The sequence below is a fragment of the Leucopleurus acutus genome (genome assembly GCF_964270905.1).
Source record: "Leucopleurus acutus genome assembly, chromosome: 12".
Classification (NCBI taxonomy): Eukaryota; Metazoa; Chordata; class Mammalia; order Artiodactyla; family Delphinidae; genus Leucopleurus; species Leucopleurus acutus.
In genome coordinates, this window is record NC_139154.1 from 27,614,716 (window position 1) to 27,758,894 (window position 144,179).

At 43.6% G+C, this 144,179-nt stretch overlaps 3 protein-coding genes across 5 annotated transcripts; 1 reads left to right on the forward strand and 2 right to left on the reverse strand.

Annotated features, from left to right (window-relative positions):
- Window positions 1–18,703: 18,703 nt before the first annotated feature.
- On the reverse strand, window positions 18,704–64,760 carry SH3YL1 (SH3 and SYLF domain containing 1). Its single transcript, XM_082851481.1, has 10 exons — window positions 64,704–64,760; window positions 49,224–49,334; window positions 46,157–46,270; window positions 43,381–43,445; window positions 37,768–37,880; window positions 36,544–36,672; window positions 34,370–34,538; window positions 33,674–33,752; window positions 24,832–24,888; window positions 18,704–19,705 (listed from the first exon to the last, which is right to left on the reverse strand). Coding segments are annotated over exons 1-10 (1,029 nt in total). The 5' UTR covers window positions 64,705–64,760; the 3' UTR covers window positions 18,704–19,514.
- Window positions 64,761–65,534: 774 nt separating this feature from the next.
- On the forward strand, window positions 65,535–79,947 carry ACP1 (acid phosphatase 1). Of its 3 annotated transcripts, none has more exons than XM_082851249.1 (6): window positions 65,535–65,606; window positions 69,905–69,978; window positions 70,066–70,179; window positions 76,646–76,707; window positions 78,667–78,772; window positions 78,931–79,947. In XM_082851249.1, exons 1-6 carry the CDS (start codon window positions 65,564–65,566, stop codon window positions 79,006–79,008), a joined length of 477 nt encoding a protein of 158 aa, XP_082707375.1. In that variant the 5' UTR covers window positions 65,535–65,563; the 3' UTR covers window positions 79,009–79,947. The 3 variants fall into 3 exon arrangements, with proteins under 3 accessions (XP_082707375.1, XP_082707376.1, XP_082707377.1); XM_082851250.1 differs by lacking the exon at window positions 70,066–70,179 and adding an exon at window positions 70,227–70,340; XM_082851251.1 differs by lacking the exons at window positions 78,667–78,772; window positions 78,931–79,947 and having other exon boundaries at window positions 70,066–70,340; window positions 76,646–76,708.
- Window positions 79,948–84,543: 4,596 nt separating this feature from the next.
- ALKAL2 (ALK and LTK ligand 2) lies at window positions 84,544–89,136 on the reverse strand (the record flags this gene model as incomplete). Its single annotated transcript, XM_082851370.1, has 4 exons — window positions 88,863–89,136; window positions 87,468–87,521; window positions 87,303–87,383; window positions 84,544–84,608 (listed from the first exon to the last, which is right to left on the reverse strand). Exons 1-4 carry the CDS (start codon window positions 89,119–89,121, stop codon window positions 84,544–84,546), a joined length of 459 nt encoding a protein of 152 aa, XP_082707496.1. The 5' UTR covers window positions 89,122–89,136.
- Window positions 89,137–144,179: the final 55,043 nt, after the last annotated feature.

Genomic DNA, 144,179 nt, shown 5'->3' on the forward strand with positions numbered 1-144,179 from the left:
ACTCCAGTGGGAAACATTGCTTGGGTGAGAAAGGAAACCCTTGACAAAATAGGTCTTTAGCGTCCTGGGTAACACCCAGAATAGGGTTCCAATGCGGCTTCGGCATCACAATGCCTCCTGGATCCTCATACAATTAAGCCAGAGATTCTCAACCGGGGGTGTTCAGGCCCCTGCCCCCCCAACATGCGCCAATGTCTGAAGACATGTCACAACTGGGGGGAACAGGGTGATACTAGGCGCATATGGTACACAGAATGTACATCACAAAGATTACTCAGTTCCAAATGTCAGTAGTGCTGAGGTGGAGAAGCACTCAACTAAATGAAATCTCAAAAGGACACACGTTTCCTTCTTCAATACTTGTATTAACCCTAATATCAGATGACAGATTCTAGGCGCGTGTATCACTTAAGGGAAAAAGTCACCACGTTTCTTTATTAACTTAAGGTAATTGTGTGATTTAACAGCATGTACGCTTCAGCAGCAGCAACAGCAACAAAACAAATCATCTTGTTAGAAAATGGGCAAAGGACTTGAACAGACATTTCTCCCGGGAAGACACACAAATGATAAACAAACACAGGAAAAGGCTCTCAGCATCACTAATCATTACAGAAATGCAAATCGAAACCGCAGTGAAGTACCACCTCATACCCACCAAGGATGGTTACAATCAAAAGAATGGACAGGGCTTCCCTGGTGGCGCAGCAGTTAAGAGTCCGCCTGCCGATGCAGGGAACACGGGTTCGTGCCCCGGTCTGGGAAGATCCCGCATGCCGCGGAGCGGCTGGGCCCGTGAGCTTCGGGGGAGGTAAAGAAGGAGAGGGTTATTTTAGAATTTTTTTAACCTCCCAATTTTACATTGCCTTGGCCGCACTATGGCCTATGTAGACATTTTTCCATAACCAATAACTCACCATAAGCCTGAGGAGAAGGTTGATTTAAAAAAACCACCAATCCTTAAAATGTCTTTTTTTTTTAACTAGCTCACAACCTGTATCTGATAGAGAGCAAACTAAATAGAAGTTAATTCTGAACCGAGACAGGCCCTGGGCCCACAGGAGGGGCAGCAGACAGGGAAGATCGGGGCCCACAGGACAGACTCTCACTGGTTCCAAAGACCAGAATCAGGCCAAGCAGGCGTCACCAGCCGGTGACAGCGGGAGCACCCCTCCTGAGGGACCAGGACCTGGCACGTCCACGGTGGCCTCACCAGGACCCGTCTACAGACACAGATACATGCACGCCTGTGTGACTATCCCCATCCAGCCTCTGGCTTCACGACATGCACCTGTGGTGAACCAGGGCGGGTGTGGGTGGAGCTTCAAAGATCATCTCATGCAGAAACAAGACTGTAAAAAATGAACAAACTCAGAATCCTTTTTCTTTCACTGACATTCTCCCTACCCTAACAAGTCATTTGCTAGCATTTTCCGACACACTTTTCCAATTCTTGTTCATAGGTATAATCATGTTTACCTCACTTTAATCATTGCTTAGAAAAACAATTCTGGTATGGTATTGATTTCACCTTTATTATATTGTGCGTATTATGTGTTGCTCCATGTCAGGGTGTCTCCTCTCCACGCATCCTTCCCTCTTCCTGACTCTCTTGGGGAAAATACACACACAGTTTGTCTTCAGTACCAGAGCGAGGCCTGGCATCTCTCCTCTCAAAGGGTGTCCTCCCACCCCTTTTTTGTCTTTTCTCACTGTCTGCTCTTAAACTGGCCTCTAAGCCCCTTCTAAGAAGGAGCTGGTCCCTGAAGGGGAATCTTGCAAATTATACATAACCAAAGAATCAGCGCCGAATTGAACAAGTCAGGTGACAACTCTGAAAGTAAACCACGCCAGCACCTTGTGTCCGTTGTCTGGGACATCCGGGCAGGTGGGCGTCCTTCCCTGGGGTTGCCCTGCGTGTTTGTCTGACCTGCCCTTCGGCCCGGAGCCGTGGCCGCCACTCTGGGTCTGCCCCACAGAGCCCAGGGTGACCCCAGGCCTGGAGATGGGCCCCTTTAGCCTCAGACCACGCTTCTCAGTCAGCCCTGCGGGCCACCCAGAAACGACGTCGAGTCCCCACAGTGGCTACTTTATGCTTTTTCTTTTCTCCTGAACCTCCCGCGTCTCATGTAGAGACTGAGCTACGTGAGATCAGAGATGGGAAAGCCCTGCTCTTCTGAGCCCAAGCCTACCAGCCCGACGATTTCTGAGCACAGTGTGCCTTTCACCCTGAGACAGTAACTGGACGAGTCTGAACATATCAAAGGCCACCTTCTCGAAGCCCCGCCTTCAGGTGTCCTCTCCAGGCCCTGCAGGCACCACTGCTGTCCACGTGCTCCACTTCTGCACTTTTCTCCGCCACCTTCACGGCGGATCCTTCACCTGCCTCCCTGCCAGGCCTCCCTCCGCGCAGTTCCCCTCAACCTGCCCTCGCCCCACTCCAGGGGGCTCAGGCTTGTACCCGCCCCTGGGAGGACTGTGGTCTAGACTGTCACTGACTTCCACACCAACCCCCAGGGGCTCTCCTCTGTCTCCACCTCACGTGTCATCCCAGTAGCTCTGGTCCTCCTGACCAGTGCCTCTCATTTTAACTATTTTTTTCTCGTTTTTTTTTTAATTTAGTTATTTATTTATTATTTATTTTTGGCTGCGTTGGGTCTTCGTTGCTGTACGCGGGCTTTCTCTAGTTGCGGCAAGCAGGGGCTACTCTTCCTTGTGGTGCGTGGGCTTCTCATGGCGGTGGCTTCTCTTGTTGCGGAGCACAGGCTCTAGGCACGTGGGCTTCAGTAGTTGTGACTCATGGGCTCTAGAGCGCAGGCTCAGTAGTTGTGGCACACAGGCTCAGTAGTTGTGGCACACGGGCTTAGCCTCTCCGTGACATGTGGGATCTTCCCAGACTAGGGCTCGAACCCGTGTCCCCTGCATTGGCAGGCGGATTCTTAACCACTGCACCACCAGGGAAGCCCTCTCTTGGTTTTTATTTCATTAAAGCTTCTTGCTTTTCCCAACTTTGCTGGCTACCCATAGCCCCAGTCTTTCTGCTCTGCCCCTCACGGAGCTCTCCCAGGACCCGGTCTCCCTCCTCCTCTTTTGTATTCTTCTTTAGGTAAATGCATGTTCCAAAGGTAGATGTTAGCGTTCTTTGGGCTTTAGGTCTGCAGACACAGGTCTCACTTAAGAGCACCCCCTTGGATGTCTAAGAGGCACACGAGAATTCACATAGCCAAAGGAGAGCTGCAAGTCCCCCATCGAGCAAATGGACCCCCTTCTTCCCTTGCTCTCACCTTCAACGTCCAAGCCATTTGGAAGCTAGGGTTCCACAATAATTCCTCTGTAGCCCCTTTTTGGCCACCACTCCCTGACATTGGAGCACATCTGATTGTCACTCTTCTACCAAAATATCTTGTAAAGGCCTGAAATTTTGGATCTTGGCCTATGTGGCCCTAAAACCCAGGCCATCCTTAAAGCCCTTTGTCCCAAAGAGGATGTGTATTTGCCCTATCTAGTCCTGGCCTTTACGTTTTAGAATTAGGGTTTGGGGGTCACAGAGGCACGTGGACTGAAACCCCAAACTGAAGCGTTGTGCTCAGGAAGACTCTGGAGTGACTTTTTTCTCTTTTATCCTGTTTTCCCTCCACCAGGATTCAAAAAGAGAGCTAAGTATTTCTCCCAGGTTGATTTGCTTTTCAAGCACTCTAGTTGTCCCCTTTCAGAGGACCTGAATTTACAGAGGCCATTTCCACTTCCTGCCACGTGGGCCCTGTGAAATCCCACACTTCCGGCCACCAAGAATTAGCATTGCCCTGAGCCAGTCAAGACGTGCCTGTTCTTGCAGATTAGACTCCAAGGCTTGCTTTATTTGTCTATGTCCTCAGCTGTAAGTTTTCAAACGACTCATTTGTTTTTGTTTTTCCTGGCTCCCTGGTCCATAGGTCGCCACATCACAGACAGTGAGCCCTCTTTGCTATTGTTCGTTGTGGTGAAGAACTTAGTGTAATTCTCAACCAGTGCGGTGTCAGATCAAACAAACCTCGAGGAGGGGACTTTACGACAACGGAGGGGAGGTTCTGACCGTGAGGTCTTCGAGCATCTCCAGCCTGGGCAGACGAGTCTTGGTCTTTCTGGGGAGGAGTGAACGAGGATGAGAAGACGGGTGTGGGCAAGCCTGACCGCAGGAGGTCAGAGGTCAGCTGTTCCGCAGAGAGGCAGTGGGAGGGGGCATTCCTCATCTTAATGCTCAAGGGAGGGTCCAAGTTCAGGGGCCACGGGGAGGAGAGGATCTTAGCCAAAGTTCGGTTAACAAGCCGACAGGTGTGTTTCCTGCAGCAGTGGCGACAAAGCAGTTCAGCTAATCGTTTATGGGACAAAGAACGGGAACATGGACAAGTGGCCTTGTCGCTGGTGAACAAGGGGGTCTCATCTCAGGTGTGGGGAAGGTGTTCTTTGCAGTCGGACCTTTCTCAGAACACAAAGTGGGGGTGCCCAACGTTTGCTCTTTGCCAGGAGCCCACGGCTGGGCAAAATGCAGCATCGTCAGTAGCTAGAAATAATTTTTGTCCAGGATGGATTTCATTCTCTATCCAGTGTTCAATCTTGTATGGAGTTCCCTATGCTACAGTGTTGCTCAATTCTTACCTCAGGTCCCTTATTACCAATCACAGCAGTATTTAGCTCACAATACTGAGAACTTCTTCCTGGGAGAAGAATTAAACTGAAAATAGAACTTCCATTCCCCAGAATGTGGGAGCCTTAGTGAAATCATTGTAACTGCCGGGGAAACGGAAACATAAGGACTTTAATCACCTTGTTTCTAGAATTACGTGGTTTGTGCCTGCATGCATACAGTATGAACTCAACCTTTCTCAACTAAATATTTTATAGCATTTTTAAAGTCCTATATTTAAGAAACCCTTCAAATATTGTTGAGAGTTAAAAACCTGGACCAAGTGGACCCAACTTAACTGCTGCAGCCACCCCAGGGCAGACCTGGGCAGTGGGCGGCAGGGAGGCCCAGGCAAGGGCTACGCCTCCGTTGTCACCCAGACGGGGGGCAGGGTTACAGTTGCTACATATTCACAGTTACTCCTATTCCATAAGAGACAATTTACTTCTAGTGACTTAAACAGGAAACGTACTCTCTAGGTATGTGTACTGATGCGGATGGCTGCCCAGGTAACTTTCAGAACCTAAGTGACACAGTAACCCATCCACATTGCAATGCACCTACCTGGCTTCTACAGGGTTGACCGTGTAACCTCATGGGAAGTCCTCTCCTCAGGACTGACACTGTAATTATAATCTCTGTGGAGGTGCTAAGAGAGAAATTCCAGCTTGTCTGGCAAAGGTACACCAGAACAAAAAAAAGCAAGCTAATATCCTGGTTACGTTTATTTTTACCCTTTGGAAAAAAAGTAATTTCTACTTGAAATCTTTTTTAGCTGTTATTAAGAAAATAAAACATGATATAAAATGTTAGACAAAGAAAAATTTTACTGCACGACCTCAGCACCCTGACACACAGCCTGTGTTCACCTGTATTTTCCCTTCCAACCTCCAAACATGTATACATTTCACTTCGTCATAACGCATGTAAAATTGTGTATCCTAATTTTCTCTGAACAATATATTGTAAGCACTTTTCTGAGTTGTTATTTAGTTGTCATAATCATAATTGTAACGGCTGCACCATATTTCAGAGTTTCTCAACACTAATAAATATAATGTTCATATGGCTGTAAATAAAATAATATTGAACCACGATGGGCCTTTAAAACTTAAATGTGATTACCTGCACGGCCAAAAATAGCTGGCTTTTCCCTGGGCTGCATGTACTTTGAAACTCGTGAAATATTTAAAAATAAAATTAATTTATCTCATTTCTTGCATCCTTGGTTCCAGTCTCCATGGTGTGGGTCATCTTGCTGGGATGAGTATATTACAGCACAGACATTAAGCAGCCCTCCCTGTCATTCTCTTTTCTCCAGCTGTGTTGTCTGCATTCCCACAGTTTAAAGTTTATTTTAAACTTTATCCTTTCCCACGTTCTTTGTTTCTTTTAGATAGTGTGCATGTAATTATAAAAATAAATTCAGATCAAGGGTGCCTTTTGGAGAGATGGGTGCATCTCAAAACAACCAACGTCTGTAAAAGGAGGTATTCCTCCTCTGTTTTGTGCCTGTTGTGTGGGAATAAAGCAATGTGACCATTTTAGAATAATTAGCGGGATAAAAATCCAAAACACTGACTAAAAGTTAGCCTTGCTAGTCTGTTGATCATTTTTGAGTTCCTCAAACTTACACCCGTATGTATTTATGTCTTTTTCTGCCTTAATTTTGTTTTCGACTGCTTTGCAAGAGTGCAAGAATGCAAGCTACAGACTTACTTCAGTTGGGTTGGGCCTTTGCTGACCTGACATGTGCTCGGTGATAGACCTGAGGAGAGGCGATAAGCGAGACACAGACTGCGCATCGGAGCTCGCAGACAGGAAAAGGACTGTTATCCGGCAGGCTTGTGTTTTGGCTGTGGGAAACGCCTGGCTTCAAGGTGTCTGGGGCAGGAAGGAGGGGATCTGAGAAGGCTTCATGCAACCTGGATGACTTTCAGCTTTATTTCATAGTGTGGCATCAGAAAGAGTTGTTTGACCAAACACTGCTTCTAATGCATCCTTGTGCTATTTTTCGAGACCCTGACGAGTGACAAGAGAGCTAGAACCTCCTATTTTGCACAGTACAGTAATAATTCTCACACCACTACGGAAGCACGGGGATATTAGTCTTTTTTATTCTCTGCCTTGAATGGTGTCTGGCACACAGTATTCAATAAACACATGTTGATTGAACGTATAGATGGTCGAATAGGCATTTCACGTAATAGACTAGTACAGATTTCATTAGAAAGTGCTCTTGTTATATATGTAGGTACAAATTTAACATGGGAACTGCAAGGCTTACCCAGCTTCCATTTATTAACCAGCAGTTACTGCAGGTCTGTTAGTAGGCTAAGCTCCGAGGGCGCAGCTACAAAGCCCCATCCTATCAGGGACATACGGAGATGGAAACAGGCATAGAGAATACAGTGTGCATTAGAGGTAGGTTCAGTCCTCAATAAACATGCTCAGAAACTACAGGTAGAACCAGAAGGTATCCACAAGATCCTTGGGTGCAGTGATTCCTGAATTAACAGCCTGTGTGATGCTCAAGGACCTCCCACTTTCACGTTCCTTGAAGATCATGTCTACTGATGATCGGGCCAGAAAGTGGCAAGAGCTAAATAAAGCTACGGATGGTTGACATCTGAGCCTCCAGATGGGTTTATGCATCTTGATCAACGGTGAGTGCCAGTTCAATTTGCAAACTTTATGTGATAATAGTAATAATAACTTCAGTAATGCTTACTGAGCATTTCCTAAATGCCCAGCACTCAATGAAATCACTTAAATGCATTACTTTATTTCATACCATTTTTACAGATGGGAAGCCTGAGGTTCAAAGATGGAAAGTCCTCTACCTAAATCATAGAGCTTGTAGGCAGTCGAGTCCAGGTCTGGTATTTACCACTGTGCTCAGCAGTCTGATTCTAGCATATCACACTGACTTAAAATTTATGTGACTCTATATAAATTACTTCAGACTCAGGACCCAGACAGGATGTGGTAGAAAGACCCGTACCTGCAGATGGTTGAGAGCCGTTGGTGAGACAGCTGGTTTCCCCACAGTCTCAGGGCTGACTGGAGCCTCCATGTGGGCTTGGAACCAGCACAGCCACCAATCTTGGAGCTCTGGGTCCGCCACTTACTAGCGGTGTGATGTTGGGCAGGACACCAAGTTTCTTCACCGCTAATATTTGCACAATGGTACTGTCTTCCTTCAGCTGTGAGGATTAAATGAGAGAATGGTCTGGAAAGTACCTGGTAAACCATGAGGACTGAAATACACATGTAATATTTTTGTTTGACTTAAGTGAAAGTGTGGACAATTCGACATGCTAAAGAAAAAAACATTGCTCACCTCTGTGAATATAAAATACTTACATGAGATTTGAAAATTTTGTCTTATTGTTTTTAACTAAATTCTTTAATCAGTCTTTTCTTCGTATGACACACGTCCTATGGATTTACACTGTAACCAGTAAGGATTTGGGGGTATTTGACGGAGGGATCAGTCTATCAGATACTCAACTGGCCCCACAGAGTTTATCTGAACGTGAACCTTAACCATACGTGAAAACCAGATGACGTCTGGAAACTAGTGGCAGAACAAGCTGGTCAAGGAGCAGTGTGTTCACAGCACGGCTTTGTCCAGACTGAGAAAGGAAAGAGAAATCACTCAGGACTGATTTCTTTTTGTTTCTAACGAATGTCAAAGTCTGGGAAGCTTTCCCAGAAATCTCACTTCCTACATGAGCACAGCAGCCCTAGGACCACCAGGTGACCTGCTAAGCTAAGCGAGAAGGACCCCTTGCTTCAGGCAAAGTCTCCTTCCTTGGTTTCCACTTTCCATCCTTTGCTTATGTAGTCCCACAAGAGCTGTGTCTGAAGACAGACAGCACTGTTTGCTCTGCTATGATAATAAAAACACGGTTATGAAATAATGTAAACGTGCATATAAAAACATACAGAAAAGCCAAATACAATAGCAGCCCAGCCAAGCACAGCAATTTAGCCCTAACCCTTAGGAATGTCAAGTAGAGAGACTCGGGCCTTAAAGGCATAATCAAGCAATGCTTAAAAACGTGCAAAACGTTTAAAAACTCCTCATGCACAAAAGTCAATTGCAATTTTTTAATTTTAACATAATTTTAGACTTACAGAAAATTTGCAAAAATACTGCACAGATTTTCCGCATACATTTCACCCATCTCCTTCTGATGTTAATATCTTATCAGTTATCAAAACGATTAACTGCAGACTTCATTTGGATTTCCTGTTTTTCCATCGATGCCCCTTGTTGTTGCAGGAGTCTGTCTCGTGCTCTCGTTCAGCATCTATTTCTCAGTCTCCCCATCTTTCACACTGAGAAAGTGCTTCTGGGGGGTATGCTCAGGTACTTCGCAGACTGCTTCTCAGTGCTATTATTGATGGTGTTCGCCCTGGCCACTTGGCTGCAGTACTATCTACTGGGCTTCTCCCTTGTAAGGTTACTGTTTATCCCTTTTCATCAAAGATCTCGGGGAGACACTTTGAAGATATGTGCGAATCCCTTGCCCCTAAGTTTGCATCCATGAGTGGATCTGGCCTGCAAGAATGATTACTGTAGTGTTCTAACGGCGATTTTATATTTTCTTGATTCTTTTCACATTATTGATTAGAATCTTCCCTGAGGAAGAGCTGCCCTTCTTCCCCATTTACTTACTTATTCAATTATTTATATCAGTATCGACTCTGGGTGTTTGTCTTCTGGGTTATAATAGATAGTTTTCATTACTTTTTTCTCAGGTTATTCAAGCTCAGGTCACTGGGAGCTCTCCCCAGTGCATGCCTGGCCCTCCCCAGGTCCACAGACCCTTTCTGAGCACTTCCTTACTTTCTGGTCCCACAGATTTCCCAGGCTCATCTTGTATTTTCCCTGCCCCCAACCCAGGAATCAGCCAATTCTTCTATTGATATTTAGATGGTATTTTAATGGTATTTCAAAGCCAGGATCTGGGGGGGGGGGGTGCTGGAGGAGCTCATGACAACCGGGTTGCCATGGCCCCTGGGCTCTCTCAGGGGACAGAGCTGGAAATGCATGGTGTGGACATTCTGTGTGCATTTATCTGCACACATATTAAAGACCATGAGCTCGTGGGGCTGCCTCTGATTCTAATGCCAAACCAAGGGCTCATTCACGCCTTATTCCCTGCTGTACTTGTAACTTCTTTTCCTGAGGATGCGGAACAGGGCTTTCCTGTTTGTTCAATCCTAGCGCTCACAAAGTTATGATTGCTACCCCACACTACTGAACACATTTACTAACTACAGTGTAGGACTAGTGCATAATTTTAAGTTTGTTTTTTTCAGTCAAAATCCTGTTAAAGTTAGGTTAGCACTTTTCCTTCCTTCCCCTTCTAGTGACTCACCTGCAACACAGTTCGTTTCATTCTGTGGTTTTTACTCTCATTTTATGTCACTTTCATGTTCTTTGATGCAGTTTAAAATGATGCTATATTTACATGGTGATCTCCAAAGACTGCTGTTAAATTTGCTGGAAACTGCTCCCTGGAGGTGAATGTCAACATGATGGGATCTTAGATGTTCATCTGTGTTCTTGTACATAGAGAGGCATTTCCAAAAATACTATAACAGAGATTGGATTCCAGACAAGCACAAAACCTGTCCAACTCCAGGTGATTCCAAGTCAGACATGCCCATCTTCTCCTAGTTGCCCCCAGAAACGCCCGACGCTCCCACATGCTTTTACCTGTGTGGTTTACTTCGTCAGCATCCATTCTGACGTTAGTCACTTAATCACACTCTCGCATTCCGAAGGACACTGCAGGATCAAACCAGGGAGAGAGTGTCAGGCTGGCCCACTTTTCTCAGGTCCCAAGAGGAGAAAAACATATTTTGAGAAGACAGATTTCCTTCCTTTCCTTTGCCTAAGATAGATATTGGGTTGGCCAAAAGGTTCATTTGGGTTTTTCAGTAACATTTTGGCCAACCCAATATCTTGCTGAAGATAGACTGTGAATTAAGAGTATGGACATTCTTGAATTGCCATGTTCGCTTTTTAAAACTATTCCTTTGCCACCTTTATCTATTCAACTGGGGTAATGGGCTGTGGGGAGGGGAAGAAGATGCTGACTCTTGTGTTTATTGTAGTTGGATTATATTAGATTTGTCCTTTTACTCTAGTTTGTAGACACATTTATATACTGAACTGTCATTTTACATATTTGTAATCCCTGCCAAATTTGCTTAATCTACGAATGTGATAACCAAGACCTTTATAGTGAAATCCAACACTCTAATGAAAACTTTGAGTAGAAATAGGGTCAGGAAGGGCAATTATTATTCCAATTTTCCATAACATTAACATTAGTCTGTAGTATTGCATTTCTCAGATTGTGTTTATTTTTTTATTTATTTATTTTTTTCGGTACGTGGGCCTCTCACTGCTGTGGCCTCTCCTGTTACGGAGCACAGGCTCACGGACGCGCAGGCTCAGCGACCATGGCTCACGAGCCCAGCCGCTCCGCGGCACGTGGGATCTTCCCGGACCGGGGCGCGAACCCGGGTCCCCTGCATCGGCAGGCGGACTCTCAACCACTGCACCACCAGGGAAGCCCAGATTGTGTTTATTTTATGTCCCCCCCCCCCAATTTAACTTAAGTGAAATTAAATCAATAATGTGTTTCATTGACTGTACATTGCATTGTTTGTTTTGTAGACTGGAGATCAAACATGGAAACTGACTTTCACAGTGATCTATGTCGTTCACTTTTACAAGTTCTCTCTAAACAATTCTACTGCAGTAACAGCATCTTTCTCGTGAAATTCTAGGTTTAAGAGGAAGCAGATATTTGCCACATTTCTTAAAAGCAGGTGCCTGTATCTCCTAAGGTGCTGTTCCTCAAACATCAGTCACTTAGATATAATTTCACAACTTTATTTACCACATCAGAAAACCATCTTCCCTGTTACTGGACACTTTTCAAAAGGAAATCTTGTATTGGCATCTTAAATGGAAAATTGGTATCATTTGACATAAATAAAAACAGGAAATATTTATATGTAAGCCTGAGTTCATAAAAAAGATCACTTTTTATAAATAAAAATAATTAAACATACTTAACATAGCTATTGGGTTTTACAAAATGAAAACTTAGATATTTCCCAAGTGAGAAAAAATGATTTATGAAGAGTTAGTAACAAACATATTTTGAGTAGATGTCATTTACTCTAAGATAAAGGTAAGTTTTTATTTAAGAAAATCAATGCTTTATTTAAGAAAATAAACGTTAAACCATTCTCCAAATACCAACTCATGTGTTGGAAAAATCACAATTATTTTACCACTACTTCTCATTAATTTCTCATTAGTTTACAACGAAAATTAAGAAAGTAACTATTTTTAAAAAATACTTTTGTTTCCAAAGGACTTCTAGAGCAATGGAGTGTTCTTTTGCTGTGTTAAACTATTTCATAATGTCTTGAAAGACAGCATACAAGGTCTATTTTTTTACTTACTACTGCCACCTGGCTTGAGAAAATATTCGTGGAGCTCAAATTTGAAATGTTTTATATGACTTTCTTTAAAATTGAGATTGCAGTATCCTGCTCTTACCGTAACTGACAATTTTTAACCGTCACGTTAAATCTTCAGCATAACTCACATTTGACCCATTAATGAGTGAAAAGCTCCCCAGAAGCAAAGAAGAACCGCCCAGGCTTTTAGCCTTGAGAGTCCTCCCCGCCCTGCAGCTGGAATCAGCCCAGGGTGGAGAACAGGAGGGGGAGGGGCGCCTTCCAACAGAGCCAGGTGCGAGGCTGTTTGTGCGGAAGCCTCATTCCTTTGGGGGCTCACCCAGCAGATGGCAGGAGGAAACTACAGGAATGAGCCCCGTGGAGGACCTGGGCTTAGCAGAATTTTGTTTTGAGGAGGTATTGTGAATACCAAGCCTAGAGGAAACATCCCCGTCTGCGTCTAAGGAGCTGGCCCCATCACCAGTATACATACGGCAACACATTCTGGGGCAGAAGATAATTGTTTCTTCCCTTTTTTGTTTGTTTGTTTGTTTGCGGTACGCGGGCCTCTCACTGTTGTGGCCTCTCCCGTTGCGGAGCACAGGCTCCGGACGCGCAGGCTCAGCGGCCATAGCTCACGGGCCCAGCCGCTCCGCGGCACGTGGGATCCTCCCGGACCGGGGCACGAACCCGTGTCCCCTGCATCGGCAGGCGGACTCTCAACCACTGCGCCACCAGGGAAGCCCTGTTTCTTCCCTTTTTGATATAGCTTATCTAAACTGCGAGTACAAGCGATTACTTGAAAAAGCTGGTTAAGCCAGTGTGTCAGTTAGACATTCTTCTGGTTGCAAAGAAGTGCTAATATTTATTGAGCTTTTCACGTGTTGGGTACTGTTCTGAGTGCTTCATGTGACCGTCAGTGATAAGGCAACCAAGGCACAGAAAGATTAAATAAGTTGTCTGAGGTCCCAGTCATGGAGGCTGGATCCAGAGCCTGCAGTCTTAACTGCTGGGCTCGCTCTCCTGTTACAGAAGGATCTCATCCAGGACAGATTTTTTGCCAGTATCACTAGGGGAACATGGGCTCTGCCCGCTAGATGAGCCCCATCTTCACGGGATGACCGAAATCACCACTGTGTTTGCGGGTGCATTTCCCCCAGCGCCCCAAAGTAGTCATCAATTAGCTCCTAGATGAGTTCAGCGGGAACTCTCAGTTGAACATTCTTCGAATACGTGTGAAATTAAAAAATAGACATTCGTGACCTTTTGCATGTTCCCTATGCTGTGGGAAACAGCATCTTAAAGTGTTCCAAACGTTTTCCCTACCTCGGATCCGACTTATACTTGGCATAGAACTCGAGTGTTGGCCCTCGGGGGTAGTGTGTGTGGAGGAGGCCCCGCCCCCGGGAGGAAGAAGCTGGTGCTTCCAACCCTGCCCTGCTGCTGCTCTCCTTGGAGGTTTCCAGAGTTTTCACATCCATTAGCTCATTTAATCCTCCCAAAAACTTGTTACGTGGCTATGATAAAAATTTACCAAGACTCAGAAATTCTATTATTGATCCAATTTCACATGGAATTGAACATTCTTTCAAAATCCATGCTTTTGTTCATGCGGCCTTCAGGAGCTCTTGCCTATGAGAAAGAAAAAAGGGTACGTCTTCTCCCAGAATATCCTCAGCCTGTAGCTTCTAATTTTCTTGAAAGGTTTAAATTACATGCTATAATTATAGTGATGTTTGAATCTTGAAAACAAGGGCTAATACTGTCATATAAAAATAGAAATTATATTTTCCTCAGCTGTTACACTTTACTTATGAGTGGATTAAGTTATAAGATCAAATGGATTGATTTCATGTTATTTTTAAATTAAGACTTTACTTTTTGAGCAGGTTTTGGGTTTACAGAAGAAAAGGAGCCCCTAGTATGGAGAATTCCCAAGTCCCTGTCACCTCCACCCCCAGTTTTCCTTGTTTTTAACATCTTGCATTAATGTGGTACATTTGTTACAATTTCGTTTTATTTTAATGAATGGGCTGGATTTTCTTTGTAGTTCTGTAAAATTTATTTTAATTTTTAAGCCACGAAATAAATTGTTATATCCATAGTAGAAGGCATTGCTCTGTTCATTTTTATCATTACTTTCAGGGCAAATCTGATTGCAGGGGAGGTTCTAGAATGATGGATTACTTTTGTTAAAGAACTACCTTCTGTTGGTAAGTGCGAGGCTTTTCATTATGCAACATAAGGATCACTTACTCAATTTTCAATTTAGCTAAAAAAAAAAATCTGTACATGACTTTTGCATGGAAAACAGGGTGCACCATAACACAGGTGTTCTGTGAAAACGGCCAGTACTCTCCCGGGAAGGATGAGCTAATACTGAACACGTATGAGGTGCCGAGTGCAGGCCTCTGCTCATGCAGGCCTCCTTGGAGCCCTGCCAAGCCAGTGTCTTCAGGAGTGAATTTCTAAGCTGTTAGAGCAGGTAACTGGCTGAGCACGATGTCTGCCCACAAAACCATGCCAAGCACTGAGGGATCTGACCAAGGCCGATCTTTACATTTCAAGCTTTTGGGAAGAGGGACCATCTCATAAATTCTCTGTGACAGTCAGATTTAAAATGCGCCCCATTCTGAGGCAGGGAGATCTGCCTTTCGGTGTCCAGCACTCTGGGCTCAGCCGTCCTAACTGTCCGACAGCGGGCTGTGCTGTCGACGTTTTCCTGCCTGCTGTCTCTCTCTGGTCTGACTGAGTTGGCTACTCTGTCACATGTGTTTTCAGGAAACCCCGTGGCCTCATTTTACCTTTCCTAGAAGCAGTAAGGTAAAGCCACATTGGGACACATCTTCACAAAGAAGAGGCCTGGTGATGTTGGAAACATTTGGGGGGGTAGTTGTTAAAATTTACTACTGTCTTTTGTAAATGCAGCCCTGACAGCACAGGATGTTGAGTCTCAAAGCCCAGGCCACTCAATGTGACCATAAATTAACGAGGTACTTAAATAGGCAGGAAAATGCGAATACTGAAATTGAAGAGAGAGTGTACAGAAAATACTCTAGATGACAAAAGACAAAACTCAAAAGGTGTTTAGGCCTCTAGCTTTTTTTTTTTTAAGTATTTTTAATTCTAATTGAACCTCTTGATAAAATTTCCAAATTGTAGGTAATATTGAAGAAATGCTCATGAACATCTTGGGTGAGAAAAGAAATTTTTCTTTTTTACAAAAGCTGACTACTAGTGAAGTCTTAAGTGTAAAACAAATATGATATATGAATAATGGTTGGAGGATTTTGTTTGATTTCATTAAATATAGACTGTTTCTGTAGACTCAGAAGAGTGTATTTTAAGTTCCAGTTCTTTTTAACAGTCTGTGACCCTTTGCAAACGGTTTAATTTTCTTGAGTCTTCTCTTTGTTTCCCTAATTGAGAAAGGGAAATTCATTCAGTAACAGAGCATTTTGCTGGGCACTGAAAATACAAAGTTGAATAAGACTTGGTCTTCTCCTCAAGGACCTTTGGTGAAACGGGAGGCATGTAAACAAATGAGATGATGAGATATTTAAAGTAGGCAGATGCGAAGCTAAGATACCCACCAAAACGACGAAGTGCCGAGATGTAACCTTAACAGGAAATATGCGAATATCACGTGAGAGCTTTAAAACACTCCTAAAACAGCATTAGACTTGGACAAACAGAAAGACAGCCATTATCCTCGCTTTGGACAAGTGAACATCATAAGGATGACAATTTTCCTTACGTTATATATATATATATATATATATATATATATATATATATATAATATAATTTAACACAGTCCCACTGAAAAAATAGTAAGTCTTTTTTCTGGAGATGGTTAAGTTGATTCTTAAGTTCACACATGAAAATAAACAAAAAGAACAGCCAGGGAAACCTGCAAAAAAAAAAAAAAAGTGAGAAGAATTGCTTAACTTGCTACATTTAAAAAATATCATAAAGTCTTGTAATCCGATCAGTGTGGAAAAATGAGCAGACAAGTCTTTCCTGTATTTTCAAATTTTTCAACTCACTATGCTTTAGACCTACCTTCAGCTTAATGATTCTCTTTTTGCTATGTCTAAATTACTGTTAAATCCACGTATTGTGTTTTTGATTTATTCTATTTTTCAACTCCAATTTTTTTTCATTTCTCTCCTGTAGTGTCAATTTTCTGCTGAAATTCTCCACCCTTTTAATTCCTTGAATGTATACATCATAATTTATGATAATCCCATTGCAAATGAGTGCATTCACTGTATAATTTTTATAAGTTTAAAGGTTTAAATTTTGTAAGCTTGCAAGTATGCAAGACAATACCACATAGCGCTTAGGGACACATACATATGTAATAAAAGTGTAAAGAAATATATGGAATTAATAAACAGCTAATTCAGGATGATGATTACCTTTGAGTCAGAAAGGGAGGGAGATTGGGAAGAGTGTTTTATTTCTTGCTGGGTGATGATAATGCAGTCTTCATTTCTTTTTCCATGTCTTATGAATTACGTTATAAAAAAGTCAACACATGTTTGTATAAAATGTAAGTCTATAAGAACACAAAGCAGGATAAAAATCTGGAGCATAAGGATCGTTTGGCTGCTGTGTGGAAGCAAGGAATCAAAACTGGAAGCCATGACAATAGTCTAGGGTTAGAGTTAAATTCAGAACACTCTACTGTTGTAATCGTGGTGGTGGTTAAATCACTTATAAATCTAGCGTGAAGGTTAAATAACAAAGCATTAAAATAACTATAATTACAAGAACTTGTTGATGTACACACAGGTAAAAGAGATAAATTGTAACATTAAAAACATAAAATGGAGGGGGGGAGAGTAAAAATGCAGAGCTTTAATATGTGTGCTAAGTTGTTATCAACCTAAAACAGACTGTTATAAATATAAGATGTTTTATGTAATCCCTCATGGTAACCACAAAGCAAAAATCTACAGTAGATACACAAAAGATGAAGAGAAAGGAATCTAAGCAGACCACTACAGAAAAGTATCAAATCACAAAGAATGAGTGCAAGAGGGGAATATAGGAACAAAGGAAGCACAAAACCACTAGAAAACAATGAACAAAGTGGCAATAGTAAGTCCATACCTACCAATTATTACTTTAAGTGTAAATAGACTAAATTCTCTAATCAAAAGACATAGACTGGCTGAATGGATTAAAAAGAAAAGACTCAACTATATGCTGCCTACAAGAGACTCACTTCAGCTTTAAGGACACATGCAGACTGAAAGTGAAGGGATGGAAAAAGATATTCCACATAAATGGAAACCAAAAGAAAGCAGAGGTAGCTATACTTATATCAGAAAAAATAGACTTTAAGCCAAATACTGTCATAAGAACAAAGAATGTCATTATTTAGATAAAGTGGTCAATTCAACAAGAGGCAATGACATTTGTAATTATTTATGTGCCCAACATAGGAGCACCTAAATATATAAAGCAAGTATTAATAGACCTAAAAGCAGAAATAGACAGCAATACAATAATAGTGGGGTACTTTGATACCCCACTTTCACCAATAGATAGATCATCCAGACAGAAAATCAATAAAGAAACATTGTCTTTAAATAACATGTTAGACCAATAGCAGAAGAATACACATTCTTCTCAAGTGCACATGGAACATTCTCCAGGATAGAGCCTATGTTAGGTGCAAAACAGGTCTTTATAAATTTAATGTTGAAATCACATCAAGCATCTTTTCTGACCACAGTGATATGAAACTAGAAATCTACTATAAGAAGAAAACTGGAAAATTCACAAATATGTGGATACTAAACAACATGCTCATATATGGCCAGCCCACAGATAACATCATACTCAACGGTGAAAATGTGAAAAATTTCCCTCCAAGATCAGGATGTCCACTGTCACCACTTCTATTCAGCATAGTACTGGAAGCCCTAGCCAGAGCAATTAGGCAAGAAAAATAAATGAAAAGCATACAAATTGGAAAGGAAGAAGTAAGGTTATCTCTGTTTGCAGATGGCATGTAATTACATGTAGAAAACCCTAAGTGTCCATCAACGGATGAATGGACAAAGAAAATGTGGCGTATATAAATAAAAGCAGAAAATCCTGGAATTTGCGACAATATGGATGGAACTTGAGGGTATTATGCTAAGTGAAATAAGTCAGTCAGAGAAAGACAAATACTGTACGATCTCATATGGGAAGCTAAAAAAGCCAGACTCCTAGAAACAGAGAGTTGATTGGTGGTTACCAGGGGTCAGGAGGTGGGGGAAATTAAGAGATGTTGGTCAAAAAATACAAACTTCCAGTTTCTAAGACGAATATGTTCTGGGGATCTAGTGTACAGCACGGTGACTATGGTTGATGATATTGCATCGTACAACTGAAATTTGCTTAGAGAGTAGAACTTAAGTGTTCTCACACCCACAAAAAAGTAAATATGTGAGATGATGGATGTGTTAATTAAATAAGTGGGGATCCTTTCGCAATGCATTTCAAAGCATCATGTTGTACCCTTTAAATATTGTACAACTTTATTTATCAATTATATATTAATAAAGCTGAAAAAAAGAGGTCAGTAGCATAGTCATGGAGGTGGGTTTTAACATCCAGACCAACCACAGACCTCTGGTTACTTTACAAAAAGAAAATAAGAAAAACAAAATCAAGACATTAACTTCACATTTTAAAAACATTTATTTAGGGACAATGGAACCATATCAACATAACTTTATTCTACTGCTACCAATGAACAAGCGTAACCTCATAAAGAAGGAAAGTTAACAGATGTCATCTTTTTTTAATGCATAGGGGTTGAATTTCTTTGTCATAGCGTGTTTCTTACATATAATTTTTGAAGGTATAGAGATAATTTTTAAGGATTAATATTCTAGTTAATACCTACAACTCTAAGTATTACTTAATACACTATTTAAGCTGATTTATTCTTTTCTAGTCACTTTGCAAATATATAAATTGGTATTCATGCCCCTAGCCTTAAGATTCTCCAGATAAAATAGTCATCATATACCTAGCCAAATCAGATGTTTAGTGATGTTTGAAAATGAACACAAAAGAAATGTGACCATATAAATTAGAGGATATTAAACTATTAAATAGTATATGTGATAAAAATCAGTGGAAAGTAGTTAAAGCTATGTAACTATATATATATATCTATATCTACATATATAAACAAAATCTTTTACATACTGGATAAAAGTTTACAGAATAAACAGAAGTGTTTTAAAACTTATACTAAACATTGTTTAGCTGAATAGTAAATCCTGCCAGTGTAGTAATAATTTTTTTGTAATTCTCAAAGAAGAAAATAATATAAACTTTAATTCATGGTAACATAGTTGGCTGGAAAAATGCCAGTTTGACCTCGAAGGTTTCCTTCCCACCAATCAAAATGTGAATCTGTTTTTGATATAACTGTGATTCTGTCTCCAGCTTGAAAATTCAAATCTCCTGGCTGTTGTCCTTCAAAAGAATATAGTGCTGTCACTTCAAGAGGTTGGTTCAAATTGCCTAAAACAAGAAAAAAGCATTTATTCACATTTTTATGAGAAAAACTGGAAGTATGTGTAGGTAAGATACAAATTAACAACTCAGGGCTTGGTATTCTGATGTCGGAGGCCAGCAGAACTCACAGCACATGGTCTGTGTGATTTTCATCACTTTATTAAACTTACGCTTTTCTTCTTTGTAAAGAGTAAATATTTGGTAATAACATTTCCTAAATCCACACAAGTCAAACTGCATACTGCTATGTACTTAAATATGTGTTTGGCAAATATTTGTGGTTATAATTGTTTAAATTTTGACTAAACTATAAGATAACATTATTGTTTTTCCAATTTTAATAGAATAGTCATGGTAGCTTCAATGAATTATAGCTATTAGATAAAAGATGATATTTATGCACTTGATTGTATCATAAAAGATTCAATTTAAAAACCATGCTCTGTGGTCATTGATAATGAGGATTCCAGCTTGGATGCATTTGCTGATTCATCAGTAGACACTTCTTTTCCCCAGGCTTTTACGGCTATTTTCATTTCTGTACTTGAGCCTTTCTCTCAAAAGAGAGAGGAAATTCAAATTAGCACATCAAGAAGCATGTCTACGTATATTTAACCGAACTTCAACCCATATTGGGAAAAAAATACCTTGAGAATTGAGTGGGTAACATGAGTAAAAGACATTAAATATTACAAACTGTAGAGCATCATAATAAATATAAAGAAACAGATACTTTCTGGGTACTCAGCTACATGGAATTTGGCATTTCCATGTTTCGTATAATTTTGTGCAATTAGATGCTTGTTAAATGCATCTCAGTACAGTTGTACTGAAAATATAAATAACCAAATTCTAACTCCAGTTACTTATTTGAGCCTATAATACTATAATAAGAAAAAATAAAGTGACCTTGGACTATTAGTAAGAAATGAAAATAGTCAACACTCTAGTTAAACTACATTTACTGAAGCACTGAATGTGTATCTCACACAAGATGGGGCCAGAGTTCTTTCAATAAAGCATGTACCATGTAGTTGAGTTCTCCTAAAGAAATAACTTTAATAATAACTAATATAATTATATTAGCGGTATTACTGGTACAGTTTTTTTCTATAAAATAGAAAAGTTCTGTATATTTTTATATTTTATACTGTATTTACTTTTAACCTGTTAATTTTAAGAAATAAGATTAAAAGTGTGTCATTAAAAGAATAAAATTTTGATATAGTCTGGATAAAATCAAAACCAGTTAAATGACTACTAACATGTATGAATGAACAGTCATTACTATGTACTTTGGAAAGTAGCTATAATACTACATTGAGATGGGACGTGCAGAAATGCCATGCCTCACTGTGATTAGATCAGAAGAATGTAAGTTAATGTTAAAGAAAAAAATCATTCTGAACACTATTTTCCTATATCAATAATTACATTTATGACCTCCACATATAAAGCTCAATCTCAATTAACTGAACTTAATTAATGAAAACCCTTGAGTAACTCTTCCTCCCCCCTTGTCTCCCAGACATTTCAGATAATAGAAAGAAGCACGTAAAGAGAGTGCTTGTGAATATCAGGGAATGTTCTGGAAGCCACAGCCATCTTAGCTGCCATACATGTACACATTTGTAGCACTGATTACAAAATCAGAGATGCATAGGAATGGTGATCAACATGATAACAGGTGTCATTCAGTGTGGCTATGATAAGAGCAGCTCCTGTAGCCCGAGCCGGGCACTGGGATGAGCACCCTCGTCCCGCACGTCCTAGGAGGCAGCTCCCGCATCGCCACTTCACAGAATATGAACCTGAGACTTGCAGATGTGAAGTGATTTGCCCAAGATCTGAATCTCGGAAGTCTGTCTCCAGGCAATCTTAATCACTACTGAGATTATACCCCAGGTCCTCAGCAACCATGAGTCTTAAATTGCATTCAACAGACTGAACTTAGGTTCATCAGTGCATTTTACTTTTGTTAGGCAGACTTTCAAGGAGAACTAGTATATTTTCCTGCATCACTGAGTTATCCAGACTGTACAAATAATGAGAACATCCGATGCTGAGGACCCCTAGTAATCACTGATAACTGAATTTGTTTTTAGCAGTTTTTTTTTTTTGTTGTTGTTGTTGTTGTTTTTTTTTTGCGGTACGTGGGCCTCTCACTGTTGTGGAGCACAGGCTCTGGACGTGCAGGCTCAGCGGCCATGGCTCACGGGCCCAGCCGCTCCGCAGCATGTGGGATCTTCCCGGACCGGGGCACGAAACCATGTCCCCTGCATCAGCAGGCGGACTCTCAACCACTGCGCCACCAGGGAAGCCCTGTTTTTAGCAGTTTTAGAAATATATTTTATGATGAATAAGTTAGAGGAAGAAAGATATTATGACCTAAAGAAAAGACAGAGGGGATCACAGACTTGGTTCAATCCCTGCCCCCCGACCAGGGGTTGCCATTGCCTCTGAATTGCGGTTTCCAAATAAGATAATGGGAAAGATGGGTATAAGGGCAAAGCAGATGGCTCTGAGTTGCAGCAGAGGCGGTGCTGCTGGGTTTGAGGAGGCCAACAGTCAACGTTCCTCTTCCCACCTGAGTTTCGAACAGAGGTGAGGCAGAGAGGGAGGTGTCGTGGCTGGTAGAGCTAGTGAAGAGTGTGGCTAAGACAGGCAGACAGAGGGGTGCCAGATTCCTCAGCCAACTCACCAGTCAGGCAAATCCCTCTACCTCCTGGCAGGAGTGTAGAAGAGTCGGGAGTTGAGGGGTCGTTGGCAAAGTTCATTCACATGAAAACGAAGGAGGGAGCCCGGGCCGAGTAAGGGCAGGTGCTCCCAGGAGGGACCAGTTCACAGGCCAGCGCCATGCCCTGCTGCTAGCTTGTTCTTCAATAAGCTCAAAATGACTTAAAGTTCCTCTTTACTGTAAATATTTGTGATAATTTCCATAAGGAGAAGTTTAATGCCCACAAAATACTTCACTAGGAAAGGTGAGCCAAGGAGATATGTTCTTCCAGGAAGGGAGACCACCCTGGAAAGCATGGACGCAAAGCCCACTGGGTCACTACAGCAGCCAGCGTTCACAGACGCCTTCCTTCTGAGCAGTATATGCCTTCAAGTTTTATATTCCTGCACTCAAAAGAATCTGGAGGATCTCTGAAGCAATTGACCATTTTCAGCAAAATATTCAAGTTTAATTCAAATAGAGGTTATTTTTCTCTCCCAAATCAGGGCTGCGCTTGACAGGAACCAGATCACAGTCAGCTTTGGCGACTGGCAGCTGCTCTGAGGCTCATAATTAGCACGTCTGCGTCCGCGGGCCGCTGCTGCTTTACTTGGCAGCGGAGCCTGCGCGACGCAACCCACATGCGGCCAACACATCTGGCCCAAGACATGACTCAGAAGAGTCTCAGCCTTTGGAAGTTCCCCTTCAAGAAGCAACCAGAAATAAGGGAACACAGCGATGTTTTGCTTCACATTTACTGCAGTGATGAGCCGGGTGGCTGACCTGATCCTAGCGCCATGTCCCTCCAGGCTACGTGTGGCGTCTATAACTTTGGTGACCATGTCCTCTGTAGGAGTGTAAGGGTCAATGGCGAGTGAGCCGGATGACGCTACCAGGCGAGGCCACCAGACCAGCGGTTCTCAAAAGGCAAAGTCTGGGCCTTTTATGGTTGTCACACCCCCTGGGGAGGGGGCATCGAGTGGGCTTAGTGCATGGGTACTGCTGAAATCCGCACAGCACAGGACAGCCCCACAAGAGAGAGCCGCCCACTGTGCCCAAAGTGTCCCTGACAGTCGTGGGGTGGATGAGAAGAGGATGATGGAGGCTGACCGAGGAGGTACAGACCTTCAGTTACAAAACACCCCAGTAAACAGGGCTGTGGACGCTCAAGGCTTGTTTCACCGAGAGGCCAGATGACAAGGTGGTTTGGAGCTTCCAAAGGGTGCAAAGCAAAAGTACGTACAATCTGGAGAATTATCGTTATGCCCGTGCAAAATTGCAGCTCGTCTGTGGGCATGGGACAGGCTGTGGGGAGCCAGATGTCCCGCTCAAATGGGTTTTCAGCTCGAGCCTGAGGACTGTGGGTTGTGACTTTTCCCTGCAAGGCTGATAGACCAGGTGTAAGGAAGTCCTTGGTAAGAATCTAACCGTTTCACACGGTAACGTAAAGTAAGATTTAGTTTTTAAATAGACTTTAAATCTTTCCTTACATTTTCTTCTTCAAAACTCTTATATTTTGAGAAAGAACTAAACTAAATATTTATATTAACTTATTACGTACTGTTTATACCACTTAACTCGTCCTACCCTCAAATATAAAAGCAAAACCCAACCACCCACCCAACCATGGGAAGTAACCTTGTGTTTGGATCACACAGCCAGTGAATGAGAGTATTGGCTGTAAGTCGGCGCCTCTGTCTCCAGAGCCCAGTTAGGGTTTTGTTTCTTCTTATTAGACATTTTCCCTTATTGCTTTTTAAGAGATATTTCTAATATTTATTAGGCATCTATACTACAGGTACAGACTTCAGAGAAATCTGAGAAAAGGAACCCTACTTCCCAGAGTCACTTTGCCAAGGCCTTCTTGGGGGTGATCCACATTGGGGGGCGGGGGTGGACCACAGCCTCGGCTCAATTGTAGCTAATGTCCCTTATCCCTCAGGTCCCGATGGGCCCCCTTCACCAAGCAAGTCCAGCCTGTCTGTTGACCTTATCAAGTGTAATCATTCTAACTGTGTAGAGCATGTTTGTTTTCGTTTTTTTTCGGTACCCGGGCCTCTCACTGCTGTGGCCTCTCCCGTTGCGGAGCACAGGCTCCGGACGCGCAGGCTCAGCGGCCATGGCTCACGGGCCCAGCCGCTCCGCAGCATGTGGGACCTTCCCGGACCGGGGCACGAACCCGTGTCCCCTGCATCGGCAGGCGGACTCTCAACCACTGCGCCACCAGGGAAGCCCCAGAGCATGTTTTAAATGAAGTGCTTCTCAAGATAACGTGGATATCCCATAAATCGAAGAAGCGGCGCTAAACAACTTCCCAGATATTTTCACAAGCTGCCAGATTATAATCACAAACTAGGAAGTTCGTGATTATAAGATGGTTGTGAATCATTTGTAAAACAGAGATATTTTCATTTACCAACTCTCTCCCGGTGGCTGGAAAGTTCAGGATAGAGATTATATTCATTTCTGTTACCTGAAAAAAAGTAAATAGATAAATAAAAGAGGGGGAACATTTAGAAAACTTATTAGTATATAAAATACCCAAGAATGTCAAAGCTTGTTCTCGTTAAGCAAATATTTTAAATCACTCTGATAGAAATATCATTATTTTATCATCTTTAAATCAAGAGGAGTACCTGAATATTCCTCAGGTATTCCTATTTTCTACCTGAAAATAGACCAAACGTAAGGCAGATGGTAAATGTCTGATAGCCGTATGACCAGACGCACATAAACTACAACTCATGGCCTTGCAATTACACATTCATGAAAAATACAGACACCTCTTTTTCCAGAAAATACCTGAATGAGCAAAGTTTGTAATCCCCAAGCCAGTGATTTCCAGACATTCTTGCTTGCTTCACATCTAAAGTAATTTTTAAACAGCAAGTATTCACTTGTATGTTTTTAAATTGATACCTAAAATTGTTAACTGTAAGCTTAAGGGTATACTTTTTAGCATATTTCAATATCAATTACTTAAACATTCATATCACTCCCTTTGTGGATAAAAGGATCTAAATATGATAGTGATCTGAACCTATCAGCATTCATTAAAGAAAATCAACAAGATGTTTTTCATTTTTAACCTTCAAATCATATTTTCATTTAATTTGTCCCAAAGATTTTCTAGCAATGTATTAATATTGTACTTTATGTAAGTGTCTACAACACAAATTTGTACATAAATTTACTTTTAAAATTGTATTTTATGTAACACGATCATCTATTAAATAATTTCTTATAGATTGAGTTATCATAATCATTATTAGCACACATTGATCAAAACTTTAAATATAGTATGAATTTGTTAATTTACTAAACAGGAAAGTAAAAGGTTATTTGAAATGCATCTCAATAAGTGGACAAGACTTTTAAAAATTAGTTCATATACACAGGATGAGTATTATTTCTGGAATGACATAGTTTCAACATAAAATTGTATTTCAGTGTTCTTTTTTAAAGATATAGGTGTTAGGCGCTAAGGAAGCTGGTTGTTATAAAAACTAGAGAGGGCAAGAAAGAGATATTTTATAGGAATGTAACAGAATTTTTTTATGTCCCTTCTAAGATAGAGGTAAAAAAAAAAAACTGCATAGTTATCTATCATCAAAACAATAGCAATAATAAAAGATTACTTATGAAATAATAAACTATTACTATTACAATTTTTTATTTTGGTGATAAGTAGCTATGTGATTTTTAAAATAATTAATATATAATGATAATATTAATTACTATTCTTATTATAAATTCAGATAACAGTGCCATTAGGTCTCTCTTCAGCTTTGTTGAAAGCAAAAAAAAAAATGTAAATCACCTAATCTACAAAGTATTTACTGCTCATCAGACTTAACTAACTATACCAACATTAACATCCATATTTCACACTGGATCATTGTTCTTTCATTTTGGGGACAATGTACTGTAGTATGATTAAGATGGTTTGGGGTTTGCTTTTCTTATTCAAGTGTGAAAAAAGAGTACTGTGAAAGGATAGAAGAGAGAGAGGGTAGCCTGAACATCATGTTCTCACTTGGACTGGCTTTAAGAAAGAACACGTGTGGAAACTGGTCATCTGTAAACTGTATCTCTTAAATTACCTATGCCCAGGTGCCCTTTCGCAGTCTCTGTGTTCCCCCTAAGGACAGAGGTACACCACTTTGAAGGCCAGTGGCCTCAGAAGTTTATGAACAGAAAAATATAGAAATAAGCATTGGCAAGGTGGGGAAGAGGGTACAAATACCAGAGAATCTATTTTTAACAACTGACTATAAACAAGAGATTTGGGGTTGGTGATCATATATAAGACAAAATATATGCAAATTAAGACTTTCTCAACTATTAAAATAAGCACTCTGAAATATAAATGGGAAAGTACATTCCATTCAACACAGCAAACCAAAATCACAAAGTATTTAGGAATAAATTTAACAAGAAAGGCACAGAAACTATGAAATCTTAGGAAAGACATAAAATAATATCTCAACAAATGGAAAGCATAAAATAGGAAGATTATCATAAAAATGCCAAGTTATTAGCTTATATATGTAATGTCATTGTAATTAATATAAAAAATCACAGAATTCATGTAAGTACATAATATTACTTCAACTAGAATTGCATATTGGGGGTCGAGGGGAGTATTGGTAAAATGATCTTAAAGTATATGAAGAGTTAAGTATCCACTAACTGCAAGAAGAAAACACTGCAAGAAAATTTAGGATACCATGAATGCAGTCTTGTATAGGAGGGAAGTCCTTAACCCTGACTAAAAAATACAAACCTATGAAAATAGGTGACAGATATATTTTTACATAAAAATTAAAACTTTCATATAGTAAAATACATGAGAAATAAGATCAACAGACAAATGATACATGTAGAAAAATAAACTGTCACCCAAATGACAAAGCCCTTAATATACAAAGCACTCCTACAGGCTGAAAATGCAACAAATATTCCAATAGCAAAAAATTAACCAATGAAATAAAGAGACTTTTCAGACAAGATTAAATTCCAAACACCAGCAATAGTATGAAAAAATATTTAAATCACTAATAGGGACAAAAACTATCCAATTAACAAGGAGATATAACCAACCCTCAGACTCGTAAACACTTCAAGACACTCCAACATTAACAGTGATGAGGAATGAATATGGTGAGGAATGTTACGGTGGGGCGTGTACCTAGCAGGGAGTGTAGGTATATGATGGGGGTGCACATGGTGGGGAGTGCCTATGGTGGGGAATGGCTAATGAGACTCTGCAGTAGTAAAAACTTTTAAAAAGCAATCTACTAAATCTGTTAAAAATTTAAAAATATATCCTTTGACCTGTCATGTCCGTTCCTGGTATTTATCTTTTAAAAAGTGCCAATGTTGTAGACAACTTAACTTTAAAAGATATTAATTGTGGCATTGCTCAGCACGGGAAAAAAACTGAAAGTTAATATCTATCAGTAAGAGAGTGGCTGAATAAAATATGTACATCTACACGATGGAATGTTAAATAGCCTTTAAAAAGAATTAATTAGAGTTGTATCAGTTGATTCAGGGATTTCCATGAGGTGTTGTTGAGCAAAAGGAACAAATAACCCACAAACAAACAAGCTAGAGTAAAGCATAAATAATAAGACAGCATTTTTGTGAGACAACAGCAAAATATTCTGCCTATGCGTATCTACGTGTTTGCACACGTGCCCACGTGTAGGAATATAGAAACATGGAGAAAAATATCACTCCCGTTGTTCACATGGGTGTGCTGGGATGAGTATGGAAGAGGGTGCCGTGCAAGTTAAGACCGAGGAGAAACGGGAAAAAGGGAATGAGTCCTAAAAGAAAAAGAAAAAAAACGCTTTCAACAACCATATTTATGAACCACGTATGTACTTATATAAAATTATATATGTGAGGATATATAAAAAATTAAGATTTCATTTTTTAATAAAGAACTTAAGAATAGGTCAGGTTTAAAATAAAAGGTTGAAAATAGATACCAGTTTAAAATTTTCCTCTTATTGAATAAAAAATGGGTGTTTGCAACTGGGGATGATACGCTGCATGAGAAAAAGTGATGAGCATGTGAAAAAAACAGGAATCGAGCAACAAATAATGCAGCTAAAAAGTCAAGGAAGAAGGAGAGTATTCACAAGGACATATGGTGAATAGAGCTGAGTTTGCAGAAACGTGCACAGGCAAGAAGGTGAGCTGGCAAGGACACTGAAAAATAGGTAGAGCAGCCCCTGCTGACACAGATCGACAGATCAGAAGACACGAGATCACTGTGGGAGACAGACAAGCCAAGGCTGGCTGGAGTAGGGGATCCAGTGACCAAAGATGATGGTGAGATTTTAAAGTACATGCTCAGGAAGAATATGCATGAGAAACAAATCTTCCAAGATTTTTGCATTGTCAGGTGAGAGGAGCTTCTCGAGATAAGGTAAGCAGCTTTTTAAGCTACACTGACAAGGAATTGATATTGAGGACGAACAGGATTTTTATGTCAGCATGATACAGATACCTATTCTCTCAGCAAGGAAATTTTAGAAACACTATGTATTTTAAAGTATACACATGGGTCAAATTTTAGGTAATCACTCAGATCTAAAACATCAATAAAAATAGATTCAACGCTCTCACATCTTGCTACTGAAAATAGGAGTGTAAACAAATGAATCACCACAACATGAATGAAAAATAGACTATCCCGTTTGATAGAAGAAGGCAGCATCCCAGCAGAACGGGACACAGAGTAAGTTGCTAGGGCGGGGGCGGGGGTGGGTCATACAGAAGAACAGGTCTGTTCCTGAGGATCTTCCTGGAAGGGGTGAATTTAAGCTAAAGGCACAGCCAGGAATCAATATAAGGGCTATGAGTCATGTTTCACGCCCAATTCTCAACTGTACTTCCTTCCAGCATGAAAACTGGGCAAATGGATACAGAGCACGGAGGGGGAGGGGCAGAACGGGCTCCGTGCCCTCGGCAGCACTTTGACACTTCCAGTCCCCTCCTCCCAGAACTTATCATACGCTGTTGACCCTTGAATAACATGGGTTTGGACTGTGTGGGTCCTCTTATACATGGTTTTTTTCCGATAAATACATTGGAAAATTTGTCTGAGATATGCCACAATTTGAAAAAACTCACAGATGAAATGCACAACCTAGAAATATCAAAAGAATTAAGAAAAAGTTAGGTGTGTCATGAATGCATGGAATTTATGTAGATACTAGTCTATTTTATCATTTGCTATGATAAAATATACCCAAATCTTTTACTAAAAGTTAAAATTATCAAAACTTATGGACACACACACTTATAGACCATACATGGCACTATTTGCAGTGGAGAGAAATGTGAACAAATGTAAGGCTGCAGTATTAAATCATAAGTGCATAAATGAACATACTTATGTGCATACATAAATGTACATACTGCACTACGGTAATAGTGCACCACCTCCTGTTGCTATAGCGCTACGGTGAGCTGAGTGTTGCAAGTAATCATCTCCACATGAGGAGCAATCTCTCCAGTAAACCGTGTATCACTGTAATAAGTTCTCTTTCATGGTTCTGGTGTATTTTCCATTGTATTTAGTATGATACCGTAAACCTTGAATAACACCATGGGACCCATACAAAGTGCCACTAGTGGTCCTGGAAGTGCTTCCAAGAAGCAGAGAAAAGTCATTACAAGCAAAAGTTGAACTGCTTGATGTATACTGTAAATCGAGGTCTGCAGCTGCAGCTCCCCACTATTCCAACATAAATAAATTCAGTGTAAGAACCGCTGTAAAAAATGAAAAGGAGGGACTTCCCTGGCGGTCCAGTGGTTAAGACTTCACCTTCCAATGCAGGGGTTGCGGGTTGGATCCCTGGTTGGGGAGCTAAGATCCCACATGCCTCGTGGCCAAAAAACCAAAACATAAAGCAGAAACAATATTGTAACAAATTCAATAAAGACTTTAAAAATGGTCCACATCAAAAAACAATTTTTTTTAAAGAAAAGGAAATTCATGAAGCTGCGGCTGCAGCTACACCGACAGGCACAGAAACCTTTTGCGTCTTTGGTGAAGTATCTTTTCATCTTGTATTAAAAATGCAGTTTTTATGTGGTGCAGGATTGCTATCGACTCTAATATGATTTGAGAACAAGCAAAGTCATTATATGAGAGCTTAAAGCGAAAAGAAGGTGAAGGACCTAAAGCTGGAGAATCAAATACCAGCAAAGGCTGGCGCGACAATTTTAGTAAATTACCTGCTTAAATACTGTCAAGATAACAGGAGAAGCACCTTCTGCTGACCAAGAGGCAGCAGACAAGTTCCCAGATGCCATTAAGAAAATCATTGAGGAGATAGGATATCTGCCTGAACAGGTTTTTAATGCAGATGAAACGACCCTATTCTGGGAAAGAAAAATGCAACCAAGGACATTTATTAGGAAGGAAGAAAAGCGAGCATCAGGATTTAAGGCAGGAAGGGATAGACCAACTCTGCTCCTTTGTGCACAGGCAGTGGAGTTTATGATCAGGACTGCCCTCATCTACAGAACTGCCAAACCCCAAACCTGGAAGGGAAAAGATAAACGTAAGCTGCCCATCTTTTGGTTGTACAGAAAGAAGGCCTGGATCGTGAGAATCCTTTTGCTGGATTGGTCCCTGAAATCAGGAAGTGCCTTGCCAGTAAGGGACTGCCTTTTAAATTCTTTTGATATTGGACAATGCCCCTGGCCCCCCAGAGCCCCGTGAGTTCAACTCCATGAGTAGACCACCAAGTTGTGTGCTTGGCCTCAAACACAACGTCTGTATTTCCAGCCTCTAGATCAGGGGATCATCAAGACCTTTAAAGGCTCTCATCACACGTGGTACTCTACAGAAAGAACTGTTGATGCTATGGAAGAAAACGCCTATAGAGAGAACATTATGAAAGTCTGGAAGGATTACGCCACTGAAGATGCTATTGCTTATAGGAAAAGTCATGAAAGCCATCAAGCCTGAAACAATAAACTTCTGCTGGAGAAAACTGTTCCAGATGTCGTGCATGACTTCAGAGGATTTACAACAGAGCCAATCAAGGAAATCATGAAATAGATCGTAGATATGGCCAAGGAGATGGGGGCGGAGGGTTGCTGTGAAGGGTTTCAAGATACGGATCTTGGAGAATTTCAAAAGCTAATAGACGCCACACTGGAGGAATTAACAAAAGATGACTAGATGGAGATGAGAGCTTCTGAACCAGTGCCAGACGATGAGGAAGAAGACATAGCAGTGCCAGAAACAAACTGACATCAGACAATCCGGAAGAGGGTTCTGATTATTCAAGACTGCTTTTAACTTGTAGGATATGGACACTGAAAGCAAAGCAAACAGTGGAAGGAGGACTGGAATCCTATAGACCCACTTTTAGAGAAATTAAAAAGCACCACAGTCAGAAATTACGATGTATTTCCATGGAGTTACACTGAGTGTGCCTGCCTCCCCTGCTTCCCCCTCCCAGCCCCTCCCCCACCTCTGCCACCCCTGAGACGAGCCCTCCCCCACTCCAGCCTGCTCAACAGGTGCAGGAGGAGGATGAAGACCTTTATGAGGATCCACCTCCACTTAATGAACAGTAAATAACCAGCATGCTGTTCGGTTAATAAACTTTTCTGTGGTGTACGTGTGAATGTCCGCATGTGAAAATCTAATAATTGTATGGGACGTCTTTGTGTTATCACCACCATCGCCTAAGTGTTCATCGTGTGGAACATCCTGGGCAAGACTTGTATAGAAGTGGATAGCCTATTCTCACATAGGCATAAGGTGAGTCATATTTAATACAAAATTGAAAATGTGTTAGTTTTCTTACTGTTTTATAACTTGGCTTTCAAAGAATTACATTGCTGTACCGTATGCCCCTCTCTCTCTCTCTCATAATTGGAGAAACTATCAGTCTTCATCGCATGTAAGTGGTTTTTAAAAAATGTAACAATGTTTCTAATACTGTATTATCAGTATGGCTGTAATACTGTGTGCTATCCAAATTTCATAACTTCTCACTCATTAGCGTACAGGCTAGGCTACCGTGAAGCAGTCATATTGCTGCTTCTTTTTCATCAATGCATGAATCATTATACCTGTAAATATGAATTTCTTTTTCTATTATCTTTTCACTTTTTATGTCTAGTGTTAGTAATACATATAACATTTACAGTTTTTTGTATCATATGAGACAATATTGATGTACGTACTGACAGACAATTCATCCTGTAAACAGACAATGTAAACTTATGGTATAAATAAATACAGTAAAGTACAATCAATGTATTTTCTTTTCCTTATGATTTTCTTAATAATATTTTTTCTAGCTTACTTTATATAAGAATATAGTATGTAACACATATAACATACAAAATACGTGTTAATCAACTGTTCATGGTACCAGTAAGGCTTCCAGTCAGCAATGGGCTATTTGGGGAAGTCAAAAGTTATATATGGACTTTTGACTGCATGAGGGGTTGGTGTCCCTAACCTCTGCGTTATTCAAGGGTCAAGTGTACTTCCTTCCAGTAACGGCAGTTACTTTTCCACCTGTGATATCTCTGCTCCTAGAAGGAAAGTTCTTTAAAGGCAAGAGGTAAGTTAGATTCATCACTGTGCTCTCAAAAGCCACAGTCCAAAGCCACTTGCAGAACAGTTAATTATTACATGAAACATTGCCTACTTTAATATATTGCTATTTACTGGTAATCTCTATACATGAAAAGCAGAATTCCAAGAGTGACTGTCATAAAAATGAGTGATGGAAAGAGGTGTAAAGGCCAAAAGCCTGGTGCTTTACGAATTTATCCTATTTTAAAACCACCTTATGAAACCCTGAGCTCCCAAGAATGTATGGTCAAATTAATATTCAGAAATATAAATCTATGTGTATATGAGAAAAATAGGCTTATTTTATTTCCATTTCAAATTAGCAGGATAATAGTCTTTGGAAGAAATGACAAAAAAAGAAAAACTTTAAAGATAAATCACTTTGTGAATTGGAAAAAGCATTTTCTGAATGAGAATAGACATTTTCACAAATTACAGGAATGAGAATTTGCCTTGTGTGTTTAGAAGAGACCGAGCATTTGTTTTTCTCTCTTTAATACTCATTAGTTCTTCTATTTGACACTAAAGTAATGACTTTAGATCTATCATTAAATGTAGCCTGATTTCTTAATAATATTTCACGATTACTTAATTATAAATGTATTTGAATTGCAACACAAATATTTACTTTGAGAGCCAGAATTGAGCTGTGCTTGTGCAGACGATTGCCGTGGTCTTGACAATGGTTTTGAAGGTAATTCTTTAGCCTGAGAGGAAAGACAACGACAAAAAATGCATGTGATTTTAAAACTCTGTTTTTACTTAGGAGCATATAAGGCTCCCCCCCCCCCCCACAGTGGGTGTACACAGCAAACGTTATCCTATGCACTCATTAACAGAGCACACGTACTACTCTGGGCCACATCTGGTTGAACTGGACAACACGCGGGTGACGGCTGGGGGCGCGCTTCTATAACCGGAAGCTTCCCTCATCCTGGCACCTTTGACACCGCGCAGGTGGAGCAGAGCGATGCGCTGACCCGGAAAGGGCCACGCGGCTCCGAAAGGTGCGGAACTGGATGAACGAGGCGCACAAAACCCTCTGCACGTGAAGGCCCCTGGCTAGCGGCAGTTATTAGTATTATCAATTAATATTATAAAGTTCTATCCTTGCAGAAATGCAATCATGGAGAACCATGTTTCTTCCTGAAATTTGTATAGATGACTGTCAAGGTTTTATGACATTTTCACAAGAACTTTATGTTAATGAAATTAAAAGGGAAGTGTAGTAGGTTATTAGAAGCCTGATATCAAGGATAGAATGTTCTATATAAAGAAATTTTCTGTGGCTACTAAGAAAAATATAAAAACCAAGCATGATTACAGAAGCCTTCTTCCTCTCCCGTGCTGCTTTTCTTGCATTGATTCGTTGTCCTTCATTTTCATACTTTTCAGTAAAAGAATCAAGAATTTCATAAAGATCTTCTGCTTCAGCAGGCCGTGGTATATCTCCAAATAAAATGTCATAAGCTCGAATGTCTTGACAATAAAATCTAATAAGAAATATATTAAGAACATTTCTTTTGCAGACATAGATCTTTTCTAGAGTTAAATGTAGGACACACAACTGTGTATGTGTGTGTGATTTACTCACATATAGCACTTCATAGATACGACTTTTCAAACACTAACTACAAGCCATAACCCATGTCGAAGCCTCTAAATTCACCTCTCCAAGCTCACCTCTAGAGGCGATCACCATAAATGGTCTGATATTTATATCCTTTTCCCAATAATATAAAAGCACATCATATATACATACAAACATATATAGAATATTTATATACAAATGCATATAATAAACATATATTTATATAAACACTAATACACATATAATTACAATCACATACCTATACATCTTTATAGGTTTTTAATTTTTAAGTTTCTTATAAAAATGGTGCTAACATATAGTTTCCTTAAAATGTTTATTTGTATCAAAATTATGTAAGGATTTGCCTTGCATGTTTAGAAGCCCTGCAACTGATTAAGAAGTATATTTGTTTTAGTTTATCCAGGATTTAGGTGAACTTTAGTTGGAAAATCTTCCAAAGGCCTAGAATCACAAATTTCTAAAAGCATTCTTAACTTAAATTTCTCAAATTAATAAAACCAGAAGTAAAAACATTTCTCTTGACTTTACAAGATGGAGAAATTTAAGAATCCCCCCATTCCTCCTATTTTCTGGTTGTTGGAGTCTGCACTGAACGTTTCTGCATGTGCTGTGGGATTCTGGGTAAACGGGCACCGCAGACTTGGTACTCAACTTCTCTCAAGTCTGCTGTAAGCGGCAGACGTGTGTCCGCCACCAGCTGAGGCAGCCCTGTCAGGGTCACTATTAGTGGGATTCCTGCCAGGTTCTAGAATCAGTCCTCTCAGTCTTAGCTTTTTATCTTTTTCTGGGCAATTAGACATACTTTTGTGGAAATACAGAAGAGCAGTTTTGGGAAAAATTAGCCAGATGCCAGTTTAAAGTGGAAGTTCCTCGTCGCCTGTTAGGGTACTTCCAAATCTTGCATTTTTTAAATCAAAATTGGTCTCAATCTTATGGAAGAAAGACAAAGGCTGAGCCTAACAATAGGAAACCTCTCATGGGGAACGCTGCACTTTGATGTTATGGAGATGGCTGCTTGCCTTCAGCCTCATGAGTCACCCTCTGCCAGCTTCACACTCTTCTTCTGCAGCTTCCTCGCCTCTCTCAGCCTGAACAGAATTAAAAAGAATTAGGGCGTTGCTCTGGATGAGGCTTTGGCTGAAGGCAGTGTTGTGGCTGGTTTGGTCTTCAATCCAAACCACTAAAACTTTCTCCGGAGCAGTAATAAGGCTGTTTCGCCTTCTCATCATCTGTGTGTTCACTGGAGGAGCACTTGTGATTTCCTTCAAGAACTTTTCCTTTGCACTCACAGCTCGGCTAACTGTTTGGCACGAGAGACCTAGCTTCCGGCCCATCCTGGCTTTGACGTGGCTTTCTCACTAAGCTTGGTCATTTCTGGCTCTTGATTTAAAGTAAGAGACGTGCAACTCTTCTTTTCACTTGAACACCTGGAGGTCTTTGTAGGGTTATTAATTTCAATATTGTCGTGTCTAAGGGAATAGGGAGGCCTGAGGAGAGGGACAGAAACGTGGGGGCAGGGGGTGGTGGTGAGTGGAAACAGCCAGTCTGAGGAGCCATCAGAATACACACACGTTTACTGAGTAGGTTCTCCATCCTATAGGGGTGTGGTTCCTGGTGCCCCAAACAATAACCATAGTAACACCAAAGGTCATTGATCACAGATCACCATAGCCAATGTAGTAATAATGAAAAAGTCTGAAATATTGCAGGAATTACCGAAACGTGATGCAGAGACACAAAGTGAGCAAATGCTGTTGGAAAAATGGTGCCAACAGACTTGCCTGTGCAAAGGTTCTCTGTACACTCTTAACGACAGGAGTCTACGAAGTATTACTTTCTCATCGCACGCTCTTCAAATCAATTAAAGTGATTTGCCTTGCACTTACTTTCGGTTAGTTTCTTTCCTCTCAATCAAACAGCTACCTTCTAAAGACATGCCAGCGAAGAGGCCTCTTGACTTGCAGTAAGTAAAGACAGCCGCGGAGCTTCTTAGGGAGACATCTCCTTCTAAATTCCTGCAAAACAGAAGGCTTTGCATCACAGAACTGTGAGCATGTTCACTTGAAGATGTCTGATTGGCACGGCGCTTCTAACCCAAAAGAAGGATCCTGCTCTGCACTTACTTCAATCATTTTTTTTGCGGGGGGGAAGAAATATTGTTTATTGAATATTTAATGAGGTCACGTCCATAGGGCTTTCTCTTTTTGTAAATTTTGTTTTATTTATTTATTTTTTATACAGCAGGTTCCTATTAGTCACCTATTTTATACATATTAGTATATATATGTCAATCCCAATCTCCCAGTTCATCACACCACCAACCCCATCCCCAACTTCAATCATTTTACATATTTTACTTCCTGCTGGCCTAAGCTAGGTGTGTTCAAAGGGGTCTAGAGGACGGACAGTTCATGGCAAGTACACAGCAGGTCAGATGGTTGTAGCACAGTGTGATGCACGTGGAGAACACACGTACAGCTGATACTTTCCCATATTGTCTTCCTTCCCTAAAACAGGGAAACACACCTCAAGAGTAAAAGACTGTGGTTCTTTTTACAGTGAGTATTTTCATGGAACTTAGAAACATTTTTAAATGATTTTACTGAGTAGCTTCTATAAACAGTCTGGGTTTAAAATATTTAATTGCTCAATTAACTCAAGAATAGTTATTGATTAATAGAGAAGGAAAATACACTTTAAGTATTGTAAACATCACTCAAGTAAAACACTTCCATTTCAATTTTTCATAATTTAGTTTGAAAAAAACACCTTTTTTTCCCTGATCAATGCCGTCCTTTCTCAGTTAATTAAAATTGACTCGACCTGGCTCCTTCAAAGCTTGAAGGTGAATTTTATGTTGATTCCGGTAGATACAACAGCCTGCAGTTCTGAAATATTTATTTCTTTTTGTGTGTTTTAGTTGCAGATTTTCGCATTTTCTCACAGTGGCTGCGCTTTGTATATTTATTTGTAAGCAGCCTCAAACCCTCTGGGGCACGTGTAAATCATAAATTTCTGTCATTTTAATTCGTTTCTCTTAATGAAAAACGATGTAGTTTTAAAGCCTTTACTATCCAAGAGCTGTTCAAATGGGATTTCAGCGTACTCACCTTCCCAAAGGCCCAACTGCCACAGTCAAATTCCCTCCAAGTGTTAGGTTACCACCTTTTGCAAAAGCTTCTACTGCTCTGTCATAATTCAAAATTATTACCAAATCCGATACCTGAAATGTAGACAGCCATTTATTTTAAAAATAATGTCTAAATATCATTTAAAATATATGTTTACTAAAACTCAAGATACGATATGTAATGTAGCAAGAATTTCAATGTAGCCAAAGAAAGTATGAAAGCAGAGCCGTGCTGTATTTTCAGCTGTGGATGTGGGCCGCTAACCTCCCGCCGGTAATCAGAGCGCAGGCCTCTGGGCACTCTCTGTGCATCGAGCACGTGGTGTGAGGTCTCCAGGCATCGACTTCTTCTCAGCAGCCTCGCGGGTTAGTGAGGCTGAGTGACGTGTCCTAGTGACACGTGAACAGGTCACACATAGGTTGGAAGGTCCGGGTCCCGAGTCTGGTCCCCACCGGCGCCCCTGCAGGGCCACGCGACCCCCAAGCAGAAGCCGCCCCAAAGCGCAGGACACCAGGAGGAAGATTAGTTAACCAGTAGTTATGCCTATTACCATGGTTAATCCTCCAAGTAAAAGCAAAGCTGGAGCGAGTCTCCACGCTCTGGGCGGGTCGCTGTGGACAGGGCGTGTTCTTCAGACTCGCCTCCTCTGGGGCAGGACCCCCGGTGAGGCCGCGCAGGGTGCCCAGGCCACGGCCCCGCATCCCACGACCGCAGAGAGGCGCCGGCTGGGGAGGCCAGACTTTCAACCCAGCTCCTCTTCGCAGCACCTGGCCATCTGCGGCATCTTGGCTCCATTTGGCCTTTTCATGGTTAAAGTCCACGGCAGGACCCGCCCCCTGAACCACGTGGAGTCAAGCACGTGTGTCAAGTGCCGGAGAACTGAAGGCCTGAGGGCCTGGCGCTGGGAATCTGGGCTCAAAATGGAAACCATTTGGGTGTTAATTCCACTTCTGCCCCTGGCATATTGTGTGACCTTGGGCAAATGATTGAGTGGCTCAAAGCCCCAATCTCCTCTGTAAAATGGGTATAATAGTAACCAGATTTCTAAGTATATATAATCGTATAGATATATGTATATACATGTATATACGCATATACACAAATCTAGGGTTGTTTGAAAGATGAGTTGAAATCATTTGTAAACCCTGGCATCACATCTCAATAAAATATGCAAAGGCCAAGCAGATTAATGTTTAAAAGATGACTTCATTTATATCGTTCTTTAAATTTTTCAAATCTTTGTTTTCATCTGACAGAAGAATCTGATTATTACCAAATGTGATTGCACTCGGAAGGGCCTAGTGGAATTCCTGATACAGTTTAATATGAATCCCTTCATGAAAAATTACACTCAAGTTCCGTAGGACAGACCAAATATGCCAGCTAATTGATGCATGCAAAACATATCACTGTGACTCATGTCAACTGTTAATTCCATTTTATACATGGACAGTTTCTGATGATCATTATGTTGAATGATACAGAATTATTTAGCGTTTCTCATGCAAAGTTAAGCAATTTTGCCACTGATTACATAACCAAATCTTATGTACTTTTTAAGATAACACATATGAAATTACTTTGCGTAATGCTTGGAGTATACACACTCAGTGTAAGTCTCCAGCCGCGACCCTGTGGATACTCTAGTTGTTATGTCTCCTTCTACTTGGTACGTCTTAGGATAGTTAAGTAAGGCACAACTCTATGAGTCAATAAAGAAAATAAATTAATCCTTTAATTTTATGTCTAGTCTCAATTCAGTTCTCCTGAAATAAGAGTAAGATAATCCTGTGTTCTTTGGTGACGTGACTAATTAGAGAACCAGGTCCAAAGCACCACAGTTTGAAGAGCGGCGGTACTGACTACGGCTCTTGATTTATTTCCACAGCTTAGAATAAAAAGCAAAACAGATTTCCTGAAAGAAAACCAGAGCAACGGAGCAAAAAACAGTTAAGACAGACGTTTAAGAATTTGATAAAAGCTTCTTAATAAGTTCGCATTAAGATACAGTTAACTGTAAATAAAATGCGAGTTTTACAATTAAACTCAATTCTTTAAAAAGAATTAAAAAAAATACAAGTATCATGCAGGAAAAGCTGGGGGAGAAATGTTCTCAGGAACCAGAGGGCTTCTCGTCCCCTGACACCCTGTCCCCAACATGGCACTATCCCATCTCCCTCTCAAGTGTTTACCCACCTTGAACCCAAGCCACCGAGTCCCTGATGCTGTCATCCTGTAACGAAGAGATAGCTTTCAAGCCCCAAATCCAGACAACCTGGCGAGAAAGTCCAGGGCTCCCTCCTGTGGTTCTAGTGAGACCCGTCCCCAGCCCCACCCCTAGCCTCCATAGAAGGGTCTTCTTTCCCATCTCTCAAGCCATTCTGCTCGGGAGTCTGTCTCACTCCCCAGAAAGCCTCATCATGTGGGCAGTAAGCTTTCAGACTCAGTACGTGGCATCATCAGCCTCAACGTTCGACCCAAATTTGAGGGGTTCCCATCCCCTTCCACTCCTCACACCAACAGATCCCCCCCTTGCACAGCAATCTTAGGGGACTTCGAAACTGAACTCTGATCTCCAAGAGTAGTTTCTCAACTTAAGCCTAGATGCCTTCCTCATCATTAAAGGAAAAGGGTTCATCCAAATTCTCCTGGAAAAAGCGGAGTCATTCTTCTCACATTACAACCTTGGGTGAAAGCGAGGTTGATCTGATTTGATGGCCCAGTGTGGATTCTGGCTTTTGGTAAACAACGAACAGTTGGATAATCCAAGGTATCAGGGTTTTCAGACCTTTGGGCTCTGCTATAATTGTCCTGGAAAGAAAATTTAATGGTGTTTAAACCAAGTCTTAGCATTATCTTTCCTTACTCCACTGACTTTTAAATCTTTCATTTGTTGTTGTTGTGTTTGGTGGGTATGTGTGAGTTATACAACCTTGGGAATTCTCAGCAGCTCTCATGAGTGGACCAGTGCCATAATCTATATTTAACTAATGCCCAAGCTCCTGAAGGCCAACAGATTCTGTACACGTCCCTAACTTCACACACCTTCAGAACCGTTCCTGGTCTAGATTCCAAAGTGGAGCTAGAACTAGACTTCCTGATAGTCAAGTACGCATTCCACGTGTAATGAAGGGGTCGCCACCTGGGGGAGGCAGCAGGGGGGCGGAAGCTCGCAGGGGGTCCTGGGCCCAGGAGAGGGGTCTGGTCCCACCATGGGGGGCGCTGCAGTCCCCTCCAGCCCTGCCACCACACACCACACCCACGTGCTGCCAGGTGGCGAGAGCAGCTGACCCCAAACGCCAGCCCCCTTGCCTCTGTCGTAAGACCTGCCTTCTCCTCCTGTCATCAGACCAGGGAGAGTTTACCTGGAACCACGGCCTTGCTTGGACCCTTCCCCTTCTCTGTCCTGCTTCCCTTAGCCCCTTATAGTTTCCCCCCCACCCAGAACATTTGCTCAGTAAGTCACGTGCACCACGAGCCCTGTCTCAGGCTCTGGCTCCAGTGAAACCAATTAGAGACAACCACACACCACCTCTGCAAGATGCTCAGCATCTCTGTGCGTTGAAAATAATCACATGCGCCCCGCCTACCTCATCCGTGCCCTGAAATCCACGGCGTGTTACATGGGTGGGAGTTACGGTTAGAGCCAGCTGGGGCACTAGAAGTGAGGAGACTCACCCAAGCACCCACGGAAGCCAGAGGCCTCCCTCTGAATGGCCGGCCTGTCATTCTCCGGCTGGAGGAGTCACATAACTCAGTTATCTACACAATGACGGCAGCGACAGCCACTCAGCATGGCTACGGTATGGAAATGATTCTATGAGAGTACATGTGAGAGTTTTATGAGAATGTTAGCCATTATTGCTAATTATTCCATTCCAAAACAGAAGGGCAGATAATTAAGTTATTCGACAAACATTTAATAGTTTGAACCGATGATGCCAATGCTTTAAAGAAACATTTATTTTGGGTGTCTACTTGTGCTTGACACTTGGCCAGTCTGAGGGCACAGGTATGAAGGACTCACAACCTAGGTAAGGGCCAGGCAAGAAAACCTCCAGACTGGCGCATGCGCCGAGCACCCCAGCCCACTAGGAGCAAAGCGTCTGGCGGAAGAAGAACGCCAGAGAGGGGCTCGGGCAGCCGGGGGGCTGCAGACTCGAGGCATGGGTCCCGCTGCCTGAGGTGGCCACGGGCCTGCTGCACGTCGTTGGAACTGGAGCTGGGGCGACAAGCGCATCCGGACGCAGGAGCTCCGCGGGCGCATGGCCGCCGACCCCCAAGCTCCCTCGCTCATCCCGCGTCAGAGCTGCACCCCGAAGGTAACTGCTTGTTTCTGGCCAGGTCTGAGATGCTTCCTGGGGAACCAGCACGGCCTCCCGTTAGCACTGAAAAGTGACCGACAGCTCTAACCTTACGGCTACGCTCAGGGAGGCAAAGCCAGGTCCTATTGAAGAGGCACAAACTCCTAGGACAGTCTTCTAATCTCTACTTGAAGAGGATATTTTTAAAAGTTAATACTTATCTTCCATGTACAGTATTTAAATGGAATTCCAGAGTTAATTTCTACTCAGCCATGAGGGTAAGTGGCATTCAAAGTTTCCACAAACGGCAAATATAAGCAAATGCTCTTTGAGATGGAGCCCCAAAGCCTGGGGTCAGCGGGCAGTGATGAGGGACACCTGGGTACAGCACCAGGACGTGTGAGCAGGGGTGCACAACAGATGCTGAAAATACGCTTTCCACACGAGTGCGATGTTTCTGAAGGCCATAATTTGGTTGAATATACAACCAAAAGGCAGTCATGTTAGCAAAACTAAAACATGTTCCTCTTTTTATATCACAAATCTATGCAGCAGCAAGTAAAGGTCAAATAAAAATGAAAATCAGTAGTGGAAACACTTCCTCCTAATGAGGCCAAGGGCATTTAAAACTATGGCAACAGAGCAAATTCATGAAAGGGTAGTTCGGGAAGAAACTGACTGAAATTTCAGAAGAAAATGATTTGGGAATATTAGGAGATTTGATTTACCAAATCACTTAGCAATAAAGCAGCGGACGAAAGATTGATATCATGTAGATGCTCCCTGTGGGAGAGACCTCTGTAAGCAAGTGTGTGCTGGTATAATTTCTAGTCCATTTGATAGAAACCATAGTCATTAGCAGCAAAGTTGTAAAATGAAACAATACAAAGTCAACCTTTACTTAAAAAATTGGAAGTAGTTTGAACATTAGGGATACCAAACTGGATTTTGCCACAAATGTTGATACATGGCATTGAGCTGTTTGCACCCATGACTCTGCAATCAGAAGCCATAAACTGCCAGTTGTAGTTTTCAGGTCTGAGAACACGTGTTCTGCAGATGTGCTAACGATGGGAACAGATGAGATGGTAAATGAAAGAAACTCTACTCTCAATGAAGGCGAAGGAGAAAAATGATAAACATTACACAGCTTCAGGTAGAGTCAAGAAAATAAAAGGGAACGATTTCCATAGGTGGTTAAACGAGAACAGCAGGAGATCCCTCGACTTTCCCGTAGCAGTTGCCTTTAGAGAATAGGGCAGTCGTGTGTACACACGTCACCACTCACCTCTATTCCTAGTTCAAATCCTCCACCAAGCCCAGCTATCCCGATGGCCGAAGGTGCAGACCATTCTAATAAAAACAAACAAACATTACTCTAATATTAAAACTCCTTGGCACATAAATATGGGGAGGAAAAATGCTAAAATATGAATTAATAGTGTTTCTTCTTAAAGTAATGAGATTTTGGCATTTTTGCCTATGTTTTTAAATGTTCTTTAATAAATATATATAATTTTTTTTTTTTTTTGCGGTACGCGTACCTCTCACTGCTGTGGCCTCTCCCGTTGCGGAGCACAGGCTCCGGACGCGCAGACTCAGCGGCCATGGCTCACGGGCCCAGCGCTCCGCGGCACGTGGGATCCTACCGGACCGGGGCACGAACCCGCGTCCCCTGCGTCGGCAGGCGGACTCCCAGCCGCTGCGCCACCAGGGAAGCCCATAATTTTTTAAGTTAAAAAGGTTTGAAAGGTGTTAGTTATTCATTGTGAGCCTCCTAGACTCACAAGTCTATGTTTTCTAATCTCCCCTACAAACATGCATAATACCAAACTATTGAATTCTCACCAGTTAAACACACATAGCATTTGATCATTTCAACCGTCAGTATTCCTAATGTTTTACAAAATAATTGAGCGGGAATTCCAGTCTTTTGTTAGCATTTTATCATAGATATAAGAGAGCAAATGGATTCAAAAGAGCTTATTATAATCGCTTCTAAGGGTAACATAATACTAAACCGTTTCTATTGTAAATCCTGGAGGGCAAAAACTGTTTTGACACCCTTTGTGCCTAGTAGAAGCACAAGAAATAGGTTATAAATTCAAGATTATTAAAATTCTAACAAGATACACATCCTTACATTTGGAAACTAGTACAATAATTCCATTTGCCATGATATGGTACATTTCAGGATTATCGTGTGCCTAGCTTTCCTGATCTAGACACAATTGTGCTAAACAAGTCTAGAAAAAATAATTGGGGGGTGGGTGGATAGTCTAGATGAAGTACTTTCTGAAAATGCCCAGCGGCTACCTAAGCCTAATTTTTCTTGCTACCATGTATTCTAGATGACAGGCTAGTGCTTGAATATACCCAGAACTAATCTATCTGGGCTTAGAGGGGTTTTGATTACAGAAATTAGTGTCTCATAATCTCAAAGTTATTTTCCACTTCCTATGTTAGAGACTGTCCCTGTTTAAAAACTGCCCACCTGGGCTTCCCTGGTGGTGCAGTGGTTGGGAGTCTGCCTGCTAATGCAGGGGACACGGGTTCAAGCCCTGGTCTGGGAGGATCCCATATGCCGCAGAGCAACTAGTCCCATGAGCCACAACTACTGAGCCTGCGCGTCTGGAGCCTGTGCTCCGCAACAAGAGAGGCCGCGACAGTGAGAGGCCCGCGCACTGCGATGAAGAGTGGCCGCCGCTTGCCACAACTAGAGAAAGCCCTCGCACAGAAACGAAGACCCAACACAGCAAAAATAAATTAATTAATAAACTACCCCTAACATCTTAAAAAAAAAAACTATTAAAAGTGATTAATTTCTAAAAGAAAAACAAACTGCCCACCTGGCCAGCGTCTCGGGATTTGCTGTGCCCCACTGGGCACATATTATATTACCCTCTGAAGAGTGACCAGCAGCTACTTAGGAAGATGGGAGACAGAAACTTAGGTATCTAAGTAGGAAGGTCCACCTGAGGTTCTGATAGGAGCCCCAGGTGTCGACAGCTCCTCCCCCTTTTCTGACAATCACCGGTCCATGACCATTCGGACCTGCAGGGCTGGGGGCTCCTTGCAGATGCAGAGCCCATCTCACCTGGGGGCTCCTTGCAGATGCAGAGCCCATCTCACGGTGGACTCCATTTGAATGTGCCTACTCATCTGGTTGTACTGCTGGGAATCTGCCCACGAAAATTTGCATAATGCTTCTTTTCTTGAGAAGAAGAGAATGTTGTCACTTTTTGTTTCGTAGCCAAGCCCAGAGCTATGAAATCTGAACCACCTCAGGGGCAAACTCTCATTTGCTGTAGGGACGCCTCACAGGGGACAACAAATCCTGCTGACTCAAGTTCCGGGGCTGTGCGCCCCCCAAATGCCGGATGTATCTCCTGTCAGTGGATGGCCCATGTTCTCCCTCAAAATAAAATTAAATTATCTACACTAAAAAGAGCTATTAACAGAAAAATGTGTTCAAGTATATAACTGAAGAGCAAATGTTAAATTCATATAAAAGCCTTTTAGTTGGTTATGACACACCCACACACATTTTAAATATTATATATGTTGGTTCTTGGGATTCAAGCAAACATATTTTGATGTCATGTCTGAAAAATCAAGTATTAGATTTCGCCCCAGAAAGTAAAACCAAATTATACTGATCTTGATATGATTCTGCCCTGGGGATAGTCTTTAAAATGTTTCAGCTTTTAAGATCCCACACAGGAACAATGGGGGAGAAAAGCTTCCATAAAACAAAAGAAAGCAACTGTAAGGTGAAGCTGAGGAATAGGAATGCGTATTTAACAACAGAAATACAGTGTCAATGTTTAGTATATGCTCCATGGGAGGCCAACAAAGTGTGTAAAGACGGGGGCCCCATCTTCTGATATCCTGAGTCTCACGGGTCGGTTGACCACAGAGAAAACGGAGGGAGCGGCCCAAGGAAGGTAGTCCAGGCGGCACCGGAAAACCTGTCTCTCCCTACAAAACCTGTTTATAGTGGAAACAGAACAAAAAAGGGACAAGGATTCTTTGCCCCTCCCAGTGAAGGGAGGCTAGCTTACTTCCATCTGGAAGGCGTGCCAGCACGATCCCACTGCCACCTCTCGCTGTGACCAGAAACCCAGCTTTTATCGCAGACAGGACCACCAGGCCCTTGGCTTTGGCAATGACGTGTGCTGCAAAAGATGAAGACAGGTGAGCGCCCGGCAGGTGACAGCTCAGCAGGCCTGTGCACGCAGGTTTGCTTCCCAGGGACCAGGACCTCCCTATAGCCTCAGCGGCACAGGGAACTGCGAGGAAACCGCCCCAGGACAGAGAAGCCTGAAGCCTTCTGTGGCCCTAACCCGACAGGGCAGGCGCTCAGAATCCTGCAATGGACACAAGAAATGAGACACTGGGATGAGACTGTACTGATATCTAGTAGCAGGACAAATAATTTGGAGATTTCAATTAATTTACAACATTATTTATAATTTTAAAAGTTACAAAAGTATTTTCAAAGAAATTAAGACCTACATAGTGTTAAGGAGAAACTTCAAAAGTGACTGACATGCAGTGTGCAGCAGGACGTTTGAACTTAGAGCCACATTGTTGAGTTCAGCTTCTATTAATATGAAAATCTGGATTCAAAACCAGGAAAATTAAATGATTTTGCCACTTTAAAACGTTTTTTGACTTTATAAAGTGATCTGATCAGTATTCGAATAACACATAACTACCAGTGCACTGAAAATATAATTCAATTTACAAAATATTGGTTTATCCACATTTCAGGGAAGTTTGTTACACAAAAGGAAGGTTATTAACATAGGTACCCACTAAACACAGTGCCTTACTAGTCTGTGGATCTATTTACACAATAGTACATCTTTCAAATAACAAAGGAAGCCTAAACATTGGAAATTATTCTTGGATCCCAATGTTACTTTTAAGGTAGTTTAATTTACCATCATTTTAGTCAAATATTCTGTCAAGGAAGTCAAACCAGACAGTGTACTCAAATACACAAAAAAGGCTTTGTAGGTGTCCCTAGGAAACACTAAATTTCTAATACACTTATGCACACCATTTCAAAATTTAAATTAATAACAGACTCTCAGAGACGGTTCAACCAAGAGCACGAGGAGGGTAACACACAGACCATTCCTGGAGCTCTTAGTACTTGAACAAGGTTTAGAAGTAAGGCTCTCTTTTCTCGGACGGTCATCACCTAAGTGTGCCTTAGCTCGTGTTCTAAAGGGTGTGACACACGGTACTGATGCTGACAGCTTCATTATACATCAGGTAGGTTTGTTTATACAACACATGTTGGCAGAATAGCCTCACACGCCATTCTCAGTGCTGTTACAGTGAGTAGTGCCTCTCTTCAGAAACATTAGGTATAACAGAAGTATATTTTTAAAATGAACATAGTTCAAATGTCAGGTGTGTTTTTATATCTTATCCACCCTGATTCAGGGACATTAAAATACCAATAATCCCTAAATAATTGTCCAATTAGCTCTTCATTTGCAATGTAGATGCACTGATTGCAGATTTACTCTCTAAATTGAGTTTCACTTACGTCTCAGAGCTCCTCACACCAGATGACTGTGAACTCACAGCCTAAGAAAGTCTAAAGGTCTGGGCATTTTGTTTTCAAATATTTTTTAGATTTTATCTCCTATCACGTAATACACCTCCCTAGCTTTAATGTACGCGTAATGGGCCCTCCCTACTCATCCCAAGGAGAGACGAGGCTTGGTCATCTGGCAGCTGCGGCCTCCCTGGCTTCCATCAGACACACAGCCCGCACCCCTGCGGGACTTCACTCTTATTCAGGCTGCTGTGTAAACGGGTTTTCATTTTCTGAGCTACACCCAGTGAAAGGGAGTCGGGTGGCCTTTGACTGGAAGCAGAATAAAGGCAAGGCAGAATTTTGCTGGACAAAATCCATGAGAAATAATCCATACCCCCAAGTTTTTATGGTAGGAAATACAGCTTATCTGTAACTTGGGCTAGCCTGACATGTATGTAGATGCTGCTGTATATTGAGAAACGTCTTCTGTCTCCTGCTTCAGAATACAGCTACAGAAAATTGAGTTTTTCTGGTTGAATTTTCTTCAAGTGTTACACAGTGCTTCTCTAGCTTGTACGTGCATGTGACTCTCCGGAGATCTTGTGAAAAATGCAGATTCTGACTCATCAGGCTGAAGTGGAGCCTGAGGCCCTGCGTTTCTAACAAGCTCCCAGGTGATGCCCAGATGTGGCCACCTGCCTTCAAGGAGCAAGGCTCTATGAAGCGCTGTTTTCTTAAGATGGGAGGAGTGGCTGGGCCAAAATAACAACACTTCATATTATTACCATAACAACAACAAATTAGAAATTTTTACAACCCTTAAAGGTCTGTTAAATAACTTCAGAAAATCTGGCTTAAGAAATTAAACTGGTTTCTCTAATGCAGGATGAGTTATTCACTAAGAGGGAGATCAGCCTGCAGCTGCCTGAGCTAGTCTGCATGTGAGTGTCTGCATCAGACAGGTATTCTCTGAAACACCTTTAGAAATAACTGGTACTAGTAATGAACAGACAGTGGTTCCCAAAGGCTGGCCTCTGGACCAGGTCTTGTGTGGTCAGCCTGACTACAGGAGAATCACATTAGAGACGTGATAAAATCTGCACTCCTGGCCACGCTGCTCCCAGGGTCTGAATCAGCAGGTCGGGGGGGAGTTTAGGAACTGCACTTTAATGACCCAGGGAATACAGATGTGTAGCTGTGCTGGGAATCATTGATTAGTCTTCTTAAACCACTATAAAGTATAACTATCTTACCTAGAAAGGAAAAACACAAAATTAAAATTTATTTATGAGATTAGCCGGTGAGTTTGCAAGATGAGTTTGCCAAAGTCCTCAGAAACTGAGGATAAGGACCTGTAAGTTTGGGGAACGTGCAGTGGAAACGGACACAGGGTACTTAGGGCCATGGGCCCTGCAGAGCGGAGGAGGAGAGGGGGCTGCCCAGGACACCAGCCGGGACGACGGGCCCAGAGGAGAAAGGTGGTCTGAGGACCTGTGTGAGTCAAGGGTTGCAAAGGTAATTTAAGAAACAGAGCAGATGTAGAAGTGTAAGTATGTATTTCATTTACCTACCAGGAATGATCTTATCAGGTCCACTTCCGGAAGTTATTTCTGTGAATTCTCTTAGAATTTTAGCAGCCTTCTTCGCTTCAGATTTCAAATTGGAAGGTATAGGGTTATTCACTGAAAGATTAAAAAAATGATTTTAATGAAGAGATCTACTAAATAGAAGTTAGAAATTTGTTGTAATTTCATTTTTTCATACACAATTAAGCATTATCAAATTGTATCCTACCAGACAAAGGAAATAAATTGAAAATCCTTATTTATTGATCATTTCATCTTTATTTTCCTACTAAATTAAATTCACTAAGATTGGGAAACCCTAAACTCTCAAAATCTCAGAAATTATAAAATCATGGAATTCTAAAGGATCTTAAAATCTGGTCCAGTCTCCCAATTATGTATCTTTTCCCTGTAATTCTTAACTCAGCACAATATTAACAAAAAATATTAAAATGTTAAGAATGAACAAAAGATGTATTTTACTACCGTCTATAACAGATAATACAAAATTTAATATATTTGACTATTTTGTTGAAAATGTTTGACCTGTCTGCACAGATTTTCCATATTAGTAAAATTCTAGTAGACTCAGGAATTGAGTGATTACTTCAATTAATGAACATTTGCATTTGTATAGCATTCTATGTTTTCAGCATTGGTTGGGTATTCATAAACTCAGAGGAAGGTTTATTCATCCTAGCGATGCTCACATAATCTTTCCATTCCTTTATCACAGGACAAGGAACCAGAAGAGTCAAAGAAATCAAGAGGCTTCAATATAAATCCTGCTGTTCTGACCATCAGATGAATTTTTCATTTCAAAGATTGTGAAATTTCCATTGGTTGTTTTTCATTCTTTCCATTTCTATCCTCATTGTGTTTTTGTTGTTCTTTCAATCCTTGAGCATATTTTAAAAAGTGTTTTTATATCCTTGTCTGATGATTGCATCATCTCTGCCCTTTCTGGGTCTGTTTTTTGACTGACTTTTCTCCTAGTTATGGGTTATGTTTTACTGTTTCTGCCCATTGCTAGTGAAATTTGGTGGTTGCTAGAACTATGAACACCGCCATGTTGAGGATCTAGATCTTGTTGTCTTATTTAAACAGTGTTGCTGCGTTTGTGCTGGCGCCAGGAAGTCACTTGCAGATCAGCTCAGCCTTTCCAAGGCTTGCTTTTATGTTTCGCTTGGAGTGTGTAGTCTTCGGTGCCAGGCCTGCAGTTACCAGTGACTCTGGGCTGTCTCCTGAACGTCCTCGGATGTGACACACTCTCTCCACTCGGCTGGTTGGAACTACTGCTCCCAACGCTGCATAAGCTCTGAGGACTGTTTGCCTCACAGCTTCCTGAGAGTCGTTCTTTGCCCTGCCCTGAAAGTGTCCCCTTCACACAATGCTTCCTATGCAGCCAAGGACTGCAGATTTCTGGAGCTCTTTCCATCTCTGATTCACTCTCCTCTGGGAATCTGCTCTGTCAACTCCAGTTGCTCAGCCTCTCCAAACTCAATTTGTCTCTCCCATTCAGAAAGAACCCACGCCACGGTGGGCTTCCCTCCCTGTGCTGCAGCTTGGAAAGTGGTCCAGGCAGAAAAACGGGCAATTGTGGACTTCACCTCAATTTCCCCTCTCCTCTGGGATCCTAGACCCGCTCGCCTGTCGTCCAACATGAAAACAGATGCTCCATATGTTTTCCCCAGTTTCTGGTTGTTTACGGCAAGTGGCAATTCCAGTATCAGTTTCTTTGTCATGAAGCTCTCAGTGTACTTTTGTTTTTTATGATGAGTAATATTGAATATCTTTCCATTTCTGTCAAATCTTTTTTTTTTATTTCTTGTCCATTTATAGAGGGTATTTCTCTGTTCCTTATTGATTTGTATATTAAGGGAATTAACCTTTTTTTGTAGAATACGAGTTACAAACATTGATTTCCTCTTTGCCATTTGTCTTTTCAATTTTCTTATGATGGCTTTTCTACTTTTTAAACAATGAAATCAAATTCATATTCTCTTTTAAGTCTAACAAGTGTCTAACTACTAAACAAAGCAGTTCCCAAATTCATGTGGAAAAATAAGCAAGAAAAGCTGGAAGAAAATGTGAGAAAGAAGAAGAATGAGGGGTAAGCTCCAGTTTAACATATTACGAAGCCTCAATAATTTACCTCTTAGTGATGTGGACTCAGACAGAAAAATCAATTTGACAAATAGAAAATTCAGGGCTTCCCTGGTGGCACTGTGGTTAAGAATCCACCTGCCAATGCAGGAGACACAGGTTCGAGCCCTGGTCTGGGAAGATCCCACATGCTGCGGAGCAACTAAGCCCGTGCACCATAACTACTGAGCCTGCGCTCTAGAGCCTGCAAGCCACAACTACTGAGCCCGCGTGCCACAACTACTGAAGCCCACGCACCTAGAGCCCGTGCTCCCAACGAGAAGCCACCACAATGAGAAGCCTGTGCACCGCAACGAAGAGTAGCCCTGACTCGCCGCAACTAGAGAGAGTCTGTGCGCAGCAACGAAGACCCAACACAGCCAAAAAAAATTAAAAAATAAGTAAAATAAAATAAATTTATATATATATATAAATCCATTAAAAGAATTCAGAAATTGGCCCAAATATATAAATTAATTTAATATATGATAAATATTGCACCTGAAATCATTGTGGAAAAGCTGTTGTACACAATAAATAGTGGTCCTTTGGGGGAAAAAAGTCATCCACAGTTTCACATTACATAACAATAAACTCCAAATGCATTGATGAATTAAAATACCAAAAGTCAGGGCTTCCCTGGTGGTACAGTGGTTGAGAGTCCCCCTGCCGATGCAGGGGACACGGGTTCGTGCCCCGGTCCGGGAAGATCCCACAATGCCGTGGAGCGGCTGGGCCCGTGAGCCACGGCCGCTGGGCCTGCGCTTCCGGAGCCTGTGCTCGGTCCGCAATGGGAGAGGCCACAACAGTGAGAGGCCCGCACACCGCAAAAAAAGAAAAAAAAAAAAAAAACAACCAAAAGTCAAACCATAAATTATGGGAGAATTACTTTTCAAATTCATAGTGCAAAAGGCCCAACTATGAGGAAAATTGTTTTTTTCTTTTTTTGGCCGTACCACGTGGCATGTCGGATCCTAGTTCCCCGACCAGGGATTGAACCCATGCCCCCAGAACTGGAAGCATGGAGTCTTAACCACTGGATCGCCAGGGAAGTCCCTGAAAATTTTTCTATATTTTTTAAACCACCAGAAATTATGGCATAAGTGCATTGTAAAAATAAAGGAAAAATATAGATACACAAATATTGAAGAAAAAAGGCATCCCTACTACTAATACTCACCAATACTACTGTCTGCATTTTAGTGTGTGCTTCAGTTGGTTCCTATTGCTAAACAAGGAGATTATTTCCATTTTTAGTTTTTAGTGATACCACTGTTCGATGGTAATTATCTTGAGAGAATCTTAGGAGTTGGAATTAATGACTGAAAAAAATCAAAAATGTCTAGCTCTTTATTCCATTATCAAATCACCTTCTAAAATTACTATCCAACCTTAGAACCACTGGGTATTACCATAAAAAGTTCGTACTGTTACTGGGGAAGCTGGTCGAGGCAAAGTGTGCACATCAGAAAGGATGACAAATTTTTATTGTTTGTTTACATTTTGTTTTGCATATTTTCTGTTCATGTTCTTTGCTTATTTTTCTGGTACCATACTCCTTTTGTCTATAATTTTAATCATGTCACAAGTTTGTATCTCAGCTTCTTGTTTTCATACTTTTATGTATAGTTTTTCAGTATTTGTTTTTATTTATATGGCAATATCTCTCTGAGCTTTCTACCATTATCATCTTTCTATTATTGTGACTAAAGGCCTTTAAAAAAATTATACAAGTATTATTCTAAATTTTCTTCCTCCAGAGCTTTTATTTTACATTAAATATTTGACCCTCCTCAAACTTGCATTGGTATAGGATATGAAGTGAGAACCTAATATTTTAAAATTATACAACACAATTTATTGAATGATCCACAGCACTTAATTAAAAATGCTACCTTCATGACAAAAGCAAGAAAGGAATATTCATATATATATATATATATATATATACATATATATATATATACTCATATATTTAAAAATATATGAGAGAGATGACATGGTAGATTAATAAATTATTCTGGGACTTTAGGTCATTCAAAGGAAAACAAAATAAAATTAGATTACAATATCACATCATACACACACACAAAAATTCAATGTAATTGAACGCCTAAATATTAAAAGCAAAACTTAGTACTTTTAGAATAAAAAGAATAGGGAATATCTTTATGATTCGAGGATGGAGGAATGCTACAAACAAGGCACAACAATAACGGGAAACTACAGATACATTCAACTACATTAAAGTTTAAAAAGTTGTATCAACATACGTTTAAAAAATAAAAATATAAGCCACAGATTGGAAGATATTTGTCATAAACATAAGTGACAGAGATTTAGAATCCAGAATATATAAAGATCTTTTATTTTTTAATATAGAAATTTTAAATTTATTTACATTTATTATGATTGATATGATTTATGGTTAATTGATTTATTATAATTACAAATCAATTTGAATTTTTCAATTTGTATTTCTATCATATCTTTAGTATCTTCTACTTTTTCGTTTGTTATTTAAAATTTAGGATTCTTCAAGTTGAATTCTTAAATCCTTCTTTAGTTCTGGACATTTTGCTTCTTCCATTTCTGTTTTTTTTTTTTTTAATTTTTATTGGAGTATAGTTGATTTACAATGTTGTGTTAGTTTTCAGTGTACAGCAAAGTGAATCAGTTATACATATACATATATCTACTCTTTTTTAGAGTCTTTTCCCATATAGGCCATTACAGGGTATCGAGTAGAGTTCCCTGTACTATACAGTAGGTGCTTATTAGTTATCTGTCTTATATATAGTAGTGTGTATATGTCAATCCCAATCTCCCAGTTTATCCCTCCCCCCCAACCCCTGGTAACCATAAGTGTGTTTTCTACATCTGTAACTTTTTCTGTTTTGTAGATAAGTTCATTTGTGCGCTTTTCTTAGATTCCACATATAAGTGATATCATATGTTTGTCTTTCTTTGTCTGACTCACTTCACTCAGTATGACAGTCTCTAAGTCCATCCATGTTGCTGCAAATGGCATGATTTCATTCTTTTTTTATGGCTGAGTAATATTCCATTGTATATATGTACCACACCCAGAATATATACAGATCTTTTAATATCAATAAAAATATGAAATCACTATAGAAAATGGGGCAAAGTGTTCAATTAGTTAATCCACAGAAGAGGAAACCTCCATGGCCAATAAATATATGAAAAGTGGATCAAACTCCCTAGAAGCCAGGGACATGCAAAGCTAGACCATAATGCATTACCGTGTCTTGTCCTTTAGGTTGACGGAAATTATAAAAGCCTGCCAATGAGCATGTGTAGGTTGTGCAGGGGCACATAGGGAAGCCTCTGTCCCATTGGTGGGGACGTGAGTAAGTGCAGCTGCTGTGGGAGCTGTTCTGAGGACAGCTGGAGATGACCCACCAATTCTACTCCTGGACGTGCTCAGAGGCACTGGCTGCCCGGCTGAATGGTGGCCCCCAAATTCACGTCTACCTGGACCCTGTGAAAGGGACCTTATTTGGAAACAGGGTCTTTGCAGACGTAATTAAGTTAATCATTCTTGACTACCCAAGTGGCCCCTAAGTCCTTAAGGAGACAGAAGGGGGAAGATGCAGAGAGGAGGGGAAGGCAACGTGGCCACAGAGGCAGAGGCTGGACCATGCGGCCACAAGCCCAGAAGCACTGGGGCCCCAGGAGTTGGAGGAGAGAAGGCAGGACTCTTGGAGGGGTGCGTCCCTCCAAGCACGGCCCGGCTGACACCCCACGGGCAGCCTCTACGCGGGAGAGGGCGTGTCTGTTGTAAGCCGACCAGTCTGTGGTAACTTGTTGCGGCAGCCCAGCCACCGAGGCAGGGCTTTTAACAGCACAAAGAAATAAATACATTCAAACAGGAGACAAACGTCCCTCAAGAGGAGGACGGATATATCTAGTTTGGTGTAGTATTAAAATTGTAATCTATACAGAACTTCAGATAAACTAGATCTACTGTATCAACATGGCAAAATGTGAGTAACATTGACAGCAAAAACAAGTTGCATAAAGATATATAGGGTGTCACACATTTATGTAAACATTTACATAAATGTTATACAAATATTTATATATAAAGATAAAGTAAAATGATACTTGATTTGGGGGTGGGGTGGCCCTGGGGAAGGCTTATATAGGAAGCTTACTGGAAACTTGTACATTTTCCCTTAGGCTCTGCATAGTAAGTCATGGATGTAAAAATCATTATTCTCAATAGTCCTTTGTATGTCTGAAATATTACAGAACAAAGACTGCTCAGCATAAATTGAATCCTGTACTATTAAATATTTAATATATTAGTGGAAACGTATGACTCCAGCTGTAAAAAAATATGTATATTATGAATAATTACTCCATAAGTTGTCTTTTGTTTAAAATCTGACCTCTCACAGCCAACATGTCTTGCATGAAGAGGTGTAGAAAAGTGAAAAATGTACCCTTATGTTTTACACAAACAAGAGAGCACACACAGCCTCCCCTCCCTCATGCATGTGCGAGCGTGTGCACGACACACACACACACACACACATAATTCAAAGGACAGGGATTTGGTGAGTGGCTATACACTAAATATTCAGTTGTTATTATATGCATTTGTATACCATTGACAATTCTGAAATTTGCATTTTTAGGAACTAACATAAAGTTGCTCTTCATCTTCTCGATCATGTATTTGTTTAAAATCACACTGTCCCATTTTGACGATGGTACTGAGATACTGAAAAGCTGCTACTGTTGGTCCTCTACTTTCACTTGCGATGGTGAATATGAAACACAAAGATGAACACAGAAAAATTCTCAGAAGCACATAATCTTTAAATAGGGAAGGAATCTTAAAACATCCATTTAAAATTATGTCAATTTACTAATGGTCTTTAAACTTTTCCTATTATCAATGCTTTGGTTATAGTCTGGATTTAGAAGGTCTTAGAAAAACTACAACGTAGAAAAATTCCAAGTGAACATATTTATGTAGATACTTCGGCCTTTAAAGTACATTTTATGGAAGTGGCTGTTAGTCATGACTTGACTAATGTCAGTAGCAAGCTAATGACATACAGTTGGTTTTGGTATTCCACAGTGATCAAGAAAAAGTGTGCACGGTAGGGGGCATTTCCAAGTTTCCGATATGGTATTGACACAATTGACGGCTTCCGAAAACCACAACCGGTGTGAACAGCCTCGATGGGAGCCCGCCTCTCCTCCTCTGGATCACTACAAAGGAGGTACCGAGCTGGCGATCAGCAAGGCAACCCGAGTGCGACTAGAAAACCGACTAACGGGCACTGTCCATTTGTAACGCATGTGCTTTGATACCTGGCATAGGACTAGATGAGGCCTTTGTTTTCTTAATTTCTGTTGGGATCTAAGATGATGTAACCTTACTCTTTATGGAATGAACAAGTAGCATGCAGGGGGTCTCCTGTGTTAGCTAGTTTCCCACACACTCGTGTGCTTCCCGCGTCAGCACAGCGCTGGTCCCGGGACCTGCCGCCAAGAGACAGTAATGGATGTCGCTTCTACGCCCAAATAGTGGGAAGGAGCGTTTTCTGCACCCTCCCTTCCTATCACTGGCTGCCTGAAGGGGTCTCCAGGGTACAGCCATAGTGGGAGGGATGGAGAACCCTGGATCAGAACACGGGGGAAGCTGCCCACCACAACTCTTCTTGTGCTAAGAAATCGAGATTTGGGGGCTTGTTGCTGCAGCTGACATAACCCTACTTATTATGCTTAAAAATTATTTCTCATCCCTCCATGGTATTCGCTGCAGAAGAAAGATGGAGAAGTATCTGTAATTTTTATTTTCTAACTTAGGACTAGACTTGTTTTATATACCTTCTAATCACTTAATTAGTTTGGGGAGGTAGATAACTGGGTAAAAACACATAAAATATAACATACCATATGTTAATATCTTTCTCTTTGATTACATAGCATTCCCAATAGACTACTTGCAGGTCCTTCTAAAAGAGCAAAGCAGTAGTTTTGCCTTTTTATTAAATGTTAAAATGGATAAAAAGATAGATCTTTGCTGTACCAAGTGCTCCTATTAGCACGTGCCTGAAAACTTGATGTTATAGGCCCCTTCCTGCACCTTCTTCATTGCGCCCGAGGCATGCCTCTGGCCGGAATAGGTGTAGCAGGCAGAGTCCAACGGCAGGTGGGACGCACACTGCGGGTCAAAGAGGGGATGTTCGCTGTGGGAGTTATTCACTCTGTGTGGCGCCCTCGGCTGAGGGCCAGTCCTCGGGTCGGGGGCAAAGGTGAGGAGATGCAGCCCTCCTTGGAGAAGCTGTCGCTCGGCCCGAGGACGGCGGACAGCTGCGCGCCACCAGGCTGGGCTCCCTCTGGGGGCGGCAGGGGCAGGAGTCCTCAGAGCAGTGGGGCCTCTGGTTTCTGAGTGCGGGGGGCTGTGGAGAGGACTCCGAGAGGGCTTTCCCGGGCCTCTGGCCAAACGGGCTCGCCAGATGGCTTCTCACTGCTCCCAGAGGGAACTCGGCATCAGCCCCTTACAGGAGCCCCACAGCCCCGCCCAGAGCACGTACGGAAGGGGCGTCGGGAGCTCAGAGGCCCCGAGGACTCGGGCACACCCAGACACGCACTGTTCTCCCATGGGAACGGCTGGTTGAAAAAAATGAATCAAAAGAAGAATATTTTATGTGAGAACACACTTTCAAAGATGAAACAGGTAAAATCCCATTCTAGATCAGCACTGATAGCCGAACATTTATGATCTGTCGTGACGAGGGGCGCTAAACAGTGAACTCAAGGCGAAAACGTTCTCCCATAAAGAGAATCCCATTCTACCCACCAGAAGATTTGGATTACAAAAAACGTTCTCAATTATTATTATAATTCAGTTTTTATCAGTAACAATTTGTGGAAGATTGTTTTCTCTCTTGTTGCGTGTCAATACATAGCCTCAGTTTTCCTCTTGGCCCCCAAAGCCTGATACACGGGCTGCCTGGCCCTAGAGGAAAAAAAAGCCAACCTCTGACCTCTTAAAATTCCACTCATTCTTCCAAATCAACCTTAAACACCGCTTCTACTTGAAACCATGAGTACGTAAATCTTAGACCAGACCTGAGATTTGGCAAGATCCCCCCCACCCCCCGGGCCATCCCTTCCTGGGGCAGCTGAGCAGAGCTTCACCACCTGCGCTGCACAAAACAACAGATGACCCAAGGAGCAAGGAAGACACCGGCCCCATGTCTTGTGGGAGAGGCCCCAGAGGACCCAGCAGTGCCAAGATTGCTAACACTGCCTTCGTCTGTCTTGCCAACTGCAAATTGTCACTTGCCACCTGACTTTACAAAGATTAGGTCACTGCAGTCGCTGACCTTTAACACACCCTGAAAGGAGCTCAGGGCGGAGCTCAGGAATGAGGCCCTCTGTGCTCTGGAAAGAACTGGCAGAACAGGCCTTCAGATACTTAGATCTTGTCAGGAGAAGATTTTAAGAGCACAGTTTCTTACATTTTCTCCTATCTAGAAAAGCACTAAAATCACTGATAGGGACATCTGCTGTGACCGGCAGCGAACGTCTGCCAAAATGTGTGCTTGACTACATGTACCCCTTCACCGAAATCACGAGTACACTGGCCTCCCCACCCCGTCTCTTCAGAGCAGTTCCTCAGCTATCTGAGAGGCTGTCTCCCAGGCTACATTCCTCATTTGCCCCAAATAAAACTTAACTCACAACTCTCACATTGTGCATTTATTTCCCGTCGACAGCCTCCAAGAGGGAGCGAAGCATTGGAGGCCAGCCCTTTCAGGGTCCTCTCAGCTTCCCCAAGTCTCCACCTTTCCTATTCACACTCACACCTCAGGTCCTGTGACTTTAAGCACCATTTATATCTGATAATTCTCCAAGCCTGATCTATTCTTTAACCTTTCCCTAAATGCCAGACTCACCCTATCAATTACTGATTGGACCTTGAAATCAAGTATCCAAGTAAGCATCTCAAATTAATCACTAGACTTTAGACTTAACAGTGATGCCCTAACCTCCTCTCCAGCCTGCTCCCCAAGTTTCCTCTCCAGGTAGGCTTCATCCATCAGGGAGCTCACACTCAAAACCTGAGCCAACTGTAACTTCCATATCGCTCTCATTCCCAGTGCCAATCCACCAGCACACCCTACTGGAGCACAGACCTTCAACACGCTCAGAACCTGGTTACATCTCACCCGCTCCCCTGCCACCAGTCTGGCCCAAGGAATATCTGCTCTTGTGGGGGCTGTTCAGCAGCCTCCTCTGTGGTTTCTCTGTTTCCAGTCTTGAACACCTATGGTCATTTCTCCAAAGAAATGCTCTAAGTAATAGCTCATTGATAACACGCCTCAAAGTTTTTCCACCATATTTAGTCTACACCATGGCTTTTATCTACCCTGTCTATCTGTCTATCTGATCTGATCGTTCTAACCTAATCTCCCTCTCTAGAATGTAAGTGCTATAAGGTTAAGCACGTTGACTATTTTATTAACTGTAATATCTCCAACACATACCATGATAACATATAGTAAGTGCCCAATAAATATTTGTTAAATGAATGAAGCATTTGTTGCTTTTAGGAATTAAAGATCAAAACCGTGTGAGGACTAGGAAAGGCTCATTTACATAGAAAACCCAGTGGGTTTAGAAGAACGTGTGCTGAGTAAGCGCAAAGGTTCCCTGACTCTCAGACTCTGTAGCAGTTCCTAGATCTTGAGAGAGAGGAGGGTGAGAGGGAAGCGTGGTACAAGTAGATGGCATAGTACCTTAAAATAGTCCTTTCTAGGCTGTCACAGGAAAGGTAGGACAAAACCAAAGCAAACCAAACCCCAAACTAAGGAGGCCTGAGTGTCAGGAGACCAACAAGCACGCCGGTCTAAAGAGCCTCAAGCAGCCCCCCTGCCAAGCGGCGCCCACCCCACGGAGACCCCTGCAGCCCACAGGGCATGGGAGAGCCAGCTCTCCGCTTGCGGGAACTCCTGCTGTCCCATCAGAGCTGGGGTGCCAGGACCCCTGCAGCCCACAGGGCATGGGAGAGCCAGCTCTCCGCTTGCGGGAACTCCTGCTGTCCCATCAGAGCTGGGGTGCCAGGACCCCTGCAGCCCACAGGGCATGGGAGAGCCAGCTCTCCGCTTGCGGGAACTCCTGCTGTCCCATCAGAGCTGGGGTGCCAGGACCCTGGCAGTGCAGCAGGGGCAGCTTCAGAACTAATGATAACTGAAGACCCAGAAGCAAATCTGAGTGGGCAGAGGCGGCACACACCTGACGCTTCTTCTCAACACCCACTCTGAGACGTGACTGAAAACGAGGACTCGATAGAATGTTTACACTTCCGGCACTCGAGCTTGTGATTTGAGACTCTTACCCACACAGCTGTCCACCACTCAGCTGCAATCCTTACAGTCAGAAGCAGTGCCTTTTACAAAGCTTTGTGCCCCTGTAGAGCCCTCTTCATATATCCAGGTGCTCAGTACATCGCACTGACTTGAATTAATAAACTTCAGTGGAAATTGGTTCCTTTTCCTACTGAGCATCTATGCCTCTGGTTTTTGGAACCAGCACAGTGTGTCTGTTTCCACGGATGCCACACCTGAAGGGGACCCATTTACAGAATTAGACCAAGTGTCCTCCTTGTGCTACGGCAGAGCTTTGTAACCAAGGCTGATCCACGTCAGCATCTGATCAAGGGCTTGTGTGGGAGCTGCCAGAACTGCCTCTTTCACAGGCACTTCTGCTTGGACTTGCTGCAAGGTTTTGTCACCACTGGGGAGAGCCTGAGAGCAAAGCCATGCAGAGGAGCGCTTGACTAGAGTTGGAGAGAGGACCTGGGCTCTGCCGGCACTGCTTGAGCCCAGGGCTGGGCCACAGCTGGTGCCACAACCAGCTCTGGACTCTTCAGTCACGTGGACCAGTGAAATCCTTTCCTGCTAAAGCCAATTTGGATCAGATATTCTGGCACGTGCAACTAAAGCTCAGTAAATGATACATAAACCTTACCCCCAAAAGACTTTCTACTTTGAACTCCATCAACCAGGCAGAATTAAACCAGTTAAATAAGCAAATTCCACAGCTGAGAGTTGCTATTGCAAACATCCTGTGTAGGGAAGGTCAGAGCCTCTTTTATAAACATGGGAAGGAAAGCTACTGGACTGGGGAATTCACACGCAGCCCGGGATGCCTGCAGACCACAAAGCTCAATCCCTAAGCCTGAGTGCTAGACACAGCCCTGCGTCACTGCGAGCTGGGTGTCACATGGTCACGGTGAGGACACCTTCACGTTCAGCTGAATTCCAGAAGAACCTGGCTAATTTGTTTGACTAGTACAGATCCTATTACATTTCTAATATGAGCATACTGCCAGGTCATAGTTGTATAATGGTGAATTTTTCCGTCAGAGCCAACAAGTAATAACAACGATTTCGAGACAAGCCTCAAATCCTGTCCTCAGCATCAAATCATGGCTCATCCACTTTTCCTCTGCTGTACCATTCGGCAGAGGGGCACGGTCTGTTCAGAATGTTGATATCATTATAGTGCTGAAGTTGTGAAGACAAGGTCATTATTAAGTCATGGTTTGCATCTCAACATGCATAAAATTCTTAAGTCTCTTGAATTCCAAGGCAAAGCAAATCATCTATAAATATTTGAGTTTCTTCCTAAGAGAAGGATGGATGCCAAACCTCAAGCCAAGAAAACAGATGTAAAGTTTTCTTTAAAAAGTAACTGAAATATTTGAAAATTTCCATACTAAGACTTTTTTTTTTTAATTAAGAGGATTTTTTTTTAATACTGAGGAGAAAATTTTTACTTTGGAAACCTCAAAAGCTTGAAATGAGCTTAAGATGTAGAAATAATTCCCATATTGGTCATGGGGCAGTAAACTCAGGGCTGGGGTGACTGGGGGCCACAGTGACATTAGAACACTATTTGGAGTAAGCTGCCACCCGGGGTGGTAAACCTGGCTAGTCTCCGGCCTAGCCCTGCAGTCTAGAACGGAAGCAGGGAGAGGAAAGGCCCCCTCCCAACACCTCATCGTTTTCAGACTTCAAGCGCTTCCCAAACTTTCCCTCTGGTCAACAAGCATCTAATATATTATTTTCCTTAATGGAGTCTCAATTATGAGAGGGCTACCTATAGGAAATTTTTTATTAATTTTTATCTTGGCTATAAACCTTAGCTAAAATAAAAGAAACTTTATATATCTATGTAATCTTTTGAAAGCCGTTGAAATATTGAGTTTAGCTTTATTAGGACGTTATCATCTCGGACACTACCACCTGGTAACTATGGCCATTGTTTCTTTTTTTTTTAACATCTTTATTGGAGTATAATTGCTTTATAATGGTGTGTTAGTTTCTGCTGTATAACAAAGTGAATCAGCTATACATATAGATACATCCCCATATCCCCTCCCTCTGTCTCCCTCCCATCCTCCCTATCCCACCCCTTTAGGTGGACACCACTGTTTCTTAAACTAATTCTTATCTCTCTGTGGCCTGGGTTTAACTGCTTCCTTTGTCTTAAGGAGACAAAGTCTGTCAGTTCTAGAAATCAAAACTGGTCTCTCTGGTCAGGTCATTAACCTTCTAATCCAAACTTCAAACTAAACTAATGATTTGAGCCCCAAACATTACCGTGGCCTGTGCCTCTTTTATTGTTCCCCTGACCACAGGATTCAGACAGGGGACAGAGACTATGGAGTGACAAGAACCATGACTTCCAGCATAAGGAGCCCCTCGACTTATACCATGTTACCTTTTCTCAAACTGAAGAGTGATCCTGGCTCAGAGAAGGACTACACAGGCCACATTAACCTGGTCAGTGACTGTGAAAAATGGACTCCTCCCAAAGAAAAGAAAAATTCCGTGTGTTTAGGTCTCAAACTGCACAGGATGATGTCTTATCGTGACACACTTGCACATAAGGCAACTTGTAGAAAGACGTCTGTGACCACCGGTCACTCAGCGTCACGGCAGCAACATCCCCTTAGCTTGTCAGCGTTCTCTTTCCAAACACCAAATCTTTCTTTCTAAACAGTGAGAAAGCCCCTGAGAACATTTCCTAAATGGAATAAAAGCATCAAATCACTCTTGATAAACACAGATTTCTTTTAAATATTTTTTTAATCTTACAAAAGATGAGGGATAGTATTAACTCATTTTAAAGAAACTCTGTTTAAATAGAATATTTGTAAACCAGATAAATTCTCCTTAGTTTATGCATGATAAACAGGATGGAAGTAACAACTGATTTTAACCTCCAGCTGGTCACTGCGCAGGTATGCCAATAGCAGGCCACACAAAGAACTAAACAGCACCATGGAGACTTGTCATTTCTCTGAGGTGCGTGTGTGCAGAGTTTCTGACTAACCCATTATTAATTCAGGCATCTCCCACACCTCAATAAAATCTCTCATGAGGACAAAAATGCAGGACACGCATGTTCTGTATACAAAAGAAAACCTGAAACCTCCTCCCCTTTGGTAGAACATTCTGGGGCCATCAGATTCCTACTCTCTGTGGGCAGGGTTCCCCTGTCTGTGTCATTCTCTCCAACTCAGCCTCAGCAGCAGCAGTGGTGACACAGAACTATTTGTTGAGATGAAGCGAAAATAACACATTTCCAGCTAGCAGGGTAAATCTCATTATCTTATGGTCATCTACCTGTTCAGAGCAGTTTCCTATTTCATTACACAAGGAAAAACCACCACAGTAAAGGAAAGAGATCCAAGGTCCAGCGCTCACAGCACCAGGGAGGCGGCCACTCTGCCCCAAGAGGTTCCCCGGAACTGTGGCTGATCACAGGCAGGGCCAGGTGAGGTGTGGAGGGCCCGGCACTTACACCTGGGGAGCCCGGAAACAATGGCAGCTTTCTGCCTCCGGCTGCGCGAGCCAGGCCCAGGCTGAACCCAAACCGTCCAACAAAGGTCCAGAGTGTCCCCCACTAAAACAGACGGGAGCGAAAAAAGATAGTGCCTAATACTTGGCTTTTCAAATATTAGATATTTACAAATGAAGTGAATGACAATCGCTAAAATTAAAAACGAGAAGAGCCATTCTGTGAACTGAATCAACTGGGGCCAAACCTGAATCACAACCGCATTTGTGGAGAGTCCAGGGAGCTGGTTCCTCTTAACTTTTAACAGTTGTGGGATAACTGAGTGTTACTAGATGCGCAACAGCAAAAAAATCCCAAAGACATCGTTTCTACATCTTTCACCAAAGATTTACACTCCTCAGCAAAACTTTTGTATAGCGCAAGGGGTGGTCCCGATTCCAGGTGAGGTTCAGCGGCGTCACCGACACCCGTACTCACTTGCGACCCCGAGCCTGGTCCGTTCCGGCGCCCCTGGAGCTGCTGACACCTACCCAGGAAGAGGAGAGGCCCTCCCCGCTCGGCTCCGCCTCCCAGGGCAGGGACCGGTCTAGCGAGGTGCACACCTGAGACAGGTGAGGGAGCAGGTAAACACCCGCTTTTCCGGGGCAAAGCACCTACTTTACACATATTCGCAGGATAAAAACTGCAGCTAAGGGAGGTGTGCGCTCGCCCTCACCGGTCCCAGGGCGGCTGCTGAAGCAGCCCAGCTTCGACAACTGGGCAGCCCAGCGGCCGTCCCGCCGCAGAACGGACCTTGCGCAGCGGTTCCGACCCGGGCACTGGGGGCGGGGGTCTCGGGGTACCGGGAGGTGCCCTTGCGGACCCCGCCCAGCCCCTGATCGCGGGCCTCACCTTCGGCCGCGCGGCCCAGGTGACGGGCGCTCACCTGAATCCCAGGACTGACTCCCTACTCTCCGAGGACACTCGGGGACCCATCAGGCCCCGTCTCTCTGGCTTCAGTCTGTGGCCCCCAAAACCCCGGGACTCGGGGCTACGCCCTCTCCTGCCCTCGGGTGGTCACTCAGCAGAGGCGCGTGACGCCAGCTCTCCCCCATTGGGCCCCTCCCCTTCCAGGTGGCTCTTGGTCCCGCCCCATCCCTCCCCTCCCCGCGCCCCTGCCCCCGCCCTCGGGGTGGCTCTCGGCGCCGCCTCCCGCGGGAGGCTCTGGGGCCAGACTGCGCAAGCGCGAGACTGCACTCTCGCTCCGGGTGGGGCCGGGGCAGGACTACGCGGGCGCGCATGCGCCGCGCCAGAAACGTGCCTACGTGATTAGTGGGCGCCTCTCTGAGCGCGGGAAGATGGCCGAGCAGGCGACCAAGTCAGTGCTGTTCGTGTGTCTGGGTGAGACAGCGCTGATCTAGCCCCACTTTGACTTTCCTGGAGGGCTGGGAAGGGCTTCGTGCGCTCTGGGCTGCGCCGCTGGACCGCGCCGCTGGACCAGGAACGGTGATGCGGAGGAGGCCGGAGAGGGGAGACCCGAGGGTGGCATGGGTCGGCGCCGTTGCCTGGGCAGCTCTGCAGGCGGGGTGTCCTTGACGTGCCCGGTTCTCTCTCCAAGCGGGGTCTCCTGTTCAGTCCTGTCTCCGAGTCGGATCCCCTGTCACCTGCCGAAGCCCTCTATGCAAGCCTGGACCTCTAGCTTCTGTACAGTCCTTTCTCCAAGCCCGGTTCCCGTCTCACCTGCAGCACCTGTACTCCAAGCCAGGGTTCCTGGCATTGCACTTGCCTAGAATCCCTTTTTCCCCTTCATCAGACAGACTCGAGGCCACTGGGCTGATCTGTCCTTTAAGGGCTTCCTGATGCGCCGAAACCCATGACAACACTTGTTTGCTGGCATGTTGCCTCGGCCCATGCTCACAAATGGATCTGACCTAAAGGCAGGGGAAGGGCAAAGGTTTAGGATTTCTTGGTTGTAAAAGCCAAACCAGGGAGATCTGATTCCCTAGGTCGCTATGTAACAGCCCCATGTGCCAATATTCCTCTACATGAAAATGAAGGTATTTTATTTTTAATTCTTCAGGTAACTTCCAGCTCAGAATTATTTTCATTTTTAGGACTTCAACGGTGAGCCTCCCTTACTTAAAATAGAGCTCCCTTTCCCTTTAGCTTTCAGGACTTTTCCTTTGATAGGGCACCTCAGTGCTTCCACCCCATCGCCTTAATTCCGCAGAGAGGACGGCCTATATGGTCAATAGTCCAGTGACTTAAAACCTTCTGATGAGTCTGCATTTCCTGCATTTCCTTCCACTCCTCTTTAGGTGCACCCTTAAAGAAGGCCACAGAAGTGTGCTCAGCGTTTCCCACTTTACCCCGTTTACCGTTTCCTACCCACACACCCTGGGGACTCCCTGTTCCCCAGGACTTCAGATGCTCAGTGTGCCTTCCGTTGTGTGCTTCTTTCTGGGAACCCATTTTGCATTTTGCCTGGAAAGCCTTTCTAAAAGGTCAGACCCAAGTATTCCCTTCTTTACTTTTTCCAGATCGTCTAGGTAGAGGTAGTTGTTCCCATGACCCTTTATAGACACCTTTCCTCACACAGATTTTATTATAATTAACTTGATAGCCTCCTGAGATTATAGCTAGATTTAGCCCTCTTGAAGGCAATAACTGTGGCTTATTTTTCTTTGTATTTCCAGCTTTAGGACAAAATATGATGCATACTAGGTATTTGCAGAATTGAATTTCTATGAGGGGAAAAGTAAAAGGCCTCCTTGTTTCACTTTGACAGTAGGCATCATTTGAGTTTTAAGCTCTCCACTGAAGGCTGACTGATAGCTTCAACACAGTTTTTTAAAGGGCAGTTCAGCTCAGGTTGGGCATCTAATAGGATTCCATTGCCTTGTTTATTTCACTTAGTATTGTTGATTAGGCTGACATAATGCACTATGGTGGCTCTTAATGGGAGATGTCTGCTTGTAAGTATTTATCTTCAGTACTTTTTTTTTTTTTAAAGCAACTGCCACGGGACCAGGCACTGTTCTGAGTGCTAGGGATGTAGTGGTGAGGGAAACAGACAAAAATCCCTGCACCTCTAGAGCTCACATTCCGTCATCAACAATCAAGGATTTGGTTAGGACAGTAAGGCAGGAAAGGGGGAGAGAAGGAGAGTGCAACTGTAAGTAGGCTGTTCAGGGGAGGGCTTACCGAGAAGGTGACATTTGAGCAAAGACTTGACGGAGGTGAGGAAGCAAGTGTAGGGTATTTTGGAAAAGCACTCTGGACCCAGAGGAAGGCAGGTGAAAGATTTTGAAGTGAGGGTGCTGGCCATGTTCAAGAAATGGCTGGGAAGCTGAAGTTCTGGGCCTGGTGACCTAGTACCTTCTCAGTCAGACATTCCTCTGTACCTGAGGACTCAGAACTAATGTGGCTGTTTTCTCAGTTCCCAGTGGATACATAAGCAGTACTGTTCTTGGTGCATAGGGGAGAAGTTACTTCCTGACATACAGTGAGTGTTCTGGGGCAGGAGTCTGCAAACTCTTTACGTAAAGAGCCAGAGAACAAATATTTTGTGCTCTGTAGGCCATACCAAAGGTGTAGTGCAAAAGCAGCCCTAGCCAGTACATAAATGATTATGCTGGGCTGTAATTGTGTATGGACACTGGGATTTGAATTCTATGGAATATTCTCAAGATATTCTGAGTATTTTTCAACTGTTTAAAAATGTAAAAAAATTATTTTTAGCTTTGAGAACTATATACAAAGCTGGTGGGTCCTGAGCCCTAGTTTTCAGACCCACATTTAGGTTCTGCGGTGGACAGATCTGGTGAGGCCGTGTGAGGACTTGGGCTCACTGAGCGAGTTAAGCCATTGGAGGGTTTTGAGCAGAGGTGGGAATTTTAAAAAGAAGCCTTCAGCTGTTGTGTTGAGACTGGACTGAGAAGGGGTGAGGGCCACAGGAGGGAGACCCACAATTCAGAGAGAGTTTTGTGTGTTGAACCAGAGCTTTGCCGGTGGAGGGGGTGAGACATGGAGTTCTGGGGTATTTGAGGTTGCTGTTTGCCATTTCACTTGGTAGCCTGTATGCAGGACAGTAACAACAGTACATTTCTGAAACATAAAAGTTTTATTCCTTCAAAGCGTTTATTTGGACCTGTTTCAGACTGAAGTGCAGGGAAGTGTCAGATGTATACCATTGGTAAGGGTAATACCAGAAAAGAACGGAACTCCTTATTTTGGCAAGATTATTAAGTGTTTAATGTTTTAAAGGTCTAAAGAATGTGTGCTGTTAATTGTGTCCCAGCCAGCACACTGGGAGATGAGAGCATAGTGGTGTCAGGTTACCTTTTTCCTACAATTAACCAGTATTTAAATACTCTTCATCCTTTAAAGACCAGCCCTAATTGTTCTTTTTTTCTCATAAGAAACTTTCTTATTCTTTATGCTTTCAGAATCTTTTCCTGTGCTCCTGTAGTATATTGCTTGTCTATCAGCATTTGTTTTCTTGTTTTTATTATAGCTAATTCCGTATCTCCCATAAATACATTGCTTAGCACCTGGTAGAAATATTTTGAGGGAAGATTTTCTGTCTTTTATCTTTCTTCCCCTGTGTAGTAAGGAATTTGACCCCATTTAACGAGAGGTCTTGCCTCTGTCCTGGCTGCTGGGAGGTAACCTTCAAACCCCTTGGAATTCCCTTGGAGTGATAGGAGTGTTTTGTGATTCAGGGATGACCCTACACAGCTTATGCTGAGGAGGTAACTCGGGTGGAGGCTGCGAGCCACACGTGGCAGGGGAAGGGGCTGGACATTGAGTTCAACCACAGGGCAGTAATTCAATCAGTTGGGCTTATTTATGAAACCCCAATAAATCCTTGGCACTGGAGCTCTGGGAGGCGTCCTGGATTGGCAGTACTCTGAGTACTGTCACACATGGGTGACGGGAATGTGACACGTCCCCAAGGACCAGAAAGTTTCCGATTTGGAACTTTCCAGAATCTTTGCTGTGCTCTCTGACTTTGGCTGGTTCTGCTTTGTATCTTTTTGTGATAATAAAACTATAATCATAAGTATAGCATTTTCCTGAATTCTGCAGTCCTTCTGGAGAAATATTGAACCTGTAAGGTTCAGCTGGTTTGAAGTGAGGGTGGCTCTGGGGATCTGTGAACTTGCAGTTGCTGTAAGTTCTGGGCAGACTGGACAGCCTGGAGGACCATCCCTACCCCAGCTGGCTGACTTTTGGGTCCACAGCACTCAAGCAAGGGCTCCCTCCTCACAGGTCCTGCGGTAGAAGTCTGTGTGGAACTACTCTTAGGCCTAAATACATTTGCTTGTATATTTTATGAAACAATAGTCATCTTTATTATGTGCAGTATACTTGAAAATGCATTTTTTAAACTCTATTCTGTTGTATTTCATTTTAAAATAGGCTGGTTGCGACCCACTTCGTTGATTTCACGACTCGCTTCTGGGTCAGTGGTAGCAAACCTGAAAAACGATGATTTTGATCATGACTGTTCTGATTTCGGATGTCTTTGTCATTTGTACTTTGAGTACTTGGACAGTTGGTGTGAAATCATTGAGCAGGGTTGGGTCAGCTGTTCCCCCAGTTTCTGCCACGTGCTGGCAGGACGGTCACCTCAGAGAAGAGTACCTTGCTTCCCTCACATCACATGCTCACTCTGCCCCCTCCTTTTTTTTAAGGTAACATCTGTCGATCACCCATCGCAGAAGCAGTTTTCAGGAAACTTGTAACTGATCAAAACATTTCAGATACTGTAAGTACTGTTCACAACCTTAAAGAGGACAACCTGAATGGCTTTGGGGCAGAAAATTGTGAAAAAAATTCTTTTTTTCTCCTGCAGTGGAGGATAGACAGTGCAGCAACGTCCACGTATGAACTAGGAAACCCTCCTGATTATCGAGGGCAGGCTTGCATGAAGAAGCATGGTGTCCCCATGAGTCACGTTGCCCGGCAGGTACCGTACTTGACCTTGAAGGTGCACTTGTGTGTTTTGTGTTGCAGTGGGTCATTGACAGTGGCGCTGTTTCTGACTGGAACGTGGGCCGGTCGCCAGATCCGAGAGCTGTGAGCTGCCTGAGAAATCATGGCATTAACACAGTCCATAAAGCAAGACAGGTAGAAGAGACCTCGTTTAATTTCTAATATGTTGATCCCGTAACCTGAGCGGTTGTGAGAGGCTTAGCCAGACTTATGTATAATGAGTGCGTTTATTTGAGTCTCTTTATTTAGGGTCGGCCTAACCAGCCACAATACACCCATTCTGGTTCCACAGTTCTGAAAGGTTTGCATGGTCTTGGAATTGACTTGTTAAAATGCATGGTCGAGAGAGCCCTGGCTAAGAGCTGGCAGACCTGAGCTGGCATCACCTTTTTTTCTGTGCATGAGGTCTTTAAACATTTAAGCCCCGGTGACTTAGTCTGCTTCCATTACTAGGTTGTTGCTAGAATAAATTTCGGTTGTAAGTACAGAAACATATTGCCAGCTGTGGAGTGCCTTAGAAGTACCAGGTAGCGCTGATATTATTATGGACGCATAGCCTGCACACCAGCAGTAGTACCTCTGGGTTTTGGTTCTGGAATGTGGCCCAGCAGAACGTCCTGCGAGGAGGTTGGTGTGCCTTATCAGCTCTGCAGGGTGGAAGCCACCAGCTGCATGTGCTCTTGCACTTTTGAGATATGGCCAGTGTAATGGAGGCTGCATTTTAAATTGTAACTCATTTAAATAGCCACTTGGTCTGGTGGGCACGTTATTGGGCTACAGGGTTCTAGACTCCCGTGGAACCCCGGAAGGGGGGTTCTGAGGTTTTCATGGCAGCATTCGTGGTGAGACGTTGGGGTCCGTAGGCGGCCCGTCCAGTCCCTCCCAGTCTAGGAGCTGCTGTGGGTGCTCGTGCCGGCACCTTCTGTAACCACGGGGACCAGCTGCTACAGAAACACGCTTCGTTTCTGACTAGCGTGTTGTTCTAAATCCAAATCAATTGGATTTTTTAAAAACCTCGCTAAAATCTGCTAACTTCCTTTTGTATCCATCTTGACAAAATGTAGGCTCTGTAGACCAAGAAGGGTCATGGCTTAGTGTCACATGAGCTTTTGAGGCCTTCAAAGTGAGAAGCCAAATATTGTGAAAATCAGTTGTCAACTATACTGCATGTTTGTAAGTGTGGATGGCAGCGTGAGAGCTATAGTATTAGTGCTCGGATCAGAACTTTTTGTAAGACTGGATAAAGATTCCTTAGTCGTTGTTATACTAAATTTTGTCTCTATTTAAAACTTTGCAGATTGCTTTGCCATATAACATCGTATTTTAAATTTTGGTCGTTCTCAAATTTTATCAATTACGGAAAGGAGTGGTTGGTAAACACATTTTGCAGGTCAGGAAACAGTTCTGGAGAGAAAATAAATGACTTATTGAAGGTTATGCAGCTGCAAGTGGTAGAACTTGGATTTAATTACAGGTTTATTTGTTGAGGTGTGAGCCAGAAAATTCACAAAACAAAATGACTATAGAAACACTTTGAATACGTTAATAATGCCTCAGAAATTAGTAATGCACACATTATTTTTGACTTAGATAACTGAGATCTGTGAACTAGTTTCTGGCTACATCAGTTGACTCTGCATGTTAACAATTTACTATTTAAATTAACTATTTTAAGGACCCTTTCTTAAGTGGAATTTTCATTGGAGATTAAACATTTTTTATATCATTTGTCCATTCTAGTCTCTTCAGGGTTGTACATACCTTGCCAGTTTCTATTTTGTTTTTTAAATAATGTAGATTTATTTTGAGTAGACCTTCAGAATTATGAGCAATCATACTTCCATGTTTTCTGCTTTTAAGATCAGATTATTTTTCATACACTAAGTTTATGATAAAAGTGGGTACAAATGAAATATTTTAAATACACATGCCTTAAAAAAACAAAGCTAGAAAGTCACTGCTTATGAAATTATTACCAGTTTTAGAAGTAGTACTTCCACATGACCTATTTTTTCTTTCTCTTGTTGCTTTTAAGAAAATTTTCTCAGCAATGATTTTTTTAAAAATGTGCAAGTCCTAGTAGGATATGTCAGTATCACGTCAGATCTTTGTTATTTTTTAGCATTTTCTAATGTTTACAGATTTCCTCTTTAGTGAGTATCACAATTTGTATGAGAACTATTCTAATATTTCGATTAAACCTGGGTTTTATAGACAGAATACATTCAGGGTACTTTTTTCTTTTTAGCGCATGTAATCATTTCTCTGGAGTATGTGAACTCTCACATCCGGTTAGTTCTGTGGGGATGTTTACTTTATCATACATTCTTTCCCTTTCCAGTAAACTTTATGTGACATATGCACAGATGTCAGGGTGCTCAGTGCATCTTATGGCACGACCAGCTCTACTCCCTCTACTCCAGAGGTCACCACTCAAAATGCCGCTACCTTTTCCGCTTTATGGCAGTGGAATCCTATAGCGTGTATACTTCTGTCAGCTTTTCCTTTGTGAGATTCTCCGTATTGTTGCTCATAGCAAAGCTTAGTCATCCTCATTTGTGGACTCAGTATCATTTTACAGTTAGGCTACAGTTTATTATCAGTTCCACTCTTGATGAACACTCGGTTGTTTCTAGTTTGGGGCTGAGTCCACTGAATATTTTTGTATGTGTGCAGTTCTGTTGGGTGGATACACACCTGGCATCACACGCTGTGTCAGGGTCGACCAGCCTCATAGAACAAGTTGGCTAATGTTTCTTTTCTCTTCGGTTAAAAAACTTTTGTCAAACAATGATGGTATTTCTACCTTAACTGTTTGGAAGGATTCATCTAATCCATTGGCCTTTGGTTGCTTCCTGCAGTTGCTGTCGTTTTCTTCTGCTGTCTTTAGCTTTTCTTTGGTGTGTAGTTACCAGCAGTTTTATGTGGTCAGATTCACTTCCTGAATTTGTGTCTTGGTGGTTTTCATCAGTGCTGGGAGATTCTGGGCTGTTATCTTTGCCTACTTTTCTTCCCCTCATTCTTCTGAGATTCAGCCTACATGTATTTTGAACATAAATTTCTTGTGCTTTTTCTACTTTCTTCATCCTTTTTTTCACTCTGTTTTTCAGTCTGAGATTTTCCTCCTCACCTGTTTTGTGATGTACAAATCTTTCTGTTTTCAGACAGTCCATAAGCCTCTATTTATTGAATATTTGGTGTCTGTTACTTTATTTAATTCTTTAAGTTTATTTCTTATTTAGTTTATTATTTAGTTTATTATTATTATTATCTTATTTAGTTATTAAGTTTATTTCTTATTTAATTCTTTAAGTTTAATTCTTTAAGTTTTATTTGGTCTTTTAAAGTGACTCCAGCTCTCTGGTGAAATTCTGCATCTTGCCCTATATTTTCGTGAACAACTCCGATCACAGTTATTTTACACAAAGCCTGGTACCTGGGTCATCTGTGAGTCTGCTTTCTTTCTTTTCCTCTTTGTTGTGTTGCTCGGCATGCTTGCTAGTTTGGATTAAATGCGGAGCATGATGTATAGACAATGTAGAAGCTTTGGGTGAAGGACCTTCGCCCCCAGGTGGCTCCGCTTTGGTGGGGCAGGGATTGGTTTGGAGCTGACTGGTTTCTGGGCCTGCCTCGCGGGGCTCGGGCTGTGCTGGACGGGCCCCTCTCCGGTGAACTTCCAGGAGCCCCCCTGCAGGGGAGGCGTTCAGCACACAGGGCTGTTCCTGTTTAGCAGCTTCTGAAGTAGTTCTTCCCTCCCCACTGAGTCTGCTGCGTGCGGCCTTCCACTTGTTCTCTTGGCTTCTTCCTCTGAATAGTTTAGGAACTTGGCAGATGCTCTGAGGAGAAGACGTGTGGTGTCTGCTTCACCTCCGGCATCTCCATCCGGTGAGGTTGCCCACTGGCCCTTTGGTGCTCCTGCCTTCCATCAGCGGCCTTCTGCCCAGGCTTCTCGTGACCTGGGAGGCCGGGTGGTTTGACCCACACGATGCTGAGCACCCCTTGCATCCCCCATCGTGACAATCACGATGTCCTCAGACGTTGCTAACAGCCCCTCCTGTGAGAGTCTAAAGCACAGTCCCCAGAGTGGGTTCCAGGGACCCCTAGGCCCGTGAGGTCAAAATGTGTGAGTCAGGGATCCATTCAAAGGCTCAGACTAACCATAACCAGTGAGCTTGGACAGAGTAGGAAAAGTTTGCTCGTATGTTTTCATGTTCTGCATTGCAAATAACCTGTAAGAAACCACTGCTAATGAGCTTTGGTGTTGCATCAGAGAATATCCACAGTTATACAATGGCTGTTAAAATACTGCTTTTAAGCTACGCACTTGTGTGAGGCTGGTTTTGCATATTTCAGCAGATCAAATGCAGAAGCACAGAGGAGAACCGTCTGCCTTGAGTAAGCAGACATTAAAGAGATTTGCAAAAATGTAAAACAGTGCCACTCTCCTCCCTAAGTTTCAGTGTGGAAAATAGAGCTGTTTTTCATTTATAAAAATGTTATAATAACAGGTAATGAATTTTTATTATTTTTAAGTGAATAATAAGTGTTATAAAAATTTCACTTTTAATAGCTTTGGTGAATATTGGTACAATAGCTAAAACCCTAAGTAACAAGTTGTTTAGATGGAAGGCCTAAATAATTTTAAGAGTTAAAAATTTCTGCATCCAGGAAGTTTGAGATCTCTCTTCCGAGCTCTAGCCAGGGCCCAGGATCAGCAAGTCCTCTTGAGGGCGGGGGCAAGACGCCAGCTGCCCTTTGTGGCCGGTCAGCCCTCGCAGGTAGCCAGGCTTATCTGTAGCAGCAGAGGGCCCGCCAATTTGCATACCTGGTCCTGTGCACGCAGTTGGGATTTTGGCCTTTCTGAGCCTGGCTGTCATGGGAGCACGTTAATGATTGTGCAGAAGTGTTTAGTTTTGATGGGCGTTTTCTACTTTTTTTCTGGCAATAGGGTTGTTTTGCCACAAGCTATTTCATTTATAGCTGCAAGCGGAAATCCTTTACCATGCATTCTTTATAAGATGTTAATTATAGCCGTTCCTCTTCCACAGTCATTTTAACATCTAAACATCATGTAGCTACATGTAGCTGTCCGTTACTAAGTCTCTCTTAGGATCTGCAATTGCAGTCATTCCAAAAGTAAAAACAATGTTTAATATTTAATCTCAGGACATTTCTCAGACAACTAATTTGGGGAAATAACTTGTAATATTTGTTCTAATAGATTTTAAAATAAGCTAGTACCTTGGGAATGTTAGCAAAATTTGGTCCCAGTACTTTATTAATGTGCTACACTAAAAATTAATGCAAGTGCATACTAAGAGCCAAAATTTATTATTTTTAACAGAATAGTGAGTATATTTATGGTTCTTCTGCAGCACTGATTATAGTAGAGTGTCACTACTCTGTTTAACCAGGTATTCAAAATCTTTGTAGTTTCATTGTGCCACTATATTTTAGAGGATTTTTTTAGTGATGAAGATGAGTATTGAAAGCATTCTTAGAAATTATTTCCATCCTTGATTACGGCATGTTTCCCTTCCTTCCTTCCCACCTGCCTACCATTTTTTTAATTGAAGTATAGTTAATTTACAATGCTGTGTTAGTTTCAGGTGTACAGCAGAGTGATTCAGTTATATATATATATATATATTCTTTTTCCGATTCTTTTCCCTTATAGGTTATTAAGATTGAATATAGTTGTTCCTTTCTTATTCTGTTATTACTTATACTAATAAAAATCATAAGAGAGTTTTTGTTTATATTTTAGTGAGCTCATGTTTATGAATCATGTCAGAAAACAGTGCACAGTTCGGGTGAGAATTAGTAACAGTGCTGAGTGGCGCTCTCTTCTGTGTCATGTCCAAATTACGGATATTTAGTCAGAATAGAGAAGATCCAGAGATTCAGTTCCTCATGTGTTTCTTTCTCGTGAGCCTGACCACCCTCTACCTCAAATGTTGTCTTCCTCTCTGCCCTCTTCTCTGCTTTATTTTTCTGTGAGGCATTGTCACTCCTGAGAGCTGCCCACCCTGCGTAGGAGGGAAGCCCCACGAGGACAGCCGCCAGTGCTGCAGTTGATCCGTGTCACTGGGGCTGAGGATGAGCACTTGTAGAATGAAAAGTAGGGCTCAGACATGGAACATTTTACTAAGTTAACTGAATTATACTTTGTTTCTAAGAAGTCGAAGATGAAGTATAAACTTTGCATCCACATATTATACTATTTATGATTAGGGAACTGTATAAAATAAAATTTATTTGCAATACAATTTTAGGAAATCAGGTTAACTGTTTAAAGTACCTTAATTGATTTATAACTTAATAAGTGAGTAGCAGATTCAAGTATAGCCTTTTTTTTTTTTTAAGGTTCTGTTTTGGATCCTCTAGGTTTGATTGGTCTAAACGTAAACATTATGTTTTCACTTCTCATTTACTTTTAGGTTACCAAAGAAGACTTTGCCACTTTTGATTATATACTATGTATGGATGAAAGCAACCTGAGGTAATCGTATTTTTAAAGGGTATTTCTCTTCAACTCGGTTCAGTAATAGGCTAGGCAGTTTGTTGTCCAAAATGACTTTTCTAGTACCTTAAACTTGTAATATATAATGATGGTCACAACATGTGGAAGTACTTATTTAGAATAGTAAGAAATCCAGGGAATAATTTAGAATTGCAGTCTCATAGATCTGTTTACACTTAGACACACCCTTTGATAAGGAAAAGTCTGATATATAAGGTGATGCTTTGTTTTGCAGGAGAATGAGTTTGTTATTGCTGTAATGATTCACGGCCAGCATGGTGTTGTATTGTGTTTCTCATCTTATTCCCCCTTACAGCTGCCTCACAGCAACCCCCAAAAAAAGACTAACAAAAAAGAAGACGTTTTAGTTCATTTAAATTGTTGATTGCCTTAATCAATTTAAAAAACAAAAACTGTCAGATTAAGGTATTAGGTAAAAATGGCTAAGACTGGTGCGTATCGTGTGCTGTGCACGCCAAAGCGCTTCCTCTGAAGGTTTGCACTGTTGCTCCGTCTTATCAGAGAGGAATTCGAGGCACAGAGAGGTTACGTTACTTGCCCAAGTTCACAGATTCAGTGGTGGGTGTGTTGGAATTTTAGCCTAGGCTCTGTGAGGCATGAGTCACACTCACCACCGTGCCCTATCGCCTCACTTGTGCGTTTGACCTCAGGGGACATGGATCTGGGCAACAAGGAGCTTGGTGTGGCATTTCTTCAGCCAGGCACTGGTAACCAATGATGAGAGTGTTTTCCTGGGCCTCTCCTCCTGAAGTCTGAGGTGGGCTTACATGTATTATGGGCTTCGTGTATTCAAATTAAACCTAACAAACAATATGATACAATGTGACCATGCAAAGATAAATGAATACGATGTATTTTACAAATACAGAGGCAGACTCGGGCTAAGTGACCAAAGGGAATGTATGAGCAGACCATGCACCAGTTGCAAGACGGGCACCGTGCTGCCTGTCACACAGTAGGTCTTGCTGAGTGAGATGCCCCAGCAGTCCGCCTGCAGGGCCCTTGGTGTCTGCCCTCACCGAAAGGACAGAGACGAGCCCGCGGTGTGAGCGCAGGACCACACTGCCTTGCTTCCCTGCTAACCCGGAAATGTTGCGTGTGTTTCCTTTAGTCACTGGTGTAGGGTGGACAGGTACGGATGCAACAGGCCTACCTAGGTTTTCATTAATCACGAACTGCGTGAAAATACATAGATTTTCTATTTTTGTTTTTCACTTGTTAGTTTTGCTTTTTTTTGTCCACATTTTTCTCAGTTACAGAATAGCTCATCAGTATCATCAACAGTGTCTTGTTAGAGAACTCTGTGTGGCACCCTGTCTACTAATGAAATGTCCAGACGTGGTTGGCACTTGGTGGTGCAGCCCGAGCCACCCCTGCTCCCACCTGCCCTTCACGTTTCAGCCTCGGTGCCCTCCTGGGGAGCGTCTGTGCTCTGAGGCCTCGCGGGTTTCCCGTTAGACTCTGTTGTCCCCCATAGAGATTTGGTAACCAAATGCAGGAACAGTCCACACGAAGCTCAGTGAGAAAGCTGAGGTGGAAGATGGGCGCGTGGGGTGGGTGCAAGGACCGCCGTCAGGACACCTTAGCGTGGAGCCTCCCGCCCTCCGGGACTTGGTTCGCATGGCGTTTTGCGTTCCACTCTGTCACCTTGTCAGGAGAACGCTGATTATTGTCTGGCTCGAAGCTGTACGTTTCGTGTAAATCCCCTGCTGTTGCGAGCTCCCTTGCCTGAGACACAGAGCCCCAGACTGCAGCCCCAGGGAGGGCCGTGCAGAGCTGCCGAGTGTTTGATTTCCTCTCTAAAGCAGGTCACTTTTGCTGGATTTTGATATAGGTGCTTCATAAAACCCTAGCAGACGTCCCAGTTTAACTTGAAACCATAGATCAGAAAACTGAGTTCATGTTTCAATTTTACAGAGATTTGAATAGGAAAAGTAATCAAGTTAAAAACTGCAGAGCGAGAATTGAACTACTTGGGAGCTACGATCCACAGAAAAAGCTCATCATTGAAGACCCTTATTATGTAAGTATGGTTCTCACTTCCATCCTGCGGTTCACGGGTAGGGATAACGTAAACACCAGCCTGTCTGTGTGCCCTCACTTTGGGAGTCGGAGGCAGACTCCTGAAGGGCCTTTTCCTTACGCAGGCTTCGTTACTCTTCCTTTTCCCTGTCTTTTTAGGGTAATGAAGCTGACTTTGAGACCGTCTACCAGCAGTGTGTGCGGTGCTGCAGAGCCTTCCTGGAGAAGGTTCGCTGACCTGGGTCCAGCCCTGCTGCGGCCCTGGCTCGTTCCCACAGGCCCGCATTCTCAGTCAGGTGTCACAGTGTCGCCATTCCCTAGCCAAGGCCACAGCCCTTTTCTCAGTTGACTCACTGTTTCTTACCTTAAAAATAATTGTAGATGGAAACCAGTTGTTGCGTTTGGTGGACGAATAAATAAAAAATTTTGATTCAGCCAGTTTATGGGGTAAGTGTTCTTAGACTAGTTGAACCTCCCACTTTGCCCCAGTTACAAAAATAGTGGAACAAAGAAAATCGCAGAGCAGCAAAATAGAACACAATGAAGTAAAGCATCACTGTAAGGCTCGGCAGCATCTGAGCCATCGGCACTTCCAGGAATCTGCACTACCTCTTCCCTCTGTGTGGACAGGGCCCCTGCCCTGCACTCCCTCTTGATGCCAGGGCCTGGTGTCCAGTGATGTTGGCGAGAAGTGTTCACACACAGGCACAGTGCACACTTGTGCATTGACAGGACAGGAAGGAGGAAGATTTGCATGACTCGTCTTCAGCACCTTCACTCCTTAGTTTGTGTCTGTCTAGTTGATTTCATAAGGAAGTCACCTTATGTGTTCCTGTTTGAACCACTTTGCCTCTGGAAATGTAATTATGTCCGGGAAGAAGGACACTTGTGTGCTGGTTTACCTTAGGGTCAGTGTGGGGACCACGTCTGCTTTACCTGCATGTGATTAACCTGAATGTCAAATATAGGTCAGCTTAGGTGGGAAAAAATAATAAGTGGGAAAAAAGTCCTTTTATGTTGGAATGCTTAAATATTGATATGTTAAGTATTCTTTTATCAGTGCTTAGTTTATAGGCAAATATAGGTAATTTCTGTGCACTTGGAGATAACTGATCTAAAATTCATATGAATATATGTCAGAAAAGATTGTTTTCAAATAAACTGGGGAAATTACAAAACTACAGCTAAGTACAAGTCTGGTGTCTGCCTGTTTTTCTACTGACAGGTGGGGAAGAATCAGAAAGCATTGCCTCCACTGTCCCTTTTGGATGATGTGTGATGTGTGCCTGTCTGCCCCGTCCCGGGCAGCACCCTAAGCAGCGTAAGTGCCTAAGTAAGCACGTTGCTTCCACTCAAGTAATCTGTTCATGGGAGAAGCTGGCAGCCCTGCAGCCACAGCGGCCTTGCCTGCGCCCCATCCTCAGTGGAGTGTGGGTTCTCCTTGGGGCCAGCACCCCAAGGCAGACCCCTGTGGATGGCTAGATGAGGGACAACTTTTCTCCTCTCGGTCTTCACCCCAGTTCATCGTTGATGACCTGAAGTCCCGGGAGGACTCTAGGTCACAGATCCGTCTGAGTGACGGTCGCTCAGAAGCAGGGAGAGTTCAGAGGAACGGCTTCTGGTCCTCAGTATCACAGGGGCCTCAGATGGGGGACCTTCAGTCCTGAGCTTACTCGGGCCTGAGGGATGAGCAAGGTGTCTTTCCCACCAGGCCACCGGGGGCGGCAGACTCAGGGACACCGGGGAGGCGGCGGCAAGAAGGCTGGCCAGGCGTGTGTGTGGTGGCCTGCGGGATCGCTCCATGAGGGCTTATCCTGAAACGTGGGAGGATTGAGAATTTGATAATGGTAGCTTTAAAAGGTAAAGAATTGAGGGAAAAAGTCGACCTGCAACTAGGAAACAGGAAAGTAAAGCACTTCAAAAATTACACCCTAGTGCCCTAATCGTTCAGTAATTGCTTAATACTCTCAAAGTAAGGAAATTTCTTACTCTTTTCTGTTCCTTTATGTTGATGAATAAATCTCTCTAGTTTGTTTTCTTTAACATTTACACACATGTCTTAAACACAGACCCTCAGACAAATCCTAGGGTTCCTAATTGACTTTGTCCTTAGGCTGTATCCAGACTAGGGCTCATGTGAACAGGAAACCTCGTTGCTGCATTCACTTGTCTGAAAAATTAGATCCAGTCAGATTTGTTCAAAATATATCTACCTGTAAAAATCTGGAGCTTTTTGGAAGTCTTAAGGTCCCTCTTAGTTTAGCGTTTCCATTACAAATCACACAGGAAATACGGAGTTTAGTGTTTCCATTACAAAGTCATACAGGAAATACGGATGCAACCTTATTTGAAATATTCGCTACCAAATCACGTACGTTAAGAAATATGTCGCCAGTATATAGTGCCACTCTCTTTAAAAAATGCTAATGTCCCTTACAAGAATTCATAGCTTTCTCGTTTTATTTATTTATGCCTTTTATATTCTGTGATATCCTGCCAGTATTTCAATCTTTTCAAAAGATTTGTAAATCATGAATTCCCAATGATGAACTTGTTCAGGAGTAAAGAGTCACTTTGAAGACTTCATTATAACAAACACTTCATTTATTACTTGCGTTTTATTTACAGTATCTACATATTGCACAGTATCTAGATACTATTTTACATTTATTATACAAAGGACAAATGAAATTAGCCTGAGCATGTACACAGATTTACACTCCAATGTCTCCACAACTGAAGTTCTTTTCTGTCTCTTTTTATTTATTTATATTTTTTAAATTTTTCATGCAATTCCAAATGATACTCTGGGCATTTAATTGTAAAAGTAATAAAATATTAAATAATACCATATGCTATATGAAAATATAGTTTTAGATTCTGCTGATTCTGCTTATGCTTCTCAAGAAATATTTGTGACGTCACCTAATCAGGAAAAGGAGATCTCTCTCTGCCGTTTCACAGCATGACACATCAAACGTGGAGCACTCTCCTGTTGTCTAAAATGACCGGTGGCAAGCATTACTGTTGGGCACACCCATTTACTGACTCTGTGCCCACAGACGGTGTCAACATACAAAACTCAAGGTAAAGGAATTATGGGAGAGGCTGTCTGCAAAAATAAATCTCTGTTCATGGGGCGTGTCCAGAAGGCAGTGGGATCTGCCCTGCTGGTCTCCAAGGCACTTCTCACGGTCCCGGGCCGCTGCTCGTCCGCGGCGCTCTGCTCGCTGCGAAACAAACACGTTTGGGTTCAGAGAATGACTCACAGTTGCTTATTGATTCTGGAAGACCTATACATTCAATTACGTGTAACATAATGTGTGCATAGATGTGAGGAATTGCAGTCTGCATGTTTCCCTGTGTGCCAAAATGTGTGTCTATTTTATTCTGGAAAGTAACTCAGTGCTCACGGGCCTGCTGCGCTAAAGGGATGGAAATCATCACAAACGAAGAGAGATGCTTGCTAGGGTCTGAAGAACAGTGCTCAGTGTTGATGCGTCTGCCGCCAAGTCCTCGGTAGTTCAGTCCACGCTGATGTGGGGCGATCCTGGGTTGCTCAGAATAGGCTGCATTTTGTAGAGCAAGCTGGATACTTGTTACTCAAAACTCCGCTTCTCTGGAAATATCCCAGGGCTCAGGCTTGTAACTTACTGGAGCGCCAAGTCCAGGTAGTGAGGGGGTGTGTTTGGGAGGCTCTCCTGCTGTGTGGGAGGATGGCTGCGAAGCTACAGCTTCTCTTTGGCTCGAGATCAGGTCATGAGTTTCAGCAGGAAGGAGCAAAGGGCCCGGGCTCTGCTCTGAGGCCGCAAGTGTGGAGGGTCCCTGTGCTCGGACCCCTCTAAAGACCCACTTCTTTCAGACTTAGCCTTTAAGAAGTTGCGGCTCTGGTCTGGAGTAGGAAGAGGAGTCTTACCCTGCAGCTTTGTCGTGACATCTTTATGTGTCAGGACGGCGGAAGAAACGTATGTGGACGCAGCTTACGCCACTTAAGGAAAACCTGCTGCTAACGCAGGATGTGTGCTCTGCCCTCCAGGACGTCAGGGTACACAGAAACCCTTGACTGTCTGCGTCGTCACCAGCCAGTTAAGCCTTTGCTACTGCGGTTTAGAACTTCTGGCGTTGGAAGAAATTAATCTTTTTAAATGTTATAAAATTATTTTAGCAGAAGTATCTGTATTTTAAACTACCCACTTCTTGACCAAAGTGAACACGGTTACCGACGGCGGTGACCAGTGCGACGTGGGTCTCCGTGTTGTGTTGGGAAAGCCCTGGTGTGCCCGTCCTGAGACGGTGCAGAGGTAGGTCCACGCTCGGGCGCAGTTCCACGGAAGCGTAGGCTCCTGGGTACCATTACTCTCGACTTTTCGCTCCGGGGAGCTGTCTCTGCAGGAGAACAGTCTTTGGGGAACCGCTGTGGGGAAGCAGGGGGTTAGCTCGCAGGCACAGAGACAGGAAGCCTGTGGCCTGAGCGGTTCTTCGGTGGATGTGGACGCTGGGCATCTGGTCTCCCCACTTGTGAGTAGATGGCGGTGGTTTTCCAAGGATGTGCCTGGTTCATCTTTGGAAATAGTGATGCTTTAACTATAAAGAAATGCTTAATGAAAACAGCATTCTCATCTCCCCAGGCAGGTACTTTGGGAGACTTACAAGAATCCATTCATTGCTTTAAAAATAAGAAGTTTTCTGTTTGCCATGTGGGCAGTGGAAGAGAAACTGGACAGCATTCAGATGAGAAGTGAAGGTGGAGGAATTTCTCAGCTTTGGCATTAAAAACTGTGCTTTCACTTCCCCCACATAGAAAGTGTTATACAAGTTTCAGTGAGCTTGGGGAAAATGTGGGATGATACCCTCCACTAACCACTTGTTTCACTGAACCCCCATTTGCTAGTGGGACTTCTGATGGGAAGAAGCAGCGCTAAGGACGCAGCTCAGGGCAGCACCCACAGCCCGGCTGACCCCGAGCATCTGTGCAGATGTTGTTCAGCGCAGCCTTCGCCACGGTGAGCACCCCTCCTCCACTTACAGGAGGCGAAGGGACAGCCATCTGACTGCAAGGTAGACCCAGCATCTGGCTGTGCCTAGCACACAATACACACAGCTAGTGTCCAGTTGTGAAGTTACAGTTTGGGGCTGAAATCGATGGCATTTGTCTCAGGAAAATAAAACCTTTCAGCCCATCCCTTGACTCTTGCTGACAGCGTTATGTGTTACATGTCAGCCCTCAAGAGGCCAAGGTAAAAAGTTTAGCTCGTAAACTCAATGTGTGTTTATATTTTTACCATCAGAGGCTTTTAAAAGATAACTTTGATAGAAACATTTGAAGAGGATACCTATTCTTAGCTGTTCTTTTTAAGTGTATTGGTATAATGACAGAATTCAATGCAAACATTTGCCAGATATGTCGCTAAAATTCGCATGGATATGGTTAGTCATATACTCATTTATGAATGTTTGAATGAAAGCCTAGAAGTGGGTGGGCAGATACACACCATGTCACGCGCTGAAGTCAGTAGCCAGTGGGCTGTGTGCAGGTTAATGAGAGCTCGGCCAGCGTGTCCTCCTGCGACCAGGTCTCAGTGGCTGCCTGGGGTGCTGTGTGTTTACTGCTGACCAGTACCTAGAGCTATTTTAAGTGTTCTGTCAGCCTTACTCAGAGTAAGGCTACTTTACCCAAAGAATGACTGTCTCTAAACTCCCATGAATTTTTCATGTCCCACATGCATCCAGTCTTTGGTGTGTGGGCCACAGCGACTGGGCTGTCAGCTTACCTTATCCCTCCATGCACATCGGACTGACAGCCAGCCGAGTAAGAAGCCGGGCGCATCTCTTATAGTCTACAAGGGAAATAAATCACAGACCCTCGTCAGCTACCTCAACAACTTAAATGAATTGCATTCACTTTAAACAAGCATAGCAACTGCTAAAGCCGTTCATTCCTTTAAATATTCTGAATTCCTTGGAAACAATACATAGACTGTCATCTGCAATCATGGCTCGAAGTTGTTGATTTAATAATTTATGGTGCCTCGGGCCTTTAGCATCACGTGACAGAAGTTAAATGATGTAACTGGGAGGCTGTGGGAAGTGGGGATGCAGAGTCTCCCACGCGGCTGCTCTCTGCCTGTTTTCTTCTCGCAATAGCTGCTGGGCTCATTAAAACAGCTTTCGTTTTGCTTCCTAGAGTACAGTTGGTCTTCCCGTGCCCTGTGTTACTTAACTTTTAGGTCACGTGCGGGCCGAGTCCCCTCTTGAGTTAATCATAACACAAAGCCTTCCGCACAGAAATTCTAAAGACAGTGGGTCAACAGCCAAGTACCAGAGCAAAAAACCTGGCTGGACAATGGAGGGAAGCAAGAGCTGATTTCTGAGCGCAGACTGGTTTTCCTAGGTATCTCGTATGGTTTCCTGTTTCAGTAGTCTCATAGGTGCTGCCTCAGAGGACACAGCAATCACGCCCGTAAAGGGATTCCTCAATATGAAGTTCACTTCTCAAGAGTCACAAAATCCTACTTAAAGATGGAAGAATTCAGACTCGTAGCTGAAATTCTGAGTGAATGAGTAAACTGACAGCAATAAACGCGTACAGCATGTCTGTTAGGCAAGCAGCTAAGCCTTCTGAAAACACACCCGCTAAACATCTAGAGGACATGATAGTTTGGGCTCAAAGGAAACAATTATGTGGCAGCTGGGGGCTTTTCTGCTCTTCAGATGTGCCGTGTTTTTAGGATGTGCTTTTCCTAGAGAGACCACACGTGGAGGCGGCGGACTGCAGGAGCTCAAAGGAGATACTGGCATTTGCCACACACCCTGAGATCCTGAGGGCGACCACGACCCCGCTGGGCCACATGTTCTCCACCCTGATGTCCACCTGGGGTCCCTTAAGGTGCAGACTTTTCTCAGCAGGTGTGGTGGACTCACAAGTCCTGCTCTTCCCAAGAGCGCACCCCAGGACCACACCTTGAGTGAGAAGGTCTGTGGTTCCTTCTGTCTAACCGGCCAGGATTCTGGGAACTGTCGTATGCAGCCTTGAGCAGCACAGAAGTGGTCAGGTTGGCTCTGCAGCTCTTTATGGGCTGAGAGAGGTGGGACCCACACAAGCAGCCACTTGTCCAGGGCACAGATCTGCTTCCAGGCCCAGGGGCATTTCTGACCGGGCCTGGACCCACCGCCTCACCTTATGGGTGACTAGGAGCTTGGTGGCGGCCCGCTCAGCAAAGGAGGCAGCAATGTGGGTGGCGCCTGCGATGGGGCACACGCAGCCTAAGTGCCTTGTCTGTGTCCTTGTCCGTGAATGAAAGGATTCAAGCAATGACCCTAAGGGTCACTTTCAAATTTAGAATCTATGATCCTATTATTGTAAAACAAGACTTAATATAAAAATATATACACATTGAAACAAAATGAGAAGGTTCTCTGACCCCTAGAAGCAGGTTAGTAATTCTCCAACAGAAGGTGATTCCATTTCAGAGGAAGGAAAGAGGGAGGTGAGGTGTCCCAGGTCCACGTGGCCTGGATGGAGGGTGAGCCTGGAGCATGGAGCTTCCGGGACACGGGTGCCACCATTGACTCGTGCCACTGTCCCCGTGGTAGGCTTGAGCGGGACCACGTCAGCTCCCTCCTGAAGGCGCTCCCTGTCTGCCTGCCATGTTTGGGGACGTGCGAGACAAGGAGCTCCGTAAAGGGATGCAGCTGCCTGCACAGAGCAGCTTCCCCTGCATGGACAGGGGCTTATTGTTTTGAGCAGGACGGGCAGGTCTGGTCTGCTGCCCCTTCAGACAGTCCTGAAGGCAGCTCCTAGGACACCTGGCTTATTTGTACAACTGCCCTCCTGTGAGCCTTAAACGGAAGGCAAGTTGTGGTCCCTACACACACAGAAAAGTTGGTGTAGGGCTCTAGCAGATGTCCCTCTAGCTAGTAAGTTACTTGTCATCATTGTATGTTTTGTGAAGAGCACAAGAAAGCACTTTTGGGGGAATGAGTGCACTTGTTGTGGATGAACCGGGAAGTTACAGCTGAGAGCCAGACAGAAAAGGGCACTTGCGTTTCTGAATTAGTGAGGAAGCCAAGTAGAAGAGCAGGAGTTTGAGGTAGCAGTAAAATTCCTGGGTGATGGGGTTACAATTACTGGTGGAAACAGAAAGTCTCTGGCCAGGGCAGTGGGGATGGCCCAGGGCCAACCATAGTTACCTTACACCCTGCAGTAGTCATTTTAGCAACTCATTTGAAACATTTGTTCCACTGTCAGAGTTGAGTGGATACAAGGACAGGCATCAGACCAGAATTCGAGAGCGTGCATGCAGGAGTCCAGCCCCTTCCAAGAGCCGATTCATTCCAATGACTGAACCACGTTCCGTTTGGCACTAGCTGCTGCTGCCTGCGGTTATCTTAAGTGGTCTACTCACCCCAGCTCCGGACTGTATAGTCAACAGGGAGTAGTATTAGCAAACCTGGGTTACAGAAGGGAGGGGCCTGAAGCCTCGTCTACACTGTACCGGCATTTCTAAAGCGAGTTGGATGCGGTCACTTACAGGTGGGGATGGTGCAGTCTCGGGTGTTGTGGTAAAGTCTGTGGAAGTGTTTGCTGCACTTTGGGCTGAAATAAAGAGGACCTGGAACGTGGAAGAAGAACAGATTGTGAGGGCTGCGGGATGCCAGGAGCTGGGGAGCGGCGAAGTAATGCGTGGAAAGCCTACCTGTAAGATGTTTCAGAAACTTGTCTTTCATCCTTAGATCTCGAGGAACAATTTCTGTTTGAGGGAAAGTAAGTTAATTATTAAATTGCCTGAAAGGAGCATGTTTTCATGTGATCCGAAGTGAATGTTTAAAGTTACTGGAAATTCTGCCCTGAACACAGCAGCCCCGTGATGGCAGTACGTGACGATGTGAAGACGGGTGATAGGGCACATTTTCCTCAAATCATATTAACCGCTCTCCAAGCTCCGGTATTAATGCCCAGTCTCCACCACTAGGATAGAGGCAGGGACTGTAAAGTTATAGGCAAAGAAAGGTGTGTGTGTGACAGTTATCTTCCAGTGAATAAATCACTCGTAGACAGTTTCATCTTGAAGAGCTTGGGAATCAAATTCAACAACCTCTCAAAGTTCTAGGAAGAAAACCTGATCTCATACTTCAAACAAAAAATTTGCTATAGGTATATATTCTTCTAGGTATATATTTAGAAAAAGGGTTAGTTGCTGTCAAAACCACTTGTTACGAAGCTGGTGTGAATGCATGGAAACAGACATTAACCTGGTTGGATGAGATAAAGGTACAATTCCCAGGGAAAGACTGACTGTACCGGCACAGCGCCTAGTTAGTGTTGGTAACTAACCTGACTGACGTTCTTTCTGATTTCAGCCTTGTTTTTGCTTTTTTTTTTACAGTCATCTGGATTCATTTTCACTCACCTGTTCTGCACTAGTAATGCGCTGGCACGTGGTCACACTACCACCAATTCTCCTCATCTGAAGAGGGAACATTTCCATAAGAATCTTACTTGCAAGGTTTAGACATCTCCTAAATGTCAGTCTTCATTTACAACTAACTTTAGTCAGTCTATATAAAATTGACCTTATCATATTTGACCTAATTGTGTCATGAAAGCATTAAAAGCTTTCATGCTTTCCTTGGTAATTTCCCAAGGGGCAGCCACTCTGGGAAGGCTCTGCCATGGGGGGGGGGGCGGGGAATGGGAATTTCTGTCTCAGTTGAAACTGCTTTGCTGAAAATATTTCCATTTCCAAAATAACAGATGACAGTTCTATGCTGAAATTACTGACCTAGGTAACAACTCACATGTCTTAGAAGTGGATGAGGGATAGTTATGTTATCTGCCAGGCATCATTCATGGAATTCCTATTTCCTTCTCTAAAAAACATATTTCCCAGTTTTTTTAACAGTCAAAATGTATTTATATTTTAAAAATACGTATGTGTTCTCAAAGACAATTCTATTTCCAAGCAAGTACTAGTTCTTATAGCGTCTCCTGAGACAGGACAGGCGGACCCGCCGTCAACACCGCACACACCCGAGAGGCCTTGGGAAGCGGTCCACTCCGTCTACACAGCCACGCGGGCGGGGACACTCACCCACTCTCTGCTCCTCCGGGTAAGCCCCGTAGTCCGAGACCTCCCTGCGGCCCAGGGTATAGTCCTGCCGGCCCGAGAGCTGCAGCCTCTTGGACTCCCCCGAGTGGTACTTCCTGAGCTCCTGGACGATCTCCACGATGAGCTGCAGCAGCGTCTGCCTGTCCGCGGCCTCCCGGGTCTCCGCGATCCCCCGGCCGGGCCCCGCCGCCCCCAGCACGAGCAGCAGCCCCAGGAGGAGAGGACGCCCGGGTCCGCGCATCCTGCGCTCGGCCAGGCGGGGCGGATCCGACGCGCTCCCGGAGCTCGGCTCGCTGCAGGGACAGGGGTGCGGGGAGACCCGGACAGCCAGTCGGCGGGGGGAGCGGGAAGGGCGGGAGAGGCCACTCCCCTCGGTCCGCGCGCCCCGGCCCTGCGGACCCAGAGGACGCCCGCCAACCCAGTGGATGGACGCCCCGCGCCGTCCCGGGCCTGGAGGGCGGGCGGGGGCCCGGCGGCGGGAGGCTGGGCCGCGGTCTCCACGAGGACTCGCCCTCCCCGAGGTCCCACGCGCTGATGCTGAGAGCAAGCCTTGGGTGCGCCCGCCCTCCGCGCGCGGGCAACACGGGCCCTGGCCGCCTTGCGCCCGCGTCCCGCCCCCGCCGCCGGCCTCCGAACTTTCCTGGAAATGGCGCATCGCCGGCGCCCCGCGGCTCAACGCGTCGCCACAACTTTCCGTCCCCTTTAGACGCCGAGCGGGGCGGCGGCGGCCGCTCGCAGGGTCGGGCCCACACCCATCTCCCTCGGGGAGCGGCCGCGCTCAAGTTTCCAGCAGCGCCTTTGTGTGGCGGTCGCCCCCTCCTCCCGCTGTCCCCGATCCCCCCCCACCCCCCACGAGGAGCTCCCGCGCCGGGACCCTCGCCCCGGCCGCCTGCTGGGCCAGGTTCTGGAAAACCCTTGGCCCCCGGTGACGGGGCCCGGCCCACACCTGCCCGGCGCCGCCCGCGGGGCCACCTGCGCGCAGGAGCCCGGCCGGGTTACCTGTCCCCGCGCCCCGGAGCCGCGGGCGTCCTCTGGCGTCTGTCCCGGCGTCTGTCCGCGCGCCCCAGAGCCGCGCGCCCCGCTTGCTACTCCATGCCCGGCGGCGCCCGGGCCGGCGGAGCGCACTGGACGCGCGGGGAAGGGGACGCGGTGCCTCGGCAGCTCCGAGCTGGGAACCCGCGCTTGCCTGGGGTGCGCGCCGGCAGAGTCCGGCCTCGGACCTCGGGGCGCCTCTTATCCCCGCGGCCGCCGACGTCAGGAGGGTCCCCGAGGGCCCGGCGCGGGGCTTTAATTAGAAGCCGCTGAAGTGTTCGTATCCCCGCGCGGATCTTCGTCAGACACCCCCCCCCGCCCCCCCGCCCCCCCCCCCGCCAACAACTCCTCCCATGTCTCCGTATCCCGTCTGTCTCCCCTCTCCCCACCCCCTCCAGCTCCCCCTCCGCGTCTCCCCCGTCTCCTCCCCCAGCTCCCCCACTTCCCCCCTCCCGCATCCCCCCCACCTCCCCCATTTCCTCTCTGCTCCAGCTCTACCCGCCCTGTCGGTCTCCCTCCCCTCTCCCCTCCCCCCTCCCCCATTTCCCCTCTCCTGCCTCTTCCCCCTTCATCCCATCTCTCTCCTCCTCCCCTTTGTCCCTCCCCTTCACCCCCCGCTTCTCTCCTTCAGTCTATTTCCCTCCGTTCCTGTCACTTGTGACAGGATGAGAAGAAACGCCTTTACCAGGAACTCGGATCTGTTTTTGTCTAAATGTAGATCTTGGGCTATTAAAAAAGGAGCTGCCTGACTGCCTCGGCATTTAATAAGTCAACTGGAGTCTGTGCGTTTTGGGGGGAATCTGCCGGCGAGGCTGGGGACCACTCTGGGGCCGAGGTCCGCTTTGCCCGAGGCCGGTCCTAGGCGGGCAGCCCGGAGGGCAGGGGCTGGGTTAGGGCTGGGCACCTCGGGGCACAGCTGCCGGGCAGGACACCGGCAGCACCCCTCCCCCGCCACCACCACCCCCAGCCCCCGGACCCACGCACGAGGACAGCGCTCTGGACCGTCAGCGCCCACCCGCTCCCGGGTTCTCTCGCTCCCTTTCCCCGGAAACGCCCGCGGGAGCGCTCCCGGGTCACCTCCCTCCAGGCCCGACTCTTTCAGAAAGTTTTGGTTCTTTGGATTTAGGCAGGCACATTTGTGAGAGTTCAACAATTTATCTCCTTTAATTTTTTTTTCTTGTAAAATGTATTATCAATCAATTGCGCACTTTCCCATTTTATTGGAGCTTTCTGGGCAGGAGCTGGACATCCTCCAAGTCGGCGATCTGACTGTGAAAGGTGTTCTCAGTTCAATACCCGAAAGGGAGCGTGGGGACCAGAATTAAAAGCCTCAGCCATTAGCCGGGCAGCGCACAGTGGGTGGATGGGGACGGATGGCGAGGATGCTGCGGGCGCGGCACTGGCGGCCTCGACGCCCCAGGCAGGGCCCGCGCCGAGCCTCTGTCTCTCCGTCTCTCCCTCTCCCTCCCTTCCCTCGGTCTGTTTCCTCAAGAAGACAAGAGTGTGGCAGAGTCAGGTGGGGTAAACAGAACAGAGACGAAAGATGCTAACTTGTGAGTATCCAAGTCCAGCCCCTTCCACACACGCGCCTTTAAGCGTATGTGCTGAAAGGAGGTGGTTTGATTTCTCAGTGAGGCCCCCCCAAGCAATATGACTAAAATGTGCATGTTTCTGTCAAGATATACTCTAGAAACAGTAAACATTCATATCAAACTGCTCTTAAGCAGATAAACTGAGATATGTTTCCTTTTTCCCGTTCCCCTTTCTGTGTGTAAATGGAAGTTTAAGCTCCTCTTGGGAGAGCACCGCCTAGTGACAAGTCTTTCTCCGCCAGCACTCACCAGCATCCCTCAGGCAGCCCGGGTACTGTCTGCGCCGGACTCCTTTCCGGCATAATGGAAGCATGTGACGCTGCTATTGTCAAATATTTTGGTGTAATCTGTTTTTGGAAAAACATCTTGCTGCAGTGAAAAAAGAAAAGAAATTAGCCCAATCACATATTATTTTAAATTTACAAATAATCCTTCTTTCTAAATAGTATCTTACCATATCAAAAGCTAGATATTTTTTTCTAAAAAATACCAGTAAGAACTATCTTCCACTGCCCCACCAAGCAAAGAAGTCTTGTTAGTAATCACTATTATCTTTTTTTTATTTTGCAGTTTTTAACGGGACAGACAAATGGATTCTTTGAATGACTCCTTCTACCACCCAGTTATATATATGTGCCAACGCTTCAGCCCAGCTTATTAGATACTTAGATGTATAAACAACAGCGACAAAACTGGTACTTGGTCAGTCTTTAGATTCAGGAGATCTGGCATTTGAGAGTCAGACAGTTCATGTATTAGTTCATCTGTTTTTGCAAAGCTCTGTGCTGAAATGACGGTAGGTGCCCTCAGTTTGAGACTTTTTTACAGACTTTTTCAACTTAATAAAAGAGTGCACTGATTTAGAATCTCTACTGAGCTTTTCCATTTGTGGTATTGTCAGAATGAACTTTTTGGAGCTCTCCGATCACCAGAAATATGTGCATTGTGCGGATTGCTGGCACACCTGGTTGGCTGAATTAATTTGCGCTGGTGAAGGCGGAGCGGACTGTAAACCGGTTCACGTGGGAATGTGAAGTTGTAGCTGCAAATCGCTTAGACTCTCCACTATCTTTTGTGCAAAATGGTGGTTGGACTGGATGGTTTCTGAAGTCTAAAGCTATATAATTCTATGATTGTTACCAACAAAGTTTAAAAACAGCATAATGCAAGTTTCCTACAAAAAGCTGAAGGTAATTCACTGAAATAATCACTATGAGTTTCACATCCGTTTTCAGGCAAGAAGAGGTGATATATTCATATTAAGTAATTTAATTCCGTCCTTTAGAAAGCGAACAACTTTCTACTATGAAGTGCCCAAAAAAGATAAATGAGAAAATTACACAACAAACTGTTTTCTAGCATTATTGGGAAAAAATAACTAAGGCTTACTTTTCTAGATTTGATTTAGTATTTCGAGAAAACTATATTGGATCATAGAAAGGAAACTAACCAACGAGGGAAGAGCTGTGTTTAACTTACTTTTACTGTAGATCTATGTTGTCAGATGAAGAAGTTTTTTTTTTAAATTCATAAACACTGTAAAACTCCAGTGTTTCAACTACAATCAATTTTCTCTTTCCCCCACAAAAGGAATATATTTTATTTGAGATGACTATTAACTGATTTCAAAGACTTCTAAAGTAGATATATATTAATGAACTATACGTTTTAAGATGGTAAAGCAATTATACTCCAATAAAGATGTTTAAAAAATTTTTTAAAATAAAATGAGTTGTTACATTTGTTCAACCATTATGTTGATCATTTAATAACGTAACTAAACTCTTATTAGAGAGAAAACAATTACCTTTCATAAAGGATAACATTATGTGCTATAAAGAAATATTGCTTAATGTTTAACTTTTATCAGCTCTGTTATTTTCACTATTAATATGATGTTAGTATGCTAGGAATGTCCTAGAAACTGTATAAAGCATTTAGGAAGACAAGCTTTCTAACAGGACTGACCTTCTCAGTATAAATGTATCAATAATACATGTAACCCTTTATAAGTAACAACACTACCTAGTAGTGTATTCTGGATTAAGGAAATACAGCTTTCACCTAGTTCTTTCCCTCAGATATGAAAGGGAGCACACTACTCTAAGGATATGTAGCTCACCCACCCCCCTTTCACTCCTCGATACGCGCTTTTGAATTTGCAGAACCATGTTGCACGCTGGTCCAGAAACGATAGAGGCCAAAGGCTGTGCACAGGCTGGGGACACGCTGAGCATGACTGACTGACTCTAGCTCGGATTCTTGTCCCAGGGCCAAGCTGAAGAGGACTCCTCAGAGGCAAAAGGCTTAAAGGGAGCGTGGACCTTACCTTGTTCCTCGGAACTGGTTCAGTTACAAAATCCAGCTGGGGAAGATGTCTTGAGACTTGGTGACACTCATCTGTCCTTGGAGGCTCCAGTCTGGCACGCTTTGATGGCAACAGTGAGAGTAAATTGAAATGTACACACCCCGCATCAACACATAAGAGAAAGACCCTCCTATTTATTTGGTAAAAAGCCCATCTCAAATTCATAAACAGTCAGATTTGCCCATGGGAATATCATACAAAGTACAGTCATGCTGAGGAGCAACACGACACACCCACATCAATATATCTTCTGGAATTTTTTTTTCCTGCAGGAGATAAATATCCCGATCAAAGGAGACACATTACTGACTGGGGTCAGTAGGCGCTTCCAATGTGCCAGAAAGGTACCGCATTCTAAAGATAGGGTGGGGGCAAGCTAACCCCCTAACAAACAGCCCATGCATGTTAGTGGCTTAATGCAGCACAACTTTACTTCTCTCAAGTCCTGGTCTAATATGTGGAGGGGAGTGGTCTCTTCCTGCTGTCACTCAGGCTCTGTCTTTCTTGGGATCTGAAGTCCCCACTGGGCTCTCTGCATCTGGCCTGGGAGACGTGGTGGAGCAGGCCAGGAGCTGGAACACGGCACTCCTGCCCAGTTCCCGTGGTCAGCACCCCACCAAGCCCTCAGCTCGTCCTCTTGCAAGGGGTGGGCAGATCAATGTGAGTAGGAGGGTCAGGCTCTCTTCAGAAAACTAATGCATGTTACGTTTTCTTTCCCTTAAGCAATTCAGGATGAAACAACTCTTAACCCCTGGCCAGCGGTCTGGGGCCCTACCCCCCTTGTGGACGGTGGGACGGGGCGGAGTGTGTGCCAGCAGCCAGCCCTGTGCAGGCGAGTGGCAGGCTCGGGGCAGACAGGCAGGGCTGCAAGGCTCGCTGTCCTCCCTGAAGGGAACCCCAGTCTCAAGATCTGTGCTTCGGCCATGCGGAGCTGTTCGTAAATTCCTGCCCCTGGACCTTCACCCACACTGCTCTTTTTGTCTAGAACCACATCCGTCTACTCCTTGCTTTCACTGAATAATGCAGCCTTACTCCCAACTCAGACACCAGATCCTCTGGGAACACCCTGCCCCCACCTCCCTGAGGCTTGCATCCTTGCTTCTTCCTATCACGGCACCAACCTCACTCACTCCATTTAGTTTCCGAGATGGCCTGCATTACTTTTCCGTATCTTCCACTGGACGATCATATTTTGGCAGCCAGGAGCTATTTTATATCGCCAGTGCCTAGTATCACGCAGGGAACATTGTGCACGCAAAGCAAAATTTTTGAAAAGACAAATGAAGATATTATTTTATGTATTTTTTCTGACAGATGCTCATAAAACATCACCTAAATACTTATCAGGCACCTATTCTATGAAAACCAGTGTTGTAGAATTACAAAGATGACTTGAACATGGACTATCTCTTTAGAAAGTATCTGATCACACGGTAAAGTCATGACCAACATACTGTTAATAAGAAAAGCTGATAGCCAATTGAAGCTATCTCATAAGACTTTGTAGGCAAAGTGATATTTGAAATGCACTTGAATGATGGGGGGTTGTCTTGTTGGGATGAGAGATGTGCATATACAAGTCCAAGGTGGGAGCACAGAGCCATGGGAGTCTGGACCGTAAGAAAGTAGGTGAGAGCAGCTCTGCTGACCAAAGAGCCCAGGAGGGTGGAGGAGAACATGGGCTCAGGTCCGATTTCCACTCCCCAGTGTGTGAACCTGGGTGAGATTCCCCTTTGAACCCCGTTTCTTCATGTCTAAAAGGGACGTGACATGAATCTGTTACTGCAGGAGTTTTGTGAGTATTGAAACAAGATAATGTATGCTAACCTTTTAGTACAGTGTCTAATTTTTTTTTAAAAAAACATAAAAAAATGTCTACGTCTTTCCTAGTGTGTACTGTCCTAAAAGTCTTTTTTTCTATACTTCATCATTTCTTACAATATGCCGTGAAAGAGAGCATCATGGAACTCCTACAGAGTGTCTGGGGCAGTAGCATTTTGTGACTTGTTCACAGCTGCGTGGAAGAATCTATAGTTAGAAAGTGGACGGAAATATCCTGAAGTATTAACTGTCCATGTGACCAGCCAGCACTCAGACCACCGGGTGAGGGCTACTGCTGAACCTGAGGCAGCACAGTCTGCTCCTCAGTGAAGGTGATGGACATGTACGGTGGCCAGGGATATGAATGGTTAAGAATGGTCTATTTTTTGCTCACCTGCCCCTTACTTATAATCATGGGGACATTTGAACATGGCAGTACTGCTTTCTCTAATATTTTTAAAATGCAATCCATTAGACAAAGAGGATTCGGCATACTCAGTACCCATCACATACAGGCTGATTCCTGCTAGAACTCAGTTGCAGTGACATCAAACAGAAACAGTTCTGTACTTCTACCAAGGAAGGGTGAATTCATGCAGAGAAGCTTGGACTCACACATTCAGCTGTGGCTGCTGTGAGCCGGCAGATGCGCAGGTGAGGATTCCTGCCTCTGAGACTCGGTGTTTGCTGGGGTGACGAGCATGTCAGTCAGTGAGATCAGGGCGGATGCAGTGCCTGTGTCGGGCTGGAGCCAGGTGGTTTATGGAGGGAGGGGGATAAGGACGGAGAGGGTATCTCAGTGTAAAAGATCGTCGCGTATTTGGAACATCTGAGGAGCTCCTCTCTGGAGCGGAGCGTAAGGGAGAAATGCAAAGAGAAGAGGCCATTCTGAGTCCTGCGGACTCTCTCCTGTGATCTGTAACGTGACCACGGTGCTCAGATTCGTATTTTACGCAGATAGCTCAGGAGGTGGATGTGGAGAAGGGGCCCAGAGGGTTTGCCAGTGGCAGATGGACCAGGGAGGGGGCCTAAAATTCACTCCCTCCCTCCCCCCTCCCTCCAGGCAGCTGCCGTCCTTCCACGGAGCCGTGGACCTTCTGTGCGCGTCGGGCGCTGCACCAGGTCCCTGCCCAGTGCCGTTCTCACGCCAGCTAATAGAGGACTGAATAAAAACTAGCAGGTTACAGAGTGCAGAAGAAGGGAAGAAAGAAATGCTGAGAGAAAGATGGGATGACAAGGGGTACAGGGGAACCTACATTTCACTGGGTGGCTGGAGAAGTCTTCTCCGAAGACGTGTCATTTGAACTGAAATCTAAAGCACGGAAGCAGCCATTTTGCGGTAACAGTGAAGAAAGGAAGAAGCCCAGAGAGAGGACGCGGAGACGAGGTTGGAGAGGAGAGAAAGTTGCCGCTGCCTGAGAGAACTGGCTCTTTTTCTTGAATGTTTCACCCTGAGATCAGCATTCCCAGTGAGGCGAGGTTCCACGTGTGCATTTAAAAATACAGCGAAAAGAACTAACGTAAACTTTAACTTCCATAAGGTCATTCATCCGTCCATTCAGCAAATACTGGTCTGGTGCCCACCACGTGCCGACGTAGCTCTCGGCAGATTTAGGAATACCGACCGCAGTGTGCAAAGTAAGTTCTCATTACTTGGCTTAAGAGGTAATGTGAGATTACTTAGAAAAAATAGGCAAAATAAAACAAATACAAAACAAAAGTTTAAATAAAAGCCTTATCCTACCTTTATCCTACTCTGTGTGGGACAGAGGACACAGTCGCACACCTGACCGCATTTTGCTGCTGGACCTGTGGACGCAGCTCATCTCCGAGGCGAGCCTGTGGCTGAGGACCTGTGCGCAGGTGGACGGCACTGGGTGCGGCCCGGTCCACCTGTGTGCCAGGTGCAGAGCTTTGCAACGAGAGCACAAAACTTGAACCCCCGACAAGGACTCCAGATCCTTCCAGCTCTGCGTTCTGGGGAACCGTTGGGAAGGCTCGGTGGTGCCGAACTCAGGTTGTCCTCTGACATCCTGATTTTGCTGTGTCATCCCTGAGGTTGTTTATAAATGTTGGAGTGATTCCTCACAGATGCCTTTGGACACGTTTATGTCGTAGTTTATGCCTCATTTTGTGGCAGTGAGTTTCATAAGTTTGCTTTTCATTAAAATACTTTCTTTAGTTCGACACAAGCATGATTCAGAGACGCCCAGACGTGCCTGTGTTTGTCTTCTGCTGGAATCCAGCACGAGGCACCCTGGGTCGCCTCTGGAGTCACAGGAAATCAGGCAGCAGCGGATCTGCTCTCACTCCGGCACAGTCGCTGAGGCCAAGGCTAGTCCCTCAAATTCTCGGCCCTTAATCCTTCATCTGCAAATCGTTTTACACAAAGGATGCGGACGTTTCTGTAACTAAGCAGCAGGCAGTATTGGGTTTTCGCACGATTCGCGATTCGGTTGCCTTTGACCGAATACTCACCTGGCCTCTGTCCTTTCTGAATCCTACTTTCGTCCTTATATGGCAATGCTTTCTGTTGTCTGTCTTAGAACCTGTCATAGTGGAGTGGCCACGACAACTTCGTCAAAGCATCTTCACTGCACCTGCCACCCTCCTGCTGACTATGGTGCTGGACCGAGTTTAGCTGTCCCCTCTGCCCCCTAAGTGCGCGGGTACCCCTCTCTCAGGACCCAGGCTCTGCTGCTGAGTGGTTAAAACTTGATGATGTGCCTCAGGGACACTTCGGCTTATTTTCCCTCTGTATATGTTCAAATTGAAATTCACTATTTTTTCTTCACAGTTTTGAGCGGTATTGGTGGATACTTCTTGAACGGCTTAGCATTTTACAATCTGATGTACTCATGTCACTGGCAGACTTCACGTTTACTCTTCCATTGCTGGCGGCACATGGATTCAGAATTTTCGTAACTCGTGTGCTGGTCCCACTTAGCCTACACTCGCATATCCAGAAAAGATCCATTTTATTCCTATCTTTTTTCCTCTATCTATAAACGAATGACCACAGTCATATAATTATGATGCCCTATTATGGATCATTTTCAGAGGCTTTAAAGCCCTGAGAGGCTGAGGTCTCCTGGCTTCATTCTCACCTCCTCGACGCCGAGTCCTTACCTGGCGTGATACCCCTTCCCCGTGGTCCTGCCTCTTCTTTACTCCTGGGCATTACTGAAAAGCTGCATGTTGCAGGTATGAGTCCTGCTAAGGCATCATATGGTTTTATTTCATAGGTAACCATTCTGCATATTTACAAAAACACACATTAAAAATGATCCAGGGGGCTTCCCTGGTGGCGCAGTGGTTGGGAGTCCGCCTGCCGATGCAGGGGACACGGGTTCATGCCCCGGTCCAGGAAGATCCCACATGCCGCGGAGCGGCTGGGCCCGTGAGACATGGCCGCTGGGTCTGCGCGTCCGGAGCCTGTGCTCCGCAACGGGAGAGGCCACAGCAGTGAGAGGTCCGCGTACCGCAAAAAAAAAAAAAAAAAAAAAAAAAAAAAAAAAAAAAAGATCCAAGGGCTTCCCTGGTGACGCAGTGGTTGAGAGTCCGCCTGCCGATGCAGGGGACACGGGTTCGTGCCCTGGTCCGGGAGGATCCCACATGCCGTGGAGCAGCTGGACCCGTGAGCCATGGCCGCTGAGCCTGCACGTCTGGCGCCTGTGCTCCGCAGCGGGAGAGGCCACAACAGTGAGAGGCCCGCGAACCGCAAAAAAAAAAAAAAAAAAAAAAAAGTTAAAGAAAAAAAATGATCCAAGTAGGAACAATGGGCCTATTCTAACAGTGTTACAGCAGAAATGTGAACAGTATCTTGTACAACGGGGTTTAAGTCAATGGCACTGGGGGATTGTTTTCTCCCCACACAGTGGGAGCATTTGAGTCTGAGAAAAGACAGCGCCTTTAAACTCAGCACTTTGCTTTACTATCGTGTTGCATTTATTTTATAAAGTAGTAGCTGGACATAAATAGCAGAAAGTAAATCCAGTTTGCATTATTCAGAATCTTGGTTACCAGACTTTCTTCAGGCAGGCCCTGACTAAATGTCATCAATAACCATGTAATGAGGATGTAACCAGTCTCGTGGAGATCTGTGTTGGAACAACCTGGAATTGATCGGTGTAATTTTAAAAGCATTCCTAGTTGAAGTGATAGCAATAAACAGTTTTCAAGGGACTTGTTTTGCTAAAATTAATTGAGGTCCTATTTAAAGAGGTTGCCAGCCCTTCTTGCTTCCTGACTGTGCTCTTACTCAAATCTTGATGAAATTTCTAACGATGAAGTTCATGTACATACCACAGTATGAAGAAATTTCATTTTTGTTGTCAGTACGTTGAAATTAGAGTGATAGAAAATAGTAGAAACAAATTTATATCAATTCCAAATTTGTAGCTTTCATTGGGCCCAGCTTTGTTTCTGATATAATTTGTATGTACAAGAAGTAAAAGAGGGCTTCTCTGGTGGCGCAGTGGTTGAGAGTCTGCCTGCTGATGCAGGGGACACGGGTTCATTCCCCGGTCCAGGAGGATCCCACATGCCGCAGAGCGGCTGGGTCTGTGAGCCATGGCCGCTGGGCCTGCGCGTCCGGAGCCTGTGCTCCGCAACGGGAGAGGCCACAGCAGTGAAAGGCCCACGTACCGCAAAAAAAAAAAAAAAAAAAAAAAAAAAAAGAAGTAAAAGAGCGCTTTACATTTTTGACTTTTATTTGAACCCTTATGATTAGCAGGTTTGTGAAAGAACAGTCCCATATGCAGGGGTTTGGTAATTATAATTTCCTCCATCTTTTAAAATGTGCTCAGTTCTGAGAAACTGCTATATAGTATGGCAATATGCACTCTACAAAAAGCAAGAACATTCAGATGAAAACTGAAAAATGGAATCAATCATTCAGATGCTTTCAAATGTTTGGCATCTGTAGCAATTCCATCTGAGTAACTAGCTAATTTTTTTAGAAAGTATTTTTGCAGAGCTGACCCTGAGAATATGCTTGTAATTGCTTATGTATATCCCTGAGAACATGGGTGAAATTTAAGTTGAATTGAATCCTAAATGTGCTAAGGGTGTTTGTTATTTAAAGAATCTGGTTAATTTATTTTTAAAGAAATATGTACTTCATAAGGAAAATTGCTATGCATTATTTTTTGTAAATTTATGTCACTACGTAGAAATAGATTTTTAAAACAATCTTGGATGCTTTAGGATTATTTTGATTATTTCTTCATATTTTTACAATAGTTATTTTAATCCTAATATTTAAATAATGATAAGCTACGGAAGAACATCGTGATATTTGCAGATATACAAAGACGTAGTGTTTACTGTTGTGGAATTCTGCATTTCCCAGCTTCATTACCTCCAAGAGGACTCTGGCTAAACTTGAGTTTGGGGAGTGAGGGTGAGGGGCTTTGGAAGAATACGTAGAAGTACAATGCAGCTCCTTTCTGTTACTCAAGCAATATTCATCTTTATTATTGTCATTCTTGTTATATTCGTCATCATCATCATTCATCATCACGTCCTAGAAAATCTTCTTCGGAGGTCAAGGAGAGACCACTTGCACATTATGCCACATTCTGTACGTATACACTGTCCTTTCCAAAAATTGTTGACTTATAATGGTCAGATCAAGTAAACGACCTCAAACAGAATAAAACAACCCACGCCTTGAGGCCCTGAGTCCTTTCGTCTCCACAGGAGATGTTCAGCTCCTGAAGCCGCTCCTGCAGCTGGTGTTGGCCCCCAGGTGCAGCTGGTGCCCGTCCCCGGCCAGCCTGGCATCCTCTCGATGCAGACCTCTCCCCTCGCCACCGGAGAGTCTGAGTCTGCATTTCAGTAAGACCCCAGGGGGTTCCGCACACCTTAAAAGTTAGAAGCATTAATTTACATTGTTTTAGACATGTTAGACGATTTAAAATTATGTCCTTTGACGTCTGGGTGTGGTCTGCATCCTCCCAGCTCTCTCCCTGGTGTCCAAGACAAACGGAATTATTTCTCTGTGTTTTGCTTTTCCACTTGTTCCACTGGAAATTTCCAAATACATACGCTTTAACCTTACACTTATTATCGATAATACACCTGACCTTCTACTCTACAAGCATTTTCTTTCTTTCAATCATCTCAGCATCTGGGCCTCTGATTTTTACTTTCAAGGTTGATATGTCACACGTTCTGTTCAAACCACCATTAAGTTTATCATGCTCTGGCTACAGTTGACCTAAAAGTTGAGAATGAATGATTTAGCAATGATTTTTGTAACAATAATGGGAAACTCAAAGGTGGCTTAAAATACACATGTACAACGCATATACACATCTACACGCGGATGTATGTACATTACACACGTACACAAAGTCAGGGTAGGAGCCTCGGGGGTTGGTCAGCGGCTCTAGGACGTCAGGTCCAGCACCTCTGTCATTTGTCTGGACGTTTCATTGTGGTCTCACGTTAGCTGCCTCCGACTGAGGGTTTCGGTTCCCCACCCTCGGGTGGAGAGTCTTACCGAGCCAGCGTCCGCAGCGTGTTGATGACTGAGGGTTTGCTGTGTGATTCAGTTTTGTTCCTGTTTCCTCAGCACAAGAGCACGTGGAATGTGTCGGCAGGGCAGCTAGTTTGATCTTTTAAGGTAAATGGGTTGGTGGACTGGAGAAGCCACATCTTGTCCTCACATCATCTGCGATCCTGGATTTTGAGCTGAAGGCAACATGCAGGTGAGAAATGTGTAGGGTCCTGCAGAAGACTGTGTCCAGGGGCGGGCTGGCCAAAGGGGGTACTCTGCTAGGGCATGGGTCACAGATGCGCTCATCTGTCATTAGAATTAGTAGGGGAAATTTAATGATATGATGATTTACAAGGTTAGGGACAGGCCGTGGGGAAACCACAAAGGCTCCTGCAGTACTTAGGGGCTTCCCACCTCCCAGACCCAGAAGGATGAGAGTCAAAACAATGCAGAGGATCTGGTTTCAGGAGAGAGACAAATGACCTTGGGGCGACTTTACAGGGTGGGAGCAAGGGGAAGACAGCCCAAGCACCTTCTCTCCCTCCCTCAGATGGGCTTCCTGCTGGCCAAGCCTTGCTGGGAGCTGGAAGGAAGGGACCACAAGGGTGGTTTAGGTCAGCCACGTTGGAGCAGACACGGAGGAAAACGCAGAGAGCCTGTGGGAAGGTCAGGGGGAGACACAGCTGCCCGATGGGCGTTCTCTTGGCCCCCTTGCTAATTGCAGCCCCGTGTGAGGGGGTGGTGGCTCCTTGGTTGGCTACACATGTTGTTTCTTATCCCCCAGTCCAGGGCCAAGCGGAAGCCATTAAGACAAGAGCCAAGCCCAGGATGCTTGAGGCAGAAAGCCGGTGGGACGCTGGTGATATTGTGGGTTTGCTGTTTCAGAGCTAGTTGCCTACCTACGTCTGCTTGTTTTCTGCAAAAAATAATTCTCTGTGTGGTCAAGCCACTGCAGACTGGGTGTGATGGTCCATGTAAGCAGACTCGACCTAATGCATGCTACTTTGTCAGTGAAACAAGCTATCCCCCAATCAATAGATGTGATTCAAGGCTGCTACGGTAAATGTTAACCTGGGTCATTCCCTTTACAAATTACAATTTTCCCATATCTCCTCTTTCATCGAGAACTGAGACGTCCCCGTTTTAGAGACAGTACAGTTTTGTGCTTACCATGTCTTTGTGTGAAAATCTCCATTTGTTTTCCTTGTTGTTGAGTTACTTGATATTCTGATGTCATATTGCATTGGAACTAGCACAAGTATTTCAAGAGCTCCGGGGAGCCCCACGAGAGGCCAGGAAGCCTGAGCTTCTGGTAGTAGGGCCCTTCATCTAGAACAACCCTTCTTCATTTTTAAATTGAGCTTCTGCTTAATATTACACTTTTGAAAAACTTAAAGAATTTCACTGCTTAATAAAAATTGAAAATTACTAATCTATTCCCATGCTCTCACCTTTGTAGGAAAGTGTCTTAAGATCACACAGCTTATTACGTGGCGGATCCAAGGCCAGAATCAAGGCTTTGGATGTTTGCTCCAGTTTGCTCCCACTAGGCCTCCCAGTTTCTCACGCTAACCTTTTTAAGGTAACTATGTAAACAAGATGAAAATACAGGCTTATTTTCTAGAAAGAACAGGAGTCGGGTACCTGAGTGGATATCCGTGTTCGTGGGGACCAGCTGGGTGAAAGGCGGATGAGGGGCGGGGCTGTGCCTCTCACAGAAGCAGGCAGGAGGAGATGAAGCTGCTGTCTGTGAGCTGGGGCTTCGGTGTCTGAGCATCTCTGAGGTCAGGAGGCTGACGGGGAACAAATCCCCCATGGTCTCCAGGGCTTGCTTGGACCCCTGGACACTGACATTAGGGGAAGTGAAAGAGTTTTCAAGCCGAGGTTGTCTGGGAAATCTCAGTGGCAATTCATGGTCAACAAAATTCATCTGTCTTACATGTATTTAGTATTTTCTGTTAGTTTATTTCTTAATGTAATTTATGGAAATACATTGGTCCTGTATGGCCCAGTTTTTCTGAGACAGGGTGATGTGCATCAGGTGAGAGTGAGTGCAGTGAATCATCAAGATCAATTTATTCCACAAGTGTATCAACTATGCTGTTACCTGTCTTAATGCGGGTACCCCAATACCCTTAGACTCCCTTTGTTGCTATGGTAACCACTGTGTTAATTTATCCTTCATGCTAAATGGAGCTTTAATTAGCATTCCATTTCAGTTTTTCTGCTGACCAAGGGACTTCAACCTGGGGGTTTGATAGCCAGCTATTCCTTTGCTTACTAGCATTTTTTCTCTCCTGAATCTTTTTTTTAACAGTATAAACTGTTATGGTGCCGTGTCAATTGTTAACCTTCACTAATATATATCTAAAAGTACAGTATGTATTTCTTTTTGAATTTTGTTAAATAACACCAGTAACATGAAGATACATTTTCACTGTAAAAGAAATAAACAATTTATATTAATGTAGAATAAATCAGGACTCTCCCCCTCACTCCACTCACCTCCTAAGTAGTTTGGAGAGTCCCTGAGAGTCTGTTTCTACACATTTCATATAAATGGAGAGACAAATCAGCACCTACTCTCTTTCTCTCTCTCTCCTGCCCTCTCTCTGTCTCTGAATCTTTTGTACATTTAAAACTAAAACACAAATCATTTATTTTGCCCAAGGGTTTCTTGTGAACATTTCTTGCTTATCCAGTGATCAGTATTTTTCCTTGGTTGGTAGTGACTGGAATCTGATTGGAAATCCCTGTTGAAGGACATTGACCATTTAACTGAAGAGCACATCTTCAATGCACAAGATTTCCTCCACCAGAGGCTAAAACATCTCCTTAAATGACTCCATAAAAAATTTCAAAATAATAAAGTGGAAACACATCAATTGCTTTCACTAATAATTGATGATATAATTCTGTGGGTTCAACACAGTAAATTGATTGCCTTGGAATCAACATTGCATTGAAACATGACGATGTTGGGTGATCCAAGAATGAGGCATTGTTTTATTCCCCAATTTTATTTCAGATAGCCAATTGTTACAGAAGTCATTTTATTTTTGGCAGAAATGCTACCTTCCTCCCCCAAATAATGAGAGAATGGAAAGCTTTCCTTAAAGTGCATTAGAGGCAGCCCTAGTCCTGTGTGAAGATTTTGAGCCTATAATTTAAAATTTCAACCTAGACAATGAGTTGAATGACTGTGTAAGGGCTACGTATTTTAAATGATGACTCCCATATTCTGAAGTGACTCGCCTTCCAGCATTCAAAGCACTTTGTTTAGTCTCTGGGCTACGCAACCTTGCATACTTTAGCACCATTCTCATAGTCATTAATGACCTAATGTTATTACAGCTATGAAAGAAAATATGCCTCCTAAAACTTATTTTTTAAATGTCTTTACATTTTTATCTATGTTCTAGCCACTCAAAGTGTTCAGCTCTGTTTCCGTCAATACCACAAAGAGAATAACCTGTGATGTTGGTAAACAGACGCCTTTTGCCATAATTCAGCAACAAGTAGTCACTGGGATTTGTTGCGCTGATTGTTTTCTTAGATTGGCCCAATGCACATGTGAGGCCGTGGCTGGTGGCTGTGTTTGGGCTGATGCATGTCAGACCATGAACTTGGATGGCCACACCTCTTTTAAGAAAGCAGTGATTGCCGTGGCCGCTTTGAATGCATTTCAGTTGCAGGCAGTGCTTCATGGCCTCTGGGAAGTGAGGAGAATTTCAGTGGGTGTTTCAGCTCTTTGCCACCTGAGGTTGTGAGGCATCTTGAATACCTTATTAAGTGGCAGATTCAAGGCCAGAATCAAGGCTTTGGATGTTTGCTCCACATGTTTGCTCTGTCTCAGGTGTCCCAGGTGCAGCCTGCAGGTGTGTGACCTCAGCTCTCAGTCAGACCCAGTGACCTACCTGGGAGGGGTGGGGAGAAGCCCCTGGCACCTGGCCGGCCCCCCACGTGGCCAGTGGCAGGGGCGCCTTTCAGAGGAGCCCCTGCGATAGCTCCATGTGAAGCTGGAAGCCTGGCTCTGGCTCTTGGAGATATTTCCACCATCTTTCACCATTTTAAGGTTTACTTTGCTGCTTAAACTATCTATATCCGGCTCTCTTGTTTGTAAATAGGAACAAAGAATTTTTTTTTTTTAGGTTAAACAGTTAACAAGCATTTATAGAGTAGCTTCCGCACAGAACCCTGGAGCATATTTTGCAGAATGTGGTCTGTAGCCACCAGCATCAGATGAAATAGGAGAGCTTTAAAGGGCAGGTTTTTGGGGGTGCCCTGGCACTGCTGACCAAGTGTCTGGGTGAAGCCCAGAGCCCTGTTTTCCTTGAACAAGATGCCAGGTGTTCCTATGTAAGCTAAGAATGCCATGAAAGAGAGTAAGATATTGTTCCCATCAACAGTGAATTCAGATTCAGTAAAAGGAGGACGCATCCGTACCTGCCTCCACATCCATATCACATCACATCTATTTATATGCGTCTCTCCCCACCCCCTATATATACACACATATAGACATAGTCTGTTTTAAAGATCCCCCAACTTATCTGATATTGGTGGTTTACAGAGTACATTTGGCAAAACATGCTCTAATGTTCTGTGTAGAAGCTACTCTGTAAGTACATGTTGACTGTTTCGTGCAAATAAAGTACTTTTCTTTGTTCTGGGTTGTAAACAAGAGAGCAGACCCTCTGCAGATGACCTTCCAGGGCCAGCACCATAGCTGCTGACACTTGATGGGTGTGTCCTATGTGCCAGTAGCTGCATGAGCTGGAAACACACATTCATTCATTCAACAAACATCTGCGCCCTTCATGCGTCAAGCACTGTTGTGGATGCTGGAAATGCAGCAGTGAGTAAATAGAGAAAATTCTGTTCTCCTGGAACTTGATTCTGGTGAGGGGATGATGATAAGCAGACAAACAGAACAAAGCATACGGTGTGTCAGATGATGAAACGAAGCCGACACAGAAGAGGGGGAGTGCGGGGTGCGTGCAGTGTGAAGCAGGGTCGGGGGCTCCCTTCTGGCTTCGTGAGGTCAGTGTCACGATCGGTCGTCCCTGCTTACAGACCCAGAAACCCAGTCCTAGAGCCTTTATGATGCCCCCCATGTCTCATTAAGGGGTAAGTGGCAGAACTGGAATATCATACTGTAAGTCTAACAAGAAAGTGAGAATTTAAACATATTGAATAAAAAGATATAAGATGAATTTGCCAAGGCAGAGAATGAAGGTGACATCATAAATGTTGATGACTGTATTCACAACTGCATCTTAAATGAGCCCAGATTTTATACAAAGCAGATTTCCCTGGGAGCTCGCGTTCTGCTGTTGGGCGTAAATGCTCACAGGTGCTATGTGGACTCAAGGGCGGGGCTGCATCACTCTTGTGCCCAGAGGACAATACAGATCTTTTGTGCTTGTGAAACATCTGGAATTCAGTTCAGATGGAGAAAAGGGACCCTGGGGCTGGGTGGGCTGCAGCAAACATTTAGGCTGTGTTCAGTCTAAGCCCCTGGCCCCCAGTTGGCTTTTTAGCATTTGTTCATCTTAGGAGAGTTTGAAAGTAGCGTTCAGTGCAGTTCAAAATGCATGGCAATCCTCCACTTAAGCTAGTCCAGAGGAAACAGAAAGATTACAAAGTACAGCCAGAGCCCCGACCAGGAGGGCGACAGACGTGTTCTGTTCTTCTGCTCTCCCCTCCCCTCCGGCACCCGGCTCAGGACACCGAGCCTCTGGCTGCTACTCCACCGGGTCGAACCTGTTTCTCTCTGGAGTTCTCTTGAAACAACTGCTGTCTTCCGGGAAGGGCGTCCAGAGACATGGTTGGCATATGGGAAGGGCAAGCTGTATATGTTTACAGCTTTTATGGCATGTTTCTGTTTCCCAAATGGAAACACACTGGGGGCTCACCTGCAGCCCACCGCCCAGCCCTGCCTGGAGCAGACCACCCACTGCTGAGGGCCTGGCCCTGGGCCACCCTTGCTCTCCCACTCGCCTGGCCGCCCCTCCCAGCCCCGGCCGCCTGAGGCTGCTACCCGCCAGGACTGCTTGCCTGAGTCCTGCCCGAGGTGTTGCTTTGCTTTCGGTTTTTAGCTTTATTCCTAAGTGCATTTGTTTAACATTTACTTGATTTTTCCCCTTGGGCTTTATGAAAAGAATGTCTTTGAATTGAAAACAGGAGAAAGAAGGAAAATAATTATTTTTGCATATAAAACTGAGGTCACCCAATGCCTTCAAAAGTGAACCTTATAAGTTTCTGCACTAAGTAGCTACTGAAAGTATGGTCCATACGTGGCAGAATGCAGTGGCTGGTGCCACTGAAGTTCTACTTCCTAAGAAGGTAAAGACCTGGCTTCCTTAGGTCAATATCATCCCTCTGGGATGTGCGGTGTGGGTTAGAACCCTCAGAGCATCTTTTGTTTATCTGTCCTTTAGTTCAGCAGTGCACGTGGATCTCTAAGCGTCCATGAGCTGGGGCTGCAGGTGAAAGTATGCATCAGAAAAGCCTCCAGTTCTCCTAGATCATAACGGTGTTAAGAGCAACAATGTATCTGTTTTGCTTCCTATAGAGTACTCTGCATTTAGCTGAATTTGAAACCTAGTAGACACTCCATAAATGTTCCTGAATGACTATGGATCAACGGAACGGAATAGAGAGCCCAGAATGAAACCCACACGCCTACAGCCAGCTAACCTTCAACAAAGGAGGCAAGAATATACAATGGGAAAAAAGACAGCCTCTTCAGCAAGAGGTGCTGGGAAAGTTGGCCAGCCACATGTAGATCAAATGAATTTAGAGCACACCCTCACACCATACACAAAAATAAACTCAAAATGGCTTAAAGACTTAAGCATAAGTCATAACACCATGAAACTCCTAGAAGAGAACATAGGCAAAACATTCTCTGACATAAATCGTACCAAAGTTTCCTTAGATCATTCTCCAAGGCAATAGAAATAAAAGCAAAAATAAACAAGTGGGACCTAATCAAACTTACAAGCTTTTTTTTTTTTTTTTTTTCTTTGCGGTACGCGGGCCTCTCACTGTTGTGGCCTCTCCCGTTGCGGAGCACAGGCTCCGGACGCGCAGGCTCAGTGGCCATGGCTCACGGGCCCAGCCGCTCCGCGGCATGTGGGATCTTCCCGGACCGGGGCACGAACCCGTGTCCCCTGCATCGGCAGGCGGACTCTCAACCACTGTGCCACCAGGGAAGCCCACAAGCTTTTTTTTAAAACATCTTTATTGGAGTATAATTGCTTTACAATGTTGTGTTAGTTTCAGCTGTATAACAATGTGAATCAGCTATATGTATACATATATCCCCATATCCCCTCCCTCTTAAGCCTCCCTCCCACCCCTCTAGGGGGACACAAAGCACCAGGCTGATCTCCCCATGCCATGTAGCTGCTTCCCACTAGCTATCTATTTTACATTTGGTAGTGTATATATGTCCATGCCACTCTCTCACTTCGTCCCAGCTTACCCTCCCCCCTACCATGTCCTCAAGTCCATTCTCTATGGCTGAGTCTTTATTCCTGTCCTGCACCTAGGTTTATCAGAACCATTTTTTTTTAGATTCCATGTATGTATGTTAGCATATCGTATTTGTTTTTCTCTTTCTGACTTGCTTCACTCTGCATGACAGACTCTATGTCCATCCACCTCACTACAGGTAACTCAATTTTGTCTCTTTTCATGGCTGAGTAATACTCCATTGTATACATGTGCCACATCTTCTTTATCCATCCATCTGTCAGTGGACACTTAGGTTGCTTCCATGTCCTGGCTATTTTAAATAGTGCTGCAATGAATATTGTGATACATGACTCTTTTTGAATTATGGTTTTCTCAGGGTATATGCCCAGTAGTGGGGTTGCTGGGTCATATGGTAGTTCTATTTGTAGTTTTTTTTTTTTTTTTAATATCTTTATTGGGGTATAATTGCTTTACAATGGTGTGTTAGTTTCTGCTTTATAACAAAGTGAATCAGTTATACATATACATATGTTCCCATATCTCTTCCCTCTTGCGTCTCCCTCCCTCCCACCCTCCCTATCCCATCCCTCCAGGCTGTCACAAAGCACCGAGCCAATATCCCTGTGCCATGCGGCTGCTTCCCACTAGCTATCTACCTTACTACGTTTGTTAGTGTGTATATGTCCATGACTCTCTCTCGCCCCGTGACAGCTCACCCCTCCCCCTCCCCATAACCTCAAGTCCGTTCTCTAGGAGGTCTGCGTCTTTATTCCTGCCTTACCCCTAGGTTCTTCTTGACATTTTTTTCCTTAAATTCCATATATATGTGTTAGCATACGGTATTTGTCTTTTTCTTTCTGATTTACTTCACTGTGTATGACAGACTCTAGGTCTATCCACCTCATTACAAATAGCTCAATTTCGTTTCTTTTTATGGCTGAGTAATATTCCATTGTATATATGTGCCACATCTTCTTTATCCATTCATCCGATGATGGGCACTTAGGTTGTTTCCATCTCCGGGCTATTGTAAATAGAGCTGCAATGAACATTTTGGTACATGACTCTTTTTGAATTTCGGTTTTCTCAGGGTATATGCCCAGTAGTGGGATTGCTGGGTCATATGGTAGTTCTATTTGCAGTTTTTTAAGGACCCTCCATACTGTTCTCCATAGTGGCTGTATCAATGTACATTCTCACCAACAGTGCAAGAGGGTACCCTTTTCTCCACACCCTCTCCAGGATTTATTGTTTCTAGATTTTTTGATGATGGCCATTCTGACCTGTGTGAGGTGATACCTCACTGTAGTTTTGATTTGCATTTCTCTAATGATTAGTGATGCTGAGCATACTTTCATGTGTTTGTTGGCAACCTGTATATCTTCTTTGGAGAATGTCTATTTAGATCTGCTGCCCAGTTTTGGATTGGGTTGTTTGTTCTTTTTTTGATATTGAGCTGCATGAGCTGCTTGTATATTTTGGAGGTTAATCCTTTGTCAGTTGCTTCATTTGCAAATATCTTCTCCCATTCTGAGGGTTGTCTTTTCGTTTCGTTTATGGTTTCCTTTGCTGTGAAAAAACTTTTAAGTTTCATTAGGTCCCATTTGTTTATTTTTGTTTTTATTTCCATTTCTCTAGGAGGTGGGTCAAAAAGGATCTTGCTGTGATTTATGTCAAAGAGTATTCTTCCTGTGTTTTCCTCTAAGAGTTTTAGTGTCTGGCCTTACATTTAGGTCTTTAACCCATTTTGAGTTTATTTTTGTGTATGGTGTTAGGAAGTGCTCTAATTTCATTCTTTTACATGTAGCTGTCCAGTTTTCCCAGCACCACTTATTGAAGAACTGCCTTTTCTTCATCGTATATTCTTGCCTCCTTTATCAAAGATAAGTTGACCATATGTGCATGGGTTTAATCTCTGGGCTTTCTATCCTGTTCCATTTATCTATATTTCTGTTTTTGTGCCAGTACCATACTGTCTTGATTACTGTAGCTTTGTAGTATAGTCTGAAGTCAGGGAGCCTGATTCCTCCCACTCAGTTTTTCTTTCTCAAGGTTGCTTTGGCTATTCGGGGTCTTTTGTGTTTCCATACAAATTGTGAAGTTTTTTGTTCTAGTTCTGTGAAAAATGCCATTGGTATTTTGGTAGGGATTGCATTGAATCTGTAGATTGCTTTGGGTAGTATAGTCATTTTCACAATGTTGATTCTTCCAGTCCAAGAACATGGTATATCTCTCCATCTGTTTGTATCATCTTTAATTTATTTCATCAGTGTCTTATAGTTTTCTGTATACAGGTCTTTTGTCTCCTTAAATAGGTTTATTCCTAGGTATTTTATTCTTTTTGTTGCCATGGTAAATGGGAGTTTTTCCTTAATTTCTCTTTCAGATTTTTCATCATTAGTGTATAGGAATGCGAGAGATTTCTGTGAATTACTTTTGTATCCTTCTACTTTACCAAATTCATTGATTAGCTCTAGTAGTTTTCTGGTAGCATCCTTGGGATTCTCTATGTATAGTATCATGTCATCTGCAAACAGTGACGGCTTTACTTCTTTTCTGATTTGGATTCCTTTTATTTCTTTTTCTTCTCTGATTGCTGTGGCTAAAACTTCCAAAACTATGTTGAATAATAGTGGTGAAAGTGGACAATATTGTCTTGTTCCTGATCTTAGAGGAAATGGTTTCAGTTTGTCACCATTGAGAATGATGTTGGCTGTGGGCTTGTCATATATGGCCTTTATTATGTTGAGTTAGGTTCCCTCTATGCCTACTATCTGGAGAGTTTTTTTTATCATAAATGGGTTTTGGATTTTGTCAAAAGCTTTTTCTGCATCTATTGAGATGATCATATGGTTTTTATTCTTCAATTTGTTAATATGGTGTATCACATTGATTGATTTGCATATATTGAAGAATCCTTGCGTTCCTGGGATAAACCTCACTTGATCATGGTGTATGATCCTTTTAATGTGCTGTTGGATTCTGTTTGCTAGTATTTTGTTGAGGATTTTTGCATCTAAGTTCATCAGTGATATTGACCTGTAGTTTTCTTTTTTTGTGACATCTTTGTCTGGTTTTGGTATCAGGGTGATGGTGGACTCGTAGAATGAGTTTGGGAGTGTTTCTCCCTCTGCTATATTTTAAAAGAGCTTGAGAAGGATAGGTGTTAGCTCTTCTCTAAATGTTTGATAGATTCACCTGTGAGGCCATCTGTCCTGAGCTTTTGTTTGTTGGAAGATTTTTAATCACAGTTTCAATTTCATTACTTGTGATTGGTCTGTTTATATTTTCTATTTCTTCCTGGTTCAGTCTCAGAAGGTTGTGTTTTTCTAAGAATTTGTCCATTTCTTCCAGGTTGTCCATTTTATTGGCATGTAGTTCTTGTAGTAATCCCTCATGATTCTTTGTATTTCTTCAGTGTCAGTTGTTACTTCTCCTTTTTCACTTCTAATCCTGTTGATTTGAGTCTTCTCCCTTTTTTCCTTGATAAGTCTGGCTAGTGGTTTATCAATTTTGTTTATTTTCTCAAAGAACCAACTTTTAGTTTTATTGATCTTTGCTATTGTTTCCTTCATTTCTTTTTCATTTATTTCTGATCTGATCTTTATGATTTCTTTCCTTCTGCTAACTTTGGGGTTTTTTCATTCTTCTTTCTCTAATTGCCTTAGGTGTAAGGTTAGGTTGTTTATTTGAGATTTTTCTTGTTTCTTCAGGTAGGATTGTATTGCTATAAACTCTCCTCTTAGAACTGCTTTTGCTGCATCCCATAGGTTTTGTGTTTTTGTGTTTTCATTGTCATTTGTTTCTAGGTACTTTTTGATTTCCTCTTTGATTTCTTCAGTGATCTCTTGGTTATTTAGTAGCATATTGTTTAGCCTCCATGTGCTTGTATTTTTTACAGTTTTTTTTCCTGTAAGTGATATCTACTCTCATAGTGTTGTAGTCAGAAAAGATAGTTGATATGATTTCAATTTTCTTAAATTTACCAAGGCTTGATTTGTGACCCAAATATGATCTATCCTGGAGAATGTTCCATGAGCACTTGAGAAGAAAGTGTATTCTGTTATTTTTGGTTGGAATGTCCTATAAATATCAGTTAAGTCCATCTTGTTTAATGTGTCATTTTTAAGCTCATTTTTCCTTATTTATTTTCATTTTGGATGATCTGTCCATTGGTGAAAGTGGGCTGCTAACGTCCCCTACTATTATTATGTTACTGCCGATTTCCCCTTTTATGGCTGTTAGCATTTGCCTTATGTATTGAGGTGCTCCTATGTTGGGTGCATAAATATTTACAATTGTTATATCTTCTTCTTGGATTGATCCCTTGGTCATTATGCAGTGTCCTTCTTTGTCTCTTGTAATAGTCTTTATTTTAAAGTCTATTTTGTCTGATATAATTGCTACTCCAGCTTTCTTTTGATTTCCATTTGCATGTAGTATCTTTTTCCATGCCCTCACTTTCAGTCTGTATGTGTCTCTAGGTCTGAAGTGGGTCTCTTGTAGACAGCATATATATATGGGTCTTGTTTTTGTATCCATTCAGCCAGTCTGTGTCTTTTGGTGGGAGCATTTAATCCATTTACATTTAAGGTAATTATCGATATGTATGTTCCTATTGCCATTTTCTTAATTGTTTTGGGTTTGTTTTTGTAGTTCTTTTCCTTCTCTTGTGTTTCCTGCTTGGAGAAGTTCCTTTAGCATTTGTTGTAAAGCTGGTTTAGTGGTGCTGAATTTTCTTAACTTTTGCTTGTCTGTAAAGATTTTAATTTCTCCATCAAATCTGAATGAGATCCTTGCTGGTTAGAGTAATCTTGGTTGTAGGTTTTTTCCCTTTCATCACTTTAAATATTTACTGCTACTCCCTTCTGGCTTGCAGAGTTTCCGCTAAAAAAATCAGCTGTTAACATTATGGGGATTCCCTTGTATGTTATTTGCTGCTTTTCCCTTGTTGCTTTTAATATTTTTTCTTTGTATTTAATTTTTGATAGCTTGATTAATATGTGTCTTGGTGTGTTTCTCCTTGGATTTATCCTGTATGGGACTCTCTGCACTTCCTGGACTTGATTGACTATTTCCTTTCCCATGTCAGGGAAATTTTCAGCTATAATCTCTTCAAATATTTTCTCAGAACCTTTCTTTTTCTTTTCCTCTTCTTCTTCTGGTACCCCTATAATTCGAATGTTGGTGCGTTTAATGTTGTCCCAGGTGCCTCTGAGACTGTCCTCAATTTTTTTCATTCTTTTTTCTTTATTCTGCTCTGCGGTAGTTATTTCCACTATTTTATCTTCCAGGTCACTTATCAGTTCTGCCTCACCTCTTCTGCTATTGATTCCTTCTAGAGAATTTTTAATTTCATTTATTGTGTTGTTCATCATTGTTTGTTTGCTCTTTAGTTCTTCTTGGTTCTTGTTAAATGTTTCTTGTATTTTCTCCATTCTATTTCCAAGATTTTGGATCATCTTTCCTATCATTACGGTGAATTCTTATTCAGGTAGACTGCCTATTTCCTCTTCATTTGTTTGTTCTGGTGGGTTTTTACCTTGCTCCTTCACCTGCTGTATATTTCTCTGTCTTCCCATTTTGCTTAACTTACTGTGCTTGGGGTCTCCTTTTCTCAGGCTGCAGGTTCATGGTTCCCGTTGTTTTTGGTGTCTGCCCCCAGTGGGTAAGGTTGCTTCAGTGGCTTGTGTAGGCTTCCTGGTGGAGAGGACTGGAACCTGTGTTCTGGTGGGTGAGGCTGGATCTTGTCTTTCTGGTGGGCAGGGTTGTGTCCAGTGGTGTGTTTTGGGGTGTCTGTGAACTTAGTATGATTTTAGGCAGCCTCTCTGCTAATGGGTAGGGTTGTGTTCCTGTCTTGCTAGTTGTTTGGCACGGGGCATCCAGCACTGGAGGTTGCTGGCCATTGTGTGGAGCTGGGTCTTAGCGTTGAGACAGAGATCTCTGGGACAGCTCTCGCTGACTGATATTACTGGGGCCTGGAGGTCTCTGGTGGTCCAATGTCCTGAACTCAGCTCTCCCACCTCAGAGGCTCAGGCTTGACACCAGGCCAGAGCACCAAGACCCTGTCAGCCACATGGCTCAGAGGAAAAGGGAGAAAAAAAGAAAGAGAAAAAATAAAATAATTAAAATAAAACAATAAAAAATATTAAAATAAAAAAGCAATTAAAAAAAAAGAAGAGAGCAACCAAACCAATAAACAAATCCACCAATGATAACAAGCGCTAAAAACTATACTAAGATACACATAAAAATCAGAAACAAGTCAGTCACATACAGCAAACCCCAAGTCTACAGCTGCTCCCAAAGTCCCCCGCCTCAATTTTGGGATGATTCGTTGTCTACTCAGGTATTCCACAGATGCAGGTACATCAAGTTGATGGTGGGGATTTAATCCGCTGCTCCTGAGGCTGCTGGGAGAGACTTCCCTTTCTCTTCTTTGTTCGCACAGCTCCTGGGGTTCAGCTTTGGATTTGGCCCTGCCTCTGCATGTAGGTTGCCTGAGGGCGTCTGTTCCCACCCAGACAGGATGGGATTAAAGCAGAGGCTGATTAAGGGGCTCTGGCTCACTCAGGCTGAGGGGAGGGAGGGGTACAGAATGCAAGTCAAGCCTGCGGGCGGCAGAGGCTGACATCATGTTGCAACAGCCTGAGGTGTGCAATGTGTTCTCACGGGGAAGTTATCGCTGGATCACGGGACCCTGGCAGTGGTGGGCTGCACAGTTTCCTGGCAGGGAGGTGTGGATAGTGACCTGTGCTTGCACACAGGATTCATGGTGGCTGCAGCAGCAGCCTTAGTGTTTCATGCCCATCTCTGGGGTCTGCGATGACAGCTGTGGCTCACGCCCGTCTCTGGAGCTCGTTTAGGCAATGCTCTGCCTTCTGTGGGCAGACAGGGAAGGAATCCCCTCTCCTTGCACACCCCAAAACAATGGTCTCTTGCCTCTCCAGCAGGTCCAGACTTTTTCCTGAACTCCCTCCCGGCTAGCTGTGGTGCACTAGCCCCCTTCAGGCTGTGTTCACGCAGCCAACCCCAGTCCTCTCCCTGGGATCTGACCTCTGAAGCCCGAGTCTCAGCTCCCAGCTCCCACCTGCCCCGGCAGGTGAGCAGACAAGCTGCTCAGGCTGGTGGGTGCTGGTCGGCAGCGATCCTCTGTGACGGAATCTCTCCGCTTTGCCCTCTGCACCCCTGTTGCTGCACTCTCCTCCAAGGCTCCAAAGCTTACCCCCGCCCACCCACCGTCTCTGCCAGTGAAGGGGCTTCCTAGTGTGTGGAAACATTTCCTCCTTCACAGCTCCCTCCCAGAGGTGCAGGTCCCATCCCTATTCTTTTGTCTCTGTTTTTTCTTTTTTCTTTTGCCCTACCCAGGTACGTGGGGAGTTTCTTGCCTTTTGGGAAGTCTGAGGTCTTCTGCCAGCGTTCAGTAGGTGTTCTGTAAGAGTTGTTCCACATGTAGATGTATTTTTGATGCATTTGTGGGGAGGAAGGTGATCTCCACGTCTTACTCCTCCGCCATGTTGAAGGTCCCTCCAAACTTACAAGCTTTTGAACAACAAGAGAAACCATAAAACGAAAAGACAACCTACAGGCTGGGAGAAAATATCTGCAAATGATGCGACTGACAAGGGCTTAATTTCCAAATAAACAGATAGCTCATACAACTCAATAACAAAAAAGTGAACAACCCAATCGAAAAATGGGCAGAAGACCTAAATAGACATTTCTCCAAAGAAGACATACAGATGGTCAACAGGCAGATGGAAAGATGCTCAGTATCACTAAATATTAGAGAAATGCAAATCAAAACTATAGTGAGATGTCACCTCATACCGGTCAGAATGGCCATAATTAAAAAACCTACAAATAACAAATGCTGGAAGGGTGTGGAGAAAAGGGAGCCCTCCTACATTGTTGGTGGGAATGTAAGTTGGTGCAGCCACTATGGAGTTTCCTCAAGAAACTAAAAACAGAGTTGCCATGTGATCCAGTAATCCCACTCCTGAGCATACATCTGGATGAAGCTATACTTCAAAAAGATACATGCCCCCATTGTTCATAGCAGCACTATTTACAATAACCAAGACATGGAAACAACCTAAATGTCCATCAACAGATGAATGGATAAAGATGTGGTACATATATACAATGGAATATTAGTCAGCCATAAAAAAGAATGGAATAATGCCATTTGCAGCAACATGGATGGACCTAGACATGCTCATACTAAGTGAAGTCAGAAAGACAATTTTTGTATGATATCACTTACATGGGGAATCTAAAATATGACACAAATGAACTTATCTATAAAACAAGCAGACTCACAGACAGAGAACAGACTTGTGGTTGCCAAGGGGGAGGGAAGGTGGGGGAGGGATGGACTGGGAGTTTGGGATTCGCAGATGCAAACTATTATATATAGAACAGATAAACAACAAGGTCTTACTGTATAGCACAGGGAACTATATTCAATATCCTGTGATTAAACATAATGGAAAAGAATATGAAAAAGAATGTGTACATATATGTATAACTAAATCACTTTGCTGTACAGCAGAAATTAACACACCATTGTAAATCAACTATACTTCAAAAAGATAAATTTATAAAAAAGAAAAAAATGTTTCTGAATGATTGAATCAATGCCTTTATTCAGTTTAATGACCAAGAATGGAAATTTTTAGACTTTTAATTCTTTCCAAATCAAAGCCACTTGCGTAGGTGATATTGAAAACACTCTCCTAAAATACATAGGTATTTAAATTGGTTTATAATGGTTATCACAGGAAAAATAGTCAAAAAGGCCTAATTAATCAAACTAGCAGTTAATAATCCAAGAGGAAGCATCTCTTTGATTGGGACTACCAGCAAGTGTTTACCAAAATGATACTACATGTCCCCAATTTTTATATTATATATTTTCATATCATATGTTATATATATCGTATATACCACACAACGTTTCCTGCATAAATACTGAATAAATGCCTAATATCTAAATCATAGCACAAGCTGTAACGTCGTCATGTGGAGTTCACGTGGATTTTTGACTCACTGCTGAGCAGATATTTATAGAGCGGGAAAGGCAGGCGCTCTGGGGTGATTCCTTCTACCATCTACCCTGGTCCGAAAGTATCATAGGAAACTTAAATCTACGTGGCTGAGGGCGCCTGGGTATTCCCAAATCACCTGTCACCGTCAGCCTGGTGGAAATGATTGAGAAAATTCTCTTTCAGTCCCTGAACAGCGAGCAAAGAGCTTGTGGGTCTGCGCTGCGTTGGGTAGGAGTGTCGTCAGGGGTGCAGCTCCCGGCAGTGGAGGGAGGGACCCAGAGCAGCGTCCCGGGGGCTGGCTGCCAGGTCCACGCCTAGGACAGGGCTCTGGGCCCAGCTGCAACTAATTAGCTTAAGACCCTGGACTTCGGCCTCTGTGCCCTCAAATGAGAAAAATGAAGACAAACTTGGAAGATCTCTTAGAACCATTCGCATTCTGTGCAGGTTCAGTGGTCTAGCTTCATGATTCACCATTCATCCAAGCAAATGGTATTTTTCACTTTTCAACTAAATTGCTTTCTGTTGTATAGTCAGAGCTGTCAACCCACACAAGAGTTAAGCTGGAGGCTTTAGTTTAATTAACACGTTTACTGTGATGGAATAAAAATCAGAGCCTGTCGCTCCCAGCCCCGTGAGTGGCAGGGATTTTGTACCGTGATCTCTGATCAGTGGGAGCCCAGAGGGTCTGCTGGGGGGTCCTTGAGTCTCCTTCCTGCCTAGCTTGGGGCCCTGGGGCCGGCGTACGGGGTGGAGGGGGGAGTGGTCAGGCAGGCAGCGGCTGGTGGCCCCGGGGTCTCCAGTGTGTCAACCGCTGAGCAAAGTCTTTGACTCAAGAGGTCACCCCCGTCAGGCTCCCTGCCCCAGCTTCTCAGCACCTCCTCTGCGAGTCCCCAGCACGCTCGCTTTTAATGAAAGGCTTGATCGTTTCATGAGTCAGAGATGATGGCAAATTGCACCAGATTGGCACCTAAGCCTATGCTCGTTTCAGGAGAACTTGTCTGTGTCACTTTGGCAAAAAGTTAATCCTATGCTTGCAAAAAAAATTATTTTTTGGCTTCTGATCCTCTAAGTTCAGATTTCCTACTGCCTTGCGACGTGTCAGCTTTGTTTCATAGGAGATAAACCTTCAAGTTTAGTAACACATAAATCTGAAAGCTAAGTCATGGCCATAGTAGTGATAATATGAGGAAAAGTAGATTAAGAAACCTAATTTTGTATCGTTTTCACAACAGAACAACAACCAGATGCCCGTAGAACATGGTGTCAGCCAAAAAAAGGAGCCCATGTCAAGGAGCAGAAATAATAAATACTGACCTCCACCTCACCCACCTTCTACAAACTAGCCCCTTACACTATAACACCAGGACAGGACTGCTCACTTCACATGCCCGAGTGTAAACCATCCTGGGTGCACGTGGCCCGGCGGGAAGGGCGGTCGTGTCTGGCACCTTATATGTCCTTGTTTAATACCAGGCAAGCACTCTGCTCCTGATATGAGGCATCTGCCGGCTGTGTCAGGCACGTGCAGCAGGGCACCGAGGGCGAATGGGAGGTTTCTTTCATTGGCACCGAAATGTAATGATAAAGCCCTTGGCCACCCAAATTCAAAATTCAAAACGAAATTTGAGTTTTTCATCAAGAAGATATTCTTGGCTTCCGTTCCTCTCACTTGCTCATTTTCTTTCTTCCTCTGGTACCAAATAAAGGCAAAATTCCACCACCAGCTTTGCGTGGTAGGCCACTGGCCACTCGGCATCTGGCCAAATTACTTATGCGCCACCGGTACTCAAAGTTTTCATCTCCCCCATGGTGGCTTAGCAAGTGACAGAGAAGGCAGGGAGATATAAACAGCCTGCAGTGTGTTTGCAGGGAGGCTGGAGAGGGGCCAGCCCCGCCCCCCCGCCCGACCCAGCATTGCTTGACTTGACCTCCCATAATTCAGGCTCGCTCTGCTTTTGGACACATGCAATCAATACAGCACGTGCTAGTTATGAAAGCGCGATTAAACTTGGGATTTCGTTTCAGACTGGACTCGGACTGTTCACCAAGGGCACCGAACAGCAGGGCCAACTTCTAATCAGAGGCAGGCGCGGGCTCCGTCTTCAGAAGTTCTCACCACAGAGAACAGCGCCTTTGCCCTTTGGGAAGTAGGAGCCAGGTGGGGAGTCCTGACTCGTGTGGTTGGGAGGGGGGCAGGTGTGGAGGATGCACAGGCTTGGGTGGCTCTTTCTCCTTTCCCACTTGCCATTATGTAAAATCAAGCAGAAAATGGTCTTTCCAGGTCCTGTTTCCCTGCGCACATCTGCTTATTTGGTGGCATAGAGGGTCTGCACCTGTGTTCCGGATAAGCATGTCTTCCGACTTCACTGAGTGAAATGACCCCCCTTCTGCCACCCTGCACACTTTTCGAGGTGAGGTTTCACGGGGGTTGTGCCTCGGCCTCGGGACCCGAGCTTGCCTACCTGACCCACCTGCAGGGTAACGTGCGGATCCCATCTGCCTGTTTATAGGCTCCAGCTGATCACTTGGGACTATTTTTGGACACACCTTTCTCAGAAGTGAATCTGGTGTGAAAACTGCCATGTTTGAAATGTCAGAATCTACCAGCTTTCTCACTTTCCTTCCCATGTGGTTCGATCAGCACTCGACAATGAACATAGTTAAACTTTTAGGAAGAAGCATCTGAGCTGAGATCCAGTCACCACAGACACCACACCTGTGACTGTCTCGAGCGATGATGTCCTTCTGCTAAACTGGTCAATTAGGAAACGCCACACGCCCCTGAGAAGGGTCAGAGCAGCACTGAAGCCAGAGGCAGAGGGGAGCTTGAAGAGCAATCGCTTCAGTGGCGTTTTCTTCAGTCTATTGAGGAAACGTGTGGGCATGAGCTCTGAGCCTCTGTGACACAGCCTGACCTGCTCGCCTTTGCTCTGGGCAGGTGCGCTCCAGGGGACAGCTTCTAGAGCCCAAAACCCTGGGCACACCTGGGATGACTGTGGCCGAAGCTGTAGGTGGGAAATATCATGGGTTGTAGAACGCACACATTTGATAGAACGTTTTCTTATATTTATATACAATATTTAAACAGATAAGGTAAAAGAAGTTTTGTAAAGTTTTCAATCAAGTAATCCATGCAAATCCTCATACCGTTCATTTAAGTGTGGACCCTGACACTCTTTAGTGGGTGCTCACAGAGGTGCAGGTGGAAGAGTCCTAGCTCAGCCATTACCAAACATCGCAGGCTGGTAGGTCTCTGTCCTCCACACGCCTGAACTGGAAATGTGCATGTGTGTCCTGACCTGAGGAAAGGGCAGCTGCGACCTGCTGGGTCATTTCTCACCCATCCCTGAGGTGTCTGGTCAGACATCGAGGGGCTGCTGGTCCAGGTCACAGGTGTGGAGTGGGTGTCCCCAGGGGGCGGGAGGGGTGCGGAAGTCAGGCTGTGTGACCTTGGGCAGGTTTTAAATCCCCGGCTTCCTCATCTACGAGGCAGGGATGATGCCCCATCACGTGGGCTGCGGTGTGGACACAGGTCTGGTGTGTGGAGGACAATTCGTGGTGATTTTTCCTCTTTTCCAACATATCTTGCAGGGTGATCCTCTCCGTCAGGCCAAGAACTATCATAAAAGAAATTTCAAGGTATATTGAGCATCTAAAATACCATTTGTTTTTAGTTATTTAAATAGATTTATTTTGGATCTGAAATGATAAGATTAGCATGAAAGCTGCCCCTTTTAGAGGCTGTTGGAAGCTTGGCCGCTGTGGACACCGTCTCAGAGGCTGACCAGATCCATGTGGGCTGGGTCCTGACACGGCCTGTGAGGGGAGAGGAGCTTCGAATATGAGGTGTGATTTCCAGGCCCCACGAAGCAAAGAGAAAGAAAACATGCTGCAGTTTTGGGGAGGCCGGCGGGGGTGGGCGCTGCAGGTGGAGGGGCTGCCTCCGAGCCCTGTGTAGGGTCATCAGCCCCAGGAAGACTGGGACCAGGGGCGCTAGCTTGATGCATTTTCTGGAGAGAACTCTTCTTTCCCCTGATCCGAGCAGGGTCAGGGGGCACCTGTCACCCACCTGCCGTGACTCCACCTGCCATCACCCCTGCTTCTCTCAGCTCTGAAGCTGCACTGAGTTGTCTGGGTTGAAGGGCAGCCAGACCTTGTCTGAAGGGTGCCGAGAGCTCTGGTCCCTCAGGCTGCCCTGGGCCCTAAGCAACAGCCTCAGTGAATAGAAGCCCTTAGAGCTACAGGGAAAGCTGAAAATCTTCCAGTCTGTTCCTTCTGAGCCAGGGTTTTTTGAGTCATAGGGGTAAGTGGAGGTTTTGGTGGCGGGGGTTTGGGGGTGCAGACTGTGGCCTGAACCCAGAGCCCTTGCCCCGCGGTCCGACTCTTCACTGGGACGGTGGGCTGCCTGTTTGTGCAGCCTCGGAGCAGGAAGGTAGTGCCGCTTTGAAAAGCTAGTTTATTTCAGAAATATGTGGAACTTTATGTGAAGGATAAAGTGTTTCTGTTTCCATCCTCTGCATTTCCATGGCATCCATCTGTCTATTATATCAACTGCTTTCCCCTAAACCTTAAAAGGAACCGGAGAAAAAGTAGGGTGTTCAGAGACGTGAGTACAAGACACTAGAAAACGGGCTTCCCTGGTGGCGCAGTGGTTGAGAATCCGCCTGCCAATGCAGGGGACACGGGTTCGAGCCCTGGTCTGGGAAGATCCCACATTGCCGCGGAGCAACTAAGCCCGTGCACCACAGCTACTGAGCCTGCGCGTCTGAAGGCTGTGCTCCGCAACAAGAGAGGCCGCGACAGTGAGAGACCTGCACACCGCGATGAAGAGTGGCCCCCGCTCGCCGTAACTAGAGAAAGCCCTTGCACAGAAATGAAGACCCAACACAGCCAAAAATAAATAAATAAATTAATATTTTTTAAAAAAAAGAGAGACCAGAAAACAGCGGTAAAGTGATGGCTTAGCCTAGAGGGGTGCACACCCTGTGGAAGCTGTTTTGCTTTCTTTGTCCCTGGGGTTTGCTGGCTGACCGTGGGGTCTCCTGTTCTCCAGGAGTTTGGTAGCTTGGCCCCTTGTTTCTGGTACAAGACTGGAAATGGTGTAAACTGACTCTGCATCTCAGGGATGTGGTGACCACCTATGGTTCTTGTACGCTGTCGCTCGACCTCCCAGGGCTACATTAATAATTAGAATCCATGAAGGTAAATATGGAAACCAACCTCTGGTTGCCAGCTCTGGCTGAAGACCTAGAGTTCCTTCCTTATGCCTGGCGGCCATAATGAGTGGACGGATGGAGGGAGGGCTCCTGTAGAGCCAGGCCGGCTGGGAAAGATTCCTCCCAGGCCTCTATCAGCTCCTTTTTTCATCCTTGCAACACACAACTCAAGTCTCCAGATGTTCCACGTTTCATGGTTTGTAGATCCAGGACCTAGAAGCCAGAAATCTTATTTCCCACACACGTGGGCTGCCTCCTGCTGGACCTGGAACTCTCTCTGACTATGGCGGGTCCAAGACAACAATTCTGTGACTCAAAAGAGGCACGATGGTGGCTTGAGTTACCCATCTTTGCCACGTCTACCCTGATGTTGTTTTAGGCGGTCCTGTGAACACATTGTTGAACTGGTAAGTTTTGAACTCTCATGACTAAAAAAGCAAACCATATCTGTTTGTTTTTGTTCAATTTTCCAAGTTTTATATAAAGTTCCCATAAATAAAACATTGTGCTTTGAGAATGTGAGGGCATGAAAACAAATGTTAGCTTAGCCAATAGCAGTACCTAATATTTTAGTCTCCTGTGTTGTTTCTTAGGAATCCTGAATTTTATATTAGAAAATGATTCTCAGGCTCCAAAATGTTACTAAATTGAAATTTTCATTTCTTTTTGATTTGTACATGAAGTGTTAAAAGTACTTGTGCACAAAATCTTGCTCCAGACCACCACCAATAAGAGCACGGGCGCTCCTACAAGTATTGACAACATACGAGCTCAGCTTAGTGCCCTCTCACAGGTCCTGGCACTTTGTGTTCTGGTTTTGTTTGATTCAACTGTTTGATGAAAGTGAGCTTGAAAGTTAATGTTTTTCATCAATGACACATATTGAAGACAGTGTGCCTGTGAGATTCATATACAAGCTCGCTCTATTTAGAATATTTGTGAGTTAATGGCCAATGATGTTTTTATTGGGTCTGATCCTTTCCCTGAGACGTTTCATGCTCTGCTACAGCAACCTCAGGATCACCATATGTAAATACACAGCTGACCCTTGAACTGCGTGGGTCCACTTACACTTGGATATTTCTCAGCAGTAACACTACAGGACTACACAGTCCATCATTGGTTGAACCCTCGGACGTGGAGGAACCATGGATACAGTGGCCAAATATAAATTATACTCAAATTAACCCCCTTTCTGTTTAAGGGTCAACTGTATAGATTTTCCATGTATTTGGATTTTTAGCACCATTAATTTTTCACAGAGACGTTATAGTCCCCACCTGTATACTGACTTGATAACAGCATTCAAAAATAGACATGGGTGAGATTTTTTGGCTGCCCAAAGAAAGTACTCTAACTGATGGAATATTGAAGAAAGAAGGGGAAAAAGTCAAGAATAGGCAAATATATTAAAGAAAAAAGTCAGCCTCCTAAAGATTAAAATAGAAGTTTAGGTGGATAATTTGGGATCATCTAAGAAAACATATCATTACTTGAAGATGAGCAGAGATCTTAGAAGCTGAACATACTCGAATGAAATCATCTGCAGAATGAAATTTAGCACAAGTGTTTTTGTTTGTTTTCAGCCAGAAGTGGACTTAACAGATTTTCTACAGATATATAACAGGGGAAAAGTGTCAGGCAAAAAACATTTGGATTAACTTAGAGATGAGACAGTTATGGGAAAGTGTAGTTAGAACAGTCAATTAATTAAACAGTAGTCAGTGAGGTAGTGTATCAGCTAGTTTTTGGCTGTGTAATCAAAACTTAGCAGTTAAAACAATAGCTGTTTTTAGTTCACAATTCTGTGGGTTAGCTGATGTTCTTCAGGCTTGAGGTAGTTCAATTGGTCTCTAACGGGCTCTCTCATTCATCTGTGAACAGTTGGCAGGGGCTAGCACATTTTCAGCAGAGATTCTTAGGTTCTTCTCCATCTGTTTTTACGTTTTCCAGGATAGCTTAGCCTCACTAAGCATGACTGTTTTGCAATTTTGTTAAATGTAAATGGGTCAAATATTCCAATTAAAATACAGAGATTATGTAAATAGACTAAATAGAACATAAGACATATCCTGCCTACAAGAGACTATAAATATAAAAAATAGGTTGAAAGTAAAAGGCTTGAAAAAGATATATCTGCAATCTCTATAAGAAGGCTGGTATGGCTACCTTAGTACCAGACAATGTAGACTTAAAGACAGAAACTATTACCAGAGGTACAGAGGAACATTTTACAAATATAAAATGGTCAATTTTCTAAATATAAACCTCAAAGTACTTTCTTTTTATAAGAAAACTGAGAATGAAAGGAAGACAGACAAATCCAAAATCACAGTTGAAGATTTTTAACACCCCTTTCTTGGTAATTCATAGAATAACTAGACACAAAATGAGAATATGAAAACTTTAAACAATTATCAACTACCTTGACCTATTTTACTTTTATAGAACACTCCACACAAAAACTAGAGCATGCACATACTTTCCAAGTGCAGCTGGAACACTCCCAGGTAGACCACATGCTGGGCCATAAAATAAGTCTCAGTAACTTTTGAAAGCCTGAAACCTTACAGTTTCTGTTCTCTGATCAAAACAGAATCAAGTGAAAGATCAATTACAGAAAAAAAAAAAAGATCTACAAAAGCCCCCAAGTGCTTGGAATTTAAACAGTACACTTCTAAATAACTCATTGATAAGGGATGAAAACACTAGAAAAATTAGAAAAATTTTTAACTTTATGAAAATAAATACAGTAATAACAGCATTTAGAGGGAAATTTCCAGTTTTAATGCTGATATTAGAAAAGACCAATCATTTAAATTTGTTCTATGTATCCACATAAGAAACTAGAAAAAGTAATTAAATTAAATTGGTAAATTGAAACCAAATAAATAGATGAACTGAAATAAGTAAAACAGAGAAAAGCAAACAATAAAGACAAAAATATTATAAGTTGGTTCTTTGAAAAGAATAGTGAATTGATAACTCTCTAGTGAGATGAATGAAAACACAAATTATCAGAAATAAAAGAGAGAAAATCACTGCAATTTCTACATAATTTAGAAAGATTATAAGAGAATATTATAAACAAAGTTATTCCAATAAATTTGATAACTTAGATGAAATGAACAAAGTCTTTGACAGAGATAGCTTACCAAAATAGACACAAAAATCAACTGAAAATCTGAATAGCCATGCATGAATAAAAAGTTTGAATGTTTGTCTTCAAGTTTATCAAAAAACCTTAACGCAAAGATAACATTGAGCCCAGATGGTGAATTCTGGAATGATGGAAGAAATAATGGAAATTTACAGTAACTCCTACAGAATGTAAGTGAAGGAGGAATACACCCAATACTTGTGCGTGTGGTTTTATGAGTCCCTACCACCCTGACACCAGAATATGACAAAAACATAAATCTATGTACGTACATGTGTGTATAGATACACATATGCACACATGCAAGTATTCCTCACGAACATAATCATAAAAATATTGGAAATAAAAAGGAAATATAACATTACCAAGTGGGATATATCCCAGGAGTGCAAGGTTGATTTAACACTTGAAAAACATCAATTTACCAACATACTAACAAAATAAAGGGGAAAAACCATATCATTTCAAGAAGTGCAGAAAAATATTTGACAAAATTAAACACTCATTCAAGATAGCAAACGCAAACAAAGGATAAAAAGGAATTTCCTCAAACTGATAAAGGGCATCTATGAAAAACCTGCATATCGCTGAATGGTGAAATGTTGAAGGCTTTTCCACCCAGGTCAGGAACAAGACGAGGATGACCTTTCTGACCACTTCAATTCAACTCTGCACAGGAGTACCTGGCCAATGCATTCAAGCAAGAAAAAGGGATAAAAAGGCTTTCTTTTAAGTTTTGCTTGGAGTGTGTAGTCTTCGGTGCCAGGCCTGCAGTTACCAGTGACTCTGGGCTGTCTCCTGAACGTCCTTGGATGTGACACACTCTCTCCACTCGGCTGGTTGGAACTACTGCTCCCAACGCTGCATAAGCTCTGAGGACTGTTTGCCTCACAGCTTCCTGAGAGTCGTTCTTTGCCCTGCCCTGAAAGTGTCCCCTTCACACAATGCTTCCTATGCAGCCAAGGACTGCAGATTTCTGGAGCTCTTTCCATCTCTGATTCACTCTCCTCTGGGAATCTGCTCTGTCAACTCCAGTTGCTCAGCCTCTCCAAACTCAATTTGTCTCTCCCATTCAGAAAGAACCCATGCCACGGTGGGCTTCCCTCCCTGTGCTGCAGCTTGGAAAGTGGTCCAGGCAGAAAAACGGGCAATTGTGGACTTCACCTCAATTTCCCCTCTCCTCTGGGATCCTAGACCCACTCGCCTGTCGTCCAACATGAAAACAGATGCTCCATATGTTTTCTCCAGTTTCTGGTTGTTTACGGCAAGTGGCAATTCCAGTATCAGTTTCTTTGTCATGAAGCTCTCATACAAATTGGAACAGAAAAAATAAAACTTTTAAATTTACATGTGGCACAATTGTTTATGCAGAAGATTCTAAGGAATTTACAAATAACTGCTAGAAATAATAAGTGAACTTAGCAAAGCCATAAGACACAAAATAAACACAAAAATTAATTGCATTGCTATATACTAGCATAGATCAAGTGAAAAATAAAATAAAACTTTATTCATAACAGAATCAAAAAAAGAATATAAAATATTCAAGAGTGAATTTCATAAAAAGGGCAAGAATTGTGCAGTGAAATTAAAGGTCTAAGTAAATGGAGCAAAACACTACTTTCATTAATGTAGAGGCTCTTGTTAAGAATTCAAATACCCACAAATTAATCCCACACAACTTCAACCAAAATACCAACAGACTGTTTTTCTAAAAATGTATAAGTTATTTCTAACATTTATATGGATATGTTAAGGACCTGGAATAGCTCAAATATTTCTGATAAGAAAGAATCAAGAAGGGACCCATCCTTCCTAATTCCAAGACTCGCTCTAAAGACAGGCTGGGGTTGGCATGTACAAGTTGGTAATTTCACCAGTGCAACAAGCAGCTCAGAAATAAACCCTATGTAGACTAAAAAATTCTAAAGAAATTAAATGGAGAAAGGTGTTTTTAAACATGGTGCTGGGACAACAGAATAAACATGTGGAAAAAACAACTTCTATCCCTGCCTCTCATACACATATAAATACATTACGGTTCACACATCAAATACAAGCTAAAACTATAAAGCTTCCAGAAGAAATGCTGGAGGGTATCCTGGCAACCTTAGACAAAGATTTCTTAAAGAGAACAAAAGAGGCGCTAATCTATAAAGAACAAATTGGAAAATCAAACAGCATCAAAAATTTAAAATACCCTTGAAACATATCATTAAGAAAACACAAAGGCAATCATAGACTGGCAGAAAATATTCAGAGTACATATATCTGAGAAAGAACTTGTAAACAGAGTATATAAATAACTCCAGCCAATCAATAAAAAATAGATAACCAAATAAAAATGATTCAATGACATAAAGACGTTCCACCAAAGATGATGTACAAATGGCTAATAAAAACACAAAAAGATGCTCAAAAATAAGATTTCAGGGAGTGTAAACTAATGTCACGGTGTGATAACATTTTGATAAAATTAAAAACCCAACCCAATGTGTAGGGGATTGGGGAGCAGCTGAAACTCTCACCTGAGTTGAGGGGGAAGGCTCACCACTTTGCAGAAGTTTGGCAGCTCCTGACAAGGTAAAGATGCACCTGCCATTTCACTCAGTGATACCACTCTGGTGTCCACCCAAATCGCAGGAAAAAATCTGTCCATGAAAGACTTGTTCAGGGATGTCTGCACTGGCTTTGCTGTGGACAGTCCAAATCCCCATCAACAGGAAAATAGATTTTAAAAGTATGATACAACCGTACAACGGATGCTACCAAGCAACGGTGAGGCAGGGACCGCTGGTGCACATACAGCACAGGCAAGGGTGGAGACGTCCAGCTCCCGATGTAGGCGGAGGAGAGGGCGGGCACCTGGCGCCCTCATGCTGTTTAAGAACCAGCAATCCTGTCGACAGACGCCACAACTATGGTTGCCTGTGGGCACTGGTGTCCACGGGGATGACGGAGCCCTTCCTGCATCTTGACTGGTGCGGTGGCCTCCAGAGATACCCAGGCCCTAATCCAGGGACCTGTGGATGTGATTTCATATGGAAGAGGGACTCTGCAGATACGACTAAGATAAGGATTTTGAGATGGGGAGATGGTCCCGGATTTGCCGAGAAGAGGGAGGCACAGGGGGTGTGAAGACAGCCGAGAAGGGACGTGACCAGGGAAGCAGGGGGAGAAAAGGTGGTGGATGGAGGGCAACCTCCAGGACCCAAACAAGGCAGGGAGCCAGGTTCTGCCCTAGAGCTTCAGGGGGAGCGGCCCTGCCGACACCCTGACCGCAGCGCAGTGAAGCCCGCCATGGACTTCGGCCACCAGACTGTAAGGGAATAAGTGTGTGTTGGTTTAACCCCCTGTTTATGGTCGTTTGTTCTGCAGCCCCAGGAAACTAATACAGCTGGCATGCTGGTTTTAAGACATATTAACAAAATACATATTTATCAAAATATCAAAATGTACCCTTAACAAAACTATGGTGACAATAAAAAGGTCAGTGGTTGCCAGGGGGTGGGGGCAGGGAGGGGCGAGTAGACGGAGCACAGAGGAGTCTAGGGCAGTGAAACACTCCGTATGTCACTATAGCAGGGGACACACGTCATCATACAGCTGTCCAAGCCCACAGAACATACAACGCCAAGTCTGAACCCTGATGTAAACGATGGACTCTGGGTGGTGACGATGTGTCAGTGCAGGTTTACCCTTGGGAACAAACGCCCCCTGGACGGGGTGGTGGTAGTGGGCGCTGTGCACACATGGTGCCGGAGGGGTATATGAGAAATCTCTATGCTGCCCTTCCAATTTTGTTGTTAACCTAAAAAGTAAAGTCTTAAAAACTGTGCCCTTAAGATCTGTGCATCTGACTGCATGAAAATTTTGCCCCAATTAAAAAAACCCTCAGAAACAACAAAAAAGGAAAAATAAAAACATACAATCTACGCTTAGGCACAAACATATATACATACACAAAACGGGAATCCGTGACTTCTGCTGTGCTCTTCCGGAGGGAACTCATACGCGGTACTTTTTGCGGGGTTCTGACTCGCAATGGCTCTCAATCCGTCAAATCTCGGCCCCTCTAAACCACAGCAGCACAGCCAGGCCAATGTCGGCTTCACACTGAAGGAGTTTCCAGACGCCTCCTCGCTCCTGGGGTCTCCATCCCGCTTCCCATCACTGGGCGCGCCCTCCGCCCGGTCCTCCCTCGTCCCGAAACTCCCGCCACCACACCACGTGCGCAGCGCCGGGAAGCAGAGCACCGGAGACCCGGGGGAGCGTTTCCTTCAGGGGAAGGGCCGCGGGGCGAGGCGAGGATGGACCCAGAGATGCAGGACAGGACGCAAGAGGCTGCGCCGGGTCGGAGCGCTCTTAGGGGACAAGTCCGAGAGCGGACTGTGAGAGGACGTGGCCGGCAGCTCCCAGACAGCGCGGCAGTGACCCGCAGGGGCGCACGGGCACCAGCTGGTGAGCCCGCAGGTTTCCGGCGGCAGTGCAGGGCGAGCAGCAGCCCGGGAAGCTCTGCCTTGCGCGCTGATACACTCTGTGCAGGTGGAAATGAAGGTGTGGGTGCGCCTGAGGCCACGCGGCACAAGGCCGCTGATGGGGTGCAGAGGGGCCCACACATCCTGGGCCGGGACTCAGGCGGAGGTCCCGGCCTGGGCAGGTTGGGGACGACTCTGCCTGACCCAGGTGCGCCCCCTTCCCTCCGTGTCAGCCAACAGACTGTACGCCTCGAGCCAGGGCCCCTTTCGCTTTCACTCACAATTTACAGTAATGTGCTTGTCTGCATTTCCAAATGTAATCAAGAAAAGCCTTAAAAGAGTCTCTGAACAGTGAAAACTGTTCAGAAAGGACTATAAAAGGTTGAAACTAACTCTGAATATGTTCGAAAATATAATTGCTTTGGGCGCGCAGCCCGCAGCTCTCAGATGGCTCCGCCAAGTGCCGGCACTTGTGCACTTGAGGCTGGCATTACTCTGCCCGCCCAGACCCTCCACAAAGGCGAGCACACTCACCTCCAGCCCCCAGCAGGATAGCCACCAGGTAGCACACAATTTTTGTTGCCTGATCCGTGCTTACAGGATGAGTCCTGTAGGCTGTTCTCCCGGGCCGTGATTCCAAAACCCCCCATGTCTTTGTGTGGATATTGAGTTTTATGTAAAATTAGGCATTTTCCTACTTTTTCCCTCGGAAGCAGACTGGGCGTCTGAATCTTCCCTGTCAGCAGCAGCTCCCTGCAGGTGCTGGTGTGGGTGCACTGGGGAGACTGCCTGGCAGGTCGTGAAGGGTGTGGGAAAGCAGGATAAGTCCATTCTCCCCTCCCTGGGGGTGCCCACCCATACTGGAGACGTTCAGCACCCTCACGCCGCCTCCAAACTTGCATTTTTTTCTTCTTTAGAAGGGGAGCTGCGCGCTACCTCACATTGCGCTGGGATAGCAGAATCTTGGCCTCACTGGTGGCGGCTTTCACTGGAAGGGTGGCCTCAGGGGAAGGGAAGTGTCTCCCTCCTGAGGAGGACAGAGGGCAGGTGAGAGTCGGCCAAGCCAGTTCTGGGGATGGGCAGGGAAGAGCAACATTCCCAGAGCCAGGAAGACCTGTGCTTCGCCTGGAGACGGCTGCATGGGGTCGCGCCACTGCAGGGGTGGCGAGTAACACAGAATGGACGATGGACCCCAGAGATTACCAGCCATATCAGGAAACTTTCTTGCAGGAAAGACAGAGAACAAATAGACAGCAAGGAAATGCACAATTTGCACAAGAAAGCAGAAAAAGAATAACATCTTGAGGGAGGTTAGAGATGGTATCAGGTGAGAACAGATGTTATCAGACAGAAACCTTCAGAGAACAACAATGGACCCTTCAACATTAAAAATATGTGACGAAAGTTAAAACTCAGTAAGTGTTGGAGACTACTGTTGAGGACATCTTTTGGAAGCTAGCGCTAAAAGGCAGAGACAGGAAAGGTGGTGGAGTAAAAACGAAGCTTGGGCAACCAGTCCTCCAGGCCTTTGTCACTAAATCAGGGTTCCAGGGTCAGAGGGCAGAGGCATCTGAGGGAAAGAGGCCACTGAGATAATTAAAGAACACGTCTCCAGAACTAGAAGACATGGCTTTCCAAACTGAAAGGCAACACCAAGGGCCCAGCACAAGGGATGAAAATCCAACCAAACCAAAGCATGAGGCCGGGAAACTTCAGGACAGCAGGGAAGCAGCAACCCTGAGACAAAACACAAGGACCAGCCATTCACAAAGCAGCACCAAGATCAGAAGATCCCACGTTCCCATGAGAAACGACTTCCACCTTATGCACCAAATCCAGGCAGATTAACAATCAAATCTGAGCGTGGAATGTAGAGGTTTTCAGATCTGATTAGACACTTTCAGACAAAGATATGTGCCTCCTAATTGCCCTCCTAAGGAAGCTGCTGGAAGGTGTCCTTCACCAAGAACAAGAGAGGAACCAGGAAAGAAGAGCCTGCCCACGACAGGGGGTGGGGTGGCCCCGGGGCAGCACTTGTGCTTCCGGCGTAGAGGGTTCTGTCTCCCAGAAGAAATTGGGAGAAAACTTGATGATGGGTCTGAAAGCCTGGAGAGGTGAGTTGGTGTTGCATTACTTGAGTGACAACCAAATAAAAAGCAAGGCAATTACTAACTCCAGAGAAAAGGGAATCTACTTTAAAACACAGAGCCATAGTTTATTACATGTCCTCACCAATTAAATTTGCAGTGACAAACTGAATGCTGACATTGGTCTAAACCAGGTTACAAGATACCTGTTTGAGGAAGACGCAGAGCTCACGCAGAGCCTGGAGGGGAGGAAGTGGGGCCAGTTCTGGGGGCGCAGAAGTGGGAACACAGCACAACAGGTCTGATCTGAAAATTCAGCAGTGTCCATTCAAACGTGTGACATAGAAATAAGGGTATCGTACACACGTGTTAGCTGACAGAGGAAAGTCAGTTGCCTCTGTGCATGAATAACTTTGATACAAATAAAGAGTAAAACTAAAAATCAGTGAGGACAAACTACAGATGCTCACGACAAAGTTGTTAGAACTTGTAAACAAGGATTATTTCATCAGGGACTTTGCATTCTCGTGCTTAGCAACACTAGCCAGCGCTTCAGCAATATGCCTGGGGGCCTTTTTAAACCTCAAAATCATCCCAAACATGCACAAAAATGCAAAAAATGGGGCACTAAATATGCTGCAATGGCACAGCTGTTCACCTGTTTATGGGTGAGACCTGAAACAGGAAGGCAGAGGGCGGCCTTGTGTGACCGCAGTTAGGAACATGAGCCTCGGGCAACTCAACATTTTACCACTCTGGGTGTGCCTGCAAGTAACCCCAAAAGCAAGTGCTGCAAGTGCTGACTTTGGGGTAACAAATTCTAGCAAGTAGGTGAATTCGCAAATGCTTTCTAGTAAATTTTGAAACTGGGAAGTGTGAGTTCTGCTATTTTTTATTTAAGATTGTTTTGACTGTTTTGGGATGCCTCATAGTTCCATATGAATTTGAGAATCAGCTTTTCTATTTCTTCAAAAAAGGCCGTTAAATATGGGCAGAAAGTATGTTCAGTATGAAGCCCACTTTGGGGAGTATTGCAGTATTAACAATTTTAAGTTTTCCGGGTCTACAAACATGGGATGTCTTTCCATTTATTTAGGTCTTTGACTTCTTTCAACGATGTTTTGTAGTTATAGTGAATAAAGCTTTTACTTCCTTGGGTAAATTTCTTTCTAGATATTTTACTCTTTTGAATGCTATTGTAAATCTAATTTTTAAAATTTCCTTTCAGATTATTTACTGCTGTGTAGAAATACAACTGATGTTTTTGTGTTGATCTCATACCCTGCAAGTTTACTGGGTTTCTTTATTATTGCTAATACTTAGTTTATGTGGGGCATGAATTCTATAGGTTTTGTATAGAATCACAACATCTGCAAATAGAGACAGCTTTACTTCTTCGTTTCCAATTTGAATGACTTTTATTTCTTTTTCTTTCCCAATTGCTCTGGCTAGGACCTCCAGTACTATGCGGAAGTGGCCATCCTTGTATCGTTCTTGATCTTGCGGAGGGGGGAGATTTTAGTCTTTCACTACTAAGTATGATGCTAGCTGTAGCTTTTCTTCAATTGTCCTGTGTCATGTTAAAAAAGTTCTCTTGTACTCCTAGTTTGCTGAGTTTTTTTTTTTTAATCAGCAAAGTGTGTTGAATTTTTTCAAGTGCTTTCTCTGCATCTATTTAGATGACTGTGTGTGTTTGTTCTTCATTCTGTTAATATGTGTCTTGCATTGACTGGTTTTCTTACATTGAACTACCTTTACATTCCCAGGATGAATTCTACTGTGTAGAATCCTTTCTATGTGCCATTAGCTTCAACGTGCCAGAAGGTGATGTTAATCTGTAAAAGTGTTCACACTGGTGTTATATCACTTATATTGAACTTTATTTGATGAGCCCAGGTCCAGACCCAAAGCTGAAGTTACCTGAATAATGTCGGTTACACCTTTGCTAGTTAGACCCTTCACAGAAGTGGAAATTGAGCATATTAAGATAAACATACAAAAAGTCTTTCTGTTTCTGGGAGTTTCAGTTCCATACTAAATTATTTAATATACCTAGTCAGTAAGTCTGTAATGCTGCCATGAATTTATACTAAATTTATTCAGGTTTAAAAAATAAGAATAGTAAAACATGCGTCACTGATATCTAGCCTCACACATGGGACATATGAAATCTGATTTAATACAAGTTCAGTGTAAGCTTTTTTCTTTTTACCAATAGTGATTTGTAATCAAATTTAGCTTTGAAATGTTTTCCTCTAGTTAAATATTTCCTAAGCATTATTATGTTTCTATCTGATATGTATTGAAGGTATAACATTCACTGACCCTTGCTTTTTTCTATAGCATTGCTTCCAGCTATTGAGTGGATTTTCCTTATAGTGTTAATTTCTATTTTTCTAATTTTCTATTTTTTGGCTTACAAAACTAATGATTTCTTATACTTATGCCTTCGTTAATAATATATAGGGTTTTTTAAATAAAAAATGGTATTATTCTTGAAATAATTATGTTTTTCCAAGAGGTTCTTTAAAAAATGTGGTACATGTAAATAAATTTATATCCATTTTCTTAAATTCATCTTTCTTCTCTCCTCTTATAATTTGAAGATATTAGAGGATGAAATTCTTATTTTGCATTTTAAAAAGTTAAATCTTCCAAAAAAAGAAAATCTAAGACAGTTTAAAATTCCCTTTCATTTTAGATAATTACTTATAAAATTCGATTTATCATAGTATGCAACTTTTGCTATTAAAATAATTTTAATTACTGAAATTAAATTTATGTATATAAAGTCTGTTTTTAGACCTGTTTTTCATCATCACATTGTCACTCCTGTTAGTGTGAGCTCCATGGATTCAGGGGCCAAGCGTCATTCGTCTGAACCTGCAGCTCCCGAGAAGGCAGGATTTGTATGGTTGATCTCCTTCCTCCTTCCGTTCCTTCCTTCTTCTTGTTTTCTTCCTTTTCTTGCTCCTTATTTCTTTCTTGTTTTTCTTCCTTTCTCTTGTTCTTTTCCCATCGCTCTTTCTTTCTTCCATGTTTGTTGAATGAAAAGCCCTGTAGCCTTGATCTCGGAGAGATAGCAGTGAGCAGTCCTGCAGAGAGATCTTAGTTCCCTGCCCAGGGATTGAACCTGGGTAGCCTGGATGAAAACCAGGAATCCTAGCCGCTAGACCTTGAGGCTAGAAGAAAAGTGGCCCTAGCTCTTACCCCATTTGAAAGCAAGAATGTTTCAAGGAGGGAAAAACCGTAAAAACAGGTACAAAGTTTATTATTAGAGGCATAGCACAAGGTATGGGAGAGCACACAGGGAAGCAGTTTGTTTATGTAAGTCAGAAGCAGGGCAGAAATGCACGCCCATAGAGAAAGGGGATGGGCGTCCCCTGTCAGTGTGGGCATCCCGAGAAAGAGTGCAGTACAGAGGCGATTCTAATCCCTTCTGTAGGACAGGCCTTCCGGGTCTTTGTTTACCTTTGGCCAGCTAGCTCGTTTCCTTTTTCACACCTGACTGGTCCCAGGATCCTCCCCAACATGTGTGCACAACTTTCTGCTGAGATGGATCCCAGCGCAGAGGCCTGTGGTTGCATGTCCATACATATTGTGAGGTGGCGGCCTCTCCCTTTTCGACCCCCAAGGAGCCTTCCTGCGCGTGTGCAGGCAGGGAAGTTTTACTTGATCTTAGGAGGGGTTATCTTATCTCTTTGCTTCAGCAGAGCTCAGCTTCTGACACTAGCTTTGTCCTTGGAGAGCCTGGGTGAGAACAGAGCTTCAGTGTTACTCCACTTGACAAACACCAGCTGTCCAGCCCAGGGGCCCATCTATCTCCTACCTCAGCTTTAAGTAGTGATTTTATATCTCCTCCATCTAAATAACCTAAGGCAGAATCTGCCTTTGACCATATCCGGAAACTCCGTAGTGTTAGCCTGCTGGCTCGAGCTGGGTAAGGAACTCTGCGGGACCCTGAAGGCAGTTCCAGACCCTGTATGAAATACTTTCTTCTTCACGGTCTCTGTATACGCCTCATAAGGTATTTTGCAAAGAGAAAAAGAATGCAATTGAGAATATAATAAATGTACTTTGACAATCCTGATTTATTACCATCAGAAGACTTGACAGCTGCTTTCACTTCTGGTTACATCATTCTCAGGTTAAATCTTACCTGTCTGGACCCCTGAGGGACCTTGGCTCGGTGTTAGAAGACAGAAAGGCAAGAGGGTTCTTGGGACAGAGCAGACCCTCTCTACAGAGCTCACTTCCAATGATGGCGGAGCTTTTCCAGACATGAGTCAAGCCCAGCGATGGTGCTTTATGTAGGACGGTTCCTCTGGCCCCTAAGACTTTGTCTGCCCTTCAGGAGCTCTTCAGAGCCTGGGAGAACCGACAGCCGCTCTTCTCAGAAAGACGCCAGCATAAGTGAGTGCAGCCCTCAGGGTCGGAGGTCCGCCTGAAGGTTAGAGGTGACGGCATGTTAGACTGTCCCCCTCCTGCCTCAGCACCACTTGCTTTCTCTAAAGACGCAGGCTTAACACCCCCTATTTTGTCAGGTGCAGTTTCCAAAGCCATAAAAAAGCACATACCACCCACATACCTTTTCAAACAGGCTTGAATTCCATCATGAAAATACACTCTGCAAAATGGGATCTATATTTTTGGAAAGAAGTGTCCAGATTCTGTCTCTCATATCTAAGCAGGAAAGATTCTTTTTCTAAGCCTGACTGAGGAAGAGAAATTTCTGATTAATCAAGAATATAATAATTTTTTAAAAGAAGGATGGAATTTTATTTGAATTCTGGCAGGACAGTGGAGGATGGAAGAAGCGCAGATGGGAGACCAGCGGCTGAAGCCACTATCCAGCCTTCCTCTAGTCATTTTCTAAAGAAGCCAAATGTAGTAAGATACAGAGAACGCCGATTATAGTGCACATAATTTAGTCATATCGGCTTTAGGATTAGCATCATGAATATCAGATGACATTGCATAGTTTTGCACTCGAGAGAAACCTGGTTTATCACCGCTGAGTGCATAACATAGCCCAGAAGATACTGTTGCCTCTAAAATCCCAATAGCAGCTTCTTTACTTAAAATCCACCCTTCAGTGGTGAAAGGTACCAACTTCCGGTTATAAATAAGTAAGTCCTGGGGACGTAATGTGCAGCATGAAGACTACAGTTGCTAATACTGTATTGTATATTTGAAAGTTACTGAGAGTATATTTTAAAAATTTTTTTTTTACTGTAGGTCCTTGTTGGTTGTCTGTTTTAAACATAGCAGTGTGTACATGTCAATCCCAGACTCCCTGTGATACTTTTACAATTATTAAAACTTCAAAATACATTTTAATATCATTTGTACAGGTATCACCTTACTGTACTTTAAATAATGTTTTAAAATTAGCTTTTCTCCATTTCTTTAAATAAATTTAGATTTGTCCTATCAGATTATATGGGGAGAAATAATATCTTTATAATATTTTGTTCTTAGAGATTTTCTCTTTAGCAGATGACAGATTTTGGTATGTAGGTCCTCCACATCTGTGGGTATGCATTCCTAGGTATTTTATATTTTTTTGTTGCTATGAAAAAGTACATCTTTTTCATTATATTTTCTAATACTAGCACAGAGATTTTTCACATTATTTGTGCCTGACCACCTCTTACCATTACTGATTTTCAAGACTCCTTTGAATTTTGCATGTAAATAGTTACATGATCTACAAACAACACTGATTTGGCCCCCTCTTCCTCATATTTGTCTTATATTTCTTCTTTTTGTCTCATTTCATTATGTAGAATGTCCAGAACAAGGAAGTAAGTGGCAAGTGATCACAAGGAATGTCTTTGGATTTAGACACACCTGGGTCCCATCTCAATCCTACTATTCACTTCCAGGAGGCTTTCCCCAAAGCTTCCATTGTGTCTTCCTTAAATTGGGAAAATAATGTTACCTCATTGGTTGATGTAAAGATTAGAGAAAATTTTTGTCATTTTCTTGACTAAGATGCCAGACGTTGTAAGTATACATGTTATTGTACTTATTGTTTGTATTAAAAGATCGTGGGCTTCCCTGGTGACGCAGTGGTTGAGAGTCTGCCTGCCGATGCAGGGGACACGGGTTCGTGCCCCGGTCTGGGAAGATCCCACATGCCGCGGAGCGGCTGGGCCCGTGAGCCATGGCCGCTGGGCCTGCGTGTCCAGAGCCTGTGCTCCGTAACGGGAGAGGCCACAGCAGTGAGTGGCCCGCGTACAGCAAAAAAAAAAAAAAAAAAAAAAAGATTGTGATGATATTGGTCATCCTTGCTTATTCTGATTTTAAGAATAATCATCCTTGCTTATTATTTATTTATTATTTTTTGCGGTACACGTGCCTCTCACTGTTGTGGCCTCTTCCGTTGTGGAGCACAGGCTCTGGACGCGCAGGCTCAGTGACCATGGCCCACGGGCCCAGCCGCTCCGCGGCATGTGGGATCCTCCCGGACCGGGGCACGAACCCGTGTCCCCTGCATCGGCAGGCGGACTCTCAACCACTGCGCCACCAGGGAAGCCCTGCTTATTCATTTTTTAAATATGAATTTCTTGTATTAGTCTGACATTAAGATTTTTGATGATGGTTTGCATTTGGTTTGTTTTAAATCCAATTTTTGTATAGAAAATTTTCCCATAAATAGATGTTAGATTTTATTATAAGATATTTTTATGATCTATAAAAAAGATAGTTTTTCTTTGACCAAGTGGTGTGATGAATTATGATAATGCTTATATAAATATTAAACCATCCTTGCAGTTTTGATATAAATACTAATTGGTCAAAATGTATAATTATGTTAAAATGCTTATTATTAGATTAGTAAATACATTATATATAGGGTTTATATCTCTAAAATAGAAAATATTCTTCTCCATAACTCTATTTTAATATGATTTTGTGTTTTATTTTCTTGACTTATAAAATAATTATTTTATTGCTTATTTTTAAATAATTAGCACTTGAATTGTGTTATTTATATTATTTTTCTATATTCTGGTTCCTCATTTTTTGTTTTTATGATTCTTCTGACCATTATCCTTATTTTATTAATTGCATGCTTACTTTATTTCAATTTCTTAAAATTAATAATGAAACAATATTGACCAGTATTTTGGATGCTGTTTATTGACTGTGTAATTTATTGACTGGTTATTTTCATTAAAATCACTTTAGCCTATGTTCCTCTAACTGTCAAATAAAATTTGTGGATTTCCCAACACTCTAAAATAGGAAACATTTTATAGTACATATGTTAGTCGGCTCAGGCTACCATAACAAAATACTACACTTGATGCTTAAACATCAGAAATGTGTTTTCTCTCAGTTCTGGGGCTAGAAGTCCCAGGTCAAGGTGCTGGCAGGTTGGTTTCTGGTGGGGCCTCTCTCCCTGGCTTGCAGGCGGCCACCTTCTCATTGTGTGTACACTGGCCTTCCCTCTATGTGCATCCCTGGGGTCTCTTCCTCTTCTTATAGGGAAGCCAGTCCTATGGGATTAGGGCCACACTCTATGGTTTTATTTAACCTTAATTACCCCCTGAAAGGCCCCATCTCCAAATGCAGTCATGTTGGGGGTTAGGGCTTCAACCTATGGATTTGGGGGACACAATTCCACCCACAACATACATAACTGTGTTTCACATTCTAGATCTGTGACTGAAAAATAATCTTGATGTCTGAGTCTGTTTTTGTAAGCAGATTTCTTTGACATATTTATGTTCACGTGGTTTCAGTACTTACTGGTGATCTTTTTATGACACAATTTTCTGTTCTTGGGCTCGGCACCTGGATTCATGTCAAGCTGGTTGGAGTCATTCCCTGAGGAGGAATCGTTCTGGGCTCTGCTATTTCTGCTGTCAGACAAAACGTACCTTGAAGGTTAAAACACTATGTAGTCCTATGCTCGCCCACAGACTCTGGGAGACTTATTCCACGATGTTTTGACGTTTCATGCTTAAGAAGAAATGGTATTTTGGTTGCTGAGGAAGCAAGCTGCCACTTGCCCTGTTGTTAATGCAGGGTTTAGGGTTTTTTCTTTACTCTTGTCCACACAGCTTTACTGTTGTCACTATTTATTGTTTTTTTTAGATCTGGAATGACTGCATGCACTGCTTTTGAGCTCAGGAAAGTCGTCTTCTATCATTGTCCTATTGTTTTTCCATGTTCCTGGCAGCTTGCTTTGTATCGTTAGTGACCCTTATAAAGATCCTCAGTTTTCTGTTCTCCACAAATACCCGTTTCATTCCTGCGACTTTCTCCCATTTACTTTATGTTCTCGAGCTGCTCTCAGTTTCCCTTTCACTTCTCAGCGTGTGTGTTTCTGTTGATGATTAGTGAACTGCTGCTTGCAGATCCCTGTGTGCCTCACGACCGAGACTCTTCTCTGCCTCTTTACGGATCTTCACTGTGACAACCCTGTGTCACCCGCACTCTCCAGCCTTAAGAACCGATTCCCCACCTGCAGTTTTTCGCCTCTGAAGAGACCAAGAAAGACTGAGGGCCGGGAAGCAGGCGGCACCAGAAACACTGCCGAGCGATGGGTGACACTTCACCTGCATTCCTAATTTAGGGGAGATTCTGTGAGAGCATCAAACGTTCTCTCCTCTCCCTTGGAGAGGGAGCCCTCAGTCGTATGACCCCCAAGCCCAGGTGTACTGTCTTCACTCTGGTCCCTCTACCAGATGAAAAGGGACATTGTAAGTCAGTCTCAACACTTTCTTCTCTCTTCATTTCTGGCTTTGTGGGAAGAAGGGAGATGCAACAGGGGATGCTGGAGAGGTACCATAGCTGCATTTAGGTTACCCCTCAAACTTCCAATCCTGCCTCTCCTCACTGTGCCTGTCTACCTCCTTTTGAACTTGCTTGTGAACTTAGAGGAAGAAAAGATAATCGGATTCTGTCAAATTTTTATTTATATTTAGGATTACACATTGGTGTGTGATTAGTTCCCAAATGTCAATTTATATGACTGAACTTAAACCCTTTAGATATTTTAGTGAACAGAGAATTTAGTACATAGGAACAGTGACTTTTCTAATTTCTAAAGGATAAAGGAAAGACTTCCACTAAATTTCGCTGAAATTTTAGAAGTGTAAAATTTGGGGTTTATTTTACAATCTAGAAAGAACACTTGAATTTCCAGATTATGGGAATAATTTTAACTAGCTGCGTGACATTTGGTAAATATATTAACCTCTCTGGACATCTAACTAGATCTCAGATACAGGCTGCTGCAATTGACTTACTCATTTCCCTGGGGCCATTTCAACTAACAATCTGCAAGGGTGAATGGTCTTTTTACTGTTCCTGTGGGAATATATTATGCTTGCTTTTGTGGGTCTGTGGGAGGGTGAGCTAGGGGCTTCTTTCCGATGCCACAGGTCCTGTGGTTATTCCAGGTAAACTAGGGATCCCCACCCATGGGCGATCCCCCCCTGGGATTATGTGGCACTGACTAGGGACACTTTGGTCATCACCTCTGGGGGAGGATGCTCTCATCTAATGGGGAGAGGCCAGGGACGATGCTAAGTCTCACAGTGTACAGAACAGCCCCACGGTAAAGAATCATTCAGTCCAAAATGTCAACGGTGCCCAGGCTGAGAAAATGTGATGGATGCTGATGGACTGTGATGTGGTTCTTCCTGCCTTTCATGATTCTAGTGTGTGTTATTTGCCTGAACAACTCATGTCTTTGAATTTATCCTTGATGTAGCTACAAAGCTTCAGCAGGCCTGGAGACCATTTCAGTTTTTTTAAAGTACATATATTTTTGGTCTACAAATACTCAGAGAACATAAAATAAAGGCACTTTTGTTGTTCCAAGAAAGTAATGTTGTATTTGTTCCAAACTCCAAATACTGCACTTGAAAGAGACTCGAAATCCATATGGTCCACATAGAAAGGGGGAGAAGGCCCTTTCATGCATATCTGTCAGCTCAGGACATTACCAATGTCATATTTCAAGTGACAATATTCGCAAGAATTTAAAAGAATAACATAACTAGATTCATAGAAATTTTGCGTTGGAGTGAGTTTCTGGGATCATCCAGAATGTGAGATGCTCAGCCAGGCTGTCTCCAGTGTTTTGGATGTGACGTCAGGGTCCAAAGAGGTAAGCCGCGACCACCCTCAGAGCGGAGCCGGGCCCCCAGGCTCCCAGGCTCTGGGGCCAGCGGGTCACCTTCATCTACACGGAGCTGCTTCACTTATTCTGCTGCGAGAAAAATGTTGAATGAAGCAGCCTCATTTCTACCTCTTTTGAAAAGAATCCACATTACCTTTTCACATCGTACCTAAAGTATAGACATCAAAGACCTGATTGTTGAGGAGATAGAATTCCATGCCCGATGCAGCACAGCTCGCGACAGCTTGCCGCTGGGAGGATCTGTGTCCGTTACCCACCCCTGACCCACCCCGACCTGCCGTCACCAAGCACTTGGCAGTGCCACGTTCACCAGGAGCCCAGGGTTACGAGGTGAGAAGGA

Coding starts and splice junctions, on each gene's coding strand:
- SH3YL1 (XM_082851481.1), bottom strand. Junction 43,446..46,156: donor GGCACGCCTTCCAGATGGAA/GTAAGCTAGCCT, acceptor TGTTTTTATTAG/AATGGTCTGCACCTTCGGCC. Junction 33,753..34,369: donor GGGAGAGGAAGAAGGCTTCT/GTAATCATGCTT, acceptor CTTTCCTCTCAG/GCTAAAGAATTACCTTCAAA.
- ACP1 (XM_082851249.1), top strand. CDS start 65,564: ATGGCCGAGCAGGCGACCAAGTCAGTGCTGTTCGTGTGTCTGG. Junction 65,607..69,904: donor AGTGCTGTTCGTGTGTCTGG/GTGAGACAGCGC, acceptor CTTTTTTTTAAG/GTAACATCTGTCGATCACCC. Junction 76,708..78,666: donor ATGGATGAAAGCAACCTGAG/GTAATCGTATTT, acceptor TCAATTTTACAG/AGATTTGAATAGGAAAAGTA.